Raw genomic sequence first — 144,179 nt, forward strand, 5'->3', positions numbered from 1 at the left:
TCACATCCTGAATATTTAAAAAAAAAAAAATCTTCTCCCCCCTTTCTTCTCTCTTTATTCCTTCCTCTATTAATAGTGTAGTGTATATATTGAGTCAATTTTTGTTTCTTAAAAAAACATATATTTACATGAAGGTTTATAATAGAAATATTATAATATGCCTACAATATGTTCATATACCATTGATTTTTAAAAATTAAACGGTTTGGGTAGGTTGGAATATATTGCCTTAAGGCACTATGTCCACCCTTATGCATATGTATGTAAACTGTATATGTACAATATATAAAGTGTTTAAATAAAATAAATTACAAAAAAATAAAAGTTGATAAATTACCTGGTCCATGAAGAAGTATAGAAATTGAAAAAATAACATTTTCAGGCGTTGCCTAGTATGTAGGTGAAATAATTCAATTAGATGAATCTCACCAGCATAAATAAAGGTTTCAGCTCTTTAACTTCACAAACATCAATAGATGAAAGAATTGAAGTAATATAGATGTTCAAATATGGGCCGAATGGTGAATGTTACACAGTGTGTAAAGTGGCCACTTAAACCAGCCAATGACAGGTCATAAGCCCTGTAGATGCCTTGACTTCTATATTACCTTCTTTAAAATGTTCTTCATCTCTGTTGTTATATGGTAATACAAATAGTATAATCACTAGATCCTTAACACAAAAACAATTTAAACAAATACAAACTAATACCACTTTTGGACAACGGAATTTCGAGTATTATGCTATTAAAATCTTTAACCTACTTTCACTATGTATTAAAACAATTAGTTAGGAGAAAATGTTTAAAAAGGCTATAAAAAATGGATAGTGGAGCTGGTAGAAATGGATTGTCTCATTCACCCAAACCCATATTGAATCAACTGCTCCACAAATGTATAGCTTATGTTATGTTTTTGTTCTCTTATTGTGCGTTTTCGAATATAAATAATATAGATGTACATTAATTCATTATAAACATAAATACGTAGTGTTTAAAACTGTCGCATCCTTTTGTTAATTATCTTTGTTAATTAAGTCTTCTTTGTTTATTCTCAAATGCAAAAATATTTAAAAAAAAGTATGTTGTTAAGTGTCCTCGGCATGGGTAACCCCAGTGAGGTCACATAATTTTTATTATTAATCATAGTTTATAATGGAAAAAAATATGACTAAATAAATAAAATAAATTAACATGAACAGAATGGTGAATGTTACTCAGTGTGTAAAGAGGCCTCTTTAACAAGCCAATGACAAGTCATTAGCCTTGTAAATGTCTAGACTTCCATATTCTGTTCTCAAAAATGTTTTTTTTCTCTGTTGCAAAAAATCAATAAATTTTTTTATTAATTTTTTTTTTCAAAAATAATTTCTTAAAACTAGATAGGTACTTTTTTAACATAGTTCCACATGCTTATAAAATTATTTTCTGCTGATTTAAGGAACACTTTGTGATTAATATATTTTATTCAATACAACATTTAAATTTTATTTAATGGAATTTTATTTAATAGAACACAGAAATTCCATTCATGACTTCAGTCAAAAACTTAGGTGTTTTCATTTATTAGCATTTAAAGTGACACGATCAGGTTAACGAAGTTAGTCGTAAACTTTATAGCAGTTTGTACTCAATTAAAAGATTACAGAATTTCTTACCAATAAATGTTAAGCAAACATTAGTCCTGATGTTACTTCTTCCACTCCTTGACTATGCGGATGTATGTTATCCAGATGCTAACTCTGAATTACTTGATAAGTTAGATAAGATTAACGATTGCAAAATACTTGTACACGTTATATTTTTGATCTTCGCAAATTTGACCACATAACCGAGTATCGCACGCAACTACACTGGCTCAGTATCAGGCATAGAAAAAGCATTCACATTCTATCACTTCTTCACAGTATTTTAAATAATCCTACTTCGCCTGTTTATGTGAGAGAGCTCTTCCAATCTCTTTCACAACACGGACTATCTCTTCGTTCTAGTAACGAGAGAACCCTTTTAATACCCTGTCATCGCTCTAATTTTCTTGCCTCCTCTTTCACAGTAGTAGCCGCTCGATTGTGGAATAATCTACCCACTAATGTTAGAGACGCCCCTTCTTTATTTACATTTAGGTCAAGATTGAAATGTCACTATCTTAATATTTAAGTTGTTCCATTATCCTTCTTCTTTTCTTCCCATCCCCTCGCCTATCTTCATAGTATAGTGTTAATTTATAAAAATATTTTTATTTTGTTAATCTTTGTTTATAATTTTTATGTAAAATTGTAAAATTAAATATGTCCATGTATTTGTAATTTTCTCAAACTGAACGGTTTGGGAAGGTAGGAAGAAATTGCCTTAAGGCAATATGCCTTCCCTTATATATATATGTATATATATATATTGTCTATGTTTATAAAGTGTTAAATAAATAAATAAAACACTTATTGTCTTTTAAAAAGGTTTTAATAAATTTTACAAATTTGTGTATATCTTTTTCTTCGTAAATATTATTTCAGTTTTATTCTAGTAAACACCTTTGGGACCACACTTAGGGACCATGCTATTATTTAGTCCCCATAATAGTTTTAGTATCGGGATATCCTATATTACTTACATATGGAATCGTTTTATTTTTATTTATTGTTTACCTTACGCTTTTCACAATTGTACCAATTTTTAAAATCTTTTTAATTAAATTATTCGGTAACAGAGCACCCGATGAAAAATTTATATAAAAACAGTTTTTTGGAACTAAAAAATTATGTAAATTAGTTTTTTTTTCTAAATTAAGAATCATATAAAAATTGTAGTTTTTTATAGTTTATTAAAAATGCACATTGATGGTTAACAGCGTATTTAACTTAACGAACATTTTGTCAATTGTAGAGGAAATAAAATAAAAACAAATAAGAGACCGATACGTGTCGAAGCTGGTAGATAAAAAAAATCAGTAAGAGTTGTATTTACACATTTACTAAAATGTTAATTTTTATAGTTTGTAGGTAAATTATCAAGGTTTTGAGTATAAAAGTCTTACACAATATATTGTGGCTTAGCAGGCTATTTCATAGCTATGTTCATAAAACGTCTTAAATCGTCACTTTTAAGAAAAACGGTGTAAAAAAACTTAGGAAATGCTTATTATTTTAATGAAGTGTGAATGACACCTTAGTTTACTAAACCCGAGAAAACAATGACTTCAAAAATAAAGCTGGCTAAAGTATGTGTTAATTATAACCCATATCATGTTTAAGTTCTCAACAGTAACGTACTGTTATTTTAATTAGATAATAATTTTAAAAAATACTGAAAGAAAGTGGGTGGCGGGTCCATCTTCAAGTATTAGGTTTGGTCATGCCACGATTTTCCCGGTCTTCCTCGTTTTCTACATCCATCAACATTCGCATCGTAATTTTTTTTAGCCGTTCTGTTGCCGTCCATTCCCTCTACGACGAAAAATAACAATATCCGGCTTTTGTCGGAGAGCTTATGCCCTGTTTATAATTTGCCAAACTCATAGGAGGCAATAAATGAAATTCAATTAAAATCGCCGTTAATTGAACATATTTTTTTAAAGAGCATCTCTTTTATAAACAAATGACAACATTTTAGAGAAGATAATGTAAAAGTCTAGGCATTTACAAGGCTTATGACCTGTCATTGGCTGGTTCAAGTGGCCAATTTATACTTTGTGGAATATTAACCATTTTGCCTATGTTTAAAAATCCACATTTCTTTAATCATTCTTCTGTGGGCAACAAAATTAACGGCGCACTAAGCACAGTAATTGCTAATAAAAATATGTCATTCGAAGCTAAACTGGGAGTGCACAAAGGAGTTTTAGTCCCAACACTTACGTATTGAAGTTAAACATGGAACTGGCAGAGGAAGGATGAAAGCCGAGTGAACGCGGTTAAAATGCGATCTCTTCGACAAATGTGTGGAAAATCAATGTATGACAGGGTTACGAATGATGAAATCAGGCGTGAGTGTAAATCTGGGTCAAGTATAATTGATAAGATTAAGAAAGGGTCTCTGAGATGGTTTGGTCATGTAGAACGAATGGACGACAAAAGAATGGTAAAACAAGTAAATATGGCAAAAATGAACTGTAACGTGAAATGAGAACGATTAAGGAAGACGTGGCATAATCAGATAAACCAAAATCTTAAGTCTGGTCATATCAAAAACAGACAGAACCAAAGGGCAAGTATGACAAGATGTATGAATGTGGAAGAAACTTTGGAACATATGCCAGGATAGACGTGTGTGGTGGTCCATTCTCTCTGCCTACGCCTACGCCTACGGGGAAATGGCGTGATGGTAGTAGTAGTTCTTTTCTTGACGTAAAGTCAAAGAGCTGAAACCGTAATTGTTGTGAAGAGATTCATCTGATCGAATTATTCAGGCAAGGCATGAATATAATTTTCCCTAATGCTAAATAAATATTGGCCCCCCAAAAAAAATATTGGCACCTAATGCCAAATAAACTAACTCACCGCATTATTTTGTTTACTGATATTCGACTCCATGCCTTAATGCTAAAATGGTAGAATAATCAAATTTTGTACAATTGACATTAAATATCTTTTGAGATAAATACTAACAAGATTATCGATTCTGATCACGACAGACAATTTTGCCTCGTTCCTTACGAAAAACCATCATCGGATTCTAAATCGGCACTAGTAGGCAACCAAACTTTTAATAGTACGATTATTTTGCATTCCGGCGGTAGACTGCAAGCATTTATAACGAAAAGTTCAGTTAGATGTAGTATATGCTTTGAATAACTCCACAAACTCAGATTTCAAACAATCTTTTTTATGCATTCAAATTAATCCTTCAATTGTTCTAATTCTAACTAAAAACATATTTTTTATTTATGTTTTTTTTTGCAAATACTGAAAATAATTAAACGTTGTTATGCTAAAAGCAGCCAGCCATAGAAAAGTGATGTGAAACTCAGATAATAGCACCTTTGTGAAAAGAGTGAATAATCAAATCTACACAACAGTTGGAATGTTTTTGACTTTGACAAATAATAAACAATGAATATTTATGTTATTTTTAAACTTTAAAAACAAGAATCTAATCATGCATTTAACCAGTTTTAATGATTTTTTAAGTATCTTAAAATTTTTCTAGTCCTGTGGGTGTTTTCTGCAAATTGAGAAATGCCGTTTTTGTGATCGACACTATTTTCAGAAGGTCGTTAGTACAGTTCTTTGTATGATCTGATGGACGTAGGTCTGTTCGTACCTGATAACTATCTTCGACAAAGACAGCATCGATTGTTTTACATACCATGATGCCGAACCAACCTGCCAATGGTTATGCCGGTTGGTAGAGCAATCTTGCTACTTAATCGCATCGCCTCAAAAACACCAATACCGCATTTTTTTCAAAATTGTGGACTGTTACGTTCAATTATGAAAAAAAAAGTTATTTTTTTCAGTTTTAATTTCATATTTTAGTTTATGTAGACAATATGCTATATCGGACATTAAAAGGTTAAAAAATACAAGAATGTAAGGAAAACAAGAAATAACGATTCTTATAAACATTATGTTATATAATAATGAATTATGTGGAAACAATTATAACTGCAAATTTTTTTAAAACCAAACAAATCATCCTTTGAACTTAAGCTAAATTACACTTTTGATAGAATACGTGCAAGTGACTTTTTGTTTCAAAATTTATTGAAAAAATTTACCCAGGTAGCGACTTTTTAAAATAAATTATGTATATAATATAAACAACTAATCACCAAGTGGTACGCACGTTTGAAATCACTTTTGTACACCGATTATCGGTATGTAGCAGATCGTCTACATTGGACATTGTAGGGTTAAAGAGTGCCGAAAAACTGGGTAGTGCCGGTGAATTGATCACTTCACCCTAAGCTCTAAGGGTAACTAAAATGTTTGCACGAATAAAAGTTCCCTGCTAGTAGTTTTGTATGTGAATTTTGAAGCAAATGTTATTTTTTTCCGCGCCATTGTGCAAATTACTTCGAGAAATTGTGTTCTAAATATAAAAAACTCAGTCAACAATAATAATGCGAATCGTGACAAAGATTAGTATAGAGAATTCTCGGTCCGTTGACACATCTCTAGCGCCGTTCTATTAAAAGCGACAGACGCTTCTGGCGGGAGACGCTTCGTTCTTTTTTTAAAATCCACGATGATTCCAGTCATCTTCCCTGACCGCTCGCAAACTCGTCCATAGGCACGGGCATATTGTAGTCAGTCGCGATTTATTTATTTAATGTGAATTTGTGCTAAAAAGCGGTACGTCTCTAAAATAGTGAAGTGCTATTAAATCGTTACTGTGCTTAAAATCTATATTTTTTTTATTAAAAAAAAGTTACTCAAAACGCATTTTAAATTAATTCCACGCATTTTAGAGGGAGTATTAAGTAATTCAGTTGTACTTTTTTTGCCACACCTAAAAGTACAGTGTTTATAAGACAGTTCGGTGGATTCGATTTTAATTGATTTGTGTTTAAATTGTGCGCTTTGAACAAGAAAATGAATCGAAGAAATAAATTGTATACGTAGTGTGTATGAGTAACGTACGAAAACAGTTGTATGTGAGTTTAAAAAACAAGATAGTTAATGTTATTAAAGTGACGAAATGTGCGATATATTTATGAAAAAGACGTTTTTTGCTGCAAAAAATAACAACACACAGATTTTAATCATCGGGGAAACACGAGCTATCAATGATTTGTTGATCTTGGTTTTACAATTAATGCGTCGATCAAACTCTGCTGAAATCGACGTATAAAAATTAAGTCATATGTGTTTTTGGTACATCAAGAAACAATATAATAAAGGTTTTTTTATTCTGGTTTTTGACCGAGAAATTCGACAATTTTACATGTCAAGTTTTGTCAAAAAAGTAAACTAATTCCACGTCTACAAATATGTACCAAGATTATACTTGAATAGTTTAAAATTTAAAAGACGAATTTCTTTAAACTAGAAATCTGTAATAGAGAAAAAAATACGCGAACGCACGTAAAAACAAAACATTAATAAAGAACAAACAGTCAACACATAAGAATTTTATAAAAATAACATGTTTAAATAAATAAATCAAGAATTAGGAAGCGAATAAACCGGGTTGAAATTTGAAAATAATCAAGATGGACGCCGCGCCAAAAGTCCCGCCAAAAGTTCCACCGAAACCTAAAATTACTCTTCAAATGCCGCCGCCACAATCTCCCAATGTTTTCTACGGAGGGCAAAGACCCCCCTCGACAGCAGGAACAAACAGCATGCACAACATGGCGGGTTATCCGCCTAACTTTGGGAATTTCAACAATATGCAGCCGATGACACCAGCGGCGGCCAACAATCAGTATTATAATCCCTTCATGAACATGTACCAAAGCAAGGCGTCCGACTTCATGTTCAAGCAGTTTGAAGGATTCAAAGATTTCACTATGAACACGGCTAAAAGTGGGCTGAGTGTCGGTGAAAAGTCCGCGTTTTGGATGTATAATAAGGTCAGCAAATGGTCTAAGAAGTGGTTTACGCATATCTTCTTGTTCGTTGTTATTATGGCGTATACCGCAGCGGGAGCCGCCATATTTGTAGCAGTCGAAGGTAAGCCTCTAAATTTTACTTTATTGTTTTATTTTTAATTATTTGAGTATGTTTAAAAAATACATACTTGCTAGGCGAAAATTTCATAAGAAAAAAAACGAAACGCAATGCCACTCAAAAAATGAACTTATGCTTGATGTAGGATTACATGTTAACCAAACCAAAATCTAAATGTTATTAACAATATTTTGAGTTTGTCCAAATTTTTGTAGACAAGGACTGGATTCAACTCTCTGGAGAACTGTTTATATTAACACATTACAACAGAGATGAAGAACATTTGAGAGAAGGTAATATAGAAGTCTAGGCATCTACAGGGTTTATGACCTGTCAGTTGCTGGTTTAAGTGGCCACTTTACACACTGCGTAACATTCACCATTCTGCCCATATTTGAAAATCTATATTCCTTCAATTCATTCATCCATTGATGTTTGTGAAGTTAAAGAGCTGAAACAAAGTTAAAGAGCTATGGGCATAATGGTGAATGTTACGCAGTGTGTAAAATGGCCACTTAAACCAGCCACTGACAGGTCATAAACCCTGTAGATGCCTAGACTTCTATTTTACCTTCTCTCAAATTTTCTTCATCTCTGTTGTAATGTGTTAAATGTTATTAATTAAATAAAGGTACTAGATTAGACCAATTCTCAACCTAATCTATACCTACCTACCCATCCTTCCCATTTCCTAGCGCACTCCATGTAACAATAATTCTACGTGTGAGTGCCGGAAAAAAAACATTATATTATTAGTACCTACACTAATAACATTCCACCAGTGAAGTGCTTAACAAAACCTTAATGTTGAGGAGTGGACGAGGTGTGAAGAATACCTCGTCATAAGAGGAGGAAAATTTAGTAAGTTGACTGTATTATTAGGAAGGAAGATTGCGCAAGTCCACTAACCTGCTGATGATGAGGCATGACGTGTGCTGGAACCCTGGTGAAGCTGGCGGTCGTGAGACGCTGGCACAGCTTGAATGGAGCTGGCGGTCTAAAATGGACGCTGGCACAGCTCGCTTGATGAGGGTTTTGTTAGCACTTTACTGGTGGAATGTTATTTGTGTACTAATTATATAAGTAATGTTTTTTCCGGCACTCACACGTAGAATTATTGTTACATGGAGTGCGCTAGGAAATGGGAAGGACGAGTAGGTAGGTATAGATTAGGCTAAAAATTGGTCCGAACAGTACTTAATACACATTTTATTAATATATCAAGTAATTGAGTATTTTAACTTTATTATTTGTGTAAAAAGAGTAGAAAAAAAATTTAAAAGAAGAATCTATAATACAAGTTTTTAAAGAAAAAAATACTATCAGAGTAAATATAAAAATAAATAATAGACGATTTTACCAAATTTAATAAAAAAAATATTTTCATTTGATTTATGTGTGCCTTGGTGCACCACTAGTAAAGCACAAAATCACTATTCTTTCTCTGGAAAAAAATATTTTAAATAATTACCTTTAGAAATAAAAAGTATTTAAAATATTTAATTATCCAAATCTAAATTAAAGAATCATATAAAACCAACTCCATCCAAATTTTCGTTCAGTGTTTATTGATTTTTGTAATTAAATACACTTCTAAAATATTTTCGTAAATCTTTTCATAAAAATATTGTTCGAAATGATCTAAGTAAAAAGTCCAATAAAATGTTGTTCATTTATTATATTGATTTATTAAATACTTAGTGAGGTATTAAATACTTGTATATAACCACTTTGAAAAAAAGACTTGATTTATTCTATGTCTACCAGTTTCGCTATGTACTCGTCTCTTTGCCAGGACACCAATTAAACCAACATGCATTAGCCACTTTACACCTTCACCATAGTTTTTGCACAAAACTATTAAATCAGCACGGCATGCATTTTAATAAGCACATGCACTGATTAGGACAAACATGAACTGATTTTGTTTTTTTTTTTTTTAAATTAATTTATATAAAAGGTACTTAGTGCCTTTTACATATTAGTTACAAATACACTTAAATAAACATACATGTATTTATAGTTATAAGTAATACATAGTATTTAAAACAATATTATTTATTTACAAATAAGAAAGTCTAAAAAAGATAAACCATATAAAAAAATATTGCCAGTTATAGAATTATCGCTAAAAAATTATAATTTGGTATTAGAAATACTTTGAACCAGTTTAAAAAAAACTAAGAAAACAATTTTGAAGAACACTTAATGATAAAATTAAAAAAAAAAAAATATTTAGGTAAAATAGTATATATTTATGTATAAAAATATATAAGGATGTAAAAAAAATGATTAAGAGAAATATGTTGTACAAAATATGTTTTTGAAAAAAGAAAATAAAAACAATATAAACAAATATGTTATGTTAAGCGAGAAAAAGTTTTTAAAAACAGGAGGAGATGAAGGGAGGGACGTGAGTTTAATAGGTATAGGGTGAACGATCAACATGGAAAAAAAAGTCGGTACGGATTTAGAAGAAATTTCTTCAGTTTCTCTACATGAGGGAGTGTGGATATTATCCATGGCTTTATCCAACTAAGTTCCTCCAGGGTATGCTTGGTTACAGCAGTTTGAAGACCAGAAGGAATGTGTATTTAGCTACACATTTCTTTCGATTGTTGCGCGGTATTATTGACATACCTAAAATTATGCTTAGCTTTACCTTTTATGTTCCGGATAATTATCTTAGACAGCATCTACTTAGACTGTTCTACATTCCAATATACATGACCAACCTGCCGACGGTTATGCCTGTTGGAAGGGCTATCTCTATGTTGAACAATATTGCTTTGGACATTGATATTTTCCGCGTCTCCGAGGGAGTTTAAGGCTACAAGATTTTCTTACTTTTCAACATATTATTCTAACGATATTATATACATCTTTGTGTTATTTTTGTATTTACTTATCTAATGTTATAGACTTTTTATTCGTTTTATTTCTATAAAAACGAATAAAGATGTTTTATTTTGTAACGTACGTATATGAATAAATAAAATCGAAACTGAAATCATAATCAATAAATCTGCACGTATTTTTTCATAGAGCTCTACTGACTTATACATATATTAGTCGAAGCCTAATATATGTTTTTTAATGATGTAATAACTTATATTTATATATAAGTTATTAATTTAAATATACTTGGTACACTTCCACTTATTTATTTGACTAATTAGCGCTTTCACCCTCTAATGGGCATCTTTAGTCTGAAGCGTTAATCGGTCAAAAATGGAAAGCGCTAATAGTTCGAATAAATAAGTGGAAGTGTATCAAGTATTTTAAAATTAATAACTTATGTGTAAATATAAGTTATTACATCATTACAATGGAATTCCATCAAGAATTGTCAATAAATAAATTGAATTAAATTTGTGTTTTAGTTTACGCTTACTTTTACTAGGCAAAAACCTTTAAAAGATTATGTTTATGATTCATTAGCCAAAACCCAACATGTTTTAGTTAATACTTACGGCTCATTAGTCAACTAACACTTGCTACGTTTTTGACTCATTTACTTACATAATACGTAGCCTAGATTATGACCACCTAGGCGATGAAGACATTCCAAGAAAGCTTTGGGGAATGACGACTTTATTGAGCCAATTTCCAAGTTCTAATTTTCCTATGCATTTTAACCACGCCTCTACAGTTTGGCTTTGCTGCCAAATGTGTTGATATCTACCATATTAAATTTGTTAAAACTGGACACATATTATTGACGATTTTAAAATATTTTATCATGAAAAGGAACATTAATTTAAGAAACAAGTTCACGTGTACACGAAGCTCAAATGCACGAGATTACAATAATACGATACAAATGTAATTAATGTTAATTTGCTATTAAAAAATCTAAGTACTTTGACCTTACTAATTTATAAATAAGAAAGGCTGTTCTAACACAATAATGTTGCGTATTCATTTCAAATTCATTTGGAGTTTAGATATCAACGAACAATTCATTGCTTTTTCGGATAAGCCCCTGTCAACCCATAATAATAAATAAATGGGGAAAGTAAAAAAAAAATGGGAATAATAATTAAAATAATTAAAAATAATCGTCATCATTCTCCGCCTTCTAGTTGGAGCATATGGTATCCAAAGAGAGCCTCCGCATCTCTATCAGCTGCCAATTTCTTTGCGTCCTCCCAAGCCAGGTTCTCATCCCGATGTTCTTACATAAACTGCCAACTGACAACTGTCACAATTGTAGTCAAGCGGAGGCGATAGGGTTAGCTAGGCCATATACTGCGCATGCCTCCTGAGAGCCTTTACCACGCTTGCCTACTTTACAAGGCATCAGGTTCTCGAGAATCTAAACGTCCGTTTGTCAGCAGTTTATGTCAGAACTTCGGGACGGGAACCTGGCTTTGGAGGACGCACAGGAGCTGGCGGTCGAGAGAGATGCCTGGAAGATCTTCGTGGACACCATATGCTCCAACTAGGGAGTGGACATGGAATGATGATGGTGATGCATATATGTATTGTATTATGTATACATATATGTATGTATTGATTTGTTTGTATTACTACGTTCTTCTTCCTTTCCGATGCGGGATCTGGAGCGTGCGGCCGCGGTCTCAATTTGGAACTAACACTGTATTCCTCCACTGTAATACTGGGAAATTAGAAAAAGGTGATTGTGCTGACCATGTGTATTTGATCGATCACAAACTGACAATACTGCAGTGAGGGGTACAATGAAAGTTTTTAAAGTTTATTTGTTTTGTTATTTTCGCGGTTTGATTGTAAAGAAATATTAAATTTTCGCTTAATTAATTTAAAAAAAAAAAATTGATATTGATATGCGAAACTGAAGAAAGACTCAAGTCTTTATGAACAGTTTCGGGAAAGGGGTGGATGCTTTCATTGTTTACCTTTATAATGCTTTCATTGTATGTATTGTATTCAAATCATGTATAATTTACCTATCATACGTAAATCGCGAGGTTGCTGAGGACTGCAAACAAATGTACTCACAAAACGGCCAAATTTTCAAAACCCAGAGGAAGTAATAAAAAATGAAGACACTGCGGAAATATACATTGACTTTCTGAAGACAATGAAAAAAAAATAATGAAGGAATGGACCCAGACCCGTGAAAAGTAACTATTGAACAAAATATACATACTAGGAAAAAAAGCTTTGTATGCATAAGCAAAGCAATAATAACCAAAACAAGAAGAAAAAAAATGATCGCGAGGTTATTAATTGATTTTCAAGTTTGATTGGCGGATTATTGGTTGTAATTATTTTAGTTTAAAATTCCGTTATCTATTGTCAGCAGCTGAAGCGGAGAGATAATGTTGTATTCACAGAAAACCACAAAACAAAAAGCCGTGTATATTTTTATTATATTACTAAATTATGTAAATTTAAGTCCAAAATCATAAAAATTCTGAGAGAAGCAAATATTTAATTAATTTTATTTTTAAATAATTATTTTTTATTTCTTATCTTTTCCATTTGTTATATTTAACTTATTTTGAATTATTGTCATAAGTGTAAACAATTTTTTCAGTGTGTGCATAAGTGCCTCAATGAAATAAAGTATAAATAATTGCTTATGTTTAGGTATATGCAAATCATGAAAAAAAAATAGCTAACCTATAAAAAAAGTCACCGTTCACCACTGATATACGGAGCTAGAGTGGTTTCAGAAGGCGTCTGAATAAATATCTATTATAAAAACATTGCTTTTTATTTAAAAAAAAACTTTTTGTACATAATGTTATTTGTACATTGGCGGGCTAATTGCCAAATGGCAATTTCTTCCAACCAACCAATAAAATAAGAGCTTTACTCTTATAATTCAAGTTACAGAACATATTCAATAGAAAATAAAGATTAAAAATCTAAATATACATAAAAATAGAAATAAACGTATTTGTTTATAAATAACCTTAAATCAAAACTATTACTCAATAGGAAAAGGAAAAAAGAGGAAAAAGGAAAGGAGGAGAGATTAAGGAAGAGAAAGGAGATGTTTCTTCAGACGTGATTTGAACAGAGATAATGTAGTAACATCTTTGATGGTGGATAGGAGATGATTCCACAGTCGAGCCGCATGGACACTATATGAGTTAGATAAGAAAGAGGAATTGTGGATGGGTTTTAAAAGAATGCCGTGAGAATTAGAACGATGAGGTAAACCATGAACTGATAAGCGTTGAAATTTTTCACGCAGGTATATAGGAGCGTTAGGACTATGAAGTACATTAAACAGAAGTGAGAGGGAGTGATAGTCTCTCCGCTGTCTGATTTTGAGCTATTTCAGTTGCCTACGATAATCAGAAATGAGGTCATATTTCTAAAGACCAAAAATGTACCTTATGCATGTATTCCGAAGTCGTTCTAGTTTATCAAGTTGCTCACAGCTTAAATCAGTCATGGAAACTTCAGCGTAATCTAGAATGGGTAGTAGTAATGCTTGTACAAGGGGGCATTTAGTATTAATGGGTAAGAATTTTTGCAACCTTCTAAGTGAGTGGAGACTGAAAAATATTTTGCGGCTTAACTCATTAGTATGAGCTCGCCAGCAGAGATGTCCATCCATTTGTACTCCTAGATTTTTGTAAGTGAGAAACCGATAGGAAGACCAATGGTCTTTAAAACGGTTTCGGGTATGTGAAGAAATTTACTTTCACTATAGATATTAAGACTTCTAAATTCTCTTCTCTAAAATATTATGTCTCTTTGCTTTAATATTACGTTACTAAATTTATTTATTTCAAAACTCTCTTGACCTTAAGACCGTGATTTCTGTCCTGGGAGCAAGAAAAATATTACGAAATAAATCACGAATTAAAAAAAGCAATGTTTCAAGTCATTAGACATGTTTTGAAACGGCTGGATGATAGTGTCTGGCCTAGGTTGTCTATGATTGATATTTCAGACAAATCCATCCATTTCAACGCAACCCAGTCTGCGTGTGTCTGAAATCATTTGTCTTCCGACAAAAAAATAACAAAATTATATTAGTAGATCTGTCTATTTCAAAAAGCTTGTTTATTTTGCAGTTTTGGCAATGTACGTAAATTTTATTAGAACAACATTTTTTTAAATTAATTTATTTTCTTTTTCCGGAGGTTGCGACCATCACTTGAAACTCCTTTCGATCCTTGACCATTCTGATGAGCATTGGTGTATTTGCTCTTTGAACCATTGCCGAAGATTTCTCTCTCTGTCTTCGCTCGTCTTTAAGGCCACCGTCTCACGCTGGTGAAAACCAGAGTCAATCTAAATCCACGAAAGAATTTCCTGAGCAAAAGGGTTGTTGATGATTGGAATAAGCTGCCACAAAAACTGATCTCAACGTGTAGTCTCAATGGGTTCAAAAATGGACTAGATTTATTTCGGAAAAGTTAAAGTGCGCCTACAACTAACTTTTGTGTAAATAAATTATCAAGCATATCAGCTTTAAGCGCGAGCTTAAAAAATAATATAATTATAATTTCTGCACCGCGGCACGCCGCGATTTTCTTTTGCGCCCTATACCCCGTCTTCTCTTTATCATCCCTTCACTATGAGCTGTAAGCAGGACATATTTTTCTCCATAGAATATCTATTTATTTATTTATTTTTTTCACATAATAAACAATAAAAAATCATAAAATTTGTGTCTCCTCACTAGGGTTACTCCAGCCGAGGACACCTCACAATATATGTGGCTAAAGTATTCGGCTTTTCATCTTTTGTACGTGGGTAACAAGTGATATAAATTTATTATGAACATAAGATCAACACAAATAACAATAAAGACACAAACAAGAGATAGGTGAGAAGAGCTGAGTTTCAAATTAACTTGCGAAAAAATCATATAGTTGAAAATGAATTATTTGATGTTTTGGAATTCAACCGTACACAAGTACCTTAGTACCTAGTAAAATTCAATATTTTAATATTCATAATTTTTAATTTTAGAATTCAACTATTAATAAGTACCTAGGTACCTACTTATTAATGAAAAGTCCTATTCCAAGGTAATAGCAGGCAAACTAACGTTCGTTAGTTTTTAATTTAATACTAAATGGACGTTTTAGTTCCAATATATATTATATTTAATTAAAATATAAAGCCATGATCATCAAAACATTGTAACCGACAAAATCTCCAGATTTTCTAGAGAAGCCCCTGAGCTCTACTGTACAGAACGAAACGTTCCAAATTTTTGGTTCTAGTATTAGTTAGGTTTTTAATTTTACAACAAACGTGTAATGAATGGTTTTTGTTGACGCTTGTAATTATAAACCCAAGTACCTACCCATGGCCCGTTGTATTGCTGTTTGATCGGGTTGTGGTCCTGTGGCTAGTGTCTCGGACTCACGGACCAAAGGTCTGTGGTTCGAATCCCACTCTACCCCAACTTGATTCCATTTTCTAATAGTGAGTTATTTACAACTCGTTGAAAATGGCCCTCAAAATTAAATATTTGGGTAAATCATAAGAACGCAAATATTTCTTTTTATAAAAAAAATAAAAAAAAATATGTAGTCTTGTCAATAACCATATAATGGTTTTTCTCCGTATGGGCCACTCTATTAATTTATTACATTCTAGATTACGCTGATGTTTCCATGACTGATTTAAGCTGTGAGCAACTCGATAAACTAGAACAACTTCAGAAAACAGGCATAAGGTACATTTTTGGTCGAAGGAAATATAACCACATTTCTGATTATCGTAGGCAACTGAAATGGCTCAAAATTAGACAGCCGAGAGACTATCACTCCCTCTCACTTCTGTTCAATGTATTTCATAGTCCTAACGCTTCTATATACCCGCGTAAAAGAATTTCAACGCTTATCAGTTCATGGTTTACCTCTTCGTTCTAATTCTCAAGGCATTCTCTTAATACCCATCCACAATTTCCCTTTCTTCTTTAACTCATATAGCCATGCGGCTCGACTGTGGAATCATCTCCCACCCACCATCAAAGATGTTACTACATTATCTCTGTTTAAATCACGGCTAAAGAAATATCTCCTTTCTCTTCCCTAATCTCTCCTACTTTCCCCCTTTTTCCCCCTTTCCCATTGAGTAATAGTTTTAATTTAAGGTAATTTATAAATGATTACGTTTATTTATATTTGTATATATCTTTCGCGTTTTAATCTTTATTTCTATTGAATATGTTCTGTAACTTGAATTATAAAAATAAAACCATTATTTTATTGGTTGGTTGGAAGAAATTGCTTATTGGCAATAAGCCCGCCAATGTACAAACAACAGTTTGTACAAAAAGTTAAATAAATAAATTACTCTAAGGAAAAAAACAATATTTAACGGGAGAACACTTCTTCCCCCTAATAACAAAAAATACACTTTAAGAATAAAATTTTGTTACGGCTTTTTTATTGATATCAATAAAATTAATATACAAAACAAAACTTGGTTTTCAAAGTGTATTCCTAAATTATTTCAAAGAAGAAATAATATTCTCACGTACATTACATAAATGACATTTTTTACATTTTTTTTGCACCACAACAGGCCAGGAGACCTAATTACAGAGGTGAATTACATCACAGAGCACCCAGGCTTAAGAAAAATCACATTTTTAATTTGTGTGTTCTCACCGGGAATCGAACCCGGAACCTTCCATGCGTGAGTCAAGCGTCTTGACCACTACACCACGGAGGCCGGTGTAGTGGTTCCTGTTGGTTACAATGTTTTGGCGATCATGGATCGATATCATGGTTTTGCTTTTTAATGCTGTTCCTCTCTAAAAAAAATATAAGTTCTTGTGCTTGGAGAAGGATTTACAATGAATTATAAATTGCTTTAAAATACGCATTTTTTAATTACTAAATCAAGTTATTTTGCGCCCTATGCGACAAACGGCGCGTATTACATTACCACGCTATACTTGTTCGCAATGTTTGTTAAACGCCCACTCGGCGGAAACGACGTGTGACGTCGAAGTGACGTGACACTAACTGCTAGCCGTTTCATAAAATATGCTCGTTTTAAACCCAAAAATTATGTTTTTTTTTATGCATTGGTAGTCATATTATTAAAACCACACAATCCGCTCTATATAATATTTAAACACATATTCATATGATGTTTTTGTTTTAAGTGCTGTTTTTCTTCCAAAGAAACAAGAATGCCTGCCTGGAGAGGAATAAACGCTGAATTATGAAATGCTTTGAATTATTGATGTAGTAAAAACCTGAAACCAAGACGTTTCACGTAGTGCGTTACTGCTCCATACTAGCGCAATGTTTGTAAGAAGCGCCCTCGGCGGGAATGATGTGTGATATCCAGTGACGTGACGCGAACTGCGAGCCGTTTTGTATATGCTTCTTTTTAAACAAAAAAAACAAAAGTAAAAAACTTGGTCTTAATATTGACATTATAGTTGTAAAAATGGGCTAAAAATATTTAATACATTTTCCATGTGATTCCCGATTTATAAAATACTCTTTACTGAGTGTAAAGGTTAAATTTTGTGCGAGGGAAAAGAGTGGTTTGTTTTTATAATATGATTCACGAATTCTGAAAGTCTATTACAAGAGAGACAACGGTGATGTTCATTGATTCTAGTCATAAATTTTTTTGCGAGTTGACCGATGTGTTTACTATTGAAATCGCTATATGTATACACACACCTCTATCATATCTTACAAATCTATTTTTGATTTAGAGTTATCGATAATTTTCCGGATTACATTTTAAATTATAGTTTAATAAAAAAGGGTAAGAGTTTATAGATATTTTAAGATATCTCAAAACTATTATCTCAATTATTATTGGCATTTAAAACGTTAAACAGATCTAAAAAAAAATATTATAAGAATTACAAAATGGTTTTAACACATACTAAAATTAAATTACAGTAAGCGTATAGCAGGGGCGAACCGTCCATATAATCGATTATTCGCAGCTTACCGATTCCACAGTCGAGCCGCATGAACACTATGAGTTAGAGAAAAAAGAGGAATTGTGGATGGGTATTAAGAGAGTGCCTTGAGAATAAGAACAAAGAAGTTAATCATGAACTGATAAGCGTTGAAATTTTTCACTCAGGTATATAGAAGCGTTAGGACTATAAAGCTCATTGAACAGAAGTGACAAGAAATATTCCCCCAAGTAAATATAATGCTCCTGGGCTCCGATTACAACGGAAAGTTAACATTTATCTTAAATTTTATCAAAAAAAGTAAAATTAAGTTTTCTGTATAAAAAGTAGAATATGCATACAATGTTTTATAGGTTACCGACGGAGATACTTTAAATGTTCATTCAAATATAATCATTCTTGTAGACAAATATATTATCATTATAGACTGTCGAAGTTCAGTCTGTTAGCTTCCCATTGTAATTGGGGCCCAGAGCAGGAATTCCAAAAGCTCTAGCGGCCGTATTATCTCGTGTATTTGCATACAAAATACCCAAGAAAAACTGTATTCTCGTGCCACAAAAGTGGTTCAAAATAGCATCACAGGTTCTGGTGCGGTTTTAATTTTGAAATTTAGATATTATCAATTTTATTTTAATAGGTCAAGCACTTACATTTTGTGACTTAAAAACAGTATTATATAATTTTCAAAAACGCTTTGTCTCTTTTAAAACATTTTTTTATTACAAAATAGCGATCTGAGGTGGCTAATCCTTGTGAAACTACAATAAATCATAGTAAATTATCTTTTATGCTTGTGGTGGCATATCATAAAAAAATTCCAATCGTCTGAGGAATTTTTCTGTTCTATTTCTTCAAATTTTTTGTAGCATTTAGAAATAGATCTTAACGTAATTTTAAGATCTTTTATTACAAACCCAATATTATGAGTTCTATTTTATTGAATTAGTTTTATTGAACAAGATTATGCCCAATCAATTAAACCCCAGTCAGTGAAGAATTTTTCTCGATCCAGTGAAGTACATATCACGTACTTCTGGATTACTTTCTTTAAGCACAAAGATGCTAAGGCTACCAGATTACAGACAGCTTCTTTGGGCAGATTTTTTCGTTCAGCAACGAACAAATTTTCTGTGTATGTGGGCACCGCCAAGGATGTAATCAATCAAATACACATGATCAGTACAATCACCATTTTAATTTCTCAGTATGACAATGAAGAACTGCAGTGTTAGTTCCAAATTGTTCCATTGAGGTTATTTGAGATCTAAGGCTTATGCCAACAAGCTTATGACTACTTGCACCACGAAGGAAGAAATTGAGCGCCGCATCAACGAAATTCAGACACATTTATGCAAAACGATCATGGAAAAAAAGGCCGTGTAGACCATTTATCCAATATGCTATTTCATACATAACCCTATGCTTTATAAAACAAAAAAAAAAACAAAAAAATTACACTGAAAACCTGTGTTTTCTATCAAAATTACTTTCTGCGTGAATTTTGGAACACCGTTATATTCGAAAGTAATTTTATGAAAATTGCGATTAGGACCATACTAATACCCGTATGCAGAGACAAACCTTAAGGTGAGGAGAGTACATTATATTGTCTTCACCTTCGGATTATTCTCTGCATTTGAAATTAGAATGTACTTTCCTCACCTTAAGTTTTGTCTCTGCATACGGGTATAAAACTCAACAAATTACTAGAAATCGAACATTAACTTCTTTTGTTCTGAAAAATTCTCACGCAGCTAATAAAAAATACGAAATGTATTTTAAGCGCAATGCATATATTACTACGTTCCCCAGAATAAAAATCATTATACCGCAAATGCATTAAAGAGATATATTCTTTAAGAAAGAATTTAAAAAATAAAAAAATATGCAAAACCATTACAATGTTTGGCAAGAAAATTACTTTTAACTATGTTAAAATAACATTCGTGTGTTAATAATATATTTGGCTTCATTTGACATAATTCAATGCAATTTTGTGCCAGGAATTAAACGCATACGTGATCTAACGTTTAAATAATTTATTTCATTTTAATTTATTTGAGTTTTTTTTTTGTATTAATTTTTATTTACGAAGGTAAACATGAACATAAAAATATAAAAGGAATAATAATGAAACCCACTATACCGCGAAACCGACTTGTCAGCAGGTTTCTAATTTTTACTTTACAAAGAAAATCGTAAGAAAAATTATATAAATTTAAAAATTAATATAAGCATTATTAAGAACTAAAAGCATACGTATTTACAACAAAAAAAAATATTTACAAAAATTTAAATAGATGACTGTTAACATAAAATAATTATCAATATAAATCCTTTGTTAGCCATTTAACTTTTTTTTTCTTCAAAGCTTTGTCAACATTTTCTTTAAGATCTGCTTAGGAATCTAATTTAAATTTTTAAGTAATTGTATAATGAAGTGTTTTTTGGCCATACTTCTTTACAAACCTCGGTACTGATAAGCCTTCACGTTGTGCTCGCCTAGTTAGTTATTAATACTGATAATTTCATTGAACCAAATAGTTCCTTGTGCGAAAAATGTTAAATTGTTAAAATCTATAAAAAAATATTATTGTAATAAGTTATATAACTTCATAATATTACTAGATTTACATTTAAAAATATTGAAAAATTTTTTTTTTCTTATTTGTACACATATAATTAATGAACAATATTTTAACCTAACAAATAGCAATTTGTATAGTTTATGGTTTGCAAACCACAAAATTTCAAAATAAATAAAAAAATGGAAAATAAATATAAATATCTACAGACAAAGAGACGTGAAGTTTGGCCGGAACTAACATGGAAAAGAAATGACTGTATTGATGTATTTCTTATAAAAATACGACCAATCTGATTGCAGCTGTGGAATAATTCGCCTTCTTATCTCGTCATCAAGTTCTCAGGGTTTTTTTAAAACAAATGTTTTTTTAAATATAGGTACTGAGTGAAAAAAATCATAAAAACCCTGAGATTATTTGTTTTTGACGAGGACTGTACATTGTCCATTTTCTTTATCCACGTGACACTTGAATATTAAAAAAATATGTGGGTGAAATAATTAAGTCAGATTAATCTCACCCCCATCAAAAAAAGTTTCAGCTCTTTAACTTTACAAAAATAAGCAAATGGAAAAATTGAACTAATACGGGTGAATGTTACGCTGTGACTGTGGCTGATAAAATATTATTAATATTTGAAGCATTAACTTTGTGATCAAATATTTTACAAAATGATATTAAATATTTGTATACAACCACTTACCGACTTTTCTATGTCTACCGGTTTCGAAACGTTTTTTTTTTTTTTTTTATACGTCACTAGAAAAACGCGACATGTTTGGCGTTGATAGTTGTGACGTCAAGATTTGTGATAATATCTTAAACAAATTTGAATGGTCAGGAGCAAAAAAACATGAATCGTGACGTATGTATTAGGGGTGTGGCAAATGGAATGACTGCGTGAATTAAAAATTACAAATTGAAAAAAATATATATGCTACTAATAAGTAACAAAAAAATACGGTTTTTACTGGACAGTATTTCGAAGACCTTTATTATTTTAAAAATGTTAAAAAAAGTGATAAATCTCTTTTAAATCAGCATGCAAAACCCACTATACACCTTCACTATAGTTGTTGCACAAAAATATAAAATATGATTGTTTTCAATATGCAATGTATTTTAAAAATATTAAACTGTAAGTTAAATACTAACCTCTTCAGTAAAATACATCTAATGCGGGATTTAAAACACTCAGTCATCAGGACATTTTTAAACTGCCTTTGTTTTCAAGTAATTCTACATACCACACACCTATGGCCGCAGGTGTCGGGAATATATTATATACTGCCCAAATAACAACATTGACATTTTTCATGATACTCTCCCAATTTTTGCGAATTATCTCTTAGAAATAAATCCCAATTAAAAGGTACATATGTTCAACTTATTTTTTATTGTATTGTAAACTGTAATAAATTAAAAAAACTGTATTAAAAAAAAACAATAAATCGTATTCTATCTATTTTGTGTAATTACAAAATTAAAGATATACATGCACGTGAAATTGTATGGACAAACACCTTCAAATTGTGTTTTTTCTAGAATGTGTATTTGTTGAATTACCTTATAAAATAAAATGTTGTCGGAGAAACAGTTTAAAACAGAGGGAGAACCAAAGGTGTATAATGGGTTTTGCATGTTGGATTAATTGGTGTCCCGACGAAGATACGAGTACGTCTCGAAACTGGTAGACATAGAAAAGTCGGTAAGTGGTTATATACAAATATTCAATTACATTTTGTAAAGTGGCCACTTAAACCAGCCAAATGACAGTTTTATACCTGCCCTGTGAATGTCCAGATTTGCATGAACCCTTCTCTAAAATGTTCTAAAACTCCCTAATGAGAGAAATCTAGTCCTTGTCTGCAGAAATTTTGACTGATTCAAAACGTTATTGAAATACCTTTGACTTGTGAGGGCTGTTAAGAATTTATTTATTTATTTTATTGAAAATTAATCGCCCAGTTAACGTATTTTAATATATATACTGATATACTGACAAGATAATACGAATGAATTTCTGGCATTAAGAATCCAATCAAATTATTGATTAGTTTTTTACGATCCTATAATACTGAATTTTATAGTTTCTGCGTCGTATTGGCATCTGATAATTCAAAATTTTATTCATATAGTATGTTATAAATTTCTTGAATGAGATTAAATGGAAATTAATATTAGCAATAAAACTGGGTTCTGGTTTACGACACAAATTCATAATTTAAATGAGTGTAATTTCTTGGTGGAAATTCAATGTATTTGTGTCCTTTTAAAGAAATTTTTATCATAGATCATCGTATATTAAGCCGATCCAATTCTGAATGCTGTTTTTTTCTTTCTGTTTTCTTTGTATGATGAAAGCAACGGTAAAGAATAACTTGTCAACTCCTTTATTTGGTTTATCCGTCTTACCCTAGACCGCCTTTGTTCCTGGCAAACTGCCTAAATCTATTCGAATCACCGACCAAAGTGGTTTGAGTTAAGATCCTTATCTGTACTTACATACAACTTGCCCGCCACATACCGCACACCGCATCTGAGGACATAAGTCTTCTTGGCTGTGCCCACATACCGGAAAAAATAGCTCGTTGCGAGCAAAGCTGCCCGAAGGAGCTCTCTGTAATCTGGTAGCCGTAAGATCCTTGTGCTGAAAGAAAGTAATGCAGAAGTACATTATATGATCTTCATTGAATTTAGAAAATAAATAAGTGATTTTTTCACTGACTGGGGTTAAATTAATTGGACATGATTAATTCGCCGAAATGATTACAAAACTTTTTTAAAGCCTTGAATGTTTTTTGGAAGCCATCAAATCTGTATATCTGACTGGACCTAATCATAGATAGGGGAAAAGAACAAAACCATAGAATGTGTTCAGAAGATTGGTTAGGATATCCGCAGCAGCACGAAGGAGAATCAAGAATATTAAAAACAAATAAATTTTCAACAATGTTTGAGTAGGACCAAATATTATATATTTTATTTTATATATTTTTATATATATTTATATTTTCGACACTTGACACTTGTGCAATTTTTTCATTTCAATATAACACCCACTCACCCACCCTCTCACTCACTTACACTCACACAAACACACTAGTATGTATTGTACGTGTATTTAATATATTCCTGTGGATATCTGTCATTGGTTTTATTCTCTGTATATTTTATTTGTTATATTTTTGTTACATGTATTACTGTTGATATCCCCAATAAAAAAAAATACATGCTTGTAGACTTGCTGGATTTCTTTCCCAGGGAGTTATTTATTCTAAAACTTGTTACAACAGAGAGGGAAAACATTTTTGAGTGGGGAATATGGAAGTCTAGGCATTTACAGAGCTTATGATTTGTCATTGGCTGGTTTAAGTGGCCACTTTACACACTGTGTAACATTCACCATTCTGCCCATGTTTGAACATCCACATTTCCTCAACTCATCTGTTGACTTTTGTGAAGTAAAAGAGCTGAAACTTTTACTATGCGGGTGAGATTCATCCGGCTGAACCAAATCACCTACTAGGCAACGCCTAAAAACAATTTTTTAATTTTTATACTTCTTCTTTTACCAGGTAGTTATTCAACAATGTTTGAGTATGTCTAAATGCTTACAGACTGGCTGGATTTCCTTCCTAGGGAGTTATTCATATTTGAACTTATTGCAACAGAGAGGGAAAACATTTTTAAGAAGTAAATATGGAAGTCTAGGCATTTACAGGGCTTGTGACCTGTCACTGGCTGGTGTAAGTGTGATTCCCTTCTCAAAAATGTTTTCCCTCTCTATTGCAATAAGTTGAAATAATTTTTCATTAAATTAACCATCACCAAAAAAAACTGCGTAGTCCAGTGAACGGAGATAACCCAAAAAGATTTTAAGCGCTGACGGATTGAAGGAAAAAAAAGAAAGTGACTCTCCCTCAAGAGGAAGATTCCCATCGCGATTGTCAAGCAATCCCTTGGCGTATTGTGAGCTTTTTGCGAGCCGCCACCCTTACTTATTGGCATCTAACATGTAATCATTTAATGTATTTACAATATGATAAATATGTACAAGAAGAGAAGTACCGCCAAACAAACGATTAATCTTTTCTAACTTAAGTTTTTATTTATTGTCACATTTGATTAACAAGTTACAACAGGGATGGAGAATACTTTAAATAAGGGAATATGGAAGTCAAGGCATTTACAGGGCTTATGACCTGTAATTGGCTGGTTTAAGTGGCCACTTTACACACTGTGTAAAATTCACCATTTGCCCATATTTGAACATCCATATTTCTTCAATTCTTCCATCTGTTGATTTTAGTGAAGTTAAAGAGCTGAAACCTTTAGTGTTGCGAAGAGATTCATCTGACTGAATTATTTCACATACTAGGCAACGCCTGAAAACAATTTTTCAATTTTTCAATTTTTAAACTTTTTCTTGGACCAGTTGGTTTCATTACAATATTTGAGTTTGTCCAAATGTTCATAGACAAAAGACTGGATTTCACCCCCTCGGGGGTCATTAAGATTAACAAATTACAACAGGGATGGAGAATACCTTAAATAAGGGAATATGGAAGTCAAGGCATTTACAGGGCTTATGACCTGTCATTGGCTGGTTTAAGTGGCCACTTTACACACTGTGTAACATTCACTTGTTTACACCTTTCGCTTAATTTATAAAAACTTCATCGAATATTTTTTGTTAGAAAATCTTTGTCTTTAATACTAACAATGTATGACTGTGTGTTTTTTAAATAAAATAAAAAAACAAGGCCACAGTCGATTATTTCATCACAAACTAACAAAATAGAGTCTTTAGAAGGAACATACTTTGCGGTGCAAATATAAACCTTGTACAAAATAAGCAAAATTCCGTATAAAAGAAATAAGAATAATAGATATAATAAATAGATATTTTCTTTTGTTTTCAGGTGTCAACGAGAAAATTACATCAAAAGACATCAAATTGAGAGAATTAGAACTTGTAGAAGAATTGAGAGTTATGACTAAAAATCCAGCTTTGACTGAGGTAAGAAATTCGTATATTTTTATACATTTTTTTATTTAGTAACAAAGCCAATTAAAGACATCAGAGCATTGAGGTCTGTGACATAGATGGACATATTATTATAAATATATAAGTTAAAAAATATTGAGTTGGCCTCAACATTTCAAAAAAAGATATTAGATTGTTTGCACATCTGGAATAATAAAACACTTATGAAAGGAAGTAGCTAATAATTACTGCATTTTCTTATCAAACTCGACGACATTTCTTTATGGAACTTCACGTCTGATCACTGAGAAAGTTCGTGAAACTATAAGGACCACCACAAATTAAAATACCAGATTGAACGTGCTTGTTACATGCTTAGAAATACGGCCCTTCGGGCATCATGAAATCGGCCCCCATGCTTTGTCACATCGGCCCTACGGGCCTTAGTTAATACGCCCTTTAGGCCTTTGTTGATTGAAATCTTAGGCACCTTGAAATATCACCCTTTTGAGCCACCCTATCATTTTATTGCTGCTCGGTACAATCTTAATGCAATAAAGAAGAGTTCGTTCAGAAGAATGATCTTCTTATTCATTTCCTTTCCGCACCTTATGGTGCATGGGCACTGCATTGGTGCACCAATCGCTGCGTATCTTGATCAATTTGTTATATAAAGTCAAAATGATCAGTCTTACGCTTCAAATGCCAGTCCAATGACTATGAATATTCCAGTGTCATAACAAAGTGTTCAAAAAATATTTTAAATTAACCATGTTGGGAATCGAACCCGACACCTCTTGCATGAAAGGCAAACGCGCTGACCACTATACCATGAGACCGTCACTAAGAATAATGCTACCAAAATATAATGAAATGAAAATATATAATGTATTAAATATCTAGGCAAAATGTTAGGTTAAAAATACAGTTATTTGAGGAAATGCCAGAAAGCATAAAAAATGTATATATATTTAAAACTAGCGGACCTGACAGACGTTGTCCTACCCGAACCTTGGCTTGCCTACTACTTGCTTGGAAAAATACTTTTCATTGATTAGTAGGTACCCAGGTACTTGTTTATAGTTGAATTCCAAAACATAAGATAAATATTTTTTCAAGTATTGCATTCTTTTTGCAAACGTTAAACTCTGGTCGTCTCCCAAGAAAAGGGTGTACTTATTGTAGGAATACGATTTTTAAAATGTTTTGAATTTAAAATTATTTTAGCTTTACCAAAAATTCAATAAAAAGAAATAAATGGGTAGAAATTATAAGGAATTTAAGGAAAGAATCTGATTGAGATCCACAAAAAACAAATGTTGTTTGTAAACATTCAAAAACAAACTTTTTTTAATGCACAACAAAACCATATCTTTACATTTTTTGCAAATGCACTCTCCTCGAATGTAACCCTGGTAGATCGATAAATAAAACATCTTTGCTCCTAACTTCTTTTTTCCACATTCGATGGTAGATTTTATGATATCTACCAACATGAACAGCGCAAAGATCTATATTTCTCTGAAAACCGCACGTAAATCAATTAAGCCGTTGAGGAGGAGTACGGTGACATCACACGTACAGAGGAATTATATATATATATAAATATGAAATGTAAAGAGTATATATGTAAAAAATACTAGGTTATACATATTTTTAATTGTAAATACATACATAGGTTAATATGGGTGTTCATATTGAACAGTTTGAATATTATAAATTAGGATAGTATGTGTAAAATAGTGATAAATAATGTTAGAATAAGTAAAGATGTAAATATTGTGTTGAAAATATATAAATGACTATGTTTACCATAGAACTAAATAAAATAATGAAAAAAAATGAAGCGATTAACATTGCATAGCTAAGCATCTGTTATTTAAAATAACAACAGTCAGCTATCGCTGACTGTCACATGCTATCCAACAATTTTACTCCACCAAAATGACTATTAATTGTTAATTTAGATATTTTAATATAATGAAAATTTTATTTTTGATCCATTTAGGATCCTGAGATGTGGAGTGGGGAGGCACTGAAGAGGTTAGAAGGGTACAAGCGCCAGGTGACTGAATGGGTTAAGCAAGGATCAACAGATAAGGGGAAAAAAGTTTGGTCATTTTGGAATGCCATGTTCTACTGTGGGACCATTTACACAACAATTGGTGAGTAAAATACTTTTTGAATTGCACCTAGTAAAACACAATATTTAGGTGCGTTACAATGCAGATCAAATACATATTTTAAGAACATAAAACTTTCGAATTTAGGGGGGGTTTCTAAAAAATTAAGTAATAGGGATGAAACCTATATTTTAAACCGACGTATTAGGGGCATGAAATAGGCAAACAAGGTATATTGTAGGCATATACCACTAGCATATGGTAAAGTATTAAAATATTTTCAAATGCTTAAACTGAGAAAAAGAAACAAAATGGACAGTAAATATATAATTATTTATATTTAAATTTTAAAAATTCTTTTTTCATTTATCAAAAACATACGAAAATTAAAATACAAATTATCAACTCCTTATGAACTGCATAAAATGCAGTTCGTCAGCAGGTGCTTATGGTTAAGTTTTAATATATATACAGACATAATCTTATTTCTTAAATTCTATAACATATGAAAACCCTTATTACTATGGAAAAAAAAACATGTATTCCCAAGAGCATTGTGAATATGTTATACGTAGAAAAATAAATTGTCTAAATAAAATAAAAAGAACACAAAAAAGTTTAAACACAAAAACCACGTGCTAGATTTTCAGCGAACAGATAAGTTTTTTTGTTTTTTAATATTTGATGGGTGCATATTTTACGTTTTTGGTACATTGTACTCTAGTGTTCTTTTCCCGTATTTATTATTGAGTTTATGAAGAGCTAGTCCATCTTCACTAGTGAACCGAGTATTACATACATGCTCCAATTTATTTCTATATTCAGATAGAGACGCATGCTGAGAAACCAGCTTGGACCGTAATAAAGCTTCAACGGATAAAAGATTAATAGATTTATACAATTAGGATATTGGAATATCGTATCGTTGACAGTACAACTTTTTTTAAATTAATACTTTGATCTTAGAATTTTGTAAGTTTTGAACAAGGTTTATGTTTGATTACTGGAAAAAGCCCATGATGTTAAAGCGTATCTTATAATTGATTCTGAAATACGTAAATATATATATCCATATCTGAATATGGACGGAAGCGCTAAAATGGCCATGGCTATACGAACAATTAAAAGTCTCTTATAATATTTGGTTACACACATAAAGAGAGACATTTACCCAAGCGTCAACCACAACCATAATACAAGATACTCTAATAGGGATCTGATACCAAGTGAAGGGGTCAACACTGTTCTGGCATCGAGACAGCACTATAACGTCGGCAAAAAGGTCCATAACCTTTTGCCAGAATCGTGGAAAGACGGGAGTGTTGTCAAGTTACGGAATGTGTTGACCTCGCTCTTTCATGACATTGGTCGTAGGGAGTCAGAAAATTTGATGCATGCCACGGATTGGAGAACCTTACTGGATGTCAAAAATAAAATATAAAAAATAAGGAATAATTAAAAAAATATATATTTATAGATGACAACCATGAAGTTTCGCATAAATAAATTGTCTATGTTTTTATGAATGTATGTATGTGTATGCGCATGGGTGTATGTACGTGTGTGTGTATGTACATGTGTATATATGTGTATATTTATATATAAATGTGTGTATATATATGTGTATGTCTGTATGTATATGAATCAAAATGTGTATCCGAATAAGTTTATATTTTGTTTGTCTGTGCTCTATATTAATTTGTTAAGTATTATAATATATAAAAATGTAATTGCCTAGCTTGGAACGGGGTATGTACCCTTGTTAGCTGGGCAAAGTGAATATGGAATTGTATTTTGATAAAGAGTGTGAATAAATAAATAAATAAATAAATATTTTCCTTAATATGAAGAACAACACGGAGGTTTTCATAGGTTCAACACGAGAAATATGCTAGTTGTGCCCACCACTTTCTTAAAATTTTATTTATTTATTTTCTTAGGTAAACAAACAGTATGTACACATATATTGCCAATTCTTTGTATATTCGTGTCAGAAACTCATGCACACACCAAAAAATTTTTTTACACTTAATACAATAATTTAAATTATGTTCAATATAATAAATGTTAAAGAAATTAAATGAAAAAATATGTATATAATAATAAAGTTAAATATCTGCTTCTCTCAAAATTTCTATAATTTTTGACCTAGATTTACATACATTGTCACAAAAAATATCAGCCTCGGTAAATATATTGTTATATTGGTCGCATATTCTAGGTATTGTAGATTGTTTAAAATAGTTCGTTGACGCGTTTTCAGTGTAAAACAGAAGATTTTGTCTTGTCGGTCTAGATGGCACACATAATGAATTCTACTTGAAAGACTATTTAATATAATAATAATAAGAAAAATATTTGCAGGATAAGACAGCTTGGCATTCATCATCATTCAATGGTGCATAGGGCCCTGTATTGGTTAACCAATCGCAGCGTATCTTGATTATTTTTTGTTACATGAAGGTAAGATCAGTCTTACGCTTCAGGTACTAGTTCAGGGACTATGAAATATTCTAGTGTAAAAACACCCTTTTAAATAAATATTTCATATCAATCATGTCGGGAATCAAACCCGAGACCCCTTACGCGGTAGGCAAACGCGCTGATTATTACACCACGAGGCCGACTATTGGTATTAGATTCGTGTTTATTAATTTAAGTTTGTTGATTTTAATTGTGTTGTTGATTTAAATTCATTCGTTTGTTGAGTTTAATTTACTAATTGTTGAATTGTATTATAGAGTGTTAATTTATCGACGGTTATAAGTAATTAAATTTTTCCTAAGTAAAGGATAAACTAAACTTAACTTAATCCAAGAAAAACTCTATCAGACAAAATAGATTTTCATATACAAATTTAATGTATTTTTTATTTGTTTGTTTTTCCGAAGAACAGTTCATTACACATTTTCTACAATACAATAGTATCATCGAAGAAAATACAATTTACAAAAAATTCAACTTGAAAACGAATGAGGAGACCGTAGTTAAGACGAAATGCCCACTAAGACTTCAAAGTCTGAGCTTAAGCCGTTTTTTTTTATATATTTTTATTACTCTTTAGTTATAGCAGATAAATATACATAATATGACCAAACAAGCCCATATGCAAACTCATTTATACAGATAATTGATATAAATGTGCCATGGGCGTAAATAAACCAATGGACATACAGAATGCCGAATGTTACACAGTGCATTGTGTGATTGCTTAAACCAACGATTAACACACTTCCGAATTCCTTTTTTCGAGGGTGTTCTCTCTGTTTATATGGCCATCTAGTTTTTTTATCGAAATAATGTTTTGTTTCATAACAAAACTTTCCAACTAGTGTTTAATACGTGGCATATTATGCTCTAAATAAATGACGAACGTAAATAAAAGAATGAAAAGAAACAACAGAAGAAAATGAAAATAGTGAATCTAATTTCATAATATTTGTAAGCTTAGCACTTTATTTCAATATCACGCTTGCTTTAGCAAAAGTGTGAAAGGACACGAAGGTAAATCTATCATCGGTGGCTGAAAAATCAACTGAGTGATGTCGATCTTCCTACTCAAGAATGACTCAGAAATATTTTCTTTAAATTAGAACACGGCACAGAAATATCACTCACAACTTACGACTATACGCATTTGTAGTAGTTATGATATAAATGTTCTCGAAGTTACTTGACTAAGAAAAAATGTGGGCGCGACATTAATGTCACAGTTTTGTAATAATTCGTTTGTAAAATGCTGTTAAACACATAGCGAAGAAATTTAAGAAAATTGAAAAAGCGAAAATAAATACTTATCGTGTTTTCAATAAGCTTTGATATAAAGAAAGTTTTTGTTAAGCATTATAAAGCAGAATTTATTTCTTCTGATTTACATACATAACATTTCAGATTTTTTTGCGGTTTAAATGATTTGTTTGAAAACGCGTACGGTTTCATTTATTTAAAATGAAAACAACCAAAAAAATTATCAAATGCTATGGAAACCGAAAGAAATTAATGCACGATAATAGGTATTTTCATTTTAAAGATGTTTTCTCTTGTAATAATTTTCACATACATTTGTAAATAAATGTTATAAAAATGGCAAAAAAAAATCTTCAAAATAAGGTTTGTCATCAAAATGGTAAATTTCAGTTGAAAGAAAGATGTATTCACGCATTTAAAAAAATTATTCAACACATTTTATAGATATACAATTTATATAAATATAAGGGCGGGCATATTGCCTTGAGGCAATTTCTCCCTACCTACCCAAATCGTTTCGTTTGAGAAAATTACAAGTAAATGGAAAATAAATTACATATCACAAAATTTTATTAAAAATTTAAAAGAAAAATTAAAAAACAATCTACACTATACTATCAAGAGAAGAAAGTGGGTTGGGAAAGAAAGAAAAAGGAGAAAGAAACAACTGAAGCATTCGGATAGTAACATTTCAATCTTTATTTAAATGTAAATAAAGAAGGGGAGCGTCTCTAACATTAGTGGGTAGTTTATTTCACAGTCGAGCAGCACGTAATGCGAAAGAGGAAGCATTTTGTTCCATATATTTTTTTAAAAATTGTTTGATTTCTATTGTTTCTGCATAAATTAAACTTAGAATTAGTCATGAATTTTTAAATTACGATTTTTTACTAAAAACATTAAATTTGTTTAAACTGTAGAAGAAAAATTTAAGACCTTTTAAACTTATTCAAAATTGTTAATTCATTATGGGATTGCCCTGAACTATTATCTCTCATCAACTTCAGAGTACCTGGAAGAATGACTAGACAGGTGCCACCGTTTTGTAGCAACTATTCACGGACAGTGTATACTTGTAATGCCGTAACTAACAGACTTCATGAATTCGGCAATAGTTATTCCTCACGTGTCTGATATATTTAGTGTGGGGTATTGTTCTATTGAACAAACCTTTTGAACTTTTTCAAAGATGGTGAATGGTAATTATATTTATTTATATATGCATTTCATAATATATACAATTTTTTGTTCACTTTGCCCAGCTGAATGAAACAATACTTATGATTTGCTTGTTATATTACTTAAAAATAGTTTATTATTTAATTTGTTTTTAGCATCTCTTCTTGAAATGTTTAAACTTTCTACTGAATATGTTGTTTAATTTTTAGGTTATTTTTTTTTATAAATCTTGTATAATTTTTGTGTTTAATTTTTTTATAAATCTTGGAAAAAAGGAAATTTATGTTTTTAAAAAAGATATATAAATGAAGCCAAATATGTAAGTAATATATTTTTTTGTAAATGGCAGATTTACCGTTTATGTTATTAAAATAAAATAAAATAAAATAAAATAAAATAAAATGAAATGAAATGAAATGAAATGAAATGAAATGAAATGAAATGAAATGAAATGAAATGAAATGAAATGAAATGAAATGAAATGAAATGAAATGAAATGAAATGAAATGAAATGAAATAAAATGAAATAAAATAAAATAAAATAAAATAAAATAAAATAAAATAAAATAAAATAAAATAAAATAAAATAAAATAAAATAAAATAAAATAAAATAAAATAAAATAAAATAAAATAAAATAAAATAAAATAAAATAAAATAAAATAAAATAAAATAAAATAAAATAAAATAAAAATAAAATAATTTAAAAGTAATTAGTGCAGATTTGTTTCGATAAATAAAAAAAAAAAGTTCCATAATAATAATAATGCCGCTGGTATCGTTTTTTTAAAAAAAATATGAAAAATCTTATTCTGGAATGAATTTTCAATTCATTTAATCCCGATGGGGATAATTTATTCCTTTCGCCGATTATTTACTTACCCAAAGTTACTCTAGTAAATATCTTATAAAAATGAGCATTAAAAACAAAATTATGAAAAGGCGATTTCATTTGACGACACATTAATAAAAAGTCCGTCATGGCGAGCGGGAAGTAAAACAACACACAATATTTTTCTTCAATTTTATTCTGTAGATAAAAGTATGTTGGGTGTTCCTTTGTGAATGTATTATGATAAAACGAATGGTTGAGATGACGATAAATATAGCAAAATGGGATTTTCTCCGCGTCCAGGCGAAACGAAAAATACAGTTCTAAAAACCCTCGTGTTCTGGACTTGTTGGCAACTCTTAAGTTAAAGCCCTGAAAAAAAAACAAGAGGCCTTGTGTCAAGTTTTGAAATAAATTCAGTTGGAAATATTTAACTTCAGTTTTGAAATGGTGGTAATACGAGATCAAAAGATCTTACACCATTTTCCGATCCATATTAAATGAACTTAAGGATTTCTATTATTAATTTAAGTTTTGTTAGAGAGCATTAATAAAAAATATTCCATCCTTTCCCCTTTCTTCATAGTATAGTGTAGATTTTGAGTTTGTTTTGTTTTTTTTTATTTTATAAAATTATAATATTCTAGATTGATTCATAGAATATGTCCATCTACTTCTTATTTTCACAAAGTGAGTGGTTTGGGTAAGAAGAAAGAAATTTCTTTAAGACAATACGCTCGCCCGTGTATGTATGTAAAATGAATTTGTATATTGAGCCTTAAAAATATCAATAATAAATAAAATAATGTCTCTTATCATTAGTTTGACAGGAGATAGTATTACCAATAAAGGGGTATGTTGCATATTTCCTACCTACCCAAACCTGTTAATCCTAGGTTTACAGAATCTTATAATTTTATACAAAATTTGAAATGAAAATAAACTTGTAATCTACTCTTTACTATGAAGAAAGGAGAGGGAATGGGAAGGAAAGAAGAAGAAGAAAGGAACAACTTTAATATTTAGAAAGTTACATTTCGATTTGATTTAAATTATTTGATTGACATTAGTGAGTAGTCAATCCACAATCAAGCAGCTTCTAATGTAAAAGAGGAGGCTAAGCAATTTGAGTGGTAAGTGTGTGTGTCAAAAAGTTTATCTCGTTACTAGAACGAAGAGATGGTTCATGTTGTGGTGGAGGTTGGAAGAGCTCTCTCAGATAAACAACCGAAGTTCAATTATTCAAAATATTGTAAAGACGTGATAGAGTGTGATTTTTTTTACTTTTAATTGATATGTATTATTTTGGTAATTATACTTCATGGATGAGAAACAAATAAATTTATCAACATAAAGAAAGAAATGCTCCGCATATTAATTTCAATAATTGAATCAAAAGAAGTCTGACAATTAAAGCATCGAGATTTATATTTTCATTTTGCTTTGAAACTCTCAAAGATAAAATCACTGTTCTCCAAGGCTGAAATTCCTTGGCATAAGTTGACGAACGGTTTTTAGAAGCATCTTTCACACATCTGTAATCATTATTACAAAAACATTTTCTGTTACTATATTATGTTTCTGTCACAAAAAGTTGCCGTTACATTCTAAACAAACATCAGAAAAAACAGTCGAATGATGTCAGTTATGACGAAATCTGTTTCTTGTAAAAAATAATAACGTCAACGCCTCAATTACGAATCTGCACTAGCATTATTTTGAGACATTGACGTATACAATTTAAAACTGGAATCAAAAAATACTTTCCTAATTTATTACATAATTACCTACCAGTGGCGAGCTGTGATTAATTCTATAGGTAATCCACTCAAAATGTTTATTAAGTTGTACCGACTTATTATAAGTACATAATATGTAAATAATTTAATTATAAATTACTGTTTTCTGTGATTCTGTGAAAATCAACTCGAGCAACAATTATTTTTAACCACGCGATATACTTTTATTCTACACTATTTTAATACAATAATTGTAGAAAAGTTTATTAACAAATACCACTATGACATTCAGTAGTAACTGTCAACACTGAGCACTGGCCGATTCCCTTTAAAATGAATAATGCCAAGAACGGCCGCTACGAACGCCACATGTCCTATGTGATACATAAGACGTCAACGGTATCCTATCAAAGAAAAATAGTCCTTCGGAAATAATGTTCGAAATACTAGTTTCCAAATATAATAATAAATACATTTATGCAATGTCTCGCAACAGTCTCCTGTAATGGTCTCTTCCCCTAGACAGCATCCGAATTAGAATATTTCAACATATTTATGTAAGTTAAATTGATTTCCTGCCGGTATGATATTAATCATATATCTGAGAAGCTTTTAAATTTAATATTTAATATTTATTCAGATATAAAAAATATAAAACAATTAAGATTAAACCTTACTTTCAGATCAAGATGGTACACATTTTAAATTCATTCAAACGTGCATCTAAAGCGTAACGCGTAATTGCCTAGAATGTTTTTTTATATTTTTATATCTGAGTTGCATTATTCTTTTACCTTGCTTGTAATAAACAAGGTTTATATTTACTTCAAAGCGATAGTTATTTATTTGTTTACTTTAAAAAATATATTTTTTTAAATTCTATTAAATTTACTTCAACGAAAAACTTTATTTAGTCATTTAGTTATTTTATGTTAGGATCGGTGGGATGTTTCGGCTGTGACCTGTTTCAAGAGCTTCTCCGCATTTGCTCTAGTGACGAGGAAACCACAGAAAACTCGTCAGGAGAAGGCGGACCGTTGTAATTCGTCAACAGATCTTCCGATCCACTTGAAGAGTGTTCGGCATTTGGTGTTCTGCTATCATAGATACCTTTTATTGCCTTTACTATATCTGTCATGCATAATGTTACCTCTCTTGACAAGTCCTTATGAGTAATTACTACATGAACATCGTGTAAATCCTCATTTAGACTTTTGCATCGCGTCTCCAGTTGCATTCTCTGCAGACCAAAAAAGCGGCAATGCATCAATAGATGGGAGATCTTAGAGAGTAACATCATTGCATGGGCAAGTGTTGATCTCAGATATTTTGAATCTGTGTAAATAGCTCATAAATCTGACATGCCCTGTCAGGATTTGTGTAAGTTCGTATCCTGCACGCTGCAGTTTCCTGAATTCAAAAGCATGGTAAATAGATGGAAAAAACATCGCCTAGCATGTAAACCTCCAGCAGAGAATAAATTGCACAAAAAAATCTACCGTAAATACAAAAAAATATTACTGTTTTTTCATAGTCAAAACAAGATTAGATCAAGAAATGTAAAGCCCCCGTGTTTGAACTCCGATTATTTTTACTCTTAGTTAAAAATAGCAAAAAAGCACAGACGGGGTCCGTGTTCATGACATGCGCGGTAAGAGGTGCTGGCGGGGTAGAAACGAGTGAAATGAGCGAAATGAATGCACTGAGTGAAATGAGTGAATTGACTGAACTTAGTGAACTGAGTGAAATGAGTGAATTGAGTGAACTGAGTGAAATAAGTGAAGTGCGTGAAGTGAGGAAATGAGTGAAATGAATTAAACAAAAAATAAAATAAAAATGGCACTGAATGACCTTCTGCCAACTGCGACTTGGTACAAACTACTATATAGTATAAAAATAGTACATTTTCCACTTCTGGTCAAACAATAAGGAGAGGTCTCAGCAAAATGTCCGTACGAGGTTTTCCCAGAGCATGAATTATGTCAAACCCAAAACCCGTACGACTTTTGCTCAGAGACGTCTCTGACTCATCGCACCGAGAGTGTTCAATATTTTGCAAGAGCTTATTAAGATCTCAAGGATAAAAACTATTTTCAAGAAAGGAGTTAAGGACTGGATTTCCCTTAGTGGGAGGGATTTGAGTAGGAAACTCCTTGATGATTTTCTGAATGTTTAAGTTTACTGTTTACCACACTGATGTGCCATATACGAGTATATGTTTTTTTTAAAATTATTTTTTATGTTTCTGATCCTATATTTGTGGTGATATACTCATGTGTTTGTGTCAACTAATTTCTAGTCTTTTCTCAACACGTGACTTTTAGTCCCATGGAGTTGGGACTTATGTCTTAAATAATGTGTAATATACGAGTACTACATGTATGTAAATAAATAAATAGTAGCTGAAACGTTGTAACGAATCAAAGCTTTAACAGATCACCCCAAAAATACGATACATATTGATAACAGTGATTTTTATTTATTAAAAAAAATGTTCACTAAGTAAGTGTTTTGTGCATGCACAATTAAAAATTGTTAAAAGAATAAATAGGTTCGACATGAAAAACTACTCCATCATATTTGGTTGACGACTCTAATAAATTAATATTAGACAAAAATAAATTATGCTTACTTGGGAGAAGTATATTCTTGAAGTATTTAAAGATAAAAGATCTAACAACCCAACTTATAATGATAATGACTTGTATGGACCACCAATATTAAAATTGGAAATTCTTCATGCAATAAACACTTTAGAAAATAGAAAAGCTTGCGAACCAGACAATATTCTAGTTGAGGTATTGAAGCTCACAAGTGACTATAGTATTGACTACCTGCTGAGGTTATTTAATGCTATTTACGACACAGGGGTTATCTCCCAAGACTGGTTGAGATCTACTTTGTGACGTTGCCCAAAAAGCAGCACCCAAAAAAATGCAGTGACTACAGACTAATAAGTCTGATGAGTCATATACTGAAATTATTCCTTAAAATTATACATGCGATGATTTGGAATAAATACGAACAGGATCTGAATGATACGCAGTTTGGCTTTAGAAATGCCTTCGGTACCAAGAGAAGCTTTATTAACTATCAATGTTTTGCTGTAGAAGTGCCGTGATCACACAAAATCAAATGTTTATCCAAAACCTATACTGGTACCAAACAGCAAAAATCAGACGCGGAAACTAAATATCAGATGCAAAACCCTTTCAGCGGGGAATGCAACAAGGTTATATCCTGTCCCCTTTGATTTTCAACTTGTATTCTGACTATATTTTTAAGAAAGCGTTGAACAACAATATAAGAGGCATGAAGATCAATGAAGTTGTAATCAACAGTATCAGGTACGCCAACGACACTGGTTTGCTGGCGGATATCATTGGCGATCTTCAGGAGTTGTTAAATAGTGTGGATGCATTTGGCGAACAACTGGGTTTAAAAATTAATGTTGGCAAAACGAAATGGATAACATTTGGCCTCCTTGATTACTTCACATTTTATCTCAAATTAAAGGGTATAGATATTGAAAAGGTGGACAAATTTAAATACCTCGGCAGCATTCTAACAGAGACCCTTGACGCAGATATAGAAATTAAATGCAAAATTGAGACAGCAAGAGCTGCTTTTAATAAAATGAAATCCCTCTTCTGCAATGCTAATCTCAACTTGAAAATAAAAAAAGATTGGTAAAATGTTATATGTGGTCTGTATTGTTGTGTGGCTGTGAGACTTGGACTCTGAAAGTGAAAACTATGAATAGGCTAGAAGCTTTTGAGATGTGTTTGCATCGCAGAATGCTTAAGATATCTTGGACAGACCTGATAACGAACTCCAAAGTCTTAAGTCAAGTTAGAATGAACAGAGAACTCTTAACCACCATAAAGTTCGTAAAATTTCATATCTGGGGCATATAATGCGTGGAGAAAAGTACCACTTGCTTCATTAAAATTTGAAAGGCAAGATTGAGGGTCACAGAGGGGCTGGAAGAAAACAGATGTCCTGGCTGCGAAAAATACGTGACTGGACTGGCTTCAGGACTGTGGAGCAGATTTTCCGGGCAGCACAGGACAGAAAGACTTTTGTTGAGGATACCTGACAAGGGGAACTAAGATATGAAGAAAAATTAATAATTTCTACCTCTCTAATAGAGTAAAAATATCCTAAACCGGTTCCTTATCTTCTAAACGATACGCAATAAATAATAATATTAAAAAAAATTGGCAACTGATTTCGAGTTCAGGGTTGATCTGATTACGTTTTAATGGGAGATATGTATAATGTATGTATTTATGACATCTATCGCTGTTTTTGCTCACCTACAGAACAGACATACACCCACGAGTTAATAAACATTTCGAATTTGCTATCAAAGTAACAGAAATCTAATCGTGAACCAGAATCTCGCACTTAAATGTCGTTGTTTGTATGTATTTAATCACCAGCTGGAAAAAGCGTATCATTTCTTAGCACATGTGATATTTGTTTTATTTCAAGGCTTCTGACTGTTTTATTATAAACAAAAACATATTTCACCTTGGGGATCTGAAACGGGATTGCCAATTCCTTTAAAATTGTATTATTTTTTACATATTATAAATTTAATATTGTAATTTATTATAAAAATAAAAGACGAGTGATACTTTAATATACAAATTTGGAATATCCAGCGACTAGTTTCATCGCTTTCACGACATCTTCGAGACTGGTATCTTTATTTAGGAGTTCAATGTATTTATACAAAACAGTGGTAAGGATAGAGAATTCAAAATTACATGAAAGTAAATTAAATAAAATTATTTTTATCTTAAGGATCATTATAATTTTTTTCGGGTAAACTAATGAGTTGAAATAATGCCATTTTAATGAGTTTAAGTATTTTATTTTTAGAGTTTCATCCTTCGTGAGTATGATTTTTGACAATTACGATTTCTGAAAAACAAAGGGTAAAAGTAATTTGTAAAAATATATTACAATGGGTAAAGTAATGGAGAATGCACGTGTGTTATCTGTTCATTAAATAATTCTACGTCAGGTTTATTTTTTAATCTATTTATTTCGAGAATTTCTAGTTTGTCAAGTTTATGGCCTTTAGGTGCAATATAAATTATTTATACATTATTTTTTAAAATCAAAGGAATTTTTATTTTCTATAAAATGATTGGCAAAATTTGAATTATCTTTATTATTAGACCATAATTGTATGTGTTCTTTTATGCGTGTTTTAAAGGCCTACCCGTTTGTCCTACGTAGCATGTATTTTTACAGTCATTGCAATAAGAAGGTAAGTTCCTGAGTTGGAAAACTTATCTTTTTTGTTTAGCGATGAAACCGGTCACTGAATATTCCAAATTTGTGGATTAATGTATCACTCGTCTTTTATTTATATAATAAATTACAATGAACTTCCATCAAGAATTTTCACTTACGAACTTAAATTTAATTTAATATTGATTTTATTTTTCCATCTAAGAATGTAAATTGGCACTTTTAAAAATGTGTAACGTCAAAGGAATGAACAATTATTTATTAATTTATTTGACGGACTTATGCAGTCCATTCTAACGATGGGAAATACAATTTCTTACAATAAATACAGGTTTTAATAAAATTAAAGCAAGGACAGAAAAAATAAAAATTACTTCCTTAATACACGATCCGGTCTATCTTAGTGATTTTTTAAATCAAAAAGACTAACGCCAAAACAGTACGAGACAAAGTGATAATTATGTACAAGGCAAAGTGTAAATTTTTCAATAGAGGGAAAAGAAGATAGGAATAATGAGTGAGTTTGTTTGTCCGTCACAACATTTTTGAAATATGAATTTAGAACAAAATTTTAAAATGCCTTCTTAATCAACCATGCTGTTTTCATATTAAAAAATCTTAGCATTCTCTGAAAAAAAAATACTCTCATTAACGGTATATTGTAGCGACGCGTGACGTGAAATTAATATTCAACATACAACATTAACCTTTAATATACTGTGTGAAAAAACTCTCTCGCGTCACTGTTTGGTAACCTGAGGTTACCTTAGTACGTTAACCTTAGATAACTCGGGGTTAGAAAATGATCGCCTGATAATCACCGTCTCTTTTCATGTTATCAAAATTGTATTTATGTATTGTTAAATCTTATGAGATTACAAATTTTTGACATTTTTGCACATCCTGAAAGACAAAACATTTGATTGAGAATTATCTGATAAACCTAAATATGTGATATTTTTTTAAAATATGTATTCAGATTTGCCGAGAGTCAGGTATAATTGACATGTGGAAGAAGCTAGGAATGTATACCAGGATAGGCGTGTGTGGCGTTCCATTCTCTCTGCCTACCTCTACGGAGAAATGGCGTGACGGTAGTAGTAATAGTAGTAATTACAAAGAAGGGTGGATATGTTATTTTTATGCTTATCATGTTGTAAAATAAAACCTACTAAACCAACGATAAATCAGAAATTTCAAAATTTATCCCGTCTATTGAATTTTAAAATAATAGGAACGTATTTTTTCTTCAGAACCGTTGAAAATTAATTTTGATTTGATCCTGCAAAGCTGGGTAAAAAATCTTTTATATTATTAATTGAGTCATTTGGAATATTAAAATATATTCCACTCACATTTCAAAAGGGGGGTTGAAAGCAGAAATAACAAGTAAAATAAATGAGGGTATTTAAAAAAGGAATTAAACAATAATTATACGCACGATCAAAAAATTTGAAATTACACCGACTCGTCTGTGAGAGATATTTCTGGAAATCGCAAGTGCAGTCTCAGTATGCTTGCATTTCTATAAATGTAACAGTTCATTATATAAGTTTTTTTATGTTATGTATATTTTAATTATAACATATTATACAAATGGCTTTTTGAAAATGGGTAGAAAAATACTATCATACCCTTTTAGTATTAAAGTCATAGGCATTATTTTAACTAGTATTATTTTTGATTCTAGATCTTAGCATTTCGTTTGAATGTTTAATAATTTAAAATTGAATCCATTTCACGTCATCTATGGCATTTAGTTTTTTTTTAAAGTAAACATTGATCATATAAAATTATGAAGTCTGTTAAAAGTAGGCTTATTACCCATAATATTTTTGTCTTCAGTATTAACAATCTAGAAAAATTAAATATACTTAGACATAAAAAACTTAAATAATCTTCCTACAGAAAATAGACATTAAAAAAAATGAATATAAAGATAATTGGAAACAAATTAAAATAAAAATATTTAAATAATACTTAAAGTTTATTATATAAATAAAACACGAGTGATACTTTAATCCACAAATTTGGAATATCAAGTGACCGGTTTCATCGCTTTCGCGACATCTTCGAGACTGGTATCTTTATTAGAGAGTTAAATGTAGGTTTTGTATAAATACATTTAACTCTTTAATAAAGATACCAGTCTCGAAGATGTCGCGAAAGCGATGAAACCGGTCACTGGAAATTCCAAATTTGTGGATTAAAGTATGACTCGTGTTTTATTTATATAATAAATTACAATGAACTTCCATAAAGGATTTTCACTTACAAACTTAAATGTCTTAATACTTAAAGGACAGATCAAAAAGTAAATATTTTTAAAGATTTTAATTATAATGATACTCTTAAATATAAATGATAATTCAGTGCAGTTTCAAGAATATGAACTTATACGAATATGTACGAGGCCAAGATCTATTGGTAACATTCTAATTCCAAAATTAAAATCAGATTTTTTTTTCTTAAATAAAATAAACAAAGGAAATAAAAAGTGCAGTCAGGAATAAAACATGTTTAAGAAAGAAGTAAAAAATTATACTTATAATTCTTTTTTTATGTTACACTCTTTTAAAATTATTTTTTTTTGTGATTTATACTTTAAATTTAAAATATTTATAGAAAATAAAAGACTAGTTATACTATTTAATCTACAAATTTGGAATATTCAGTGACCGGTTTTATCACTTTTGCGACATCTTTTGACTGGCAATTTTTTTTTCATTAATATTTACTAATCAAATAAAAAAAAACACATTACTAAGCGTCCCTCCCTCTTGAAATATTTTTGAGTAATAAGAAATGTTTATGTAAATATGCATACAAAATCTTCTCAAAAATTAATTCCGTTGTAGGAAATATCATTTACATATTTTTTTCGAAATAAATAAACTACAATTCTATTTTTTGTACAATAGAAATATAAAACAAAAAATATTATATAAAAATATCACTGTATTAAAACTGAACCTGTAATATATGTGTCTTAAATTTATCAAATTAAATTTAATAATTTTTTGGTAATTTAAAAAATGATGATTTAGAACGAATCAGAACTTTTTGGAAAAAGAAAAGCCAAATGCACGTGAAATTATAATAACTTATGGATTTTAAGATATCTAGAATGTACAGAATTGTAAACAATGTTTAAAAAAAAAAATGCTCTAAGTAAAATACTAGCGCACTCTATGTAGGAGGGAAATAATACTGTTTCGGGAAAACACGTAGTTTGGTTTGAATCTTTGCTGAAAATTTAAAACTTTCATTATTGGGACATCTATCGAGAAAACACAGAAAGCTTTTTCATCGTTTGACTGAAAGGTGAGCTTTCCATGAATTTTATTTTGTAAGGGTAATTTTGTTTATGATCCATTTTTTTTAATGTCCGCAAATACAACAACGAAAAACATTTTATTAAAATATTCTTCTTCTTGCGTTGCCTTGTCAGGTCTCCCCGACGTTGGCGATCACTACAGCGAAAGCATCTCGGTCCTGCGCTACTTTTATATTCCGCAGCTATGACAACTGCTTATTGGATGTACTCGCCATAGTGATTCCTGCGAAAAGATAACCAGAGTGGTTTGCCTTCTCTGGTGGATTGTTCTGTCAGGATCTTTCATTAGCTGGTTGATTCTGGTTAGGAGGCGCCAGAAACTCGCCTTTCATCTTCTCGTTATCTGCTGTGATCACACCGTTATGAGTGTGACCCAATTGCCCAGGGTTTGCGACGTGGACGCTAACTAGTAGGACTAGTCAGTAGTGTTGCCGGTGGAATGCAACTGGGCGTTGGCAGCATTTTATAGAATCACACCCTGCAGCAAGATGTGACTCACTGCGATTCTAATGACAGTTTACCCATTAAATATATATCAGATGCAAATACTATTGTTTTAAACTGCTCAGAGTTAAGTGACAAAAACACAATTTCGATACGAATTTGTACATCATCATCCTATTTGCCCCCTGTGGTGCATAAGACACTGCATTGGCTTAGAGTTTTTTGATATTTTTTATTACACGGAAAGTAAGGTAATTAATCCTACGCTTCAGGTGCTATTCCAGGAAGGATAAAATATTACGGTTCAAAAAAGCCAGAAGTCAAAACCAGGACCTCAAGAATGGTGGGCAAATACGTGAAAACAAAGTGAGAATTGCTGTGACGATTTTCAACCTCCATCGAGGAGAGTAGATAAAAATAATATGTACCTTCAATTGATGACATCTTTGAAGAGGCATATAATAAACAAACTTTCAAAGAAAAAAACCCACTTATTTACAAAATTCACGAAATTTTAGGTTTCTAAATAATTTATTTTTTTATAGATGCAATACAATTGCAGCTTGAAATCATTAAATGTATGTGGAGATTTTTTTTTGGATATATTTAACGATATATTAAATAATTATCAGAAAACTCTAACGCAATTTATAAAACCAAATAGTCACGTATGTTAGTTACGTAAAATAATTTGTAATAATCTGTTGGTAATTATTTATTATAATAACTTTTAAAACAATCATACGGTTCAATTAAATTAGCTAATTTATTTTTTTTTAAATATAATATAAACTTTTTTTATTTTATTTGTGCATGCTGTGTTCACATATACTTGATAAACAATATCTAAAATAACAATTTTTGATTATTATACCAATGTCATATGTATTATTTATTGTTTGTGAACCAAAACAAATTAAATCAAATATTGAAACATTTAAATCTAAATTTAAAACTCACACTGAACTCCATGCTGTAAAACATTATTTTCTTTTTAGAATCTAATTTAATTTTAAGGAACCCGTTTAACATTAAAATAAAAGACTGTAAAACAATCTCCCCTTTTAAACACGAGTTTTTACTCTAATACAGAGGTAGAAACGTTATTATTAACTCTTAAAAGACTGTTGTAAATAATCCCTTTGCGCGCGGTGATGTAACATCGTGTTACCGCTAGTAAAAGACGGAATATTCTGAAGTTCGGACATTTGAAAAAAAATGAAAAACATGGAAACCAACTGTTTAATACTTCATTTTCCATAATTTATGCGAAAAAACATATAATTCAGCCCTTTTATAGAAAATTAAATTAAAAATCACAAATACGCCGCTCGTGTTACTGGCGTGCGTCCCCCATCATTGTCATCAACCGACTGAATACTAAATCTGTTTAAGACGACACCCGCCGCAGAACAGAGTCTCTGTCTCCCTTGTTATGACTTCTATCTTCGCGCTCTCTCTTGTATAAGGTATTTGTATAGATGTGTCGCTAAATTAGCGGACATTCATTCTTCGCGTAGCAAGGATTAATATTTTTTATATTAACATTAAGCATAGTTGTACGAATTTTAATTTCCACGTCGGATGTGAAAATGTCTATTTAAAGATTACCAAAAATACGAATTCATAATTTTAATAAATAAGAGTGATATATCAAGTTTTGTGTCCTATGTCAACTAGTGTGACATCACAGCCACACAAGAGTTAATGATGTTTGTACTAAACTTTGTAAAATATGTACCTTTTTTGTAAACACTTTTATCAATAAAAAAAAAAAATATATATAATTTATCGAATAATTGTAATAAAATATACAACAGATACTTACTTCTGACAACAATTATCATTAACTAAAATAATTAATAACCCCTGAAGTCTAGTATAAACACTTTACAAACATTTGTTGCATATTACTCAAAACGAAAAAGAGTGGAGACTGCTGTTTTTGTTTTAACACGCCTCATTTGAACATACTATGAATTTTGGATTTTTACAATGTTAAATTATTAAATTATCATACCTAAAACGGGTAAATTGTTTGAACCGAGTGTTTAATATTTTAAAAGAGCGTATTAAGCCCTCAGAGGAATGAAGGACTAGATTTTCTTTAGTGGGAGGGATTTGAGAAGGAATCTCCTTGATGATTGTCCGAATGTTTGAGTTTGCTAATTACCATACTAATGTGCCATATACTTATTTACAAAAATAATTTATTATGTTTCTGATCTAAAATAATATTTAAGGTGGAACACTCGTATCTCTGTGACAACTACTTAATCGTTTTAGCTCAACACAGGGCTTTAAGTCCCATTGAATTAGGACTTACATCTCAAACAATTTGAAACAAAGTGCTAAAAAGTTGCTCTCAAAAATGCATAAATCAACGAGTAAACAATATTTATTTACGGACAATATCAAACGATTAATAAGTACTGAGTGAGAAGCATTTTCTGAATAATTTCTAAGTGCCAACTAGATACATAATATATGTACAAATGCAACGTTAGGCTACAGATCATTGGACTATTTTTGAATCTAGTCCAAGTTTATTTACGTCCTGTTTGTTTTGAAACTTTCAAAAATTATTTAATTCGTCCGAAATCGAAATAAGGCGAGACCTCGGTTTTTAAGAATTAAAATAAACTGAAAATATTTTTCAATTTTCGTATTTCTTTTTGGACCAGGTGGATTTATCAACAATGTTTTGAGTTTGTCCGAATTTTCAATGGCAGGTCATAAGCTCCGTGGATGTCAAGACTTCTAGATTCCTGTAATGTTCTTCATCTCGGTTGTGATATGTTAATATTAACAGCTCTCTAGGGGGTTGAATCCAGTACTTGTCTACAAAAATTTGGACAAACTCAAAACACTGTCTGTAAAGAACATTGAATGTAAAATTTAGTTTTTTTAAAAAGGAATAACCCGCTAAGCCTTTATTTTAGAGGCTTGTCAGCAGGTGGGAAAGAGAGGATATGAAAGGAGGTAATGAAACATTCACCGCAACACCCAGACTAATTCAGGAAAAAATCTTTAATGGATTGTTTTCTTGTAACTGGCGGGAATCGAACCCGCGACGCCAGTTTCACAGTCGGTTGTCTACTCAACTGAGCCACGACGCCTGTCATTTATTTAGATAATAATAGTACATACTAAAATAGCGTATCTGGGACTACTAATATTTTTTGCATTAAAACAAAGTGGACTTCAGATTTTTATTTCAACCTTAAAAAGCATTTTTTCACAAAAGAGGACTTCGGTGTTTTATCTTTATATATATAATTCCTCTGTACGTGTGATGTCACCGAGCTCCTCCTAAACGGCTTAACCTATTTACGTGTGGTTTTCAGAGAAATATAGATCTTTGCGCTGTGCGTGTTCGTAGATATTAAAATTTTCAATCTAATTTGTAAAAGAGAAGTAATGAGCATAAATATGTTAATTATAGATCTACCAGGGTTGCGTTCGAGGAGAATGCATTTACAAAAAAATGGAAAGATGTTGTTATTTTGTCTGAAAAAAAGGTTGTTTTTGAATGTTTACAAACAGCGTTTGTTTTTTGTGAATCTCAATCAGATTCTTTCCGTAAATTCGTTAAAATTTCTATCCATTTATTTCTTTTTACTGGATTTTTGATTACACTAAAATAATATTAAATTCAATATTTTTTAAAAAATCGCATTCCTAGATAAGTACACCCCTCTGTTGGTGAACTGACCGGAATTTGACGTTTGCCAAAAGAATGCCATATTTGAAAAAATAATTACTTCGTGTTTTGGAATTCAACCATCAACAAGTACCTACTATTATAGATATAATTCAATATTAACATTTTTTTGTTTTGGAATGTAATCACAAACTAATACCTAGGTACCTACTTATCAATTAAAAATATTTTTTCATGCTAATAGCAGGCAAGTTAACGCGCAACGTTAGGGCAGGACAACGTCTGACGGGTCCGCTAGTTTATGTATAAACTATCTTATTGTGATAATTTCTGCATTTTTAACTTTAAAAAGGTAAAAAGTGGACTCCCGTGATTTACGCTCTAAGGTAAAGAGTTTATTTCATGTTGATTAACCAACGTTTCTACATTATATTTAACATAAGTAATGTTTTATGAACATTTGTTATCACCATCCCCTTTCCATACCCAATCGTGAATAGGGCACTGAATTTGTAAACCAAATGCAGCGTAGTTCGATCGTTTGTTACTTGTAGGTAAAGTATCAGTCTTAAGCTTCAGGCGCCAGTCAAAAACATAATATCATTATCTTCTCTCCCTTTCCGCATCTAATAGTGCATAGAGCACTGCATTCGTATACCGCTAGCAGCGTTCTTGATTATTTTTGTTACATGAAGGTAAGATAATGGGTCGTACGTTTTGGGTGCCAGTCCAGAGACTATAAAATATTTAAGTGTAAAAACACTTTTTCAAAAATTATTACATGTCAACCATGACGGGAATTTAACCCGAGACCTCTTGCATGCTAGGCAAACGCGCTGACCTATATACCACGAGGCGGACAGAACCAAGTATTGAAGTTAAAAATGTATTTATTCATTTATTATTTATACACTTCATAGGGTATTAATATTGCAATATATGAAAAGTATTTTTTTTTTTTTATAAAGTAGCTTTGGCAAACATAATGGACATCAAGACAAGATCTGTACTTTTTATTTTGTGCTCGTTTAAATTGCTGTAAACCGCAACTAAAAAAGTCCAGATCTTGCCTTGAGTTAACAATACGACAAAGACGGGTCATTGGAGAATTAAGGCCATAGTTTGTTCTATGCTGATCGATGAACAGTACTTCATTGTTTCTCAACTTACGAGTCGGAATATAAAATTTTACGTATCCCAGTAATGATGGCACATTGGTTATACCATTTAGTATGCCGAACATTTATATGGAGTCAATACAAACAATGTAAAAGTATAAATATATATATTATAGTTAATAATACAAATATTAGTTTTTCATTTTTGTAGACATAAATATTTAACATTGACTCTACATCAGCATATAAAGTTACCTCTCTCTAGTCTAAGCATCCACGCTACTTTTCAAATCAAGCAATGTTGGACTGATTCAATGTGATTTGTGCGATTTACCTAGAATGGAGACCAGACCACGAAAGCATATTCTAGAAAAGGTCGAAAAGTTGAGCAATTAAGAGTTTTGATAGTAAAATACCTTCAGTATCAATATTTCTCGTTTTTTCTCTTATCTTTCATCCACTCGGACACATATTTTTAAAAATTTTATGGTAGATGAAAGAAAGTGCATAATTTTTTCATGAGATATATGTGTTTATTTATATTTCATAATTAAAAGCTTTTAAAAGTAAGTATTTGTTTTTTAATGTTGATTAAAATGTTTTTAGCCAATACTGTTGTTGAAAATATTAAAGCGGTTTATAAATTTGCAATTTGTTATTTTGTATTTGTTTTTTTCTAGAAAATAAATTAATTTATATCGTGAAATTATTATTAGGTTGAAATTAAATACCTATTTTCTTAAATTCAAAATTAACCATAGTTACTCCACTCCTTAACACTAACGCCGGTTTTTATTTTATTTTAAAAAATTGAAAAATGTTTTTTAAAAATATGAACGATCATTTGAAAGTTTGTTTTTTAGCCGTGGGTTAAATGATATAATTTAGCATTTAAATTATCACTTGAACTAATTTTTTCTCTTAAAATAATAATTTTGAAAGTTTCAGAACCACGTTTTTGGTGTAACATAAAATAATTTATGCATCTTTCGTATCATAATGATAATTGATCATTTCGCAGTCCAGAGATCCGTTTCGTGATATTTCTTTGGTAATTTGAAATCGGCGTTTAAAATGACACGCTGAAATCGGATTCTTCCCGGAACATGGAAGGCAGATGCTCGGTAAAGTGAGTAGCTGACATCATGCCAAAGCGCACATACACCGCGTTATTTTTCCGTACCAAAATACGCCCAAATTCCGGCCACACTTCGTCGCAATCCGCCATTTTGTGAAAAATTAATGCATTCCCGCGCAAACCGGAGATTCAGGTTATATTTTCTTCTCCGTTGGTGTATTTCGAGCGCGATTTGTCTCGTGCTCGTTCGCGGTGTCGCCGCTAGAGGCGCTGTCGTCATAAAATCAAGTTGTGTGCCAAAGTGGACGGGAAAAATCATTCCGCTTGCAATCGAATAACTAAACAAAGAATCGACCTTACGAAAAATATTTTGGATAGTTTTTAAAGTTGTTTTGGTTGTGCTGTGTATGTTTTGTGGTCATACGAAACCGCCGAAGTGAGTTCAAACTATGAAAGTGAAAATAGTTTTTCCGTGCGGCTAAATTTAAATCTCGACTTTGATCGGAGTGAGAAAAAATCAGTGATAAGTTCAGCGCAGCGGGGAAGGTGAGTGATTTTCAAATAAGTAAGTTTTTCTCAATAATACGTACGTTCAAATTAACAAAATAAAAATGAGCAGATATCTAGCTACAAGTGCACGCGGAATATTTATCATGTTGTCATTTCTTCTATTTATAAATATTTCCAAGCTTTAAAACAATTAATTGTTTCTTAAACATTCAAATTAAGCCCGTATAAAACACATTTTGTTTCCAATTATCTGTCAAGTTATTGCGTAATTACTTATTTTGTTATAATTGCATAGGTATTTTATTTTAATGGTTTTATTTTATATTAACACTGAAAAGAAAAAGTCTTTTGATGGAAAAATATTTTGGTAATTTTGATTTTTTAATTTTTTATGGATAGTTTAATGAACCGTAATTGAAAACATTTTAGTTACGAAATTTTTTTGTATTTCAAATTTTAAAATTAACATTAAAGACATCATACGTTTGATTGTGATGGGGGGATTTGTTGAAAGCATTTCTTGCCTTTTTATAAATATGATAGTTTTCTTATATCGAGGCCTTACTAATGAAATGCATTAAGTCATTAAAACCAGTTACGAGATAACCGCATTTAAAGTTTTTTTTTATTCTTTCAACGCATTGTTTCCACCACCGTATTGATTTTTATTTTTAATTATCAAAGCTTCGTTTTAGACATACCATAACATTCGAAATTAACATCTTTCACCTACATTTAATAATATTTTAAATATATAAAGACTGTTGATTTAATGCATGCTGTCAATATAGCCTCAATATATTAAATCAAAACATAAAAAAAACGTCGATGAGAAATAAAACGAATCTTAGTTTGCTCTAAAACGTAGAAATCATAAAAAAAGTATTTGTTGATAAGTAACATCATCTTAACATTTGATAATTAACTCACAAATTTTCTAATTACTTGTTTGGTTTTTTATAGAAAAATAATACATTTATATTCAAAATGGAGAGAGCTGCCTCACAAAAGAAGCCAGCTACTAATATTAAGAAAGTCAACAGTTTAAAATTGGAATCAGAAACACAAACTGCAGTTGCTGTCCGCGTCCCTTCAATAAAGAAAACAGCTTTAGAAGCTCAGGCTGCTGCTGAAAAAATCGTTACTCCAGATCAAATTCAATCTGCTTCAATGGCCAGGAAAAGAAGAATGATTACCAAAAAAGCACAAGGGGTTCGAACAAGAGAGAAAACTCCAGAACCAAGCCGAACAAATGTCCCACATGAAGACACAACCACTACAGATGAAGAAGATCAAAGGAGTCCTAAAAGTCCGATTGAAGCAGAAGCGGATGATATCTATGCCGAAATGAAAAGAAAAATACAACAAAAAGTTGCCCAGAAAGATAACGACGATATTGATATATCTGCTTTAAGAGAAGCGCAAGTAGAAGAAGCAAGAGAACGCAGACGAAGAAGTATTTCTCCATTTGCTTTACCAACAAAAGAAGAAATTGAAGGACTACAAAGGAAAGGAAGTTTTATTGATCCTGGAAACAAACTTTTGACTACCATCCCCAGTTATCCCATTACATTTAAAGATGAATTTGATCCTAAAATCAGAAAAAATTCTTTGATTTTGGCTGAAGCTGATATGCCTAGACAGCCACCTAGTCCAACTTCCCCAGTTGGACACAAAAACGCTTTTCAGCTTTCAACCCCGCCAAGTCCCCGTAAAGATCCAGAACCCACCCCTCAGACTGAAAAATCAAGAATGTCCTCCCAAAATTTGAAAAATGTAACTAACCAGGAACGTATGCAAAAACCCATAGCAAATAAACAAGACCCTTTAATAACCCAACCTATAAAATCCAATCTTAAAACGTCTACTAACGTTAATGTTGCAACATCAAAGAGTCTCGATTCGTCTCAAAACTATCCACCGCCAAGCGAAGAGCCTCCAATTAGACCCAAAAGAAGTAAATCTGGAACGAGGAGTCAGGTAAATGCTTTGTCTTCAAAATGTGTAATTCAGTGATCTACTATTTAACGTCACATGACCACGCTACGTTTGGTCATATGTGATAAGAGTCGGTGTTACTCTTACTAATGTAGATATAAATATTTTAGGGACGAACGAGTGAAAGTGAAATGAGTGAAGATCAGAGCAAACCTAAAGTAGAAACCCAACCACAAAAAGTACCAAAACCGAAAGAAAGAAGAAGAACAATCGCTGCAATAAAACGAAGTGTTAGAGAAAGATCACCAGTTGCTCGATCAAAATCAGTTAATAGACCAGAAAAACCTCTGGATACAGATGGAATCGAATTGACCAAAACGTCTTCCGAAATAATTGAGCTATTACAAAAAGCTAGACGAAGAAGCGTATCTGTTACAGATGATGATGGAAAAGAATTGAATGAAAACAGTAGAAATGTTGAAAGTAGTCGTAATTTAATGACACCTAAAAAAAATCCTTCTTCACCCAGAAGACTTTCATGTCCTAAAACAATAAAAATTCTAAGTGCGGAAGAAACATTAGAAAGTTTTAAGCAAGCGCAAAGAAAAAGTGTAGAAATGGAGAGAAGCAGAAGAAGTTCTGGATATGTCGACGCTAGTCAATCTGAGGTAACTAGTTCATGTTATTCATCATCGTACAGCGAAGATGAATCTGATTTTGACCTGAGCAAAAAAAGTGCTGAACTGAATAAAAAATTATCTCTTTTGCATATTGAGAAATTGAAAGAGAGACAAAAAAATGAAGTGGTCGAACCAAAACTAGAGAAAAAAGTAGAAGAAATCACATTAGAAAACGAGAAAAAAATGACGCTTTTAAAAATCATGTTAAAAAATTCGCGGAAAGTTTGGAAGGAGGTAAAAATGGAACAAAAAACTGACTACGACAGAATGAAACTTCTTAGAAATAGATGTTTTAGCGATTTAATGATATTGATTATTTTGTGTGGGTTTGGTGGAGTAATTTTTAGATACACTGAAGGCGCTTTTGAAAACTTTTATAAATGTGGTGTTAAAAGGGTGAAACGCGACTTTATCGATACTCTATGGCAGACCAGTCATAACCTGAGGGAAGAGGATTGGAAGTCCAGCGCAAGAAAGAAGTTATGGGATTTCGAGACACAACTCCACACTGCACACGAGGCCGGTGTCCATTCTTATAGCGGGCAGAAGTCATGGTCGTTCATGAACTCGGTAGTATACTGTTTGACGGTAGTCACAACCATTGGTAAGAATGAAATAAAGGCTATTTTAACGCTGTTTGTTTTATTTTTGAAAAATATCAATGTTTTTTTCCAGTTAGAATAGCAACTGCTTAGAAAAGAAGAGCAGTCGGACAAATATCATGCGATCTTTTTACTATGGAGTCAGTTAAATTACCCCCCATTTGATTGTTAATTTCACCATTCGAGGACTTAGTTTTTAGTTTTGAAATTCTTTCGGTCATCTATTTGGTTTTCTGGTTTGAAAACAAGTATTTACGTAGATTATTATTTGCCCATGCGTCAGTGCACCTCAGTATACCTATTCTTAATTTGTCAATCACCATCAATCTATTTTTTTAAATTTCGACTGCAATAGGGTGTGTTAGTTCGTAAGCTTGTTAGTAAATCAGGAGATCCAAGTTCGACCGGGTAAATCAGAGCCGTTGGCACAGCAATTCTATAGCAATTTATTCAGAGCAACCCTTTCACGATATTTTAAAGTTCTAAATGCACCCTGGATAGGTAAAAAAAAACATTATTCATTATATATTTGTGTTTGCAAAACATGTGAATTAAATTTATAATAAGGAATATTTAGAACAGTTTGTGGGTCCGGTCTACCGCAACTTGTTTTTCAGTTTCATACGATTGTTTAATATAATATATACTTACGAAAATGACCAAAGAATTAAAATGCTCAGGTTGTTTATGAAATCAAAAAAGTTGTATGTACTCAGAACTCTCAACTTGAAAAATAAAGTTATTTAAGAAATAACGAATAATTAAGAAAACTTTTTAATTTGATCACGTGGAAAAGAAATACAAGTATTATGTTTTCAGTTAAATGTAATGAGTGTGAGGTTTGCACGTAAAGCTATAGTGGTGTAGCAGGCTATTCACTTTGCATACCCTTATGGGAAAATCTATCGATCTGTTCATTTGATTGTAATAAATTTGAGTATTACTGATGAATTTTAAGTTTTTTAATAATTTCGGAGAATTGATCATGTCCAATCAATTAAATTCGAGTCAGAGAAGAATTCACTTTCGTATTTTCTTAATTCAATAAAGTATACATAATGTACTTCTAGATTTTCTTCTTTCAGCACGAAAGATGCCAAGGCTAACGAATTACAGAAAACACCTTTGGGTGGCTTTTCTTATTCAGTTACTATCTGTTTTTACTCGATTCCTTTTTTTGAGGTTTTTTACTTTAGAGCGACCATCGCGTGGAAATCACTCGTCCATGCCTCCAGTTTTATATAATTTACTGTATTATTTTTTTTATAAAATAAAAAATATATATTTGCGTTTTTATAATTTACCCAAATATGTAGTTTTGACGGCCATTTTTAACGAGTTGTAAATAACTCGCTACTAAAAAATGGAAATCAAGTTGGGGTAGAGTAGGGTTCGAACCACTGACCTTTGATCCGTGAGACACTAGTCACAGGATCACAACCCGCTTTTTTAATCAAACGGAAATTAAACTTCTTACTTACAAAGTTCTCATGGAATTTGTGAGGAATAAAAGTATTTTAGAGGCGTTGTAACCCTACGTCATGTTATGATTGATTGTTTTTTTTAAACTTTATAAATGTATTTTGAACTTATTTAATACATAAAAATACAGAAACAAACAAAAAAACATACTTTAAAAATAAAAATATATATTAAAAAATTAAATGTAATGTACAAACCCTATCTTCATGATTTGGTTTAAACAACTCCCTCCGATGCGATGACAGGATTTTGAAAGAGGCAAACTCGGCAATTTGTTTGGGGTAAAAAAGTTACTCGCGGTTAACCCTACAAGTCGCAAAAAAACTGTTGCCAGAAAAGATTTTCTAAATCAATTCTAAAAAAGACACAAGTAAATACGGTTAGTACTTACTTAGGAAATCATTTTCAAAGTTCGTGTTGTTTTAAAACAACTCTGGTGGAAAAGGAGTAACATTTTTCAAAACAACTCACTATTCTATTTCAGTGATGTTTAAAAATACGATTTCCGAATGATTTTATACGACTATGATTCAACTTTAGATTGAGAAAATGAGGCGTATACGAGTTTATAAATAATTACAGGTGCTGGGGCACAGTTGGTTTGACGGCCAACTGTGAAACTGGCTTTGCGGGTTCGATTTCAGTCAGTTCGAAAAAAAATCCAAAATAAATTTTTATTAATATCCCTACAGAGATGAGGTAGAATTTTTTCAAATTCAGGATTATGGATATTCGAGCGTTTACAGGGCTTATGACCTGTCATTGGCTGGGTTAAGTGGCCACTTTACGTACTACAACATTCCCCATTCCGCTTATTAGCTAAAATTACCCCTCATTTGGTCTGGGTGTTAGTATTTGAGTCGAAGCAGATGAAGAATACAGTTATTTGTGTGAAATAGAACCAGAATCCTGGGCAAGTGTTTTCTACTTGATAGATATACAGAGTCTCGTTTCTCATAGTGGAGTGGATGATTTGAGAAAATAGAATTATTATTTCCGAAAGGAATGTAGTATTTTTTTTTTATCTCTTTCATGCCATGTATTGATTAATTGAAATATGCTGCACTTGGTATAATAATGTGGTGTTCTAAATACCATAGTGTACCTATAAAAGTAAGTAAGTAAGTAAAAGTGTACAATCTACTTCCATTATTTATAAGGACAACTAGTAAGTACTCTCAATATAAAATTGCTATAAAGAAATGGATAGTGGAGGTGGGTTGCGTTGGTAAGATCAATGAATGAATCAAGCCAAACAGGTAAAATGTGTACTGTTTATGAAATTTGTTCTATTGGTCTGCATAAATTGGTTATGTTTGTTGTGATTATTTTAGTTTAAATTGTTTATTATGTTAATGATAATTAGGTTGATTAGATTAATTACGTATTATTATTATTATTATTATGTTAACTTAGTTAAATAACTAAATTAAGGCATGTTTTACATTTTGAAAAATGTTTCCCTCGGCACTGGACAACCCAGTGAGGTAACATTATTATGTATAAAAAATAGAATACAAACAATGTAAAAGTATAAATAAATAAATAAAATAAAAAATAATCATAAAAGAGGCACAGTTAGCTGTCTTACAGACAGGCGCCATTGCTTCAAAATGTATTCTAGTGTAAAAACACCCTTTTAAATAATATTTCAGGTCAACTATGCCGGGAATCGAACCCGAGACCTCTTGCATTGTAGACAAATGCGCTGACCATTATTACACCACGAGGCCTTATTCATATTCATATTCACGAGACATTCATTTTAATCTATTAATTATTAATATCGTTTTTTATTTTTTAAAACAAGTTTTTTTTACATATGGATTTTTGATGTACTTTTTAGTGGTGATATTGATTGTTAAAGTGTTATAAATATATTCATCCTAACACAACAAAAGATTTTGGCCCCATAGAGTTGGGATTTGTGTTTCAATAAAATTAATGTAACATAAATATATTGTAAATAAAATAAAATAAATGAATCGGATATTTTGAATGGTACACAATTTTTATTTTGTATTCTACCTATTCAGTAAATAGTATTGGGTGTTAACAAAAGCTAAATTAATTTCTTTTCGAATTTAAAAATGAGTTGCAAAATTAAAATAAAATAATAAACGTTATACGTCATTCGAAAGAAAATTTTATTTTCTGTATGATATTGTATTTGCTTTTACGTTACATATACTATTTTATTTGATTACTATCCTTCACACACCTCCTTCTGTTCGCTTCAAATTTATTTTTTTATTTATACTTTTACATTTCTGTATTACTTTTTTTATACAGAATAATGTTCCCTCACTGGGGTGTCCCGTGCCGAGGGAAATATTTTACAATAAGTATAATGAAACATGCCTTAAATTAGTTATTTAACACAGTTAATTTAATAAGAAAATAAAAAAGTAATTAATCTTATTCTCATCATAAATATAATAAGAAAAATAAACCAAAACAATCGTAAAAAACAGAATAAATTTATATAAACTTGCAGACAATATTTCATAATCAGAAAACATTTTTTTACCTATTTGGTTTGATCCACTCTTCGACCCGTGCGCAGCCTACCTCCACTATGCATTTTTTAATACCTTTTTTATATTTACTTACTTATTATTCTTATGGAGTAAATTGTACACTAAACTCAGTTGAACGAGTAGTAGGCCAATCTCCTTTGACCGAAAGTTTTTGCAGCGTCAGGGTGAAGTATCTAGTAACTCTTGTATTTGTGTAATGAGTTATGGAAGGTAGAGAATAATGTTTGTGTGCGTACAGTAACAGTACTAGGAAATAAAGCTGCAGCAGCTGCCTACGATATTTTTAGTGTACAGGGAAGACGTCATGAATTATTGACTAATTTGCCGTAAAATAATGAAGGAGAATACATTATTTACTAATTTGTTGTATTTTTTTGCTGGATTCTCTTGTTCTCTTCATTCAACTTATCTTTACACCCAATTTAATATACAGTACCCTTTTTTTGTATATTTGACATATCAACCCACATTTCACAAAAATATAAACGTTTTTATATAATAATTGGGGCGTTAAAATAAATAAAATCAAAACCAATATGTAAAACAAAACGTTTCACGTTATATTCAATGAACTTTAAAAAAATTTCAACCAATTAAAATCCCGAATCAATCATATTTTTAAAGTTACAAAACCACATTTGAAGAAATATGTACGATCAAAAATGTAAAATGGTTAATATTGCAAGTAATACTCTAACTAGACATAAACAGGTAATAAACACATTAAACGCCTAGGCTCACTTCTCAAGGAAGTTCCTTAAATATATCTTTTGCCTAAGGTGTAAATTTTAAGGTTATTCGGTGGTTAATTGGATGCAAAAAGTACTAAAGCATCTACAAAAATGTAGGCATATTTTTGGGTACAAAAAAAAACTTAGTATCATGTTTAAATAAACAATATTTATTACATATAATGCTTGTCTCTTTTACAAAGCCTGCATAGAAAAAGGCAATTGATCATATTAGATTTTTGGACTTTTGATTTGGCATAAAATTATTGGTAAAATATTATGATATCCAAATAAAATACGCACGCATGGGTACTTCCAAATATGTTTAATGAAACTAAATAACTCAACAATAAGAGTAAGATATGATGATAAGATAAAATCTTTGAAGAGATATTTATAAATAGGTATTTTAATTGTACATTTACTCGTATAAACAAATGAAATATTTTTAATTGTATCCAAATGTACCGAATGTACCCGAAAATAAAATTAAATAAACAAATAAACTATGAAGAACATTGTTTCAAGGTATATTTATTTTTTTGTAATATAAAGTTTTTTGAATGCAATTAAAAATTTATTTTTTTCCCTGGAATAATTTCACTTTTATTGGACTGAAAATATAATCTGTCATTTTATTGGATTTGTACCATTCACCCTATTAACTGGAATAAATTTTTTTTTACTGTGGCACACCAAAAAACTTGAGTTTTTTTAAAATAGGAAAAATGCGTTGTTTTAGCTTACTTTTTCATCCAATCTTCATGTCCACGAAAATGCAATTTTCCTTTAGCATTGATTTTTTCGGTGAAACTAACTCTTAAGGCGTTTTAAGCTTTCGCGTCTAGTATTGTTTATCTGCAGACAGTAATAAGATAAACTGCCATTCTTAAAGAAAGCTTCAATTCTTTTTTCGTTTTAGGTTATGGACACATAGCGCCATCTACAACAACTGGAAGAGCAATTACTATAGTGTACGCCATTATTGGTATACCCCTATTCCTGATTCTTTTGGCCGATTTTGGAAAGCTGTTCACAAGATGCATCAAGTTCTTGTGGGCTTTTGTGCGAAGGCTGTACTATACAGGAAGTTGCAAAAAAGTCAGGCGGACTGTGCAAGTTCAGGTGAGATAAAATCATTTTATAAATCAACATTCACAAATAAGTGGCAGATGCAAGAGGTAACATTGGAAGTTCACAATATAATCCTTTAAAAAAATTATATGTTTTTAATTTGTAGTAAAACAGTAGGTGCAAAAGGTTGAGATAATCAATTTTAAAAAAACTCCTTGCACATACCTAAAAACTATTATAAAGACAGCGGAACTTCTAATTCGTTCCGTTCAAACTTAAATATTTTTTTGTCAAAAGTCGAGTGCATCTATTTTAACTTCAATTGCATAAACGGTAGTAGAAATAAACTTAATTAGAGTTCATTTGATGTCAGCCTCGCAGCCTCGTGGTCAACGTTTGCCTGCCATGCAATTAGTCTCGGGTTTGATTCCCGATATGCTTGATGTGAAATATTTATTTTAAACGGTGTTTCAACAATAGAATGTTTCAGTCCGTGGACTGGCACCTGAAGCGTAAGACTGATCATATTTTCATTATGTAACAAAAATGATTAAGATACGCTACGATTGGTGTACCAATGCAGTGCCCTATGCATCATATGGTGCGGAAAGGGAATGAAGAAGATAAATAAGAGTTTATTTCTATTGCTCTCATCGGCCCTTTCACTGTGAATGCGGCAAATTATATAGATTCGTCATGGTTAGTTCACTAACTTGTATAATGAAGAAGTTTAGGTCTACGGGAAACTGCGTAGAAAAAGTGTTTTAAAGGGCTTTTCTAGAGCAGTGGTCCCCAAACCCCGGGCCGTGGACCAAATGATACTGGGCCGCGCAAAGGCCTGCTTAAAAATCAAAATCACTTTTGAAAAATCGAACATTCCTATAAAATTTATCATAGTGCTGTAATGACTGAAAATTTATCCCTTTTGCCATTTCCGACATCTTATCTATGTGAAGCGGGGTTATCTGCAGTGACAGCAACCAAAATAAAGAAATAAACTGGACATAAGCTGGTCACTTCGGGTGTCACAATCTCCTATTACCCCCAGAAGAAACTATCTTCTTTCAATAAAGCAAGCTCAGGGTCCTCATTTATTTAGCATTAAATCAAAAAACGTAAAACTTCAATATCAAAACAAAAAAAACAACAAAAACAAACATTTCTTTCAAGTTAATATATCTGCAAGATATAAAAATAACATTTAAATCCTGGTATTAAACACTAGGCATTCTCAAAATAATTTTCTCTATCTTGAAAAAAAATACTTTCAACCTTCCGTTGAACCTTAAAAATATTGAAAATACCCATGAACCCAAAAGGAAATGAAAAATTTATCTGGAACTTAATAATCATTCATTGTTATTAGACATTTTTTCTTTATTTTTCTCACAAACCTTGTGTTTTTTCTACTGTTATTTGTTACCATAACTTATGTATCACAGGTGTTAATTTTATTGTTATATATTGTACAAATATATTGTTTTTTAATTTTTTTTTTATTCATTCAATGTGTCCCCCCCTCCAACCCAGTGAGCCACGGTAAAATTATAAAACGTTGACTGGTCCACGACGACAAAAAGGTTGGGGACCACTGCTCTAGATAATTACTATTCTGAGTTCTTAACTATGTCTGGATTCAAGAGTGGTTTAGTAACATCTATCGGACAATCCAACCTTTCTTCTCTTTCCTCATTCAGGAAGGGACAATGCTATAACATATGTTCGGCAGTTTGGTTTAACCCACCGCAAACGCAACTTTGATCGCTTACATGACTGAGTAAAAGAAAAAAGAACGAACAAACATTGTGAACAAAATTAAGAATCAGGTGTTACGTTAGTGGGGACATGTAAAAAAATACGATGCAAATAAAAAAATACAAAATGTGTTTTAAGCTTTATGTACCCCATTCACTTAAATAATGGAGGAACAGCCAGACGGTAGAAAATGTTATAGAACACATGTGTTAAAAAAATGTTTTTACTTTATAATGTTTTTTTTCGTGGCAATGTATGTAAATTTAGGTCAAAAATTAAAGAAATTTTGAGAGAAGAAGACATTTAACTTTATTATTATAAACACATTTTTTCATTTCGTTTCTTTTACATTTATTATATTGAACATAATTGAAATTATTGTATTAAGTGTAAACAATTTTTTTGGTGTGTGTATGAGTTTCTTACACTAATATACAAAGAAATTGGGAATATTTGTGTACATACTGTTTGTTTACCTAATTAAATAAATAAATAAATAAAATGTGTATTTGATGCATTAACTTTGCGGTTATTCATTATATAACTTAAATAAAAACACCTTGTTTATAAAATTTTTGAGTAAAGTAAAACATTAAATTAGACAACTCAAAAAACTTAAAAAAGGGATAAAAAAATACAATAAAATAGTATACAATTATTTAAACAATATTTCCTATATACCACTTCTCTGTAATTTAAGATGTTCAAAGGATCGAATTTCAGTCCCCCTTACCCCTCATTTTAGACCAAAAAAACAAAATACCATTCGTCAAAAATACTTTTCTAAATTTTTTTATTTTTTTTTTGCATTTTACAAAAGGTATATATAAGATACAAATACAAAAAACACTAAAACTTTAACACGAAAAAAAAATCCTACAAAGGCATGGTTTTTGTGTAAGTATTTATTTAAAAACAACAAAAATAAAGGCTACTGGAAAAATACAAAAGATATATTAAAATAAAAAATAAGTGCTTATATAAGAAAACAGTTTTTTCGCCAGTAAAAATGAGAAAAGTATTATGAAAGTATATGCTGTTCATTGAAAAAACCTTGATTTCATATTATGTATTAGCTTTAAGATACACTATTAAAATTTTAAAAATATCTTAATAAATATTAATTAATTAAACCTTGATAAAAAAGCTTGTGTAGTTATCCGGTCGAAACCGATAGGTTACAAATAAGTATAAAGTTGTTTGATCAAGTGTTCATATTTTTATTGGAAAAATTGATAATTATATTGATTTAATAAATGTGATTTTTTTTTTGCAGGAAGTAATGAAGGGATTAAATATGGTTTATACTGCCGCCACGTTCCGGAGACCATCTCAGTACCAAATGGATGAAGAAGTGGGTCCACCTTTGGACCCTAATTTACCTCAACTCCCACCTAAACCAAATGCCAACCTCCTCTCAGTGCCATCAAAAGACAGTAACAAGCAAGATCAGAATGAAGAATTAGCACCTGAAGAACAAGAAATCACAACACCTGCACCATCAGTTTTTGAAATCGACGACGAATTTAATCTGCCAATTTCAGTAGCTATCATTTGTTGGATCATTTATATCTTCATGGGTGCTTCAATCTATGTGGTCTGGGAAGAATGGAGTTTCTTCGAGTCCTTCTATTTTGTCTTCATCTCGATGTCCACAATTGGTTTCGGTGATTTTGTTCCAAATCATCCAATTTATATGATGGGCAGTATAGTTTACTTGGTGTTCGGTATGGCTTTAACGTCTATGTGTATTAATGTTGTCCAAGTTAAGCTCTCCGACTCCTTCAGACATGCCAGTGCTAAGATTGGAGCTACCATTGGGTTGAGAGTTTCCGACGAAGATGGTAGTTTAGCTCCTATCACTCCACCACCTGTAGAAATACCTCCAATTCATGGTTTGACTAAAGCTGAGACTCCAGTTGAAGTCTAAAACATGTAGATAAAAGCATTTTGAGTCTCAAAATATTTTAAAACCTTTCCGGTTTATCATTATACATATCTCAGAGGCAGACGGATGCAAACTCAAACGTAAAATGTTTAAAACATGCCTAAAGTATCTACTTTATTAAAATTATTTCTAATATTTTTTTATAGCAACAATTTGTATTTTCGGTAGTTTAAAACATGGGTTCTTTTATTATAAGAATAACACTTCTTCAAACTGAATGGACATGATCATAAACTGGATACGAAAATCGAAATGTCATTTCATCAAATTCTGGATTTGCATCCGTCTGCCTCTGAGGTACTGATATGTTATTATACAAAAACAAGCCCGGTGAAAACAACTTTTTACTCTCTTTAGTTAAGAATAAACTTTATATCAAAGCAAAACACAAAAATCAAAAATTGGAAAAAAATAAATAAATATATCCAAAATATTGTGGCTCTAAAAGAAAAATATTTACGAATTAATTTACTGTTTAGTTATACCTAAATCGAATAAAAACGAACAAACGTAGTTTTAAAGATTCGTACAAAATTTTAGATAGCGCTTTTTTCAAGCTTTTTTGGCAAGATATAAACCGCTGCAGATACTTTAATAAAAGCTTTCATTTTTAAAAAAAGATAATTTAAACTGTTTTCATTTTTTTTTCGATGCCTTATGCGTGAATAGATGAAAAGAGGATTGACAATAGTCACGATGACTCATGACGATTATGTTTTTTTTTGTCATTTGAAATTCATTGAATTTTTTTCCTGACTAAGTAGATTATTTTTTTTAAATATCCCCCATGTGAGTATATTTCGAATCTGTGTTTTTTTTATCTTTCGTTAAAAATAACATTTAATTTTAAATTTAGAATATCAATTAAAATTTTTAATTTCACTAAAATATTTTTTTTTAGCTAAAATCTATCGTTATAACCCACAATCCATACTGTTTCTTTGCAGATTTTTTTTTATAAAAACCCGACAAAAATAATTTTGATCTTATTGAGTTATATTATAAAACATACATGGGTTTCACGCTATTTACATGTGTCCATGGTATGTAGGTGAAATAATTCAATTATATGAATCTCACTCGCATAAATAAAAGTTTCAACTATTTAACTTTACAAACATCAACAGATGAAATAGTTGAAGGAGTATAGATGTTCAAATATAGGCAGAATATTGAATGTTACACAGTGTTTAAAGTGGCCACTGAAACCAGCCAATCACAGGTCATAAGCCCTGTACATGCCTAGACTTCTATACTACCTTCTGTAAAATATTCTTCGTCTCTATTGTAATATGTTAATGTTTCACGTTGATAAAGATTTAAAATTAATGTTTTTAATATAAAATATTATTTATAAACAACGTATGCCTTCAGTGTGATTTATTATAAAATAGTTTTAAAATAAAATAAACTGTATATGAGGTACTGTTTATTTAATATGTGAGTAAAACTGCCACGTATTTGTTTTTATTATTGTATAAGCGTTATTAATTTATTAAGAGTATTTACAATATAACTTTTACTGTCATATGACAAATGTATGTGAATTTTATAAAATAATATTTTTAATGGATTTATTGTAGTGTTGATATGTGCAAATGTATTTTTTCTTAGGTAATTTCATCATATTATGCATATCAAATTTAATATAAATTTTTCTTATATAACATATATACAAAGTTTAATTATAGTATATACGTATATCAAAATATAGCTTCTGTGACGCTTTGTAAATCAAGCTTATAAAATACGACAGTGCCAAAACATTCTTACTGCTAGTTATGTTGATTGATGATTTAAAAAGCGTCGTCATTAAAACCACCCTTTTTTAAAAATATAGCTAACATGTTCAATTTTTTCGTTATTGTTTATATACATGAAAAAAATACGGATTTTTTTAAAATACCGTAGTGTTAACTAAAATACTTCAGTCTAAATACTTAATAATACATTATGGGCTATTATTTTTTTCATTTTTTGAATGAGAATATTTCTATATTAGCGTCTAACGTTACTGCGACTTATGTAGATCTATTGTGAGGGGACTTCGTAAATAAGTTTTCGTTTTCCAAGCCTAAGTTTTTAATGAGCCTGGCAACTAAGTGGATTGTGATTTTTCTTATGTTGCTAAATCTTCTCTTCAAAACCCAAGTCCTTAAAGCAGCGCTCTAATATCTTCGAGTAAAATCAGATCAGGTCAACCTCAGGTCAACGTCAGGACAGTATTTGTTGAATATAATCTGAGCCTTTTGGGTATTAATATTACGACCCAAACGAGTTTTTCGACAGCGTCAGCACATACTAATTGTTTGACCTCCTAGTTTCCAAAACCAATTTGCTTCTGGTTGTGCCGATTGGAAAAATAGTCAGGTAGTTGAACATTATCACTTTGGAAATCTACATCTTTCACACCAGTAAAACTTTGTTTAGAGGCAAGTGTTCTTACTATTGGAGAGTATTATACCTTAAAAAAGTCAAGAGTTCCTGTTATGATTTATTGTCCCTGTGTAACGGCTGAAATATTTTATTTTATTTGTTTTATTATTTTTTTAGGTCTTGACCTATTGTGGCTTTCTCAAATTGTAGTCATTTTTATATTTCAAAATGGAATACTTTAAAACTGTCCATTTCTATTAATTGAATATTTATATTTTTAGATAAATACAATTATTGTTGATTTTGTACTAACCTGTCTAACTAAAAGAGGCAGGGAGATCTCTTGTTTTTTAAACAGTGTCAGCATTTGAGTATTTAATGTATCATTCAAGTGACTGACTTCTGTATTATATCAAATAAAGAATATGAATTGTATTACTTAAATTTTCAACAATGATGTTTATATTACCTGATAAAAAGAAAGAAAATCAAACTATTCTGTCATTTTAAAACGACTCATTTTTTTATTAGAAATAGTATCTTAAATTATTTGTCTTATTGATTAAATGTTTATTTTCATTATTTTTTTTCAAACACACATTTTTACAAAAAGCGGAATTTTTAAATTTAAAACCGTGTGATTTCCTTACTTTTCATCAAACTGCAGCTTTTAAGCTTGAAAATAAAGTCTATCAAAAAACTTAAGGTTAATTTTAACCCTCAATTTTAAATAAATACAATAAAATATCTGAATACATTATTACTAAGTTCCCAATGAAAATTTGTGTTAAATAAATAATAAACAGAGAATATTGAGTTCATAACGAAATGCGAATCGACTTTGGAATGGTAAAGGTCATTACATTTTATATGAAAGCGTATAGTTATAAAAATGTTTAATTTACTCAAAAATACTTTTTTTTTATAAACTTAATTAAATAAATTTTCTGTAACTGTTTCTTTCTACAGTTTTTTAGTAACGTGTTTAAAATATATTTATGATTAAATGTACAAAACTTTTGCGTATCAAATTGACTATTTTAAGAAATTTATCTACGTTAGCAAAAATTATCTTAGCAAAATGGATAATTTTTCAGTAAGCTGCTTGTTGCATGCTGATGATGCAGTTCTGTTAGCAAGCAGCAAGGATGATTTGCCACAAATGGTCTTTAGAATGTATGATGTATGCCTGGAGAGCGAATTGGCGATGAACGAAAGTAAATCAAAAGTGATGGTATTTGAAAGGGGAAGTGAGGTTACTGACTGCACAATAAATGTAAACAACGAATGTCTTGAACAAGTAGAAGAATTTGTGTATCTGGAAAGCATGTTTTCAAGTGATAGAAGAGTAAAAAAAAAATGTTGAAAGAAGAGTGAATGCGGGCAACAAAATGAACGGAGCACTTAGCATAGTAATTGCCAATAAAAATATGTCAATCGAGGCTTATCTGGCAGTGCACAACGGAGTTTTATTCCTAATACTTATGCATGGAAGTGAAACATGGAACTGGCCGAGGAAGGATAAAAGTCGAGTGAACGTGGTTAAAATGCGATCTCTTAGACGAATGTGTGGGAAATCAATCTATGACAGGGTTACGAATGATGAAATCAGGCGAAAGTGTTAATCTTAGTCAGGTATAATGGATAGGATTAAGAAAGGGTTCTGAGATGGTTTGGTTACGTAGAACGAATGGATGACGAAATAATGGTAAAACAAGTGTTGATAGGGAAAATGAACAGTAAAAAGAGACAAAGACGACTAAGGAAGACGTGGCATGATCAGATAAATCAAAATCTTAAATCTGGTCATGTCAAAAGTAGACGGAACCGAAGGATATGTATGACAAGATGTATGAATGTGGAAGAAGCTAGGAATATATGCCAGAATAGACGTGTGTGGCGGTCCATTCTTTCTGCCTACCCCTACGAGGAAATGGCGAGATGGTAGTAGTAGTAGTAGTAGTAATCTTCCTCGTGATCAAATGGTCTGCACGTTCGTCAACCATTCAAAAGGTCTCGGATTCGATTCCGGAAATATTTATTCAAATAAACAATTTTATACTAGAGTCCCACGACTTCTTTCCTTCATGTGACAAAAAATATTAAGATACGCTGCTGTTGGTGTACTAATGAAGTGCCCTATGCATTTTTAAATATGAAAAGAGAACAAAAAATAAATGCTTTTAATATATAAGTAAATGCGTATTTTTATATTTAATATTTGATAAGCATGCCTGGCATGATACTCAGAATCTAGTCATAAATTTTAATATTTTTAACTAATTTGATGTTTTCGCAAAACATGTTTTTCTGAATAAGGTCAAAAATACTATTTTTAAATTGTGCAATAAAAGTATGTTGATTCGTGTTACTTTTTAAGTGTTTACAGAAAATTCTGTTTTAAATATATAGCATTTAAATGCATTATTGTAAACCGACCTGAGAAAATAATAAAATTGTAGATATCAAAAGTGTATAACAATTTATCGTTCATTCAAATAATAAATTAAATATTCCGTAATGAGAGTTGAAATGCAGTGTCCTTAGCATCGTAATGTGCAATAGGATAAAAAAATATTTTTTTAATGTTTGCGATACCAAGTAATATTTTATTTAAATATATTTAAGGAGAATCAACAGAATGTTGCTACGAGTATATTTGTGATTTGTTTGGAGGAGTTAATCTAAGTTATTTTATAATTAAGTAATTAATATTCCTTGCGAATGTTTTTATTTGGAAACGTAAATAAAGGTTTGTAATTTTTACTAATGCATTATTCTACTAATTTTTTTTTGCCATACCTACTCTTTCCACCAACCAATAGAAACGGAACCCTAGGTGAGTGTTTTCGGCTCGATTGCTGCTCTCGGGTAAAAATTCTGAATAAGGAAAATTGAGCGAGTGGAGACAAATTTATTTATTTATGCTTTATTAAGTTAGTTCATAACATCTTAAAAACTAATATAATATTTTAATTACATTACAATTTTTTTATCAAAATTTCTCAAGAACGTATTTTTTCAAATTAATTTATATTAAATAAAAATATTAAATATTTCAATCTTTTCTATCTTCTTTATTTCTTCAGGTAACTCATTGTACAGTTTCAATCCCTTGTACAATGACTTTTGAGATTCTGTTTTTCTCCTCATTGGTAATCTTATCTTTTTTTTATCCCGTGACATTGTTGGTTAAATTTTATTATTGTTTTTATTTTATTCATCCCTTTAATTATTTTATGTATAAGAATTGCTTCAATATTTTTGATTTGCTGCTTTACTGTGAGCAATACCATTTCTTTGTGCATTATTTCTACATTAGAATAGATTTTTTTTTTAGTATAATCCTCAACGCCTTACTTTGAAGAATTTGTATTTTTTTCATTTCTCTTTCATGACATAAAAAAAGAATATAAGAACAGTAATTTATGACACTACTCTTTACATCTATTACATTTCGCAATCCCTATAATTTGTCTCCTTGTGAAGTGGTAGGCGCTATTCCCTCTTATTATTGAGGTCCTGGGTTCAATTCCAGGCAAAGTGGACGTGAAATATTGATTTTAAATGTTGTTCAAACCACAATGTTTCATTGTTCCTGGTCTGGCACCTGAAGAGTGAAACTGCTACCTCATCTGCACGTAACATATAATCAGAATGCATGACATTTGGTTTATCAATACCACGCCCTGTGCACCACTGGGTACCGAAAAGGAAATGATACAGTTCGGAGGTCTAAATTTATTTATTCATTAAAAATTACACTAGTTTAAATATTAATGAACTTTAAAATTTGTTGCAACAGAGAGGGAAAACATTTTTGAGAAGGGAATATGGGAGTCAAAGCATTTGCAGGGTTTATGACCTGTCATTGGTTGGTTTAAGTGGCCACTTTACACACTGTGTAATGTTCACCATTCTGCCTATGTTTGAACATCCACATTTTCTAAACTCTTCCATCTGTTGACTTTTAGGAAGTAAATGAGCTGAAAAATCATGTGGGTTAGATTCATCCGGCTGAACCAATTCACCTACTAGGCATCGCCTAAAAACAATTTTCCAATTTTGTATACTTCTTCTTTTACTAGATAGTTAATTCAACAATGTTTTCAACAACAACAACCCATATTCTCTTCTCAAAAATATTTTCCCTCTCTGTTGCAACAAATTTAAATATGAACAACTCCCTAGGGAGAAAATCTAGCCAGTCTGCAAGCATTTGGACATACTCAAAACATTGTTGAATTAATGAACTTATTAAGGCTTTTTAGGCTATGCCCGTGTCAAACCATAATAATGAACAATAAAATTACCTATTAAAATTAATTAAAATTATAATGACATGTGATGCAATAGAATAACAATCTAGAAAAAAAGGTATATTTAATAAATAATAAAATTGTAAGGAATACAATGCAAAAAAGATAATCAGAAATAATTAAAAAAATATTAATTATACAAATTAAGATTAACACACAATAAAATATACAAAATAATGGTATCATTCAACAAAATAAAAGTAAAATATAGTAGTTTAAAAAAACAAAATAAGAGTATCATTGAAACCAACAGAAAAAGAATTTATATATTAAAACATAATTAAAATGATAATTGAGATAAGTTTTCTAGAAACTCACTCAATACTATAGTAAGAAATATAATAAATAAGAGTAATAAATAATATGCCAAATAATATTACGTACTAAATTAAACGATACAAAAATATACAATAAAAAAACACGAAAATATCAAGATATATAAAAAGCAAATAAAAGTAAAAGTATGGAAGGAAAGTAAATTTGTAAATTTTTGCTAATCACCAACTTTAAAAAAATTGACAACCTTGTTCCTATCGATGTGCTGCAACCCGTTGCAAACATTTTTCTTAAATATATTGGAACTAGTGGAGTTCTTTATGGCTAAATAATGTATTAAAAAAAATAGCCGGCCTTATATCTGGTTTTGACAAATCATAATATTTTAATTTCATAGTTAATCCATGATGAATAAATAGTTAAATATCAATTCTGCATACGTTAAAATAAAAATATTCAGCCCTGTCAGATTTGACAGGGCTTTTAACTCAACCCTTGTTTTAAAATGCGCTATGTACAAAAAATAATACTTTGACTGATGCTGCAATGTCCCTCCACTTTTCTATCTGAGACATTGTTTCAATTCATGAAGGTACTGGACATAAGACAACTTTTATTAAATGGTCATTGACAAATTTCTGGTCATGCGGTTACAAGAGGAGATCACAGCAGAATGCTCGTACGAAGTTTTCCTGTAATTTGAATTATTTAATACCAAAAACACATACGACTTTTGGTCAGACATATTCCTTTTTTGTGGACCCCAGGAGTGTTCAATGTCCCAGTTAAATATATTAAGTTCTCCAAAACGAAAGCCATTTTCAGGAGAGGTGTACAAGTTTGGATTTTGTCTCAGGGAAGAGACCATCGCAGGTGTAACAGACGCGGCGGATCACTGCTTCGTCCGTAGCAATCGCGCCCGTCACAAGAACTGTATTTCTATAGGCGCTGGTGTCAAACGCAGAGTGGCCGGGCGTAGGCGGGCCTCGGCCGACGAACGATAAGCTCCGGGGGAGGTATCGTCGCCTAGAGATCCCTTGCGGGGTCGCTAGCGAGTAGCGCTGGCGGCCGCAATCCTGAGTCAGGCAACCGGGTTGTAAGGCCGGTATCTCTCCGTCGGTGGGAACGGCGGGGTGTGTTCCGGGGAAGTATCCAAGGGTCCAAATTATCCGGGGTCCAAAATCCAATCCAAAGAGTATCCGAGTTCCAAGTCCAGGGGGGTAGCGGTGTTCGAATACAGGTGGCGATGAGGTCCGGTTTGAAGCGAGGTAGGGAGACGAAGTGGAGAGTAAAAAACCTTAGTAGTGTGACGAGATGACTGACTTTATTTTTCCCCGGCGGGGCTATATATACAACATTTTTTGCCGTGCGGCGGCGGGCTAGACCAATAGCGGGCGGTGCTAGGTTGACCAATCACGCGGCGAGAGAGATAGCGAGCACATTTGCCGGCTCTATCGGTCTCTCTCGCGCCACGTATAAGGTCCCCACCCTCCCGCTACCCGGCCGCAGTTCCTCGCCGACCACGCGGCGATCAACACTCATACAGAACAACATAAAAACACATTATGGGCATACAAATATTTTCATGAATTCTAATCTATATGTGGGCTTCAGTATGGCGATGACCACCCCCGAAAGTGACAAATACTAGTCTTTATTGAGGAGGTGGTACATCTCTTACACATACTGAAGCCCCCTATGCTACATTAAAGCCCCAGGAAGGGCCGCCAAGTTGGTGTATGTGCTTTTACGTCGGCAACAGCAGGAGACTGCTGCGAGATATTGCATAAATTAATCTATTATTGAGCGTGTTGTCCAGATTTTTATTAAAATATTTATTTATATAATGACGTTCCTTTATAGTTCATTTCTTTATGGTAGGGACAATGTGAATGTACTGCAGAACGATGCTCCCCGATTTCATGTACACTACTCATAAAGTTGCATTAAATATGATATTGGATTCTACAGAAAATGATGACATTGCTTTTATCGGTCATCACACTATTTCAAGTGAAACGTTTTAGCACGTGTGTGTCATCGATTATGGACTATGAATCCCACCCTAAAATCGAGTTGTGGTCCCGAGGCTAATGTCTCGGACTCACGGCTCATAGGTCCGTGGTTCAAATCCCACTCTACCTCAACTTGATTCCCATTTTCTAATAGTGAGTTATTTACATCTCGTTGAAAATGGCCCTCAAAATTAAATATTTGGGTAAATCAGAAGAACGCAAATGTTTCTTATTTCAAAAAAAAAAAAATGTCAATCAATAGTTTAATTACAGGAAAATATTTATTTTCAATTTTTTTGCCAAATCTAGATATTATTGTAAATGAAGAAAATGGGTGTGAGTTTTTTTAATAAACAACAGTTGTGAGTCTTATGAGAAATATTGTTTTTCCAAAGCACTTCATATTGCTTATTTAAAAAATAAAAATAATATTTTGTTAAGTAATTTTTAAAAATCAACCAAAATTCATAAGTGTTCATTAATTTAAAAAAAATATTATCATTATTTTGTCTTCTTCTGATGATGTATTTATTTTTAAATAGTCGTTCAAATTATTTTAAAAATTACTCGTTTTATCCGTAAGAATAGAATAAAAATGTTTACTTGTTGTAAATAAATATTTTTAGCCAGCTAATGCATATTCCAAATCAGACTTTTGTCCATTGTCTTAAACGTAGGTGAAATTATACATTGGGGTAAATTTCATCCGCAAAGCTTTTAGCTCTGTAACTTCACAAAAGTCAACATATGGAATATTTGAAGAAATATGAATGTTGAATTTGATTGTGAATTTGATTTATTTTTTAAAAACATTGTGCATACATTTATTAGGACAGATACACAGTTTAAAGTGACAAAACCAGGAACGTCTTATGCCCGTGAACTTGCCCGGACTCGCAAGAAAATCTGTGTTTAGTCATGGCACTTGGGCAATGCATTCATAAAGCACATGCACTTACATATATACATACATACAACATGTATATTCACACACACATATATGTTACAAATATACACAAACATACAAATTGGCAACATAAAACAACAAATGACAGGTTATAAACTTGTAAGTCCTGTAAATGCCTAGACTTATTATCTTTAATACTCTCCATCTCAGTTGTAATATGTAACACCGTGGGGATGAAATCCAAGTTTTGTCTACAAATCTATGGAAAAACTCAAAATATCGTTAATATCAATTAATTTCAATGGACATAAAAATCGAAATTAACCATTTTTTTTGTTAAAAAACATACAGAATATAAAAAAATAAACAGTAATTTATTTTAAGTTCGTAATTTAAAGTGTAGAGCATTTCTAACAGACGTGAGTTACTTGAAGTTTTATTTGGCCAATAAATTAACATGTCAGCCAAACTATTTTGAACAGAGTACAAACTGTTTGAAACTAAAACTTAAGTCTCATCATTTTATCGTAAAGCAAAGAAAATAAACACGAACTTTCGGAAAATTCCACCAGATGTCTCTAGTTGTGTAAAATATTTACGGGATAGTTCGCTTTAATGACCCGTATAAAAAATAAAATCATAATAATAATTTAATTTAAATCGGGTTGTGGTCCTGTGGGTTGTGGTCTCGGACTCACGGACCAAAGGTCCGTGGTTCGAATCCCACTCTACCCCAACTCGATTCCATTTTCTAATAGTGAGTTATTTACAACTCGTTGAAAATGGCCCTCAAAATGAAATATTTGGGTAAATCATAAGAACGCAAATATTTATTTTTTATATAAAAAAAAAATATATGTTATGAAAATGAAAATTTACCGAATATTTTTTGACTACTCTCTTGGTGAAAAACCATTAAGTAGGGTTAACATTATTAAGGATCTCGGGGTTTATTTTGACACAAAATTAAATTTTAAACATCATAAAGATTACATAACTCGTAAGTAACTTAAGCTACTGGGGTTCCTAAAGAGAGTAACCAAACCCTTTAAAAAACCGGAAACTGTCATATGTCTATATATGAGTTTGATTCGCAGTAATCTTGAGTATGCCTCATGCGTATGGAGTCCGCAATATCAAAATCATGTAAATTCAATAGAATCTGTTCAAAAAAAATCTTAAAGTACCTTTTTTTTAAGTTCCAAATTTCTAACCTACGTTCAAATTCAAATTACGAGCAACTTCTGACTCGTTTTCATTTTAATTCTCTTAAAACGCCGCGTTGTTTTCGATATAAAATTTCTGTATAAAATATTAAACTACAAAGTAGATACTAACCTCCTAAATAAAATACAAATAAATGCGGGATTGAGAACACTCAGACATCAGGTAATATTTAAACTGCCTTTGTTTTCAAATAATGCTACGTACCACACATCTATGGCCCGCATGTGTCGGGAATATAATATTTACTGCCGAAACAATAAAATTGTCATTTTTCATGATACTCTCTCAGCTTTAGCTAAAAATGTCTTAGGAATAAATCTTATTGAATAAGTACAAACGTACAACTTATTTATTATTAACTTATATCCTGTATAAAAAAAATGTTCAAAAATATTCAAAAATATGTATTACATCTTAATATTTAAATCTATTTTGTGTAATTCTATAATTGAAGATATATATGCATGTAAAATTGTATCGACGAATGCTTTCAAATTGTATGTTTTCTAGTATGTATCTTTGTTGAATTACCTAATAAAATTTTAAAAAATATATATAAATAAAAAAAATACTAGAAAAGAAAAATATTAAATACATGAAAAAAGAGAGAAAAAAAGGTAAGTTAAATAAATGAAAAGGAAATGAAAAAATAATAAGAAAATGAATGATAAAGACAAGTAGAAACAAATAATTATAAACAATATTTTGAGTTTGTCCAAATTTTTGTAGACAACGACTGGATTTAACTCCCCGGGGAGCTGTTTATATTAACATATTACAACATAAATGAAGGACATTTAAGAGAAGGTAATATAGAAGATGATAAATCCACCTGGTCCATGAAGAAGTATAGGAATTGAAAAAATAACAATTTCAGGCGTCGCGTCGCCTAGTATGTAGGTGAAAAAATTCAATTAGATGAATTTCACCCGCATAAATAAAGGTTTCAGCTCTTTAACTTCACAAACATCAATAGATGAAATAATTGAAGGAATATAGGTGTTCAAATATGGGCAGAATGGTAAATGTTACACAGTGTGTAAAGGTTGTGGTCCTGTGGCTAGTGTCTCGGACTCACGGACCAAAGGTCTGTGGTTCGAATCCCACTCTACCCCAACTTGATTCCATTTTCTAATAGTGAGTTATTTACAACTCGTTGAAAATGGCCCTCAAAATTAAATATTTGGGTAAATCATAAGAACGCAAATATTTCTTTTATAAAAAAAAAAAAAAAAACCAGCTATTGACAGGTCATAAGCCCTGTAAATGCCTAGACTTTTTTTTATAGTGGCAACTCTTGTACGCCTGAACACTTATATATTATGAGGGCAGAATCTAGTGATATTATTTTTGCATCTTGCCGTTCGTTTTCAAAATTGACAATTGTGTCAGAATTTAAATCGACTTCGAAATTTATTTATTTCCTTCTCATATTTTTAATAAGCTTTTAAGAAAAAAAGTGCCAACCTCACAACGCATAAAAAATTTAATAAGTCGTAATTAAAAGGAAAATAGCTCAGTGGAACAAAATTTTTGTCATAATTTGCTTTTTTATTGTCTAGATGGGGTTTCGCCAAAAAAAAGTAGATAAATTAGGGTTCCATAGCCAAAAAAAAAGCAAAATAGGCGACATCTGCACTCATATTCTACATACTAGAAGATTCGGAAAAATTGTCTCCGTACGTCACTGATATAAAGTGGTTATACAAGTAAATGTGACCATTTGCAAAAATGACGAAATTAAGATTATAGACTTTTTGACATCGTATTGGCATATTTTTTTTATTTCAAAATACAAACATGTACAAAATATAATTGTATTCCCATGAGTTAGCAAACTTATTCTGGGATATATACAATTAAAGATTATCAGATAAAAATACATTTAGTTGAACATACTCGTAATTAAAACAAAAATGGTCATTCTCGGAAACCATTTAAAAATATATTTATTTATTATTATAATGCTTGGACTGGTAAAAATGCCAAGTCGGTCCGACACTCCAAAATAAAATTAGTTTTTAAAATATGTGACCATTTTATAGAAGCTCACATATTTTTGACAAGTAAAACTGACCAACACACTTAGTCACTTTTATTTGTAAATTTAAGATCCAAAGAATTTACCAATTGACAGTTAGTACATTTTACTTGTAGGTAGATGTCACCAGTGAGTCAGAAGTTAGTTAGAGTTAGTAGTTAGTAGTAAGTGGTTAGAAGATAGTAGTTAGTAAGTTAGTATCCGTTTTGTATTTGACAGATATGATTTTTTAAAAATAAAAAGTAATTTAATTAAATTTATTCTTTAGATTATTACGCAAAACTTCTTACTTATACAAATAAGTTCTTTTTCATTTATTTTGTATTTCTGTGTTTATTTAACCTTCGTTAAAAATGAAAAATTCCAAAAACATAATTTATAGTCATAAAATAAAATGAAATAAAATATTTATTATCGGCGAAATTTCATGATAAATTTTACAAGCTAAATTGACTAAGTTTTTCTTTTTTTTTTATTATTTAAAAGTAATAATATTTTTGAAATTCGTTTGTATTTTACATTAAAGTTGAAAGTACCATACATTTAATGTATAATTACCAACCGCCTACTTGAAAAATCTGATCTTTGAGAAGCAATTGAACTCTAGAAAAACACTAAAATGGCTCCCCTGAACATTATTGATTTTGTCACTTGGTCAATTAATCTTGTATGCCCTCGATATATTTATACATACGTATCCGTTATTGGCTGGATTACCTAGTGATTATGATGAGTATTTTTTGTATTGTTATTTTTGTTACTTGCTGCGTGTATGCATAGGTGTCGGTTGTTGTTGCAAATTCACAAAACATTATTATCCACCTACTAGCTCTTCCATTCAGTGACAGTCATTTGACTACCGCTGCCGCCGCTGAATCTAAAACTGAAACCGCCCGCGCCCTTTTCGTGTTCGTTTGCTAGCGCAAGTGCTGTGTATAGAAAATCTCTGCCAAACGCTTCCCGTGTAACGCATATCGGTTACATTTAAAGTCAAAGAGCACTACAGCGTAGCTGCACTTCAGTGGCGTTGCGTGACACAATATTGTATCCAGTGCCACGCAGTGTAGTTCGTTTCATCTAAAACAGTGACAATAATATTTCTGTGCCACTCTAGTGAATTTTTATCTTCAGCCATAGAATTATAATAATCGAGAAACCGCGTGCGCGCATCAAATTGAAGCAGACAAAACAACTCACAAATGAGTAGTTTTACGTTTTGGCCATTGGTTACTCTGTAGACGTCGTTTAGTACGCCAGATTTAAATTCAATAATGCTGTATTTTGTCGTTTAAAAGTGTCAAAATACTGCAGAGATTAAATGGGAATAGGGTGAGATCACATTTTATGTGTAAGTAGCGAATTCACAAATAATATTATTTAATAATTCGAATATTTTACCTTCTGTCAGATCAAGAAATAAAGCAAGAGAGACATTTTGTTAGTATTGCCAGGGTAGTCCAATTTGTTAACTGGATTTATATTAATAAGCCTTAGTATAAAATTAAACGGTTTTAATTTAGTAACAATATTTTGAGTTTGTCCAAATTTTTGTAGACAAGGACTGGATTCAACTCCCTGGGAAGCTGTTTTTTAAACATTTTACAACAGAGATGAAGAACATTTGAAAGAAGGTAATATAGAAATCTAGGCATCTACAGGGCTTATGACCTGTCAATGACTGATTTAAGACAAATTTGGACAAAAATTTAAGATAAATTTGAGCAAACTCAAAATATTGTTGGTAAATCCACCTGGTCCATGAAGAAGTGTAGAAATTGAAAAAATAACATTTTCAGGCGTTGCCTAGTATGTAGGTGAAATAATTCAATTACACGAATCTCCTCCACATAAATAAAGGTTTCAGCTCTTTAACTTCACAAACATCAACAGATGAAAGAATTGAAGGAATATAGATGTTCAAATATGGGCAGAATGGTGAATGTTACACAGTGTGTAAAGTGGTCACTTAAACCAGCCATTGACAGGTCATAAGCCCTGTAGATGCCTAGACTTCTATATTACCTTCTTTTAAATGTTCTTTATCTTTGTTGTAATATGTTAATTAATTTATTAAATGATAATTCAATGTTTTTTTTCGTTTGCTTTTAAAATAACCATTTTTTTTATTGTCTTGACAGTAAAATATTTTTTGTGGTTTATGCATGTGTTACGATAGTAAATTGTTTGTGATCTAGCAACATTACGCGCCCACTTCATGGGATGTCGTGCAGGAGGGATAATTGTAAAACTTTTGGACATTGCAATGCAAACTTGGTTCGACGCGCCTTCTGGTATATTATTATTGTACGCCTTTAGCCATGACCACGCGTCCGCCATGATATCGTGTTTTGTAGTGCTTATTGTCAGGATCCAATCCAAAGGAAAAAGCTGCTGGAAGGAGAAAGAAGCCAAGATCAGGTTAGTGGTTATCCTATCTAACATCGTCTTCTATAGATGAATTTGTAAACGACAATGAGAATGTTTAGTGTTTTATATATTTTTTATTTATCAATTACTATCAAACAAAGCCAATTTTTATTTTTATTTGTAATTTTATTTTTATATATCGTTTGTTCCTTCGTAAGATTTTGTAATTTTGAAATTTCTCCGGCCGTGACGACACTAGTTGTCGTCGGTGAGTTGAACTGATAGTTAAAAGGCTGTAGTCTGGTTAAACGAACGTAAAATTAGGAAATCATACAATTTTACCATTTTAAACCAATTTTTTTTTAAATTGCGCAATAGATAAAAACAATATTTAAAAAGGCATTTCTGCTAAAAAATATACTCAAAAGTTTTATGTAACTAAAATACTCGTACAATTACTTTTAGACCGGCAGATTACGCCATTTCAAATTTACACTGAACTTAGGTATCTGGGATCTCAATGAAAACTAAGTACTGAACTATTTTTTTTTTTTAATTTAAAGGTAATTGAACATGAAAGTGGCCAAAACCAAACTTATTTTTTTTGATTTTGAAAAGAAATACAAACATTTTAATTCACATGCATTTTTGTGACATTTTCCTTTATTTCTACGTAAAATCATGCCTTTGGTAATACAAATCGTTTTCAGTAAGAACAGGTACGAAGATCATAAAAACGTAAATAAGATGTTGTTTTAAATTTAATTTTACAACCAGAATTATCCTTTTTTTAAAAAAAAAGATAATACAATTCTATAAAAAAAGGTTCCAAGTTAAATATTTCAATATGTATTTTTTAGGTTTTACCGAATGTATAACTTTACGTAGAAATAAAGGAAAATGTCACAAAAATGTATGTGATTTAAAACGCTAATATTTCTAATTATAAGAAATTTTAGTTCAATACTTAGTCTTTATTGAGATCCCAGATACCTAAGTTCAGTCTAAATTTGAATTGGCGTAATCTGCCGGTCTAGAAGTAATTATATTTTAGGAACATAAAACTTTTCAGTATATTTTTACCAGAAATACTTTTAAAAATTATTGTTTCTATCAAATGATTTGTTTTTTATTTTTTTATTATTGCGCGTTAAAAAAAAAATCTTTTTAAAATGGCAAAATCGAATGGTTACCTAATTTTGCGTTCGTTTTACCAGACTACAGACTTAAAAAGAGAACCCCGTACGTATGAAAACACGCTAAACATGGCTTTCCGAAAACCGTTAATCTATCACAACACATAATTGTATGGCTAATCTTAACAGCTGTTTACCAGAACCTTTAACGCAATGAGAAACTTTGAGATACAATTCAATGTTCAATTTCCCGTGGCTCTTCCTTATTATTACAAGTGTAATTGAGGTCACAATCACCGCTACTGCAAATTCCATCGCATCGATTAATTAAAATCTTGAGAACAACTGCCAATTATTATCTCATAAGCCGGTAGGCTATGCATCCGGAGAAAATTAAGTTTCTATGTCTGCCCCAGCCACATTTTGAGGACGTTTATAAATCACAAGCCCACTCAACTAATGTTAGTTTATAAAATTATATAACCACTTACCGACTTTTTATGTCCACCGCTTTCAAGATGTCTCTTTGTCAGGACACTCATTGCACCAACATGCAAATACTTAAATGCACTTTTACAGTTACCATTACCGTTGATACATATTATTTACAGAAAAAAAACGCAATTTATAAGTAGAGTTATGGCACAATATTCACTAAACAAATTAGGCTTATAATATTTAGTAGTGCGTTGGAGAATTAGTTGGAAGTCAGGAAGGGAATGGGAGGTGGAAATTTATAAAAATAATCAATTGTTTTTGTCTATGCGATTTTAAAAATCTGTTATAATTGAAGTAAAAATAGCTATCCAAATAATGATATACGAAAATACACTCATTTTTTTAGTTTAAGTATGTAGTGGTCAACGCGTTCGCCTACCATTTTTCCTTGATTGGCACCTGAAACGTAATACCTTACATTCAGATGACAAATAATTTAAATACACTGCGTTTGCTTTACGAATACTTAACGTGGGTGAGTAGTGATGAGTAAATACAATATTATTTTTTCATTTTATTTTAAATTTACAATGGTAAATTTTAACAAACATTTTATTTATGGTTTTCCAAATTCTATTCTCGTGTTATATAATTTTATTTTTGTCGCATAACGTATATTAATAATTATAAGTTTGAGATCATTTTTATTCTAGTTTTAAGTACCTTTTATATTTTAACCTTATCTTTGTATATGACTGTACATTTCAATAAATTAAAAAATACAGTGTAACTAGGTGCGGAAATGGGAATTATTTTATTTATTTATTAATTAATTAATACAGAACATCATAAAATATTTATAAAGAAATGATTTGAATTAACAGAGACTTGAGTTAAAATGTCGATATGAGAGGTACATTCATTTGCTAGGATAAGTATACGCTGTGTAGGTGAGTGTCAAAGATAGTTAGTTTGAGAAAGGTGACAATAATAAAGACTTTTTTTCTAGTTCTACGAGTTGATACTTAGATTAATTAATCCAGGAGTTTGCAACAATCGAATTGAGAATTAATGATTTTATTTCAAAATATGAAGTTAGTTATTCAGCCATCATAAAAAATGACGTTTCTACATAAAACAAAAAACGGAAAAAATAAATATTTTGTAACTCGGAGATTAGAAAATTCGTTGTGTGAAAAATACTACAAAAGATAAGTATATTTTTATGCGACAGTATGTATAATGGTTTGTGCTAACGGAATTTATTAATTAATTTTAATAAATTTTACGTTATGTATTTAAAAAATATCATTTTCATCTCGTGTTTAGTAAAAAAAAATACAATAAAATATATTTTACTTCAACGAAAAGACGCTTCTAGCTAGAACCGCCGTTTTTAATTAGTAATTAAGTAAACGTCTTTCTTTTTTAATGTTAATATGTCAATTGATTCTACTCAACTAAATAAAATAGACGTTACTGGCCATTTACTGTTTTTCAAACTAGTAACGCCGACCTAATAATCAATTAACTTCGAAATTACCAGCAGATCTTAAATTTTATTTAAAACGAGTAGGTACATTCTTTTAGATTTTTTTAAAAACGGAATGGAAGAAAAAATAAGTATATTAATCAGTCTTTAATAATTCTCAGTCTTTAATAATTATGTAAGTCAGAACAGCCTTTTGTATTTAGTAATTTTTAAGACTTTTTGCAGTTTAGTCTCATTTTTAGTGAAAATGATAGGTTTGTGATTATTTTAGGAGGATAGATATATTTTTAGTGGATGCTTATTTTTTTCCCGATTCCGAATATGTGTTTAATTAATTTTCGAAAAAAATGTTAGATGCGTCCTTCTTTTTAATGACGACAGTATTGTCCTGCGATCCTCCGGAGTAGGTAAATTTAAAGAATTTAACAATGACATGTAGTTAATTTATTCTATAGGAATATGAAATTTGAAATGAATGAATCTCAACCATTTTTGTTGAACTCTCAACATTATTCATGTGAATTTTGTAAAAAGGGGACCTTATAGTAGAGTTGTACTCTAATTGGCTTCTTACCAAGGATACTCGTTTATGCAAGAGTTTCATTTCAATAGATTGACGGACAAAGAAGACAATTATATTCAGCTACAAAGAACTAGAAAAGCAACAAAAATTAAATAAAAATAAGTATATTCGACAAACATCATGGGATCCACGTTGAATAAAGTTATAAAAAATTTATTAAGTATTGTTTACATATTTTAAGTTCATTAGAAAAGTTATTTAATTTACATTCAAAATAGTTTAGATCCTGATTTTCGTTAGCAAATTTAATCAAATTGGCCTGGTCTGGCCTGGAAACCATTTTTTTTTTGAAAATTTATTTATTAACCTTTACAAATTATTACATTTATTTTACAAAAATAATTTATAACTTTTTATTCAAACTCTGTTATTGATAATAATATTTTTTACATCTTTTGAAAAGTTTGTCCGAGTCTTTTATTTAGTTTTGTCTTGTAGTTTACAGTATAATTTCTGTCCCTGATTTATTAGTCTTGATTTTTCTTATCTCGTTTTGGAATGTTAAATGTGATATTGTTCTGATATTCTTGTCTTATGTCTATATTTTTTACAGTTTTTTCCTAGTTTTAGTTCTTTGTCTACAATGATGCCAGTGGCTTACTTATAAATAATTTTATAGATTCTAGTTGAAAAAGTTCATCAACTTTGAATTGTCTGGTTTTTTTAAAGAGTTCTTTAGTTAGTGTTATAACTGGTGTGCTCGCGATATTTTCGCAGTATACGCTTAAGATATTATAAATTAATGACTAGTTTGTTGTAAAATAATGAAGCAGAATATATTACAGACAAATTCGTTGTTTATTTGTTGTTGTTCTTTTCATTTGGAAAAAACGGTAATGTGATATATGAACACTTTGAGCACCGGCTTAATACACATAGAATTTACCCTGTGCCCGGTCCATTTTTGTGAAATTTTCTGCTTTGTGAAGGGTTTCTTAAAAGTGTCATAATCATAAAAATACTGGATTTAATCAATTGAAACCTCTCATATTTATTTAAAACGATTTAATTTTTTTTTGCCAGCATTGGCCTTTATGGAAAGCCATATTCCAATGTTCCCACATATACAGGGTTTCAATCCTTTTTTGTGCTTTGTGTCCTAGAGCCGTGTTAACACGTGATTATAATAACTAAGCGTTGTTTCCCGGTCACGTGTTTTCACGTAGTTTACAAGCAGCAAAAAAGTACTAATAAAAGTCACTGGAGTCAATGAAGTGCACTTTTTTAGACAGCTGGTAAACCACGTGAAAACACGGAGCCGGGACACAGCGCGTGGTGATATAATCTAGTTTGTACACGGCTCCAGGATACAAAGTGTTAATACTAATAACTCTTCAAGGAGTCCAATCCATGTTTCCTAAATCCAATCCATGTTTACTAAAATTAGAGAAACTCCAAAAAATATGCAATGAACTTATATGTCGACCTGTCACCTACAATTTTTTAAATTTTGGTAATAAAATAAAGTATTAAAAATATTGCATTAAGTGAAAGCCGAAGAATTTCTCTCTGCTGTATTGGATTCGTTCAACCTGGAATCTGGGAAAGACGTTTAAAACGACTTTGTTGGGAAGAAAATTGAAAAATGTACTCTCACTATAAACAGTTTTATTATAGGGTGGCAATACATGGTCCCTTTATATATCGTTTCGTTGTCGTTTCCTTCAGGAACAGAAATACGAAATGAAATAACGTTAAAATCCCTGTGATTGAAAATATCTACTAAACGATGCAATTGCAATTGATTTATTTAAGTGCCTTTCACAATATAAAGCATACAATTTTAATTTTATTTATTTTATTTTATTTATTTGGATAACCAACAGCTATAATTATAACATATTTATGTAACAAAATAAATAACAAATAAGCCAATTACAGGTTTTCACAAGTAGCATCACAGTAAGTTAAAAAAGATTCTCGAACATAAAATGAATAGTAATTAAATGTAAATTTAAAAGAAAAGAAAAAAAAAATACTACGAGTTATTTTGAAAGCAAACGCCGCACGTTATTAAGATTATTTTCAAATAAATCTATGTTAAATGATTTATTTATTACATTAAAATTATTAAAAGTTCGCCATAAATATGAATTTTGCCTATAATTAGATGAAACAAGAGGTATGTGAAGAAGAGGGTTATTTCTTAAAACTTTGGAAGGAACATTGATAGAAAGTTTGTAAAGTAGTTCAGGACAGTCAATTGAACCAGAGGCAATTTTAAGTAAATAAATTATATCCGCTATTTCACGACGTTTTTGCAGAGGCAGTAGGTGATGTTTTTTACATATATGAATATACTGGTCAGATTTAAACTCAAGTTTCAACCGGAAACACATGAACTTTACGATTTTTTTTTGAATATTTTCAATGCGTGATATCTGCACATTGTACATAGGATTCCATATTTGTGATGCATATTCTAAGTTGCTTCGCACTAATGTACAGTAAAGGATTTTAAGTGTCTTTGCCATAGTGAACGACGTAGAGCTACGCATAACAAAGCCAAGCGCACGCGATGACTTTTTTATGATGCTGTCAACATGGGCGTCAAAAAGTAATTTACTATCATGGAAGACACCTTAATCCTTTACACATAATGAGCGTTGGAGGTTTTGACCCTTAAGCACATAGTTAGTACGTAAAAATTTTACTTTGCGACTAAATGTAATAACTGAACACTTAGAAGGATTAAGGTCCAAGCAGTTGGAGTTGCAGTAATCCTCTAGACGGTCGAGATCTGACTGCAGATCAAAGACGTCAGCTGGGGTCTTGATTGTTGCAAAAATTTTCATGTCGTCAGCAAAACAAAGCAAACGCGAAGAGGTAAAGCATTTATCAATGTCGTTAACAAAAATTATGAAGAGCAAAGGTCCCAGAAGAGACCCTTGAGGCACCCCGCTGGGGACCCGTACCCAACTAGAAATAAAATTATTAACCACTACCGCTTGCGACCTGTTGTCTATATAAGATGAAAACCATCTGAAGAGGTCACCTCCAATACCGATTTTAGTTAATTTTTTTAATAGTAATTTGTGATCGATTCGGTCGAAGCATTTACTGTAATCGGTGTAAATAACGTCTACCTGATGACCACCGTCCATTGAATCAGTAAGGTAATCATTAAGTAAGATTAAATTTGAAATGGTAGATCTCCCTTTTAGAAAGCTATGTTGAGATGGACTCAGTGAGTTTTTAATGGCGGAATATAGTTGGTTATAGATTATTCTTTCAAATACTTTAGACACTATACACAGTTTAGAAATTGGTCTATAATTGGCAATATCGGTTTTAGGCCCTTTCTTGTGGACTGGTGTTATAAAAGCGGATTTCCAAATATGTGGGATTGTGCATTCTTTGAGAGATCTTTTGAACAGCAAAGTGATTGGTACACATATAGTACTAGCAGAATTTATGAGAAAACATGCGGGAAGGTGATCAGGTCCAGCTGATTTTGATGTATCTAGCTTTAAGAGTAGATTTTTTACATAGTCTGTGGTAATCACTATGGAATTAATATCTGAGGTATACACATGAGACGAGGTAGATGAGGGATTAGTGGAATTTCTCGATTGGATACTAGCTGGATTTAGAAAAGTGGAGTGAAAATATTCAGAAAATGCGTTGCAAATTTCAATACCAGTGTTTACTCGCATATTACCTAATACAAGACTATTAGGAATACAGTTAGATTTGGATTTGGACTTCACATACGACCAGAAATTTTTAGGTGAGTCCTCGATGGACTTTTCCACGAAGGCAATGTAAGAATCGTGACAATCCTTTTCAAGATGTTTGATTCTATCACGTAATAATTTAAAAGTTATTAGATTGGAGTGATTGCCGTAAGTCTTATATTTTCTCAAGTATTTATCCTTTTCTTTAATTGCTTTTACTAGCGCGGGGGAGTACCATATAGGATATGAACTGTTCAAAGTCTTAACAGCGGGTACAAATTTATCTCTCAGATTTGTAAAAGTATTGTAAAAAAAGTTTACGGATTCGTCAAATGATCTAATTGAGAATTCAGTATGCCAGTCGATGTCAGAGATTGTACTATTTATTGAATCAAAGTTTGCTTTATTAAACAAATATTTAGTTAGCGGTGCAGGCTTTAGGTAAGTAAGTTCAATAAATTGAGCATTAATGAAGAGAGCATTATGATGCGGGTCAATAGGTACCAATGGGTCCATACATTCACTAACATTAACAATGTCATTAGAAATTACCAAATCTAGGATCCGTCCGTGTTTATTAAAAATTCCATTAAATTGCGACAAGTTATGTGTATCCAATTCATCGATAAGTAGGTACTCATCGTGACTTTGAGCATTAGAAGGCAAGTATGAAACATTATCAGTTGAAAGCCACTTAATACCGCTCAAGTTGAAATCACCTATTATCAAATATTTGTCAAGCGGGTTATTAGAAATTGTCATATTTAACTTAGAGAAAAAAATTATCAATTGGTCGGAAAAGGAATTGCCTGATTTTTGTTTACATAGGTATAGAACACATAAGTGTAGTTTGGTGCGCGTACGGGTACCTGCGAGATTAAGAGATAGTGTTAGCCACAGATCTTCAGGGCTGGAGTTGAATGTCGGCTGGGCAATAGCTGATATTTCTTTACGTACCGCTAGGAGAACACAGCCGCCCCGCGACTGTCCCGTTGCCGTGTAATCCCGATCGCGACGCCAAACCATATAGCGGCTGTCAAATAGTTCACTATCGGAAATGTTGTCGTTTATCCACGTTTTGGATAGAGCTATAATATCGTAACTAGATATGCTTAAATTACGTTGGAATATAGTAGTCTTAGAACGTAATCCCCTTACATTCTGGTACAGTATATTTAAGTTGGTGTTAGCCATAAGAAAGATCGTAAATATTAATTAACATAATTATAAAACAAAATAAAATAGAAACATGTGAGTATTGATTCCGAAGATTACCGGTACGTAGTTTAGGCAGAAAAAAATAAATGTAATGTGTTAGAGCGGGCGAGCGGATATAATTTGCAATAAATGTGCGAATAAAAGAGACATAAAGATGTAGATACTTGCGTTGTAGATAAATAAAGTTAAATTGTAAGTAAACATATGAGTATATAATAATATAATAAAGCGAGCGTTTGCTTTCGAAAACAGGGGTTACAAACATATTCAAAACAATCATTGACAGTAATGCGAGTACATAAAAAATACATAAGGAAAGTGCGAGCAATATAAATAATAATAAACATATTAAACGAACTTGTTTAAATCGGTCTCAGTGTTTATAATGTGGACACTCGAAGTATCATTCAATCTTGCATGAATTTTGCCATATTTTACCCAAATATACTTATATCCCTTTTCATCCTTCAACTTGGATTTGGTCATCGTAAGGAGTTTCTTGGTCAACGGAGTCAGATGGTCGTTTATATATATTCGATTGGTCGAATGGAAGCCTAAATCGTTAGCTGATAAGTTTTTCATGGCGCGAGCGGCTGATGTGAAATCTTCCTTTAAATATCGATTAATAAAACTCACTATTATTGACTTCTCTTTAGACTTCTCTTCTTTTAATGAATCAATATTTAAAATTTACAGATCAAATAAGAGAACAACACCAAAAGTGCACTTTGGACATGGTGGTGTTTGCATCCCCTTTAACTCTGTATGTAATTTATGCATTTTTTCGTTAATACTATGTAAACTTTTTCTTCTTAATGTTTTAATTTTAAGAATTGGTTTGCAGCAAAATCCTACATCTCGTCCTCCGTTGGTCTCTATTCTCTGAAAAGTTACATCGAAATATTTCGATGTAACTTTTTTTCTGAATAAACTTTTTTTTTAAAAAGTACGAAATAAAAAAACTTATAAATAAACATATACATTTTTGTGCTGTATGGTTAAAAAGTTTGATAGAAAATTTCAGCGAAAAAATGAGATATTCCGCTAACTATATTTAAAACGATATTTGAAACGTCTCCAGGCTGTCGCAAAATACATTAGTCGTGAAGAAATATCGTTTCTATTATATATTAACAACGTATTGAAGAAGGGTTGACATTTTTATTGGCTCCACAGCTCGGAACGTCACACTTATGGATATCTACCTTACTCATAAAAAGGATTCTCAGTACTGTATCTCGGGTGATGAAAGGGGTAGGTTCGATTCGAAATTTTACGGTATATTTTTTTTGGATATTTATCCGAATAACAAAAAATCTACCCTTTAAAACGCGTTTTCAGGGGTAAAGAATTGAACAAATTGTAAAACCTGATTTAATAAATTTTTCAGGTCTGATTATAAACGATGGGTCTCAAACTGCTAATTAAATGATTAAATTTATTTAAAATGTGTTATTATCTTAAAATATATATATTTACCTAATGACCCGACAGACGTTGTCCTGCTCAAACGTTGACTTGCCTTGGAAAAATCCTTTTTATTGATAAGTAGGTACCTAGGTATTTGTTTGTGATAGAATTCCAAAACTAAAAATTGTTAATATTAAAATCTTAGATTAAAATATAAAATTTAAGTAGGTACTAGTTTATCGTTGAATTCCAAAACATAAAATAAATATTTTTTCAAATATGGCATTTTTTTTGCAAACGTCAAACTCCGGTCTTCTCACCAATAGAGGTTTGTACCTACTTATGTGGGAATATGATTTTTCAAAATGTATTGAATTTTATATTATTTTAGTATTACCAAAAATCCAGTAAAAAGAAATAAATGGATAGATTTTTTATGGAATTTAAGGGAAAAATCTTTTTGAGATTCACAAAAAACAAATGCTGTTTGTAAACATTCAAAAACAAACATTTTTCAGACACAAAAAAACATAATCTTTCCATTTTTTGTCAATGCATTCTCCTCGAATGCAACCCTGGTAGATCGATGAATAAAACATTTATGCTCTTTACTTTTTTTTTTACACATAAGATTGAAGATTTTAATATCTACGAACACGCACAGCGCAAAGATCTATATTTCTCTGAAAACCGCACGTAAATCGGTTAAGCCGTTTAGGAAGAGTTCGGTGACATCACACGTACAGAGGAATTATATATAAAAAGATTAAATAAAATTCATTTTATTTTATAAAAATGCTTTTGAAATTTGCCTTACATATCATTTATAAGGATGACAGGAAATCACTTCAAAACAAACAGACCAGCCAGAGGCCAGCCAGCGCGCAGTGGTTTGTTAAAACCGAACTTTTCTGTGTAATACTGATTTTTAACATGCACGAAAAAAAATGTGAAGTACTTGAAATTTATTTATCTACTGAAAAGGAGTTAATTAGACATTTTTTGAGACATAAGTCCCAACTCCATGGCATAAAAGTTCTTTGTTAAGTTTGGACGTGTAATTTGTTGACAGACATACAAGTGTATCACCACAAATATTATATTGGGTCAGAAACATAACAATTTTAAAAATAAATATTTTACACGTCAATATGGTAAACAGCAAACTCAAAACATTCGGAAAATCATTTAAATATTTTTTTATAAAGTAACATTTATTGTATAGATCTTTAGGTATCAATATAGTTAAATCTTGTTAGTGATCTTTTTCACTTCATATTATGTGTTTTTTGTAAATGTTTTACAATATTTATATATATTATTATGTAATCTAACACCTAGTATGGCTCACTAAAACTATCTAAAAATGTGTGACTCATGCCCTTTAGTGCTAACTAAATTATAAGGGTTTATAAAGAATATAACATTTTATTGTCCTGTTTATTTTAATTACATAGGCAATGACAGCCAGTTTAGGGCACAAAATGGACTTTTTCGAAAACTTCAAGCTCTGGTTGAGGGCTAAAAGTAGCATAGAATATTAACATATTACAACAGACATAAAGAAAATTTTACAGAAGGTAAATTAGAAGTTTAGGCATTCACAGGGCTTATGACCTGTCATTGATATTTATTAAATATATCATTGAAATAATTCAATCAGATAAATCTCACCCGCAAAATTTGGAATAACTAAAAACAATATGGAATATTTAAAAATTATTTATTACGTTCCAAGAAATCTAAAAATAAACTTTTTAGACCCCCCCTATCATATAAATATTGAAATTAAAATTCACAAAAAGAACATCGACCCACCCTAATACGTCGAAGTCAGATTGTTATTTAAGGCTGATTATATATTAGCTAGCTGAATTGCAAAACGGCTTCGTATTGTATAACGGCTGACCGACGATTAGTCGTATTGCATTTAGGCTGACCGAATGATCAGCCGTAATGTTTTGAATGGATAAAAATCAAGCACGATTGTTGTTTTTTTTTTCTGCCACTTGAGGCGTCGTATGTTATATATTGTTGCAAATAAGTAAAAATGGCGTCTTAATTGCTTAAACTTGTTCCACAAATATTATCAGAAAATACCGCGATAAAGTGTGAAAGGCGATTATGGTTTCGGGTGAAAAACAGATATAAATAAAAATGTTATTCAATAATTAATAATAATAATAATAATCATAGTTTTTTAACATACTAACAATTTCTTTATCTACTACATACAAATTTAGGTAATAGATTTCTCTGGATCATGTCTGCCTAACTAGGTACAACTTGTTTTAAGGCAGACATTTTTATGCAAAAATTACCAAGAACATTACTACTTACTAGTTAATTTACTATACAGTTATACAATATTAATTTATACTATTTATTATTTAAGAATGTTTTTTGAGTAAATTTTCCGATTTTACATAAAACTTCATGAAAATTTCAGTTGGAATTCAAGATTTGTAAAAAAAATATTTTGCGTTATGACTGATGTGAAAAATAGTTTCGTTTTCAAATTTTCATACGCTGAATTTAAAATGAACTTACATTAAAATTAAGGAAAAATTTTCTGACTTGTCAAGAAAACTTTTCAACGCTAACCGAAAGCTCTCGATTCTCGATCATGAATATTGTACTCACTACCAAGAAGCTTAAAAGCCTTGAGAAAAGCGATTTTTTCGACAAAATGGCAAGAATTCTCAAGAGGAAATTCGTATACAACAATAGATACTTCATCCTTACAACCTTTCGTAAAAGAATCCACATTTCATGAGCATTGAATATCATAAATAATCTAATTTTAGCCAAGTAACAGAAGAAAATTTTGATAGCCTATCATAAATACGAGTAACTTATGTATATTAATGAGTCCCGGACGTTATCCGGGTATGCAGAAATTTTGCATAATTAGTTTAACTAATAAATTAAGGCATTGTTTAAAAAGACACCAACAACACTACCACATAAAAAAAGGAAAGATTACATAGGACAGTAAAAAATACTACGAGTATAAGATGGACTTAAACACTACTATGACTTACCTTAACATTTGAAAAATTACCTTTGAGACAAATTTTAAATCAACCGCCATAGTCAAAATAGGAATCATGTGCTGGAGTTTCCGTTTCGTAAATCAACACTAGGACAGAGCCATGCAAATGTCCTTACCCCTAAACTGTAAAACTCATACTTTATAGACGCAACGGAAAATTATAATTAAAGCCTCTCTTCTAATAATAATTCATGTATAAACTGGGTCAAAAATAAAGATGTCAATGTTTTCTTTTCCTAATAAATTTTCAATTACTTCTGGAATTTTTTGCAAATTTAATTGTCAACTTTAATTTAATATTTTTTTGTTCTGCAAGTATTTTTCATTTGTTCTTTTTCTTATATTCAGATTCTAAAGAGTTTATTCTTTTTAAAAAAAAAAACAACTTGAATGTAACATTAAATTTTTATTTATATAAAGATATATACATAAACATTATGTTTTATGCATCTACACCATAGATAAACGTATTCTAGATCTAGTTTACCTACGCACGAGCTATGCCAAGGTGGATTTTTTTTTTATGTAAAGTTGTAAATTACAATAATAAAAATACGAGTTTAGTTTTATTCCACTTTTATTTATAAATTTGTACCAGTGACCGGATGTCATCGTAACTAACATCGTCAGATTAGTCATAAACCCTGTAGATACCTAGACTTCTATATTACCTTCTCTAAAATATTCTTCATCTCTGTTGTAATATATTTATATAAACAGCTCCCTAGGGAGCTGAATCCAGTCAAATCCAAACTCGAAATATTATTTATTCATTTACATACATATTTAATTACTTCAACAAAAAAATTTTCTTCATTTTTAATATTTTTTCCATTTGTAAATACTAACTACAAACTTTTAAATAACTTCTTTTTACTTTAATTCTAATTTTTAAACAACTTCCATTTATATTTTTTTCCTTCCTTTTTTTATACTTTCATTGATAACCTTACATAACATAATCATTTTATAATATAGAAACTTCACTGATTCATTAGATTTAAGTCTAACTGTGTAAAATATAAAACTATGTAACCGTAGTGTATGTTTCCTGAATAAAAGAAAAATAAAAAAAAAATAAAATAAAAAAAAATAAAAAAATATTGAACATTATTTGAGATATAACTCCCAACTCTATAAGACTAAAAGTCCTTTGCTGAGATGCTGAGAGCAATTAGTTGACACAGACACATAAGTATATCACAACAAATATAGGATCAGAAACATAAAAAATATTATTAAAAAATATTTATATATATATGGCATATCAATATGGTAAACAGTAAACTTAAAAATTCAGAAAATCATCAATTAGTTTTTTACTCAAATCCCTCACACTAAGGAAACTCCAGTCCTTAACTACTTTCTTTAAAATAGTTTTTGTCCTTGATAGCTTAATACGCTCTTCCAAAATATTGGTCAATAATATGCTCTAGTGAGGTGTCACGATTCGCATTCGTAGAGGAGAATAGGTGCTATTCAGAGATTGTATAGGTGACATTTTATTTATTTATTTGTACTCTTACATTGTTTGTATTCTTTTTTTATACATAATAATGTTCCCTCAATGGGGTGTTTTGTGCCGAGGGTTTAGGGATTAGTTTATACTTAGTAAACTTCTGATCTCCAGACAGCTTTCATACTGTTGAATTTGGCGCGACGCCTGCTTACCTAGCCATAATCCTATCTGTGTCGTTTGTTTTGTTTGGGACGTATGGCCGCGGTCTGAATTTTGAATTAACACTTTATTTCTTTGCTACCATGCTAGAAAACAATAATAAGGTGATTGTACTGAACATATTTTATGTTTTTGATTAAACACAAATTGACAATACTGCAGAGAGGGGTACAATGAAAGAATGTTAAAATTTTGTGTTTAGTTATTTTCGCGGTTTAATTTTTATATTTTATATTTTTCATTTAATTATATTTTTTATATTATAACAACATACACAAAAGATAAATAGAGTATTTAATAAAATAAATAATTACATAACATGAAATACTTATTAATACTAAGAATAGTAAACAAAAATCCTACAAAGGCATGGCCTGTTTGCAAAAAATGTTTGTGAATGTTTGCTCCTATAATAAATAGACACGTATTAAATTTTCGTATAATATAAGAAAGATCAAAGAAAAAAGGAAATGTATTCTGTAAAAGATAAGGGGGTACTTGTTTATATTTAAAAATAAAAAAAAACATAAAAATATTCCTTATTATTAAAAAACAACAAAACATATCAAAGAAAAAAAGAAATGATATTTTTATATTTATTTTTAGTTTGAATCGAGGATAATGCGAATTTTTTAAAAGAGGGAAATTTTGAAAGTTTGGGATTAACAAAATATTATCACTGAAGAAAGAATCAAAAAATTTTTGTTCAATAACATATGCATGTCTCTGCGCTAGCCTTGTTTTACAATGTGGTATTTCTAGCACACGTTTCCTTCATAGACTTGATCTATTTAAATTACTAGTAAATAAATTTTGATTTATAAATGTATATTTTTAACATTGAAAACAATATATTAATTTGCTTATTTCCGAAAGTAAAAGTTTAGCTTCTTGGAACAATTGGAAAGAGGAAAAAGTGCGATTTTTAAGAAGCCTTATTTTTTAAATAAATTTTTGAAGAGTTTCTAATGGTTTAATATTGTTGTTAAAAGCTGTACCCATACAATTATTCCATAGAAAAGCGATGACTGTACACAAGTAGATGATATACCATTTTAAGAATATTTAGCTGGGCGTAAATACTTAACCGTTTGAACACATATGTTAGATATCTCAGTAATTTAATAATTACTTCAAGATGATTAGTCCATTTAATTTGATAGTCAACGATTACTCCCAGGTATTTTTTTGCACCTTTCAGACTCAATCTTTTCACAGTTATTACTTAATATGTCAAGATTATAATATTATTATGAAACATTGCATGAAGGAAAGAAGAAAGGGAAGATGATTTTGAGTTATAAAACGGAATAAACAGTGTTTTATTACAATTTATTAAGAGAAGGTTTCGATCTTACCACTCCTTAATTAAAGTTATATATTTATTGGCTTTTTCCATTATTTATTTATTTATGAATAACATTATACCAGTGGCGAGTCGTGATTTATTTTATAAGTAATCTACCGAAAATGTTTATTAATTTGTACCTACATATAATGAAAACGGGCTGGGAGCTGCGCTAGGCGTACTTCATAAATATTTTTTTATAGGAAGATATGAATGATGGTGGTGGTTTGTAAAAAATAACAATTATTTGATTAATTTTTGAATGAACATATTTACTACAATTTTTTTTTATCGAAAGTCAAATATAATAGTAAGCTGTGCATATTCGCTTATTTTGTCGATGCGCTTCTGCATCATATTTATTCGGGACAGAGACACAGTTTATAGCGACACAATCAGGAACGCCTGTAAACTTGCCCCAACTTGCTAGAAAATCCGTGTTGAGTCGGAGCACTTGTAATGCATTCATAAAACTACATCCATATATATTTGTATTTACGAATTTGTAAGGAAATAACAAATTTTCGTTATATAAAAAAGATAACTTGTTAGTTCTGTCAGATGTGAAACTAAAGAAAGACACAAGTCTTTATAAACTGTTTGAGCAACGGGTGGATACTTTCATTATAATCCTACCTCATTTTAAAAGCTGCCATTTTACATTATGTACGCTTCAGGTATTTTTACGGAATTTAATTAAATACTTTTTTCTGACGCTATTTGCTTTAATGTTATCGAAATGTTTAATCTTCTGAATTTATGTTTATTTCAATTTACCTCCGAGACCAATGAATTTTACAAGTTAGCTACGGTAATTAATAAACGGATCCTGAAGGTGGTATAATTCCTCTTCTAAAGGGAGTCGAAATTTCACCAAAACTAGAACATTAGCTTTAACTAGGGAATAAAATATTGAATTACTCGGAGGGCCTTATTAATTTTAATTGAATGAGACAGGTGTAATCAAGGGGTTGAAAATGTAATTATTTTTGTGTTTTTGTGATGGTACTTGTAAATAGATAAAATAAACCCACAGTAGGAACTTTTAGTACGAAAACCCTTTTAATAAAATAATAACGATCAAAGCGTTCTAAAAAAAACCAATATAACAATGAAAATAACATAATATAAATGAGGTTGTAGTACTGTGGCAGTGATGTGGATTCCCGAATCCGAGGTTCAAGGTTCGAGTCCCGCTCTATGTTCCCAAATTTATTAAATAAAACTGTTTATTTTATTTAACTTTATTTTTATCAGGAAAAAAACAGATGTATAAAAATAGTAAATATATCTAGTTAAAGTTTTTCACAAATAATATGATGAGGAAACAAGGAAAAAAATTAAAATAATAAGAAAAAGAATATAAATATTTATATATTTTTTTTTTTTTTAATAAAAGAAATATTTGCGTTCTTATGATTTACCCAAATATTTAATTTAGAGGGCCATTTTCAAATAGTTGTAAATAACTCACTATTAGAAAATGGAATCGAGTTGGGGTAGAGTGGGATTCGAACCGCGGACCTTCGGTCCGTGAGTCCGAGACACTAGCCACAGGACCACAACCCGATATATTCAGTTAGAAAAGAAAAAAAGAGCACTGTCAGAAGATTGGAGGTGCGAATAAAAGTGGAAGAGAAGGATTTTTAAAATATAGCTGTCAAACTCAAAATTTATTCATGATAATTTATTTACTAACGCCTAAAGGGCTTTTCCAAATACAGATATTATAAACAATTCACAAATATAAAAATACAATTTTAAATGATTTTTTAAATATGTATACGTAACTTGGGTTTAGATTTTCCTGAGGCATGCGCAGCACATGTCCAAACCAGGTCTACCATCGCATCATTAAAACGCTCGTTATAGGAAGCTGCTGCATCCGTTCATGGACTTAAGTGATAGTTATAAAATCGACTCGCTTTATACCTAATTTTCTTCCCAAGCACACTCTCAGAACTCAGAAGTTTGGTGTTTTGAGCATTAGAAAGGTGCATAAATTAATTACATTCTGACAAATGTTTCATTTGAATGTTTCCGGTTGCCATATTTACTATATGTATGGTGTATTGCACATTTACTAGGTAGCTGTGTTAAATTTATTGTTACCTACTGAGCCCTAGTGTCAATGTTCCGATTATGCTGCTGTAGGTACAATACTTTTCTCTCCGGCCCAATAACATCCGGACTGTCATCAAACGTGCATGTTAGTTTAGCTATCAGTAAGTCATTCCAATCTACTGTGTCTTGTTATCGCATGCACCGATTGTCAAAAAACTGACATGTTCCTATTTGACCACAGGACATCTGATTCAGAATCCGCGAACCAGCAAAACCCGCAAAATTTTGAGCGACTATCTCCTATCTGGTAAGAGGCAGAAAGAAGAGGCAGTTTCAAAAAGTATTTTTTTGAAGTCACGAAATTTTGAATTAAAGGGACGAAGTTAGTTAAATAGGTGCGAAGGTTTTCACGGTCACTGTTATCAATATGTTTATTTTTTGGGTGATACCGCGTGTGTGGATTTGTTCTGACGTTTTGGCTACCATCTTCAGGGTAAACTATGTGTTTTGCAAAAAAAATGTATGTACGAGTAATTTGTACCTTGACGCAATCGGTAGTAGGCACATTTCTATTAGTTTTTGTAGTATGTAGTGCTGGAAACCATGTTGAGTTTATTTTAATCCCGTCGTCTTTGTTTATGTCATTTTGGTGTCTATGTATTTCAATTGCCACTTTTATTATTTGTGCACCGTTATTACTTGGTTTATGTAAATTTTTTGGTTCGAAGTCGCAAAAATGTTCAGTGTCTATAAAGTTTAGTTTTTTGAGGATTAGTCAGGGTGCCCAAGTTTACACGCTCTTTTGTATTCGTCAATCTATTTCTATGCTGTGCGCCCTGTTTGTCCTATGCACACTTTATCACATTCTTGGCAACTTAGTTTATAAACAGCTTTCATTTTCAGGGGATTATAAATTAAACTCAAAATGGTTTCCAGCACTACATACAACAAAAACGAATAAAAATGTGTCTACTGCTGACTGCGACACGGTACAAATTACTAGTACATATATACATACTTTTTTTCTACAAAACACACAGTTTACCCTGAAGTTGACTTCTGCAATCGTAGCTGAAACGCCGGAACAAATCCAACACTCGCAGTTTCACCTACAAAAGAAACATACTTATGAAAATTAGTTTAATTTAGAGGGTAAATTTATTTTCAATAGTTATGAGACCTTTAGAATTTATTTTAAAGCACAACTACATATAGTAGTTTTGAAATGCGCAGACCTTTTCTCATACAAATGTAGTGTTTTTAGTGAAATATGGTTTTAAACATATTGTTAAGATTTTTCAAACACCGAGACATTTGCCAGACGATTTAAATAAAATTTTTGATCCTGTAATTGAGAGAAATCCATTATTCTGTCAGCCAGAGAACATGTCGTTGGCGTTGATAGTAGATGACAGACAACCTAAAGAGACAACTCAGACCAAAGTCAGGTTATAGGAAGGGACTTAAAGCATGATATCAAAATCCGAAGAGGAAGTCTGTTAGTAATTTTACAACTTCCATAATGAATTATGCCACGGATTACAGTGAGCTGCTTGATTAGACAAAATATAAGCTGTCGTCCCGTCCATTAATGAGAAGCTTGTCAGCATCACCACAGAGGAGCGACCTGGGACCAATCTTATTTTTAGTCTACATAAACTACATAAGTCTACATTTGATTGGGTTGTGGTCCTGTGGCTAGTGTCTCGGACTCACGGACCAAAGGTCTGTGGTTCGAATCCCACTGTACCCCAACTTGATTCCATTTTCTAATAGTGAGTTATTTACAACTCGTTGAAAATGGCCCTCAAAATTAAATATTTGGGTAAATTATAAGAACGCAAATATTTCTTTTTTTTTAAAAAAAAAAAAAAATTCTCTTTGCAAAATAAATAATTCCGGAAAAAATATTTCGTTTGCCGACGACACAGTTTTGTTATTTAAGGCTACTGACTGGAACTCTGTCTTTCAGAAAGCAAATTTTTGTATAAACATAGTTAAACAATGACTTGATGATAATCTTCTAACACTTAATATGTTAGGATTTATTGCGAGTGACAAAGGACATTAAAAATATGAATACTTTGAAATTGATGTATACAGCTTTAGTTGGGAACCAATTGTAATACAACTCAACTTTATGGACTCCATATTAAAGTTCACACCAATATACTCTTGAAAAAGTTCAAAATATTTTTTTAAGATATGTTAATTTTAAACTCGGAATTAGATGTGAATTTATAAACGATGATTTCCTTTAAAATACACTGGACTTGTTAAAACTAACTGAGAAAAGAAAAATTATAGATTTATTGAATTTATTTAAGATTGTCAACTTTACATGGGCCTGCCCAAATCTATTAGCGCTTATTAACTTCAAGGTACCTGGACGAATGACTCATCAAGTACCTCCGTTTAGTTGCAACAATTCGCGAACCGTATACTCGTATAGTGCTATTGTGAATCGATTCCATGTACTCGGCAATAACTATTCTGACGTTGCTGATATATTTAACATAAAGTATAGTTTATATAAAACAACTTTTTTTAATTATTTCAAAGATGGTGATCTGTAACTTACATTTGTCAAGCTATATTCATGTACCTATACTATATTTTTAAAATTTCAATTGCTTTCTCTTTGCTGTTTTTCTTGTTTTTGTATATTTTGGTGAACATATTTCACATGTTTTTTTTTTTATTCGTATATTTAACATACAAAAAAACATTTTTTCTAATTATGATTTTGTAATTTTGTATTATTTTGTTCAATGTAATAATAATAAAAGATACATCTACCTGTTCTTTTTATTAAGTAATAATTATGATTTAAGATATATCTACCTGTCCTTTTTTAAAAAATAACCTTTAAAAAAAAAAACATTTTTCGTATATTTTAATTTTTATATTCCATGCAATGTTTTTTTTAAATTTTTTTTATTCTTTATAATGACTTTTTATTTTTTTACACAATTTGTTTCGTGTCCATTGAATGAAGCCATTGTGATATAATATGCACATGTAAACTTATGCTTTTTTTTCCCTCTTTTATCTACTGTATTGAAGTGTTTATTTCTACACAACATGTATTTTTGTATAGTAAAAGGCATTACATGCAGTGTTTATTAATAAATAAATAAATATTGATAAAACTTAATATCTGACATTTTGTATAAGTAATTGTTCACTTCCAAGCAATACGCTTAATCTAGGAATTTAATGTGATAAAACATACCAACTTCTGCAACTGGTAGATTCCATAAAATACCTTGGTGAAATCAATGATAGGAATTTGCGATGGTAGGCTCAGGTCCACTCACTAAACTCTAGGCTGAGAAAGCTGTGCCATCTATTCTGCTCTCTTAGAGACATTCTGGATATTGACACTCTCAGAAGTGAGTACTTTGCTCTGTTTCAATCCACGGCAACCTATGGAATAGCTGGCTGGGGGGGATGTGCGGCATCCATTTTCAAGCCGCTCATAATTTCACAGAAATTATTATTGAGAATAATCCCTCCAACATATCCGTCAGAACAGCTGTTCCAATACATTTAAGTGCTGGATATGAGACAATTGTACCTAAAAAAAGCACTTACACACTTCTGGTCAAACAATAAGGAGAGGTCTCGGCAGAATGTCCGTACGAAGTTTTCCCAGAGCATAAATTATGTCATACCCAAAACCCGTATGACTTTTGCTCAGAGAAATCTCTTTTGATCGCACCGAGAGTGTTCAATATTTTGGGAGAACGTATTAAGCTCTCAATGACAAAAAATATTTTCAAGAAAGGAGTTAAGGACTGGATTTTCCTTAGTTGGAGGGATTTGAGTGGGAAACTCCTTGATAATTTTCAAATTGTTGAGTTTACCGTTTACCATATTGATGTGCCTTATAAATATATGTATTTTTTTATTTATTATTTTTTATGTTTCTAATTCTATATTTCTGGTGACATACTCATATGTCTGTGTCATTTAATTGCTCGTCCCACCTCAACACAGGACTTTTAGTCCCATGGAGTTGTGTCTTATTGTCTCAAATAATTTACAATAACCTTATGTATGTAAATAAATAAATATACCATTTCATCAGTTTTGCAAGATGAAACTCAGCCAGAGTTTTATTTTTATATTTCCGGTGCCATACTCAAGTTGTCAAAAGATGTATGAAATTTTTCAAAGAGTTGGCAAGTAATGTAAGGGGACAAAAAAATAGAGATGGCTTTTTAGACCAACTTCTTTATCGAGATCAATGAAATTCCATATAAAATCTGATTTTCAGAAAACGTAATAATATTAAAACTAAATAATAGTTTTGATACATACAAATGCGAATTGGTTGGTTGGTTGGGAAGGGTGTGGGCGAAACTCGAATAGTCAGTTCTTGGTAATTTTATTAAGAGAAAAGTGAAATAGGCGAATATTTGCAAAATGTAAACGGTAAAAACCCAAATGCTTCATTACTAAAAAGAATAACAACATTTTGCAAATACTAAAAATATTTTTAAATTTATTTTTTTATCGTCATGCAACTAAAATGACCTTAGTCAGCCTCGTGGTTTAATGGTCAGCGCACTTGCCAACCATGCAAGAGGTGTCGGGTGTGATTCCCAACATGGTTGAAATGAAATATTTATTTAGAAGGCTGTTTTCACACTAGAATATTTTAGAGTCCCTGGACCAGTAACTAAAGCGTTAGACTGATAATCTTATTTTCATGTAACAAAAAAAATATGATCAAGATACGCTGCAATTGGTGTACAAATGTAGTGCCCCATGAACCATTAGGTGCGGAAAGGGAATTATAATGATGAACGCAAATTAAGTACTTAGATGCTATTTAAAATAAATAAAAGTTACCCATGTACGTATTTTAAGTGTAAGTTAAGCTATGTTAGAATTCGCAGATGAAAAAAATAATATTTTTGACCCTTTCTAGTATACACATAGATTATTTAAATTTTGGTACGTACTAACAAATATTTTTCTTGCGGAATTTCTAGAATGATTCCAAATGGGATGATTTGGTTCGGCTTGCCGAGATTATTATTTCGACACATTTTTAGCCAACGATTGATTTTCGTTTCCTCTGGGATATCGTTAAGATGTGTGATTTATGAAGAAAGGATAGAGCTGGAAAGGGTGTAAAAAAATCCTGGAATAATCCGCGTGTGTCAAAAATTTATTAGACATCTCATTTTTCATGAATTTTTTAAATGTAGATTTTGATTATTTTTTATGTAATTTATTATTTTTATCGTATCTGTAGAACTATTTAATTGGGTTTAACTGATTTTGTTATTATTATTATTTTTGATAACTTTTTCGTAATAAACTGTATGATTCAGAATGAATAAATGAATTTTATTAAAATTCGATGAAATACGTGTGTAACCTTAAAGTAAATACATATATACTCTAAGTGTGTAACATTATTCTTTTTTTTGAAGGTGTGTCGAAGAGAATAAAAAATACAATTCTGAGTGTAAAATAAAACCAAAACCATGAACGTGTGTTTCCGACTCGATGGTTACACTCAGGGAAAATCCTGAAAGAAGGTTTTTTATTATTTTTATTTTATTTTATTAACATAAACAGCAAATCTGCCTTTTACCAAATAATAATACTAACATATTTGCTTAGATATATATATTTTTTTAAACATAAATTTCCAACAATGTTAGAGTATGTCCAAATGCTTGCAGACTGGCTGGATTTACCCCTAGGGAGTTATTCATAATTAAATTTATTTTAACAGAGAGGAAAAACATTTTTGAGAATGCAATATGGAAGTCTAGACATTTACAGGGCTTATGGCTTGTCATTGGCTGGTTTAAGTGGCCACTTTACACACTGTGTAACATTACCCATTCTGCCCATGTTTCAACATCCACATTTCCTCAACTCTTCCATCTGTTGACTTTTGTGAAGTAAAAGAGCTGAAACCTTTATCACGTAGGTGAGATTCATCCGGCTGAACCAAATTACCTAGTAGTGTGTAAAGTGGCCACTTAAACCAGTCAACGACAGGTCATAAGCCCTGTAAATGCCTAGACTTCCACATTCCCTTGAATTTAATTTAAACATAAATTTCCCTTTACCCAAGATTTGTTAAAAGAGATATACAAGATTTATGAAAAAAAATTAAACATAAATATTAAGAAGAAAGTTTAAACAATTCAGGAGTAAACGTAAAAAACAAATAAAATAATAAAATACTTTAAAATGATAAAAAAAGAAAATCATAAATACTGTTTCATATAGCTGGGCAAAGTGAACGAAAAATTGTATTTATTATGAAATGCATAAATAAATCCAAATAATTACCATTCACCAACTTTGAAAAGGTTTAAAAGGTTTGTTTTATAGGAACAATGCCCTATATTAAATATACCAGATACGTGAGAATAACTATTGCCGAGTTCATGAAGTCTGTTGAATACGGCATTACAAGTATACACTGTCCGTGAATTGTTGTTACAAAAAAAACAAAAAATATCAAGATGTGTCCACCTCGATGTATATTATTTTATATTTTATGCCGACCATGCCTGAGGTCTCGGCTTAGATTCCGATTCGAACTGAAATTTTAATTTTTAAAGCAGCCGTTACTAAAATGTTTTATTGTGTCTGGACAGAATATGATACCAGCTCTTTAACTTCACAAATGTCGACAGATGGAAATACCAAAAGAATATTGATGTTTAAATATTTGCAAAATGTGAAGAATATTAACGATTTTCAACCTCACTAAAAAAGCAAATCATGAAAAATTTATTTCTAATCCAATTAATTCTTCCCTACTCTTTGTTACAACTTTCACGGAATTCACAGCAGTAGCATTATGTTGCTTTCAAAGAAATACTCGTAATAAGCGTATTCAAATGTTGGGTTTTTACTTTGATGGAAATCTTATAATCTTTCCTCAAACATCAAAGGCTATTTTTGTCCTAATGTTTACAACCAAATCAAAACAATTCAACCCCTGGCTTTTACAGTTTTATTCATCGCTTGACCTACATTATGAAAGGGACGTGTTAAAGATTTCAAAGCGCGGTGTATTATGAGATTAAACATTACGTACGTAGGTAAATTAGATTATTTAACAATGTTTGATTATGTCCAAATGCTTGCAGACTGGCTGGATTTCCTCCCTATGGAGTTGTTCGTATTTAAATTTATTTCAACAGAGAGGGAAAAAGTTTTCGAGAAGGGAATATGGAAGTCTAAGCATTTACAGGGCTTATGACCTGTCATTGGCTGGTTTGAGTGACCGTTTCAGCTCTTTTACTTCACAAAAGTCAACAGATGGAAGAGTTGAGGAAATGTGGATGTTCAAACATGGGCAGAATGGTGAATGTTACACAGTGTGTAAAGTGGCCACTTAAACCAGCCAATGACAGGTCATAAGCCCTGTAAATGCCTAGACTTCCATATTCCCTTCTCGATAACTTTTTCCCTCTCTGTTAAAATAAATTTAAATAGATTATTTAAGCTTATTCGTATGAAGACTTTATCCATTCTTAATTAAATTAAAATGTTTTACATACAATTTATAATATCCCCCTTTTCTCCTTGGATTATAATTACCAGGGCCCCGATCGCGAAGTAAACAGCGTTTTCTTCGACTGTCTATAAAAAAAAACTGATATTTGTGTACGAAAATGAGTATATTTGCATGAACCTTTAAAATATCTTCGTCGGTGACCTATTATTGAGCATGTTTATAAGAGAAAAAAAAATTAATTCCTACTTTTCATACAGAAAACTTAAATTTACTTTGAAGATAAAATTGAAGATAAATGATGTTAACTTCCCATTGTAATCGGGGCCCAGGGGTGGTATTCTGAATCTTCTCAACAGTGACAAGACTTTGGTTCATATCTAGCCACACTCAAAAATAAAAATTCTTCAAATCAATCACCCTCTAGGGGATAGAGAAGATTCAAAATACCATCCCAGGTTGAGTCGGAAACTACGTTTACAATTTTGAACTGCTGCATGAAATAATTGTTAATTAATATTTGTAAATAACCACATACCGAATTATTTATATTTAATGGTTTCGTCGGGACATTAATTACTCGAACACGCCAATCCCAATATCCATCTACAATAGAAGTTGAACAAGAACATGACATGGTATTTGAAGCTAACACCAACGTGCACTGATAAAAAGCTGTGTTTACAATTATAAATTGCTGTATTCAATAAATATTAGTAAATACACCGTACTGATTTTTCAAAGTCTACCGGTTTCGTCAGGGCTCTAATTGCACTAACATGCTAATCGTACTATCCACCTCTACCATAAAAGTTGCACAAAAATAAACTCTTTTCCCAAATCTGTTCATAAAAAATGTATATTTCTTCGATTTCAAATAAACACTTTAAGGTTTTAAATTTTTTTCTATGTAATTGAAAATTAAATATTTCCTTACAATCAGACAACGAAAAAAAAAAAAAAATGTAAACTTTAAAATTTGTATAATGTAATAATGTTGTATAATGAATTTTACAATATCAGTGCTCGTGCAGACAACACTAAGAATTCAAAGCAAAAAACACACTCGTCAGATCAAAACTGCCATTTTTTTTTATTATACTGAGACAATGCGGCATTGCGCAAATACATGCTAAAGCTGCATGTATTTTCTTTTAGTTCTGTCTGGAGCATGATGGTTGCTGGTTGCTAGCCGACTTCACCCTCAACTTGTTGGTAATTTAAAAAGATATTTCCATAATGTTATGTTAGTTGGGCTATTTCGATGTATGTTTGGTGAAATAGCAATTGTTGGTTTTGTATTCATGTTATGTATTCATTCGAATAAAAACTGAATCAAAATTATGCTAATATCTGATTTATTTACTACGTCAACATTTTTTTCTACGAATTATCGCTAGTACCGAATAACCTCAAAGTCTCGTCGTTGTCTCGAGATTCAAATTTGTGTCGAGGCTGGAAGCTATAGTGGTGTTTTAATTTCACGGGTAGAACTATGTACAATGAAAGCGCCCGCCCGGCCTCTTTCCTGAAACTGTTGATAAATATAAGCGACTTTCAAGAACATTCTTATTCTTTTTGATTGTTAGATATTTACATATTTATTACAGCAATTAACAATGAATTATTTATAAAATACTTTAATTGAGTAGTAAAAGTATTCATACTTTTATTTTGTTTTTGCTGGTAAGTCATCTTAACTGCCTAATAAGGAATAACTTTTTCGTTCTAAGACAGTAAATAATGTATTTCTTAAAGTAATTTTTGTCTTAAATACAATTTATTTTAATAAAACATTTTAATCGATTTTGATAGTTTTTCAAACATAAAGTTAAGACATAATACGTCATAAAGTATTTATAGATGAGATACACTTACTTACAGTATTATTGCTATTATTATTATTGCTGAAATTTGAAATTTAAAATCGAGTTGTGGTCCCGTGGCTAATGTCACGGACTCACGGATCAGAGGTCCGAGGTTCGAACCCCACTCTACCCCAACTTGATTTCCATTTATGATGGTGAGTTATTTACAACTCGTTAAAAATGGCCACCAAAATTGAAATATTTGGGTAAGTTATAAAAACGCTAATATTTTATTTTTTATTTTTTAAAAATAAAAAATGTTTATGTGTGCACTATTTCCAGATATAAAAATAAAAAATAAATAAACCCCAAATATCTAAATCTTACGTCAATACCAGTAAAACTAGAAATCAGTTTACGTTTCTATTTACATACACCTATTTTTTGTATTTTAAGTACTAAACTGCATGTTTTCCCGTTTTAAGAAGGTAAACATATTTTTATTTTAAATTAATATAGATAATATTTAAAAAAATGAATTTATTTAACAATGTTAGATTATGTCCAAATACTTGCAGACTGGCTGGATTTCCTCCTTAGGGAGTTGTTCATATTTAAATTTATTTCAACAGAGAGGGAAAACATTTTTGAGAAGAGAATATGGAAGTCTAGGCATTTAAGGGCTTATGACCTGTCATGGCTTATGGCTGGTTTAAGTGGCCACTTTACACACTACATCTTACCTTCATATAACAAAAAAATTCAAGATATGGTGCGATTGGTGTACTAATGCAGTGTATTTAAGTGTGTGTCGTAATAAGTTACAGCACGCTCACGCCTTCGCCCATGTTGTAAGGCCATAACAGGTAACGGAAGGCATTTTATGGGCGAAACTTGCTGCATGGTGCTATGAAATATTTTGAATTATATTTCAGGTATGACACAGCAACAGGGCACTAAAAGCACTCAACATACCCTACAAAAGGTTGTTCAAGATTTCTACTTAATTATTTTATCATACTATTAATATTTAAAGCATTAACTTAGCGGTCAAACATTTCAATAAATGTTGTTATTTTTTGTATCCTACCACTAACCAAATTTTCTACATCTACAGGTTTTGAGACGTACTCTTCATCAGGACAATAATAAGAATTTAAATCTAAGTAAATCTGAGTCAAGTATAATTGATAAGATTAAGAAAGGGTCTTTGAGATGGTTGGGTTACGTAGAACAAATGAACGACGAAAGAATGGTAAAACAAGTATATATGGCGAAAATGAACGGCAACGTAAGACGAGGACGAACAAGGAAGACGTGGCATGATCAGATAAACCAAAATCTTAAGTCTGGTCATGTCAAAAGCAGACAGAACCGAAGGGCATGTATGACAAGATGTATGAATGTGGAAGAGGCTAGGATTGTATGCCAGGATAGACGTGTGTGGCGGTCTATTCTCTCTGCCTACCCTTACGGGGAAATGGCGTGATGGTAGTTGTAGTACTGGATAAAAATGGAAAAAAGCAGTATGGTCCAGCCGAATACTAAAAAGCGACTGACCCCCACTTACCCGGATCCGTTTAAAAGATCCAGTGGCCTCTTTTTAGACCCGCACACTGAAAAGATAATTTTTTCAAGCGATAGGAACGATTTATTATTTTATTTTATTTTTCCAAAAAAATTTCGAAAAAAATCATATTTTCTATATTTTTTTAATTGTTTGACAGTAGCCATCTAGTCGAAAACACTCGTTTTGGTCGAATACACACAGAACTGTAGTGTTTATCCACCCGAACCTGTTTTTTTAAATAATTATACTCATCAGTTTATTGTCAATATCCTTCAGCAGAGTTATGTACTTTGCATCTTCGTAATGCCTTTGGTTAACTACAGTTAAAAATACTGAAAAATTAAAGTTAAAATTGACATTTTGAGATGCTTTGTCATTTTCTAAACACAGTGCAATATGCCAGGAGTACCTTTTCAAAAGGCTTTATATGGGTTGAAAGGTTAATGGCTTTAGGGGTAGAGATACAGGGGAAACTCCTAGATGGATTATTCACGTTTCAATATTCAAACCATTGCAGAATTTTAATATCTCTTCGGATTCAATTAATTTTTAAGTAGTTATAAACATAGATGCTTTTTTTTAAATGTTACTAAATGCACAAATAAAAATAACTGACTTTTCTTTGTCTACGGTTTTTGAGGCGTACCCGTCTCTGCGTCAGGACGCTAATAAAACTAACATGCAAATCTCACTATACACCTTCACCATAGTTGTTGCACAAAAGTATAAAACCAACGTGCTGATGTGACACACGCTTTTAGTAGCTAACACTTACGTAAACGAATTATAATTTATGAAAATGTTTCACGTTGTTGAAAACAGGAGAATGAGTGTTTTTTTTAATTGTTACTAAATGCACAAAAAACTTACAGACTTTTCTTTGTCTACCGGTTTTGAGACGTATCCGTTTCTGCGTCAATACGCTAATAAAACTAACATTCAAATCTCACGATAAACTTTCACCATAGTTTTTGCACAAAAGTATACCACCAACGTGCTGATATCACACACGCTTTTAGTAGCTAACACTTACGTGAACAAATTATAATTTATGAAAATGTTTCACGTTGTTGAAAAGAGGATATAAGGCGACCATTATAATATAATATCTTTCGTGTGACAAGAAGGTAGTATACATTATATCTGCCAATCTGTAACTCTAACTACGCACAACACTCTTTCCTCTATCGTTTTTGCTCAAATTTCAATGCTTTTTTTTCATCTATTGATATATTTAACATGCCCCTTAATTTATTAAATAAATTAAGACTCATTCTTTCTGGCTGCGATACGCTTCCACTTGCTATTTAATGATGCTCATGCCTGAACACTTACTCCCACACAAATACAGATAAACACACCTCTACACTTACTCTCATACAAATACACACAAACACACCCTTTTGTTGAACCACAATTTAAAATGTCTGATTTTTATTTAGAAACTTTGCTGGTCTGCCTTTAAACTGTATCTTTTTTATTTTATTATTCCATTGCTGACTGTTTGATTCTGTAAATTAAATAAATGAATAACGGAGTTATTGCTTTGAAATTTAATAATATCTTGATATTGAAAACCGTTTTTTCATGCCTCCGAAACCTGGGTTAGGATAAAGAATATTGAAGGATCCATTGCAGTTTTTGAAAGAAGAATATTCAGAGTTTTCTATGGCTCTGTGAAAGAAAACAACCATTGGCGTCGTCGCTATAATACAGAGCTATACGATATCTACCAGAACGCCCAATGTAATCGACTCCATCAAGATGGGGCGCTTGAGGTGGGCTGGCCATATAATTAGACCGGACGACGAAAATTCCATTTAACGCCTTACTCTCTCTGTGCCACAAGGACGACGTGGCCAGGAAGACCCTAATTGCAATGGATGGACCGCATCAGTGCCGATACGACAATGTTGGAAGTGGGGAACTGGAGAGGAAGGGCATCAGACCAGCATGAGTGGAGGAGACTTTTTTAAAATATTTTTTTGATTCGTTTATTTTTCCATACACATATTATTTACAAAGAGATATAATTACAAAAATACACTTTAGAAAAATACATCTTAAAATTAAGCTATAACATGAATTGGGAAAAATGCCCACAAAGACTTCAACGTCTGAGCGTGGGCCATTATTTTTTTAATTATTAAAAATTAATAGCATACATATATGGTATGACATGAACATGAAAAAAAGAAAAGAAAAACTAAATTAACATATGCTGATATTACGAAAACATGATTTATTTGCAGAATGCATTTATTTTTAATTTTAATTATTTTTTAAAGAATGTGTCTATCTGTTCCTTCCATGCTGATCCAAGACCTTAAACCTACCTTAAAATGTACTAGTGATTTGATGTTTTGTAGTTACTAAACAATTCTCTATTCAAGTAAACATATTTTATGCACTGATATATACAATAATTTTCTATGTATAATTTATTACTAGGAAATAGTCTATGTTTTTTGTAAATTATTTTGATTATATTTTTCTGTGTAATTTCTATTGAGTGACTATGCGCGTCCAAAACTCCTCCCCACGCTATTATACCATATGTTATCGAAGACTGAATTAAAGCATAATATACCATTTTTAATTTTTCTTTGGTTAAGATATTTTTCAGTCTTTGGAAAACATAAGATAAATATCTGAGTTTATCTGTTAGTTTAGCTATGTGTTTTTCCCATTTTAGTCTATAATCTATGTATAAACCCAAATATTTATACTTCTGGGTTTAGTCAAGACCAACCCCGGGGTGTCGAGCTTATGATGATGATGTTAACGAAAAGCGGACTATAGCGAAAAAAATAATTTTATTCAACAATTTTTTAAGCTAGTCCAAATTTTTGTGAACAAGGACAGGACTCAACCCTCTGGGGAGCTGTTAATATTTACATATTTCTACAGATACTAAGAAAATTTTAGATAAGGGAATGTAGAAGTCTAGGCATCCATAGAGTTTATGACCTGACATTAGCTGGTGTTTTGTAAAAGGTTGGAAATATTTGAAGAAAAGAAAGAAACACGGAAACGGAAACGGAACTACCTTCGTAACGATGAGGTTGTTCTTCAATTTTAAGCACTGGATGATGAAATTTACTATGAATTATGTAACGGTTTATGATTACTTTTACAACGACGCGCGACGAGGGCAAGAATTTTCATGCAGTCTAATGTAATGTCAACAATGTTGTTTGTTTACTTAACCAATGATGATAAAATTTTATCCTCTGATTTGATTGATACCAAATCAAATTTAATTTTCTTTGCATCTCATCACCTTGATTGTGACTGCATTCATTACAGTTGACGTTTGATTGTCAGTCGTCAATCAATACCCTAATTCCGTTTCCTGTTTCCGCCCCACTTCCACTTTGGCGGAAGCAGTACCTTCCAGTTTCGTCAACGGAATTGGAAATGCTCTTTTGGCTTTCATTTTCCGACCTCATTTGCACGCTGAAAACATAACACAGAGTTCTCTAAAAATAGAAGCAAAATCGTGTTTTTAGATTTTTATCAAGAGATTACATAAAAATGTTTTCTAAGAAATTTATAAAATTGATTTTTTTATACGTTAAACGATTTATTTGTTTTTTACTAAACGGTACAAGTGCCTTTTACAATATTAATATAACATCACAATAACATGGATATTCCATTTATGACTTTATTCAAAAACTTAGGTATTATCATTCATAAGCATTTATGGTGGCACGATCAGGTTAACGAAGTTAGTCGTAAACTTATAGCAGTTTGCACTAACTTAAAAGATTATAGAATTTCTTGCCAAATAATGTTAAGCAAACATTAGTCCAGAGCTTACTTCTTTCACTCCTTGACTATGCGGATATATGTTATCCAGATGCTAACTCTGAATTACTTGATACGTTAGAACCATTGCAGAATATTTGTATTCGTTATATCTTTGATCTTCGCAAATTTGACCACATAACCGAGTATGGCATGCAACTACACTGGGTCAGTATCAGACATAGAAGAAACATTCACATTTTATCACTTCTTTATAATATTTTAAATAATCCCACTCCGCCTGTTTATCTGAGAGAGCTCATCCGACCTCTTTCCATTACCGACTATATTTTCGTTCTAGTAACGAGAGAACCTTTTTAATACCCTGTCATCGCTCTAATTTTCTTGCCTCCTCTTTCACGGTAGTAGCCGCTCGATTGTGGAATAATCTACTCACTAATGTTAGAGATGCCCCTTCTTCATTTACATTTAAGTCAATATTAAAATGTCACTACCTAAATATTTAAATTGTTTCTTTACCCTTTTTCTTTTTTTCCCATCTCCTCTACTGTCTTCAAAGTAAAGTGTTATTTTTTTTTACATATATTTTTATTTTTTTAATCTTTGTAATTAATTTTTGTATAAAATTGTAAGATTCAATTTGTCCATGTATTTATAATTTTCTCAAACTTTGGGTAGGAAGGAAAAATTTGCTTTAAGGCAATATGCCCGCCCTTATACGTATATATATTGTATATGTATACAAAGTGTCAAATAAATAAATACATAACAAGAAATATATTTTTTTAAATTTATTAAAAAAAAAAGTCAAATATACAATCTACTGCCAATTACAATGTACATAGATTATATAATAAGATATCTACAAAAACATTATAGAAAAGTACAATAGATTTTTTCGGTCCATATAAACAATAATTGTAAACAAAGACAAACAAATCACTAATACACATTATGATTCATAGTTAGAGAGGAAGAGTATAAAACTGTAATCCCAGCAAGGAAAGCATCCACGTCTCTTGGTAGGCTGTTCAACAGACCAATCATTCTCCTCACAGGCATCAACAATGGTAAATTTGTTCTGTATTCTGTTAGAACAAATAATCTGTTTTGCCTCGCTCTTAAATAGTTGATCGGTACGTAAATATAATTTTATGCTCTCCTAAATGTTGGGATTGTAAATTAACCCGCTCAGAAGTTTAAAGACCATCATAATCGCGGCAATGCTCCTTCTGGCCCACGAACTTCTGATACCGAGCATACCTAAAAGGAACAATGATGAGTACTGCAATGGGTAGTATCCATACTTCCACCAGTATACAAAAGATATAAAAAAGTCAGTACATAAAATAATTTAACAGTAGTTCATTATCATATGTCGCTTTTGAAAATTAATCACCAGTATTAAACATCCTAAAATATTTATACCGAGATGATTTTTATTTACAGAGACTCAAGTTAAAAATGTCGATATGAGGTGGTATGGGTGAGTGACAAATTGAGGAAAGCGACAATAATATACACGATTTTTTCTAGTTCTTCATATCTGTTAATATTGATTAAATCCAGAAGTTTACAACAATCACATTTATAATTAATGATTGTATATTATTTTTTTTTTACCTTTTATTGTCCTGCGATCTTCCAGATTAAGAAAATTAAAACTATTCAACAAAGACGTGTATTTAATTTATTGTTTAGGAATATGCGATGTGAAATTAATGAATCACAAAAGTTTCGTTGGACTTTTTCAACATTTTTTGTGTGAATATACAATACGGATTTTCTCTTTAAGTACAAAATAAAGTTCAAAACAGTAATTGGCTGTAGCCATGTCTTCTATGCAGTAATAGTATTATTTTGTATACACGGCTTAGTACCTTTTTTAAATACACTGTGAAGTACTAAATTAACATTTTTTATACTTGCATTTTATATATGGCTGTAAATATAATGATCCTACCTTCATCCTTCCTCATTCAAATTGTTGTTGTCCTACCGTCCTGTGAGCAAGTCACGTTGTGTCAAATCTTACTCTGATAAGTCTTTATTATATACCTGCATCTGCATAGTTTCTAACAAAGTAAAATTAGTGTTCTATAAATTGCCTAAAATATACATTTATCAATATTTGCACTGGTATGTGTGCATGTTAATTGTGAAGTGCTTCGTAAAAGAAAAATAAATGGAAAAATTCAAAGTGAGTAAAATTTCTAAAAAGTCCACAATATTATTTTTGTTATCAATGTACAAAACCTAAAAGGTAATAAGCTCAACAAACAAACATAGAAACAAAAAATTAATATAACTACGTACATAAGTTTTTAAGTGATGTAAATAAGCAAATTATATACAAATTAAAAACACCCCTTCACCTACCACATTCAGAAAAAGTAGTGTTTTCCCTTAATTTGTTAATTATAATATGAGTTATAACAGACTTTGTGTTTTAGTAGAAGTGTAGTTAGTAAATATGTTTATCAACAATGTTTTGAGTTAGTCCAATTTTTTGTAGAAAAGAACTGGATTCGGAAAACGAACCCTTGAGAAGAACATAAATTAGTTTTTTTTTTTAAGAACACAAAGTTTAATATTGCTTACATGTCTAGTTGGTTCAATAAATTAAATACTTTTAAAAAAAACATGAACAAAAAGCACAGCCTTAGGCCAAAAACTTGTTGAGAATTTCGATTGTACTTTATATAAAAAAATATAAAGCTTTGTCAATGTTTTAGGCCTATGGAACAAAAGAGCTTTTACATCACACAAAATTTTTTATCTGAGTGAAAAAATTAATAGCTTTTACTAAATAAACTTAACACTCATTATTTGCGAGCAGACAAAAAATTTCAAATGAGTTTTCAAAGCCTTAAAATCGGATCGCATGTGTGAAGCAAATCTAGTTGAACCCAATTTGGCAGTTTAGAAGCTCTTTGTAGGGGAACAGGCTGGGTCAGTGAAAGTTAAACATATGAGTAAGGGTTATTATGTCGATGTGATTTCAAAGGATCTATGATTGATTTTGAGATAGCTTAGTAAGCAAATTTTGAATCTACAAAACGCATTTATTCGCGCAGTAGAATAGTAGGGGGTATAGTCAGCATAAATAAAGCCCGTTTAATATCCGGAAAGGTGAGCTGCAATTTCTTATCGATGAATAAACCTTTCATCGTGTACAAACATTTTGTACATACTGTTCGTTTACATAATAAAATAAATAAATAAATATTTTACCAAAATTTCATTTTAAAATGACGAAACTAAAAAGAGGCCACCTCTATTGGTTGTTGTTTTTTTTAAGTAATATTTTTTATTAACTCTTAAAGGACTGTGCTAAAAATACCTCCTTGAGACAGTGTGGCAACGTCATGTTTGATTAAGCAAAATATGTCATGTTTTTAAGAAAAAAAAAATTAAAAAGAATTCAACACATAAATATTTATTTCTTCATTTATTTTATTGGGTAAACAGTTTGTGCTCAAATATTGTTATTTTATTTGTATATTAGTGTAAGACACTCATGCACACACCAAAAATTTTGTTTATACTTAATAAAATAATAATAATTATTATTATTTTATTTTTATTCCATGAAAACAGGCCGGCCAGAAGGCCGTATTACAGTAGTAAATTACAGCACAGAAAATCCAGGCTTGAGAAAAATCTCATTCAATTTTTGTGTTCTCACCGAGAATCGAACCAAGAACCTTCCGTGCGTGAGTCAAGCGTCTTCACTGGAGGCCACCAAATAAAACAATTGTAAAAGATAAGAAATAAAAAAAATGTATAAAATAATAAAGTTAATTGAATATCGGCTTTTCTCAATAATTTACATACATTGTCGTAATAAATATCACCCTCTGTAAATCTATAGTTGTATTGCTGGCATATTTTAGGTATTGTAGATTGTTTCAAATAGTTTGTTGACGCGTTGTCTGTGTAAAACAGAAGATTTTGTCTTGTCGTCTAGATGGCTTTTGAAAAGTTTTGTAATCATTTCGGAGAGTCGATCATGTCCAATCAATTTAATCCCAGTCAGCGAAGAATTCACTTCCCTCTTTTCTCAATCCAATAGAGTACATTTTATGTACTTCTGGATTACTTTCTTTCAACACTAAGATGCTAAGGCTACTAGATTACAGAGAGCTCCTTCGGGCAGCTTTTCTCGTTTGACAAGGAGCAAATTTTCGGTGTACTCGTATGTGGGCACCGCCAAGGAGATTTATGTCCTCAGATGCAGTGTGCGGTATGTGGTGGGTAAGCTGTCGGTCTAGATAGCTCACGGAATGGAAGTCTTTCAAGTGGATTGGGAGAATCAATTTTATTATTTTTTAATTTGTATAAAAAAAACTGCTCCAACATTATTCTTAGATTTTTAAGGGAATTTACTTCATGTAAATAAATAATTGAAATATATATCATCATTCCTTTCCGCACCTCATGGTGCATAGGGCGCTGCATAGGAAAAACCAATCGCAGCGTATCTTGATCATGCAGGTAAGATGATCAGTCTTACGCTTCAGGTGCCAGTCCAGGGACTATTTTAGCGTAAAAACGCCTTTTTAAATCAATATTTAATTTCAACCATGTCGGGAATCGAACCCGAGACCTCTTGCATGGTTGGAAAATGCGCTGACTTCTTACACCACGAGACCGACAAATATATATATTGCTGAATAATCTGTTTTCCATTATTTGTAAAAATAATCAAGTAATTTAAGCACGTTATAGCAAAATATGACTAAATTATTTAAACAAATTAGGGATATACCATTTTTCAAATCTTATATTTTACGTAGACCAAGCAGCAAAAACAGTAGTAAAATCACCAAATTTTGTTTAATAGGTTTCAAGCATCGTACTTATTTTATGCCTGCACCTTGATAATACTCATATTTGAAATATTTGTATTCTTTGAAAATTGCAAATTATTTTACAAAATACAGGTGATAAAGGTTCTAGATAAGGTTTTCACGCTATCCACACACGTGATCGATTTTCCCTCCGTTTTCAGCCAATAAGATTACAAGGATGTGTATTCCAAAGGATTTGAACGATATGAAAATAGAATACAAATCCGCTGGGCCCGTTCTTCGTAGGAACTCCTTTGGGGAATACAAAAGTAGAAAGCCGTTCGCATTTAAGGACATGTTTGATAGCGTTTATGCAAAAAGGATTTTTAGCCATCAAAAAGTCCACGAATATTTTTATTAATATTGAGGTCGATTAAATCTATTCGAAATAATAATACCTTATTTAAGTTTAATTAATGATAAAAAAATTCGAAAAAAGGAAATCGCATAGGGAGAAGTCTGTCTTGTAATGAAGTGTATGGCGCATTTGTTTACTATGTTCAGAGCCTCGATTATGAACGCTATCTTCATCTGTATATATCGAGACGGTATACTTAACTTCTGGACTATTTGTATCTTACCTCGGTATGTTCTACTTACTTGTCATATCGACATCATGATCGAAACAAGCCAATGATATGACCGCAAACAATTAGTCCGCGTTCCTTAGGTCATTATCATTTAAAATAGTTCTCATTAATATTTTAAATAGGCTTCTGTAATAAAAAGTGCTCCCTTCAAAGCAATTATAAACTTCAATAAATCCTAATTCAAGCAAAAATGCTCGGTTGAACATGAATTTTGCAAGATTTTTGGAAATCACCTAGACGGTACGCTTAACGATCGTCTGTATGTATCTACTGATTGACTACAAAGCCGGCTCCTATAACGTCTCGTTACATACACTCGGAAAGATAGTAAAACAGTTGGAAAAAATAAAATAACTAAATTATTTTTTTAAGTGGTAACTTTCTGACGCATGTAATCTGTGTCTGACGCCTAGATACTCTTATTTGTTAATAGGAGAGAACCTAGCGACATTATTTTCACATCTAGGCTTTCGTTTTATTTAAGTGACAGTAATGTCGGAATTTAATTCGACTTCAAAACTGACTTATTTTTCTCTCATATTTTAATAGGCTTTTAATAGGAAAAAAAGTGCCAACCTCAAAACGATTAAAAAAATTTAATATCATAATTGAAGGAAAAATTGCTCGGTGGAACAAAATTTTTGACACTTTTAAAGCGTAGATAAACGTATCGAGGGGTTCTAGACCAGTCGGTATAAAATGATGTACTTACATCATAACTTGATGGTGGGGGTATCGGTTCTATACCTTTGTAGTAGTCATACTGAAGCTATGTCATTTTTGAGCGTAGATATGTGTACGGTAATGTACGCTTTCCCTTGATTCATATAGATGTACCTATCCAAAACTTGAAGGTGGGAGGTCAGTAGTATATTTTTTAATCGCTAGAGGGAATTTATCTTCAACTAAACCATCACCTAGATGGTATGTATAGTTGACGATAAATTATCTCTAGCGATTACAAAGATACTCTACCAACTCCCCACTTTCAAGTTTTAGGTAGCTACATCAATATGAAACAAGAGGAAACGTATTGACACTGCATTCCGCATATCAAGGATATTAATTTTTTTCATTAAAATTAAAACACAGTCCACTCCACTAAATAGTATTGTAGAAGCCCTAGGGCTTTGCCCCCGCGATTTCTCGCCCCGAATCCGCATGGGAATTCGTTTTCCCAACACATTAATTTGCCGAATTGTGGGAAAACTATTAGCACCATACCGGAAGCAAAACACTACGATGATGACTGAATTATTTTTTTCCGTTCTATGGAAAATCGTCAGATAATTTTTAACAATTATTTATAGTGTGCATATTTTGAATAAGCTGAAAATGAGACATTTTGCATCCCATAGAATAAACGCCACGTATTTGTTAGCAGCGCACTAGGCGAGCATGACGCGGACGTCAACGTGACTTGAAGCCAACTGCGAGCGTTTTTAAACCCGAAAATTATAAAGGAGAACTTGTTTCTTATTAACAATATTTAGAGTTTGTCCAAATTTTTGTAGTAAAGGACTATATTCAACTCCTTGGGGAGCTGTTAACATTATCATATTAAACCAGCCTAAGATTATAAGCCCTGTACGAGTAGATGCCTAGACTTCTATTTTGTTATGTTAATGTTAACAGCTTCCCAGAGAGTTGAATCCAGTCGTTGTCTACAAAAATTTAGACAAACTCAAAATATTGTTGATAAATACACCTGGTCCATGAAGAAGTATAGAAATTGAAAACTTAAAATTTTCAGGCGTAGCCTAGATATGTAGGTGAAATAATTCAATCAGATGAATCTCACCCGTATAAATAAAGGTTATAGTTCTTTAACTTCACACACATCAACAGATGTAAAAATTAAAAGAATATAGGTGTTCAAATATGGTCAGAGTGGTGAATGTTACACATTGTGTAAAGTGGTCATTTAAACCAGACAATGACAGGTCATAAGACTTGTAGATGCCTAGACTTCTACATATATTGCCTTCTCTAAAAAGTTTTTTTTTCATTGACAGTTATATCGTTTTTATCATTAGAATCGTATAAATCCACTCAAAACATTAAATATTGATTCTTTAATTGATATTCTTAATTTGGGAAAATACCCCAACATTATTTATTTATTTATGTACGACATTTCTGCCAATTACGTATATGTGGTTTAAAGAGTACTCAAAAATAAAAATATTAAAAAATCGAGTATGATATATTAATATACTTGTACTGTACATATTATAAATTACTTGAAATACATACATATTTTAAAGTAATTATAACATAACAAAATACATTAATCAATCAAATTATAACTATTCCAACCCAATTTCATGAAGTTGATTTGCTCTTTTTGATAAAAATATGCTGGTCAATTTATTTTTTAAGTTAGAAAGAGATTAACTAAATATTTCGAAATATGATGCATATTCATTCCTGCTATTCTGTAATCTAACAAGAGGTGAGTTATATTTAGCCACCGTTCGAGAATTTTGACAATAAAATATTGTGGATGTTCTGCTTAACCTAGTTGGTACATAGAATGAAATCAACTTCAGTAGACCGGGGTATTTAGTAGACATTGGTTTTATTATTTTATAATAAGACATTATTAAAATAACTAGAACGTGCAATGTGCACTACTTTCCCAATTTATAGTTAAATATTTGGATTTGCCTTTGAAGCAGACTACTGAACTTCTAAAATTTTATTTACACGTAAGTTAAAATATTAAGATACGTTCACATAACACTTTGAACCCCTTTCTTTCAAGGTGAATTACATTTGATTCAAAGATCATGTTCAAATTATCTGAACGTGAACAAACTCCCGGATGGAAAGAAACGAAAAGGGAAATGGGTCGTGATGTAATCGGTACCATTCAAAGTTTGCCATAAAAACTAGTTGTATTTTTGAGTAAACGGATGTAAAATTTTCCATGTGTTTTCAAATATTCGCGGTATTTATTTATTTATTTGATTTAAATTATTAATTTACAATTCTTGTTAGAATTCCATTGTAATTATGTTATTACTAATATTTACATATAAGTAACCAATTAAAAATACTTGGTACACTTCCATTTATTTATTTTTATTTATTTTATTGCATTGGAAAGCCAACAGACATTGATTAATTTATATAATACAATTATATTGTAAATACATATCATAAAGTCCAATTAGAGGCTTCCACATAATATTTTTATTGTAAATGTGTCACATAAAAATTATACTCAACATAAAATAACAAATCATACAAGACTTGATTAAAAATGTAAATGTAATACATTTTATTAAAAATTTATCTACTTATGAATATTGGTCACACAGTTGCACATTATTATATATAATACAACTATAGTTTACATATTACAACAGAGATGAAGAACATTAAAGAAAAGGTAATATAGAAGTCTAGGCATCTACAGGGCTTATGACTTAAACCAGTCATTGACAGGTCGTAAGCCCTGTAGATGCCTAGACTTCTATATTACCTTTTGTTAAATATTCTTCATCTCTGTTGTAATATGTTAATATAAACAGCTCCCCAGGGAGTTGAATCCAGTCCTTGTCTACAAAAATTTGGACAAACTCAAAATATTGTTGACAACTATAGTTAACCATTGACCATCTAGTGTACATTTATTATGTGCCTACATACAGAACTGCATATAACCTGCATAATATAGGCTGCGGATTCAAGGCGCAACATCATAACTTGAATTATTTTTGGAAATTTCATTTATAGAGAAAGTTAAATACTGAAAAATCGTTCTATCAATTAGCGCTTTCACCCTCTAATGTGTATCTTCAGACTGGTAAACATTATACAGTGTAAGGAGAATTTATATACAACTAGATATCATCTTAAGTGTAGGTACATTTAGTTTTATATAAATTATACTTATACTGCATAATGCTTACCAGTCTGAAGATGCCAATAAGCGGGTGAAAGCTCTAATTGGTTGAAAAAATAAGTGAAAATATACAAAGTATTTTTAATTAGTAACTTATGTGTATATTTCATCATTCGTTTATTTATTTAGTTATATTATGTGAATATGTTGGATTTTGTTAATTGTTTTAAGGGAGCTCCAACAAAACATAGTTATGCAGAAAGTAGCCGGTCTACAATTTTGAATTAAGGCGATATTAGAGCTATTGAATTAAGAAAGGTAAATTCCATGTTCTGCTTAAAACCGCCAGGCCGCTTTTATACCAAAACTGTAATGATCACCTTCTGTAAATTTCAATATGTCATGAAATTTAATGTCACAAAATAAAGTGGTGAGCCAGATTAAAAAAAACATGAAAATATTTTTAAAACATATACTATTGCAATATTTGAGTTTGTCTAAATGTTTGTGGACAAAAAACTGGATTTCACCCCCTCGGGAGTCGTTAAGATTGACAAATTACAACAGGGAATGAGAATACTTTAAAGAAGGGAATATGGAATTCTAGGCATTACACAGTGTGTAAAGTTGCCACTTAAACCTGCCATTGACAGGTCATAAACCCTGTAAATGCCTACACTTCAATATTCCCTTCTTTAAAGTATTCTCATTCCCTGTTGTAATTTGTTCATCTTAACGACTCCCGAGGGGGTGAAATCCAGTCTTTTGTCTAAAAATATTTGGACAAACTCAAATATTGTAATAAAACCAACTGGTCCAAGAAGAAGTAAAAAAAAACTTGAAAATTGTTTTCAGGCGTTGCCTAGTGTTTGAAATAATTCAGTCAAATGAATCTCTTCACAACAATAAAGGTTTCAGCTCTTTAACTAATCAACAAATTGAAGAATTGAAGATATATGGATGTTCAAACATAGGCAAAATGGTAAATGTTACACAGTGTGTAAAGCGGCCACTTAAACCAGCCATTGACAGGTCATAAGCCCTGTAAATGCCTAGACTTCCATATACCCTTCTTTAAGGTATTCTTATTCGCTGTTGTAATTTGTTAATAATCTTATTGATTTAAAAAATAGTAATAAAAATTAATAGAATGATTGTTTGCAATTAAGTACCGTATTATAAACGTAAAAAAATATGAATAACGTAATGACATAACGTCGACCTCGTGGTGTAATGGTCAGCGCGTTTGCTTACCAAACAAGAGGTCTCGGGTTCGATTCCCAACATGGTTTAGCACCAGAATATTTCACAATCCCTGGACTGGTACCTAAAGCATAAGACTGATCATCTTATCTTTATGTAACAAAAAAAGATCAAGACACACTGCAATTGGTGAACCAATGCAGTGCTCTATTCACCATTAGGTGCTGAAAAGGAATGATGATGATGATGAATGACATAACTCACGTCAGAGTTTTACTAGGGCTGTGTTCTGCAAAACGAACATCTTAGGTTGTGTTCTCAGCCTGAATTTAAATATCATTAAATCTAATTAACGGTAATTCACGGTTTTTTGCGGACAGACCACGAAACTTCAGAGAAACATTCCTGATGGTAAGCTTTAAAAAAAATATTTGATCCCAAAATGGAGTAAATCTTTAATTTCTTGAACCAGCGTCCCTTTCGCAAACCTCTCTTCCTCCTTGACGAAAAAATTGCGAAAAAAACGTATTTAAACAAAGAAGCGATACGCACCAGACGCAGATAAGAGAAACGGCTAGGTAGGAGAGGGGTAGGAGTCGTAAAAGAACTGTTTGTCCGAGAAATGAAGGAGTAACTACATTTTGAGATTACAATTTATTTATTTTTAATGACTTTTTGGAAAAATTTTGTAGTGATTTTTTTTAAAGCTTACCATGAGTAATTTTTTTTCGAAGTTTCGCGGTCTGGCCCTGAAAAACCGGGTAAACATTATTTAACTTTTTTTTGTATGTGATATAATAAATTAATTATTTGTCGAAGTAAAAAAGATTTTAACTATTGTTTTAATTTGTTTATTAACTTTTTTTGCAAAAGTGCTAATAACTCAGGTTCACTTTTCTACGGTTGGCTGCTTTCTGCATAACTACATTGATTCCCAATTGGAGATTACATTATCTCTGTTTAAATCACGTCTGAAGAAACATTTCCTTTCTCTTTCTTAATCTCTCCTCCTTTCCTTTTTCCTCTTTTTTCCTTTTTCCCGTTGAGTAATAGTTTTGATTTAAGGTAATTTATAAACAAATACGTTTATTTATATTTTTAATATTTAGCTTTTTATTTTTTTTTTCTATTGAATATGTTCTGTAACTTGAATTATAAAAATAAAACATTTATTTTATTGGTTGGTTGTAAGAAATTGCCATTTGGCAATAAACCCGCCAATGTACAAATAACATTATGTACAAAAAGTTAAATAAAAAAAAAAGAGATTGAAAATGAATTAAAATGAATTGAATTGAATGAGTTCCCAGTCTGTAGCACTAACTATGCACAACACTCTTTCCTCTATCGTTCTTGCTCTAACTCTAAAGTTTTTTTTTCATCTATTGATATATTTTACATTCCCCTTAATTTGTTTTAAAATAAATTGAGACTTATAATTTCTGGCTGCGATACGATCCCACTTACTATTTAATTATGCACACTCCTGAACACTCCCACACTTATACACATAAACACATTTATTTATTTATTACACATAAACACACATCTACAATTACTCTCATACAAATACACATAAACACATTTATTTATTTATTTGTTAACGGACATTGTCCATGTATACGATTTATTTTAATTGGATGGGGATGTGCAAATGACACACTGATCAAGCAAATAATAGTTGGACGAAAATCTTTAATAAAAATTATCCTAAGAGTCCCAATCAGAACTAGCTCCCTCGGTATATTTGAAAATCTCAATGTAAATTCTATAAAATAACTTTATGCAAAAGCTTTGTTACTATACGCACGTAAACATTATTCTCTACCTTCCGTTACAAATACAAGAGTTACTAGATACTCCACCCTGATGCTGCAAAAAAATAAAAAAATAAATACAACCTTCGGTCAAAGAGGATTGACCTACTACTCGGTTAAAGTGTACAGTCTACTTCCATTATCCATAAGAACAATAAGTAAGTTCTCAAAATATAAAATTGCTATTAAGAAATGGATGGTGGAGGTGGGTTGCACACGGATCGATGAGTGGATCAAGCCGAATATGTAAAATGTATGCACTGTTTATGAATTTTATTAATTAGTCTATATAAATTGGTTATGTTTTTTATGAATATTTTTGTTTTTTATTTTGTTTATTATGTTAATTATAATTAGGTTAATTGGTTTAATTACGTTTTTTTTATTGTTCTTATTTTGTTACTTTTTTTAACATTGTTAAATATATTTTATAACTTTGTTAAATATTATTATCTAAGGCATATTTCACATTTTTGTAAAATATTTCCCTCGGCACGGGACACCCCACCCCAGTGAGGGAACATTATTCTGAAAAAAAAAAATACAAGCAATGTAAAAGTATAAATAAATAAATGGAGTTTAAATGTTACAATAAAAGAATGGTTTAAAATATAAAAAAAAGAAGCATTGACATAAGGAACATTAAGACAAGATCTGGACTATTTATTTAGTGCTCGTTTAAATCGTTGTAAACTTTAACCAAAAAAGTCCAGATCTTGTCGTGAGTTAACAATACGACAAATACGGGTCATGGGAGAATTTAGGCCATAGTTTGTTATATGCTGATCGATGAACAGTACTTCATTGTTTCTCAACTTAACTTGAATTTTTATGTTTTTTATTTCATATTGTATTTATTTCAACTTATTTTTTAAATGTACCTATAATTAAGATAATATTTAGTTTTATATAAATTACCCTTACACTGTATAATATTCACCAGTCTGAAGATGCCCATTAGAGGGTGAAAGCGCTAATTGGTCAAAATAAATAAGTGAAAGTGTACCAAGTATTTTTAAAATTAATAACTTATATGTAAATATAAGTTATTAATACATCATTATAATGGAATTCCATCAAGAATTGTCAATAAATAATTTAAATGAAGTAACCACTCTAGTTTTGTACTTGCAAGTATACATTTACGTTTAGTACACGTGTGCACAAGCTAAAAGCTTTCGTCAATACACAAAAGTATCGATTTGGGATTTTACGGGTATGTGTACAAGTCATAATGTACATAGTCCAATAATTATCACGAGAGAAATGTTCGGAAAGTACATAAATGTTTGGAAACCGCCAAAAATACGAGAAAACGTTTTAAAATCTTTAAGGAATAATCTCAAAATTAAACTTTTTTTATTTTCGAAAATACAACAGAAATTTTATTATTAAATAAAACTATGATCAGAAAATAATTTTAAATTGTTTGTAACTCTAAAAATCTCCTCTTATTCTTATAAACCTCTTTTATTCCTTTTTAAATTTATTTCAACAGAGAGGGAAAACATTTTTGAGAAGGGAATATGAAAATAAAAGTATTTACAGGACTTTTGACCTGTCATTGGCTGGTTTAAGAGGCCACTTTACACACTGTGTAACATTCACCATTCTGCCCATGTTTGAACATCCACATTTCCCCAACTCTTCCATCTGTTGACTAATCGTTTTCTGGCGTTGCCTAGTAGGTGATTTGGTTCAGCCGGATGAATCTCACCCACGTGATAAAGGTTTCAGCTCTTTTGCTTCACAAAAGTCAACAGATGGAAGAGTTGAGAAAATGTGGACGTTCTAACATGGGCAGAATGGTGAATGTTACACAGTGTGTAAAGTGGCCTCTTAAACCAGCCAATGACAGGTCATAAGCCCTGTAAATGCCCAGAATTCCATATTCCTTTCTAAAAAATGTTTTCTCTTTTCTGTTGAAATAAATTTAAATATGAATAACTCCCTAGGGAGGAAATCCAGGCAGTCTGCAATCATTTGGACAGACTCAAACATTGCTATTTTATTTCCTTCGAAATACTCCCCTCCCAATGAGGAAGTTCAGTGGTTTAAAAAAAAAAAAATATTTGTTAATAGACTGTTAAACTAAGTCAATTTTTATTTTTTTATTACATATCGTATTATCGGCGCTACGATTTTTGTTTTGTATTTCTGAAATAACTCGTGTAACGTCAGAGGTTCATTTCCGCTTATTCTCATTCAGTTCTTCCCATTGGTCCAGAAGCGACAAGCATACCGGAAATCTTCCCTCTCAGATCATAGGTCGATTCACATGAACCAGTGACGTCATTTAAAGTAGTGCTTTTTTATCAAAATATTTCTTATTATTTTTTCTGTACATTTTCAAGAAACTTTGCAGTACAATTTAATGCTCTAATTTTTACCCCACGTAAGAAAACATTTTTTGTATCCAATTTCCCGTAGGGCTGAAGTTCCTCATTCAATATACTTATGCCAACTTTTTAAATAAAATCCTTGAAACAATTGTTAAAGTAGATTTTCGGAATGGCCTTTAAAGCTCGCACCGATTTAATTTTAATCTCTTCAGTCGTATCAAAACGGAGTTTTCAGAGCGGTCTCTTCAGCTTTAGGAAAAGCCAGAAGTTGAATGTTGCTGAATCAGGTGAAAAAAATGGTTGTGGAATGATATGAGTTAAAATTTTGGCGAAATGGTCTCAAACCCGCAATGCAGCGCGAAAACGCCATGGTGCAAAAACCAACAATTGTCTACCTATTACATAAAGAAGCAAATATGCGCTTTTACAGCTTATTATTATGGGCAAAATTGAGAAAAGGGGAGCATTTGGAAGACGACTGATGTCGTGGCTGAGGAACATCCGCAACTGGACGGAAGTGCGCGTGGTTGAAGAGCTATTCCGGTTGGCGGAATGCCAACTTCAGGTATCACTCTGGAGTAGTACAAGGTTTAAATTTCACATACGGACTCTGTATCCTGGTTTTCTTTTCTTCCCTCTTTACTTCTTCTCAATTCTGTTCAATGTACTTCATAGTCCTAACGCTTCTATGTACCTGCGTAAAGAAATTTAACGCTTATCAGTTTTTGATTAACCTCTTCGTTCTAATTCTCAAGGCACTCTCTTAATGCCCACCCACATTTCCTCTTTCTTCTTTAACTCATATAGTGTCCATGCCGCTCGACTGTGGAATCATCTCCCGTCCACCATCAAAGATGTTACTATAGTATCTCTGTTTAAATCATGTCTGAGGAAACTCTCCTCTTCCTTAATTTCTCCCCCTTTCTTCTTTTTTTTCCCTTTTCCCATAAAGTAAAAGTATTGATTTAAGGTAATTTATTAAAAATCAATAAAATTATAAAGTATTGTTAATTTCATATTAATATAAAAATATTTCAATTTCTTCCAATATTTTTTTCAAATCGTAAAAAATATCTATTTAAGTATTTGCAGATAGGCTGGATTTCCTCCCTAGGAATGGTACCTAGATCTAAATTTGTTGCAACAGAGAGAAAAAATAGTTTTGAGAAGGGAATATGAAAGGTTACGCATTTGCAAGGCTTATGATTTGTCGTTGGCTGGTTTAAGTGGACACTAATTACACCGTGTTACATTCAGCATTCTGTCTATGTTTGAAAATCCACATTTCCTCAACTCTTCCATCTGTTGACTTTTGTGAAGTGAAAGAGCTGAAACCTTTATCATGTAGGTGAGATTCATCCGGCATCACTAATTTACTTACTGGGCAACGCCTGAAAATAATTTAAAATAGTTAAATTATTTTTTTGTTCATATTGCTTAATACAGACACAGCCTAAAAAGCCACAATATGTTGGTGAAAATGTACACAAATGTTATTTGAAAGGAATAAATAAATTTATATTAAACTTCAATTACAAAAAAAATATGCGCATTTAAAGGCTTTGGTTATTTTAATTATTTTATTTGTTAAAAGACTATCCAAAATATGTCCAAAAAAAAAATTGAATGTGTATGGATCGTATTATTAGCGCTAAGGTTTTGATATTTTTAAATTACACCGCCCGAGACGCCACAAGTTCTTGTAAGTAAATTCTGCTGACTGGTGAGTTAGCCTCCTAGAAATCCTAAATCTATCGCAATATTATTTCGTTGGTTTATTCGGAAAAACGTGTGACGCAGTTCAAAGTAGTTCTTTTTTATTGAAATCAGTTTTATTATTTTTTTCATTAACTTCAGAGGTGAACCGTGAGTTATTTAATAGGTAATCTACAAAAAATTATCATTAATTTGTTCCTGCATATACAAGCACGTACAAAATATGATATTAAAAATTACTGTTTTTTCTGTGGTTTTGTGAAAATCAACTCAAACAAAAAATATTATCAACCACCCGATATACATAGCTTTATTCTTCAGTATTTAAATACAACACTTGCACAAAAGTTTATAACAAATACCACAATTACATTCAGTAGTAACTATTCATATTGAACACTGGCCGATTCTTTTTAAAATGAATAATGCCAAAAAGGCCACTGCAAACGCCACATGTCCTAACTGATGCATAATATGTTCATGGTATCCTATCAATGAAAAATAGTCCTCCAAAAATAATGATCGACGTACTAGTTTTCAAATAATATTTGTAATCTGCAAGCTTGTTTTAGTACTAAAAAAGCTGACTTAAGTTAAAGATGTAAAATAAAGTTTACTTTTTTGTATGGTGGAATAATCTTAGGTAACCGGCTGGTTTCATAATTCACTGAGAAGCTTATCTCAACCTTACTTAATGTACGGATCTCGATATTTGTACGTCTATTGTACATATTTTTATCCTAAGAGTATATACATCTTAGAGTCCGTAGTATTCTAAAGTTTGTAAGAATTTTTGAAAAAGAGGCGTGGTCGTATGTTTAATGAAGACATTTTTTGTTTTCAAATGTTTATAAAACAGGGTTGTCACAAATACACGACTTTCGGCAAATTTTTACAGAGATTGGTAGGGAGCAGGGAGTACAATAAAAACGTTTATTTTTATTTAATAATAAGTTTACTAAAAACATTTTTAATAAATAAAAGAAAGCAATAATAAACATTATAAATAAAATTGTTGGGTACATAAATTGATTTAATAAACAAATATGCAGATATAATAAAAAGTAAAAATGCAATAAAGTTAATTGATTGAGTATAAAATTAAACAATTTGTTAAAATGTTGTCTTACTCTTATAGCAGGTTGTAACTTACATTTTTAAAAACTGGTTAAACGGGGTTTCCAATTCCAAAATATTTTCCAAATTAATTATTTGATTTAATAACTGAAAACAGTAATCTCTTTTAAATTTTATATTTAAACTTGTACCTTTGGAAAGAGTGAAGATGCCACTTCTGATTTGGTGAATTGGAGAAATCACACCGTTTCTCCTAAGAGGTAGGCAGAGAGGAAAGAACGCCATATCACTCTGTCTTTGCATGTAGACCTCGCTTCCTCTACATATAAATATGAAATAAATGTATATTTACCCATAGCGAGTTGGGTTTTTGAAAACATAGGGGGTACGGCACCATTTATTACACGTACCAAATATTATTTTTTTGTCCTAACTAATGGATAGAAAGTGTTTGGAACACACCCAACTGTTATTTCCAGGGGACAATTATTGTTCCGCCTTGTAACATGGATCCATTTATTCTGCCTTATTTTATCTATCGGGAATCCAAAAAAAACTTAATTTACTCAATTATGCTTATAAATTAACTGAAAAAATTATAACATTTATAAATAACATTTAAGTGAATACGTAGTATTTTAAGGCAATGCACAGCCCTAGTAGTTTTAATTATAAGAACCGCCCCAACACGTGGTCATAAAAATACCATTAAAAAATAGCGCAGATGTATTGTTATCTCTTTTAGTTACATTCAATAATAGAGACTTACATATTCTTTCAGGGAGATAAAATGAGATAAAATTATTTTCAGATGTCGATTGACTAGGTAAAAGGTCTTTAAGTTGGCATTTCTTGAACATTCAAAGAAATGCTTAGATTTAAACAATTGAAAAAAAAAATTAATTGCATAAATCTAAATTATAAAACATTTGAATTACACAGAAACAAATGCTATAATAATTGCTCAAATGATTGTAAATGATTTTAGGGCATTTATGTTGAAAACTACCAAAAAAACGTATTAATGTGAAAATATATAATATTTGATAAATACCTGTGATAACTGAAGCGTTTTCTTCCTTTTCCAGTTCTATTTGAACATCCTTCCGTGGCACAAGTCGGCAGAATTAATTTTGATGTAATTAGCACTTAATACGTAAAAAAATTATCAAAATAACGACAGAGCGATTGACAGTTCGAAGCAATACTGCCCGCGTACGTAAAAAATGAGCATCGTACAAATTCTAAAATCGACTACAAAACAACAAATGAGGACCGTACCCACAGTTTTTTTGTCTTCCTTTCTCTCTTATATAAGAACGTATTGTAAAAAATGAGTCAGCTATAATAGGAAACATGCATTGGATTAGTAAAATGTGTTATTATTCCTCAACAGATGTATATACTTTAAGGTTTTACCACTCAAAAATCAATAAGAAAAGTACTTTTGAAAAATTTACCAAATTTTTTTGAACTTGATTACAAAACGTATTAAAAAAAAAAACTATGCATTCGATTTTTTTATAAAAATGGAATATCAATGGATGTGGTAGAAAGGGGTTTGAAACTTTGATCAATCTGATCTAGAATTTAAGACACTACCATGGGATATAAGTAGAGATTGTTAATTAAATTTTAGTTTCATACACAGATAATTAAAAATGAAATCGCCAAAAAATGAATATTAAAAGACTTTTAATTTTATTACAAATACACACTCTTGGGATTTAATCCTGTGATAAACTCGGGATGAATTTTTAAAACTTTATTTTTTTATCTACCTCTTTGAATAATACTGTCAATATGAATTTTCGTTGTCATTATATAGTCAGCGTTACCGAGATTACTCATATTTTTGGAGAAATAAACCCTTAGGAAATCTCCCTGGCCGAACAAGCTTCGTGGAAATGGCCGTTAAGGGAAGAATGATAATAAAAAGCCTATTTTTTGCTACCTGCCATTAAAGGTGATGGCGTCTGCTTCAGTAAACAGCGCCAGCGCCGCGACGCTTAACTTCTACCGAGAATTTCCACGACGTCTCAAAGGTACTTCTATCTATCCACCTGTATTTAAAGGGGTGAATTAGTAACCTTTTTGGATTGTTTTAAATAATTAAAAACATAAAAATTAATAACACTTGTTACTTTTAATTAAAACAATAAAATATTTAAAAAAGGAAATTAAAAAAGATCATACACCTAAAGCAAAGCAAAAATATTTTTAAAAGAGTTTTTTTGCATTTTTTTTTTGTTTTCATAATAGTAAACCCGTGAACCGAGTGAATGCCAATTAAATTGCGAGCTCTTATATGAATGTGTAGAAAATCAATGTATGACAGGGTTACGAACGACTTAATCAGGCGAGAGTGTAAATTTCAGTCAAGTATAATTGATAGTATTAAGAAAGGGTCTCTGAGATGGTTCAGTCATGTAAAATGAATGGACATCGAAAAAATTGTACGACAAGTATATATGGCAAAAAAGAAATGGCAATGTTAGACAAGGGCGATCAAGGAAGACGTGGCATGATCAGATAAACCAAAATCTTAGGTCTGGTTATGTCAAAAGCAGGCAGAACCGATGGACATCTATGATAAGATGTATAAATGTGAAAGAAGCTAGGAATGTATGCCAGGAAAGACGTGTGTGGCGGTTCATTTTCTCTGCCAACCCTTACGGGAAAATGGCGTGATGGTTGCAGTAGTAATAGTTATATTGTTTAGTGAGCAATGTCTTTACTCAACCGTATTTCTTCGGATGTCGACATCTTTCATGTTCCTGATAGAAAGTTTAGACAGGATGGGTTTAATTTACTTTCGTTACTAGCTAATTTAATTTTTATATTTTGTACTATCAAATTCTTGAAAATTGGAATTATTAATTTTGGGGCCCTTTTCTTTTAATCGTAGATAACCGTGTTAAAAATTGGGAAACTAAATGTGGTAGAGCCGAGTTCGAACTTTGAGCCTCCTGATCCGAAGTCCACGGGACGAGTCTCATTTTTCCTTATTAAATATTCTAGAGTTAAACAACTTTTAAAATAGATATTTCATTTGAAACATGTCGAGAATCGAACCCGAGACCTCTTGCGTGATAGGCAAACGCGCTGAGCAATACGCCACGAGGCCGACATAATATGCATACAACATGCGCATTCTTTTAAATGTCCTTATGTGGGGAAAAGTGGGGACATTCGACTAAAACTAATATTAAATTGATCCATGGTCTACAATACTCTATAGTTAAGCGAATCGTACCTGCAGAGATTTACGAACAAAGAAGTAATAATGATCTCCTGTACAAAACAATCAAAAGTTAAAGGGTTTTCAAAAAAGGACAACCCATCAAGATCTACTACCAGAATGTAAGAGGATTAAAGACTAAGTTACTTCAACTTAAGGTGTCACTACCAACGACAGATTTCCCTGTTTTCTCACTTACAGAAACATGGCTTACTAAAGAACTGAACAATTCGGAATTAGGGTTTTGTAACCACTCGATATATAGAAACGATCGGAACAAAAATACTAGCGACAGGTCTCGTGGAGGGGGTGTATTGATTGCAGTTAATACAAAGTTTTCGTCACGCATATTAAAATGCACTAAAACAAACATCGAACAATTATTTGTTATGATATCATCCAAAAAAGAGAAAATAATTATAGGAAGTGTATACATTCCCCCTATGTCAGATGCAAATATCTACAGGGATCATTACTTAGAAGTTGAAAACCTTCGTAGAAAATACCCCGATGCAACCATCGTCCTCACAGGTGATTATAATTTGCCAAATGTGCAGTGGGATCCTTTGAACAGCAAGACCAAATCCGGCGATGTCATCAACCATGGCTCCAACGAAATCATCGAAATGTCAAATTTTTTGAACCTTCGGCAAGTCAATTATGTTTACAATAGCCTCAATCGTCTCTTGGATCTCGTGTTTTCCAACTCGGACAACATATCTGTGGAAGTTGCAAATGACCATATTCTACCTATTGATGTTTACCATCCACCTTTATTTATTAGATTCAATACCTCGATAACTCAAAAGTACAAAACTTCTAATATTAAGTCCAATTTTTTTAAAGCAGATTATCCAGCAATTAATTCATTTCTTTCGACTACTGACTGGAGTTTTATAAACCGGGAATCAAATATCGATACTATAACTGACCAATTTTATACCATCCTTAACACAGCCATTGAAACATATGTTCCTAAAACCAAGTTTATTTTTAATGAGTATCCTAAATGGTTTAATAGCCAACTTATCAAAGTCATACGTAACAAAAAAATTGCTCATGCTACTTATAAAAAATCTCGAGATATTAACGATTATAATGAGTTTACTAAACTGCGAGCTCAGGCTAAAAATCTCTCCAAAACATGTTATCGTAATTGTATTTCAAAATTTGAACAAGAGGCCCTAAGCAACCCTAAACATATTTTTAAATTTTCTAATACTCTCAATTGTAAAGAGTCTGGAATTCCATCCACAATGTATTATGGCAGTAGAATGGCCGACGCACCACAAGATGTTGTTAACTTGTTTGCCGACTACTTTAGCAGTGTATATAGTTCAGAGACTGATCCAGAACTGCACGATTTTGTTTGTACTAATTTGATTGATTTTAATACCTGTTTGTTTACTAATGCCGATATAAAAATTGGGGTAAGCAAATTGGATCCAAGCAAAGGTTCTGGACCAGATAATATTCCTCCCCTCTTCCTCACCCAGTGTGGTTCTTCCTTGACTGATCCACTTACTAAAATTTTTAATTTATCCATAAAAACTGGTATATTTCCTGAAAGATGGAAAGCCAGCTACTTGACTCCTATTTTTAAAAAGGGTGATAAATCAGATATTGCTAATTATAGACCCATCTGCATGCAGTCAACTATACCTAAACTATTAGAATCTATTTTTTTGATAAAGTTTACTCCAGAAATAAAAAAAGTTATCTCTCCATTACAACATGGATTTATTACAGGAAGATCTACAACGACAAATTTAATGTTGTATCAGCATCGGCTTATGGAAGCTATGGAGAAACGCCGGCAAACTGATACGATCTATACTGACTTTAGTAAAGCTTTTGATAAGGTGTCACATGCGATTTTAGTACACAAATTAAAACTATTAGGAATCTCGGGAAACATTTTAAAATGGTTCAAAAGCTACTTATCATCTAGGAAAATTTTAGTCAAAGTATTCGGTTATGGGTCGTATCAGTTTGAGGCATCTAGTGGAGTTCCTCAGGGATCTCACTTAGGTCCTGTTTTGTTTTTGCTTTTCGTTAATGATATTGTATCGATATTCGAGGGAGTGGACATTCTTTTATTTGCTGATGACCTGAAATTATCTAAGACTATTGCTTCTGTTAGTGACTGCGAATCTCTTCAATTAAACCTGGCGAGTCTATATACTTGGTGTCAGAGAAATGAGCTCTTTCTTAATATTGACAAGTGCAGTGTTATTACGTTTACCCGTAATAGAACTTCAATCAACTTCTCTTATAATATAAATAACACAGATCTCGTAAGAGTTACAGAAATAAAAGATTTAGGTATAGTGTTCGATGACAAGTTGTCATTTGCTCCACACATTGATGCAGTTACTAACAAGGCAATGAAGTGTCTCGGATATTTGCTGAGAACGGTGAAGGATTTTAATTCCATCGATTCGCTTAAATCTTTATATGTTGCCTTAGTTCGGAGTAACTTAGAGTATAATTCAATAATTTGGTCACCTTGCTATAAAATACATAACATAAAATTAGAAAAAGTCCAACATAAATTCCTTCGCTTCATAAATTTTAAACTTAATATTCCCGTTGACCAAATCGACTACAACTTCCTATCAAATAATTTAAAATTGTCTACTCTCTCGAATAGGAGAATCTTAACCGATTTAGTAAACCTATATAAAATTGTAAATGGCGCGCTGGACAGCCCTGATTTAACGCGACTGGTCAATATTAAAATACCTTCCCGTCGCACACGAAATAAGTCGGTGTTTGTCGAGGTGTCCAGCGGGCACAACTACTATGTAAATTCACCTATATCTAGACTTCATCGCCTTGGTAATGAATATGGCAATGTTGATATATTTCGTTACTCATTGAGCATATTCAAGACCAAAGTACTACAGGCGACCGACGCGACTGAGTCTAGTCAATAAATCCTCGATCGTATTTATGTATGCTTAAAAGTTAGCCCGTGTTATGTTTTATATTTTTAGTCTATAAAACCCTTTTCAGTTTTCAACATTTTAAATAACTTCACTTTAAAGTTTAGTTTACCGGTGTAAAAAAAAAATAATTATGTTTTATTTAAATCCTGTTATGCCTTATATTATAAACATAATATAATGTATGTATTATGTCTTAATAGTGTATTATGTTAACTATGTAACTTTATTTTTAAATTTTAATAATATATATATATTTTTTTTTTTTAATTTTTATATTTGAAAAATGTTAATTATGTTTAATGTGTAACTTTTTCTTATGATATAGTATGTATAATGTAAAAGCCCCATGGGCGTCAACAGAAAGAAAATAAAAAAAAAAAATAAAATAAAACTCTACCTGTTCGAGGACTACTGTGACTTTGCATCATTTTGGAACAATTTAATAGTAATTCATTCAAGTTTCCTCTCAAACATAACCATAATACACGCTTTACGTCTAATGATGGCTTGGTAATACCAAAAGTATGTAATAAGTATGGAAATATAACTCTCAACTATTTGGTACCTAGAATTTTTAATTTATTACCAAAAGAACTTAAATTTCATTAAACTTAAATCATATTGCAACAAGAGCAAAATAAAAGAGTGGCTACTCGATCAAAAGTTTATAGATGAATAGTATACTAGGTGTAAATATTTTAATTTTTCATATATTTTCTTGTATTTAAAAAATAAATTTATATTTTAATATTTGTATAAATATGCTTATTTTGATCTTTCCGGCTGTTAATTTTTATCTGTTATTCATTGTTTTTATAAATGTAAATAATATTATTAAGTTAGTATAAATATAATCTTCACCAACAAGCTACAGAAAGTGGCTTGGTGGGATTTTAGTTTTGGTAAAAATATAACAAGTGATTTTTGTTTTTAAATTTAAAAAATGTATAATTATACTGTTAAAATAAAAAGAAGAGATTAATTGTTGCATTATAAATTACATTTTTTTATTTTGCTTCTTCTATCCAACCCTGGTTTATTTAAGGTGGAAGGGGTAAAGCAGTGACAAGTTAATGGTTGTAGCCATAGTAAACACGGTCCTTTTAAAACACATCTAAGAATTATTATTTTTGAAATGTAAAATTGAAGAAAAATGCTTTCCCAGAATACTTTATTTTATTGCTTACACAAATCAAAAAAATTGAAACAAACATGAAAGTATTTTCAAGCGACATCTTTTAAATGTTTTCAAAAATATCAAGAGTTGTGTAAATTGCTTTAAATCAGGCAGTTTTTATTGCTGGCTTCGGTCAAATATTTGTGAAAACATTAGTAGTCGTAGGTTAGGGTGGGGAGAAAAGTGCCATTTTTAAATATTGGATCAAACAATTCGAGTGCATGAGCATTTAGAGGAATTTTAAAATTACTTACTTGTAATTACATAATTGCGGTACAGTTTTTATTTACAAGAATGAAGTTCAAAGATTTAAAAAAAAAAGTCATTTTTCTCAAGGAAATCGATTGACTCTTTTGACCCCGTCAGTAAGGTAAAAAGTTTCGGGGTGCAGGGTAAAAAGTGCCAATAGTAATTTAAAAAAAACTAACATTATGAACAAAAACAGTACTTTTAAAAAAAAAATATATTTATGATTTTAAAAACAAAACTTCTCGTATTAATCGTCATCGAAATTTCAATTTAATTTTCATTTAACATTTTAATGTTGAAAAGAAAGTAGAAGATTTCCTTGAAAAGCATTTCATGGACCCAATTTTCTTACAGAAACTTTTGTAAAAAGACTTGGCATTATATGCAAAAAGTATTCTTATGCGCTAGAGGAAAGCTTTTATTTTCGGAGATTTTTTTTCTTCACCAGCCCAATGCCTCTTTTTGCCCCAAGGAGGACTATGTTTTAGCCTTTTAAGTATTTAAATTAAGTTATTTGAATGAACTAACTTCATTGGATAAAATCTTTAAAATTATAATCATTTTAAAAAAAAATTGCGATCCGAATATAATACTTTTTAGGCAAAAAAAATCTAGACTCATGGGGCAGACGAACAGCGATGAAATCAAAACGCAAACCCCTGTGCATGTAACAGTGTCCGTGAAAAGGATCCATGAAATTAGAATGTGCACATAGTCCGAAATAAAGTAAATGGCCAATCCATCCGTAATTGCTAGAATGAACCCCTTTAAACATTTAGATGTAGGTTCTACAATGCAGATGATGAAACACGCATTTACGTTTTAATAATATATGTGAATCAGGTATAATAAAGAACTAAAAACTAAAAAACCGCATCTTTAAGATCACCTGGGCATGTTAGAGTGCTCGCCCCTTACTTTAAACTCGATAGAATGATCTAAATGAGGAGAAAAAAATTAGCAACACTCGCTCTCCAAACAAAAACATTTTTGGGAAGATTACGAAATGTAGTAGATATAAAAAGTAGTATTCTTATAAATAAAACAATAATATGTTCACACATATATTGCTGTTCTTCCATTATTTTTTTATGTTATGAAGGAGAAATATACAAATTCTTCAAAATAAACCGATGAGGATTATACTCAAAAGAAATATATATTCCAATGTAGAAAAATTTGGTTTGCTCACAGTAAAGCAACAAAATTCATCTAATGTTGCAATTTTTATGCGTAAAATAATTAAAGGGATGAATAAAATGAAAACAATAATAAAATTAAATCAACATTGTCATTCATAAGAAACAAGGGGTAAAAAAAAATAAGATTACCAATGAGATAAACAGAATCTCAAAACTGATTGTATCAGGGATTGAAGCTGTACAATGCGTTACCTGAAGAAATAAAGGAAATAGAAAAAGTCGAAATACCTCAAATTAATTAAAAAAATATGTTGATGAGAAATTTTGATAATAAAATTGGAATATTATGAAAAGATTATATGAGTTCTTAAGATGTTATGAACTAAATAAATAAAGCAAAAATAAATGAAAGCAAGGCTCTTCAAAGATCGTTTCTCTCTTTTTATTTTTATTTTATTTCATTGGAAAGCCAACAGACATTTATACATTTATAAGAATCAATTTTACCATAAATACATATCATAGAGTCCAATTAGAGGCTTCCACATAATATTGTTATTGTAAATGTTGTCACATAAAAATTATATATAACATAAAATAACTAATCATACAAAACTTATAATATTACTAGAAATGTAAATGAATATTGGTCACACAGTTGCACATTACAATAAATAATACAACTATAGTTGATCATACAGTGTTCATTTATTATGTGCCTACATACAGAACTGCACATCACCTGCATAATATAGGCTGCGGATTCAAGGCGCAACATCAAAACTTGAATTATTTTTGGAAATTTCTCTTTTAAAGGATGTTAAAGATATGTTATTAATATCAATACAATTTAATTTTTGATTACACATATGGCAGGTTCTATTTACAAATGAATTTTGAAAAGAGATTGGTTTCTGGTCTGCGTTACTGGGACTCTAAAATTAATAAGTGACAGAATCTTAGGGCAATCTATCATGTTATTCAAAGTTTTATACATAAAAATGGCATCAGCCATGTTCCTTCGAGTTTGGAGAGTTTGGAGTTTAGGTAAGTTTATAGACTCATCTGGACCTGTATTCTGAGTCAACCGTCTAAAATTGCAATACGATAACATTTTTGATTGTATAGATTCAATTCGGTTAATGTATTTTTTTGTATTGAGGGCTCCAAGCGGGAGATGCGAATTCTAATTGACTTCGAACAAATGTGAAGTAAAGAGTTCTAAGTAATTGGGCCTCCTGGCTTGTTGTGGTGCAAAAAAAAAAATATTATATAGATAAATTATCCATTACTTTAATATTTAATTCATTAAAAAATATCATTATGAATTCAGTCGATATTAGGTATTCAATTGAAATGTCAACGGGTCAAATTATTCTAGTAATTAATATTGCTAAAAACGGCCGCGTGGAGCGCTATATGACGCATGAAAGTAATTATGGTCTTATGTCAAAAGTACCATCTCAAAGAAAAATAGTCCTTAAGAAATAATGTTTGAAATACTGTTTTCCAAATCAAAAATCTTTAAATAATTTATGTAATCTGCAAGTTTCATCTAGGAGAAAAAACCCGCACTGGGGTTAATACATTCAAAATATAGTATACATATTTGTATGAAAAAATAAGCTGGAATAATCGGTTAGTTTTTTTTGCTCACCGCAGGCGCTGAGCGCGCTTTATTAAAATTTATATTTGGATAAAAATACAAACGGTGGAAAAAATAAAAAATAAATATAAATTATTTATTTGTTTTCTGTAAATAAAGTTACAATAAAACATAATTATATTAAGTTGAATATAATGGTAAGCTGCGTATAATCACTTCTATACACGGTTCGCCCCTGATATATGGCACATCAATATGGTAAAGAGTAAAGGAGTTTCCTACTCAAATCCCCTTACTTTCTTGAAAATAGTTTTTGTCTTTGAGAGCTCAATACGCTCATCCAAAATATTGACCACTCTCGGTGCTTTTGCTTTTTTAATATAAAATACCTCCCATAGTCATTTTTAAAATTTGAATATAATGTAATGAGTGTCCTGACGAAGAGTCAGGTACGTCTCAAAACTGGTAGACACAAAAAGACGGTAAGTGAGTTAATATTATTTATCACTAATTAATTTTAATGTACCAAAAAGGACAACTCGGCAAACCTACCAATACTGTGCCAACAATACTTCGACATCATACGGTAAAAATGCAGTCATCAATAGCCTTCACACTCTAGGCAATGAGTACCAGAACGTTGGTGACTCATTTCACATGAAATTTAGTACATATAGAACGGCTCTTCTTCTTTATTTCAGTGGTTATAGTTCTAGGTAACTATTTGTTACTATTGTTAAGAATTGTTTTAAACTTAAACATTATTAGGGTTTTTTTTTCTTTTTTCGTTTCTCTTCTTGAATTAATTTATAAGTACAAAATATTTCTCTTTATGCTTTTTTTTACATCATGATGTATTTTTAAACATACATATATACTATTTACCTAAGTTTAAGTTTTAAATAATAATACACGTATAGATACTTATGCTTACATGTATGTATATTTAATTGTATTTGTAACTAATATGTAAAAGGCACTATGTGCCGTTTATTTCAATAAAGTAAAATTTAAAATATACAAATATTTACTAACATTAATTAAAGTTAATTTTAATATGGAATGATTTCTTGTGCAGCCTGTAGGCAATTTAGTTACCCCTTTTGTACTTCTAGGATTCTTTTGGCATCCATTTTCATTTTATCACCTAGAGTACACCGTCACTCAGCAGTTAACTGATTGTTTCGTTCAGCTGTCCTATTTGTAGACATTCTAGTCACGGCGAGGGAAAGGCAACATAATCTTCAGTAATTGCTTTCTTCACAAATTAGAATTGTTTTTCGCATTAATTGGACTCTATATTTAGACAGTTAAAAAATAGACGGTTCACAAAGGCGATTCGACAGGGAAACCTAATTATTCGTGACTGTTTTTACTTCTGTTTTACTGTAAACTATTTTATGTATATATTTAACACAATATTTTGAGTTTGTCCAAATTTTTGTAGACAAGGACTGGATTTAACTCCCTGGGGAGCTGTTTATATAAACATATTACAACAGAGATGAAGAACAATATAAACAACTCTCCAGGGAGTTGAATCCAGTCTTTGTCTACAAAAAATTGGACAAACTCAAAATATTGTGATAAATCCACCTGGTCCATGAAGAAGTATAGAAGTTGAAAAAATATCATTTTCAGGCTTTGCCTAGTATGTAGGTGAAATAATTCAATTAGACGAATCTCACCGGTATAAATAAAGGTTTCAGCCCTTTGACTCCACAAACATCAACAGATGAAAGAATTGAAGGAATATAGATGTTCAAATATAGGCAGAATGGTGAATGTTACACAGTGTGTAAAGTGGCCACCTAAACCACCCATTGACAGGTCATAAGCCCTGTAGATGCCTGGACTTCTATATTACCTTCTCTTAAATGTTATTCATCTCTGTTGTAATATGTAGTATTTATTTAAGTCTTAATGTTCAAGTAATAAGTACTTAGGCGGGCTGTTCGTTAAAAGCAATACCTTCCAGCCAACCAAGAAATAAACTGGTCAAATTTAGAATTGGTCTAAAATGTATCAAATATGTAAAGCTAATAAATTTAAAATAACAGTTATTTTTCAATGGGGAGATAAAATTTGCTTGTCAATTTTGCTTTGTTTTTTGAAACAAGGTCCAATCCATTAACCAAAATAAATCACGATAGAAGTCATATACTTGTTGCGGGCATAGTTTGTCTCTTGTCGGCCTCGTGGTGTAGTGGTCAGCGCGTTTGCCTACCATGCAAGAGGTCTCGGGATCGATTCCCGACATGGTTGATATGAAATATTTATTTAAACGGGTGTTTTCACACTAGAATATTTCGTAGTCTCTGCGCTGGTACCTGCAGTGTAAGACTGATCACCTTTCCTTCATGTAATACAATTGATCAAGATATGTTGAGATTGGTGTACCAATCCAGTGCCATATGCACCATTAGGTGTGGAAAGGGAATGCTGATGAGTTTTTATCTTTTTATTCAACAAATTTGATCTGTTGATTTGGGGTGTTTTTACCCTTTTGCCTTGTGTCCTCCATATTTCCATAATATTATTTTTTTATTACTACCCCAACTGAAACAATTGCAGTGTTCAATATTTTTTTCAAGTGTTTTGCATTTTTTTGCGGGACTGTGTTTGCCGGATGAAGTTCCATATTTTTAATCTAATTACTAAAATTTATTTTACTAAGGACTTTAACCAAAACAAAAGAATTATCGTCAATCAGTCCCAAAACTAACTATGTTTATAATATATATTAGACGTCTGAGGTAAAAACCGTAATTTGATTCATATTTTCTAATAGAGAGTTATTTATAGCTCATTGAAAATGCCTCCAAAAAAATCTTGAACCAACATGCAAAGAGTGCTACCTAATGTGCGAACTTATTTCTGCATCCTGGAATTGACAGATCACTATAGAAATACGATTTAAATTATTTATTTATTTATTTATTTATTTATTCACACTTATTATCAAAATACAATTCCATATTCACTTTGCCCAGCTAACAAGGGTACATACCCCGTTCCAAGCTAGGCAATTACATTTTAATATATTATAATACTTAACAAATTAATATAGAGCACAGACAAACACAATATATACTTATTCGGATACACATTTTGATTCATATACATACATACATACACATATATACACACATGTATATATAAATATACACATATATACATATGTACATACACACACACGTACATACACGCATGCGCATACACATACATACATTCATAAAAACATAGACAATTATTTTATTATTTATGCGAAACTTCATGGTTGTCATCTATAAATATATATTTTTTAAATTATTCTTTATTTTTTATATTTTATTTTTGACATCCAGTAAGGTTCTCCAATCCGATTATAACCAAACAATTCCTTATTCAAGTAAATACATTTCAGGCACTGAAATAAGTGTAATTTTCTTTTCTTTTTCTTTTTTTAAAGTATAAATGTAGCTTTATTAATAATATTTTCTTTCAATTTACATGTCAAACACTTATTTTGTATTTCAATTAAACACTTTAATTACTTACGATATTTGAGTTTGTCCAAATGTTCGTAGACAAAAGACTTTTTTTTAATTTTCTATTTTTTTATATGGGAGTTGCTTAATTATTTGCCTTGCTTATAAAATACCAAGTTTATATTTCAAAAAATTGATATTTCTCCAATTAAATATCTTAAAATTTATCTTAACTATTGGGATCAGGAGGGATATATTTATGTGGGCTAATCAGGAACTTCTTAGCATTTGCTCACGTGGAGAGGAAACCACTTAAAACTCTTCAGGAGAAGCCGGCCTGTTGGCAGTAGTCAACAGGCCTTCCGCTCCACTAGAGGAGTGTTCGGCATTTTGTTCCCTACTGTAGACAAAATACTGGATTTCACCCATTCGGGAGTCATTAAGATTAACAAATTACAACAGGGATGGAGATACCTTAAATTAGGGAATATGGAAGTCTAGCCATTTACAGGGCTTATAACCTGTCATTGGCTGGTTTAAGTGGCCACTTTACACACTGTGTAACATTCACCATTTTGCCTATGATTGAACACCCATATTTCTTCAATTTTTCCATTTGTTGATTTTAGAGAAGTTAAAGAGCTGAAACCTTTATTGTTGTGAAAAGATTCATCTGACTGAATTATTTCACATACTAGGCAACGCCTGAAAACTATTTTTCAATTTTTAAACTTCTTCCTGGACCAATTGGTTTCATTACAATATTTG

General features: G+C 31.1%; 1 protein-coding gene across 3 annotated transcripts; it reads left to right on the forward strand.

Moving 5' to 3' along the window:
- Positions 1-6,180: 6,180 nt before the first annotated feature.
- LOC148279658 (potassium channel subfamily K member 18-like) lies at positions 6,181-64,163 on the forward strand. Of its 3 annotated transcripts, none has more exons than XM_088229605.1 (5): positions 6,181-7,611; positions 25,989-26,086; positions 28,062-28,218; positions 59,987-60,189; positions 63,170-64,163. In XM_088229605.1, the coding sequence occupies exons 1-5, from the start codon at positions 7,149-7,151 to the stop codon at positions 63,821-63,823; spliced, it is 1,575 nt and encodes a 524-aa protein (XP_088085731.1). In that variant the 5' UTR covers positions 6,181-7,148; the 3' UTR covers positions 63,824-64,163. The 3 variants fall into 3 exon arrangements, with proteins under 3 accessions (XP_088085731.1, XP_088085729.1, XP_088085730.1); XM_088229603.1 differs by lacking the exons at positions 6,181-7,611; positions 25,989-26,086; positions 28,062-28,218 and adding exons at positions 50,543-51,127; positions 52,055-53,071; positions 53,200-54,313; XM_088229604.1 differs by lacking the exons at positions 6,181-7,611; positions 25,989-26,086; positions 28,062-28,218 and adding exons at positions 50,795-51,146; positions 52,055-53,071; positions 53,200-54,313.
- The last annotated feature ends 80,016 nt before the right edge of the window (positions 64,164-144,179 follow it).

Source organism: Micrasema longulum, unplaced genomic scaffold (assembly GCF_059751315.1).
Source record: "Micrasema longulum isolate JH-2025_06_02 unplaced genomic scaffold, ASM5975131v1 h1tg000685l, whole genome shotgun sequence".
In the NCBI taxonomy this organism is placed as follows: domain Eukaryota; kingdom Metazoa; phylum Arthropoda; class Insecta; order Trichoptera; family Brachycentridae; genus Micrasema; species Micrasema longulum.

Excerpts from the sequence above, each read along its gene's own strand:
- LOC148279658 (XM_088229603.1), top strand. The coding sequence starts at position 52,079 with ATGGAGAGAGCTGCCTCACAAAAGAAGCCAGCTACTAATATTAAGAAA. Across the intron at positions 53,072-53,199 it reads AATCTGGAACGAGGAGTCAG|GGACGAACGAGTGAAAGTGA; the intron begins GTAAATGCTTTG and ends TAAATATTTTAG. Across the intron at positions 60,190-63,169 it reads GGCGGACTGTGCAAGTTCAG|GAAGTAATGAAGGGATTAAA; the intron begins GTGAGATAAAAT and ends TTTTTTTTGCAG.